This window comes from Corylus avellana, chromosome 1 (genome assembly GCF_965113065.1).
Source record: "Corylus avellana chromosome 1, dhCorAvel1.hap1.2, whole genome shotgun sequence".
NCBI lineage: Eukaryota > Viridiplantae > Streptophyta > Magnoliopsida > Fagales > Betulaceae > Corylus > Corylus avellana.
Window position 1 is genome coordinate 10,094,015 of NC_142490.1, and position 144,179 is coordinate 10,238,193.

A 144,179-nucleotide genomic window follows, 5' to 3' on the forward strand; every position below is an offset into this window, starting at 1 on the left:
AAAAAGTGGTGTGAGGGTGGTTTTGTATTGGACGAAATACCCTTATCATAGGGTAGTTTAGCCCATGCCACCCAACCCTTTTTTTGTTTTTTTTTTTTTGTTTTCCATGATGCAATCAATTGCTTTTTGTAATCGTTTATCAGTCACTAATTTTTAGATTTTGGATATAAATATGATGGCAATGCAAGCTTTGTGGGACAAGCTTAAGATGAACTGTCAATTAGAGAATTCAGCCCCACTTCCATCAACATGGAGTTGGAAGTCCTGAGAGCACGCCCGGCCCTTCTACTAATTTTTCCATTAAGTTTTTGAATAAGCTAATTGTTATTACTATTTTTTGTTTTTCTATTCCAAATAATTGGAGTTGGTGGAATCCACATGATTAATAAAAGATGAGTTGATTTGCTTAGGGGCAAAAAAAGGAAAAAGGGAAAAAAGAGATGAGTTAGCTCAAAAGTGGGTTCAAATCCCATGCATGGGATGGGTCATAAACCTTTTGGTTAGCTTCTTGTTGAATCGCAACTAGAATTGGAGCAGGTTTCCCTTGATAGTTTGATAGTACAAAATGGCATATATAGGAGGAGCTTCACACAGAAGGCTTAGTAATGGCCAATAATGAAATCACATTGTCTGGTCAAATAGACATCTGGCAAAGGACCCAATTGAGGAGACAACAATGAGGATGAGGACGACAAGGATTGGACAGGATTAAATGAAGGGGGTTTTTTTTTTTTGGGGGGCATATGAGGTGACCAAGTTATCAGACTTTTTCTTTAAAAAAAAAGATAAGAGATGTACCACTTAAATGTAGGAAAACTCCAGAGCAGAGGCATGTGCATGTGCCTGTGCCAGTGCACTCTTCCACATCTCCCATTCATACATCATGCATGAGAGCTTTGTGCCCTTTTGAGATGACAGGGACCCCAGTTTTGCCTCGTTTCAGAAACTCTTGGTTATAGCTTCTTTTGCTTTTAAAGATCTCTCTAGCTACTTGATACTTGGGATGTTATGGAATGAATATAGGAGGCAGAAAACACTATTTCTTTGTTAGAGAGAGAGAGAGAGAGAGACAGAGAGAGATTGGCTGGGGTGGTCATGTGAAATAAGGAAGGAAAGGGAAGGATTCCAGGAAATGGGGATGGATATGGATATATGGGCAACATGGCCTACGTACAATAGAAAGCAAAAACAGGGGAGAGAGACTGAGGTCCACAACTATATGGTTATGGTGAGTTAGCTCTCATCTCTTCACAACCCCACCCTCCCTTCATTCCATTATTGTCCACTGCATGATTAAATACTGCCAAATGAAATCACAAGCATGCATATGAGCCCAGAATTCTTCATATTTGAGAAACAAATTAAATTAAATCATACGGATTCTTCAATGAATTTCGATGTGGTTCAATTAACACTTGTTTTGTTTCGCTTTTATTCTTTTCGTGCAGAAAGATCGAAGTGTTAACATCAAGTGGTTGAGAGTTTTTGACTTGATAGACTAATTAATGAGAGCACAAAAGAAAAGAAAAGAAAGTTGATCAATATATGGACCTTACCAGACTAAATAGGCACCAACTTGCCATTGTGGATCATTAAATATATAATAAAGAGAAAGGGTAATCATGCAGCAATCAGTTTACTAAATAATAATATCGTAATAGGAAAATCATGACCCATACATTTCTGATGGCTAAACATTGGATTGACAATTGTCAGCCCATTGTGAGTAACCATAACCTCTTCATTCTAAAACCCTATCTTTTTCGGTTCATAATTATATTTGTGGGGTTTTTTTTTTTTTTTTTAAGAAATTAACAAAAAAAACCCTTTAAATGTAATTAATTGAATATTTTTCTGGTACACAATTCAAGATCCAAATTCCTTAATTCTATGAATTAGAATTTTAAAAATATTCAATTAGTTATAGTAAAAAAATATTTTTATCTCTTTAAAAAGTAAAAAAATAAAATTACTCATCTACTATAACTAGTTAAATATTATTAAATTCATTTGAAGCAGAAAATATCTACTCCTAATTCCATCCCCTGCCAAGAAGTCATTAAAAAAACAAAAACAAGAAGTCACTTCAGTGGGTAAGTCTGAGACTGGAGTTACGGGTGTATTGAATTCCCTTTAATGGGCGTAGTTTCTAGCCTTGTGAATAAAATTATAAAACAGATGGGGATCCGGCAATATGTACGTTGGCCCCCCGAGAAATAATGCCTAGTCACACCATTGTCCCCCTTCCCTCTACGTTTATGAAGAGGGCCCAGCTCGCCTGCTCTATGTATTATGATAGCAAACGCCTTATAATTTTCTACAGAAATATTAATAGAGACCATTAAAATAAAATAAAGGGTTAAATTTACTTTATTATTATGTAAAGTTTTAGTTAATTTCAATTTTAATATTTAAAAATTAGCAATATACTCTTTTAATGCTTTAAAATATTTTAATTCAGACCCTTTATTATTAATTTCTGTCTAATTTGACGGAAATTTAAAAAAAAAAAATGTATTGAAAGTAATTATGTAATTTTATAGATTTTCGTTCAATTTGACAAAAATTAGTAACTGAAGGTCTGAATTAAAATTTTTTGAAATATTAGGAAAGTATATCATCAATTTTTAAACATTAGGATTCGAATTAAAAAAACCCTAAAATTTAAAGGGTAAAGTAAATTTAATCCTAAAATAAAAACGTGATGAAAATTATGAGAAACAAAAATGTTTCCACCAAAGTGGTTCAGTCTGGGAATGAATGCAGAGTATTACGCGTGCCAGGTGCATAACCGAAAAAGAAAGCTTTATGAATCATTTTAATATGTAGACAAGAAATTTAATGGGGGCAGTATCAGTTGATCCATGTGAGAAGAAACTTATTTTGTGTAACTCACTAACCACTTTGTTTATCATCTCATCAAAGAAAATTGAGATTTAGCAGAAAGCGCCGCCTGGAGGGGGAGATTCTCCCCCTCCTCCCCTCTTCCTCCTTGGATTTTTTTTCTCCTTCCCTCCCCAGCTATTCACTCTCCCTCTTTTTCATTTTTTGCTTGTCTTTGTTTTTTTGCTTGTTTGTTTGTTTTTGGCACACTTTGTGGATGCCGTTCGTGGGGGATTCACTCAACTACCCCAGTTCTTTGAGTGCGCTGCTGATTTCTTCTGCGCCACTTTGTCGTCCACTGTCTACTACCGGATCTGTTATTGCGCCCCCCACCGCACTTCACTTGCCCTATTCACTTCCAATGCTAGCTTTAGTTTACGGCAAGCACGCGATCAGCCTTTCTTCTGGCCGCCGTCATTAGCTTAGTGTGCTCTTGTTTTTTAGCTTTCTGGTTTTTTTTTTGCTTTTATTTTTTCTGTATTTTTCGGTTTCTGTTGTTTTTCTTCCTATTATTTGCTCCTTATTTTATATTTATGTTGTTTTGTTGCTTATAATAAGGCTTTGTTCTCTTGTTGATCCGTGAAGTATTTGTTTATGGTCCAGACCCTTGGGTTGTGAATGAGATCTATATTCTAACTTTCGAGTAGAAGATGAAGAGTTTCGGCATGAGAGTTTTCTATTCTCAGGTCGAGGAATAAGAACTACCTATGCATTAGAATGAGTCTTTCTGGAGCAGATCTGTTGTTATATCTGAAGATTAGTCATGGTTAGCAGATCTTATTTGAGATTGAGATAATAGTATTTTTGACGTCATTTTCAACGTTTGTAATCTCGTAACTTCGGCTATAATTACCTTGTAATTTCGACTATAATTGCTTTAAAACTTTTTGCTCTATATTTTAAAAATTTTATGCTCGTATTATCTTTAATGAATGTGACTGAAATGTTTTCTTCTTAAAATATATATATATATATATATATATATGAGAGAGGAAGACCGATGTGTAATGCTCGCTAATTATGGACCATGCTTGAAATGATCATCCATCGCATCATCTTCAACTGCCGCACTGTCAATCAATGAAGGAGGACCCTTTCCGTTTCCTTTGAAATGGATCAAAAAAGGAGTCCGGCTCCAGCTCTTATTTCGTAAGGATAGAATTAAAAAAAAAAAAAAAAAAAAGTGAAATAACAATTTTACCCTTAAAGAAGAAAATAAAGGAATGGACTTTTCTTCGTTTCAAACAATCAATAGCACCCCAAACTCCCATATTATTTTCCCATAGGAGAGCAAAGACATAACACATGCATAAGAAAACAGCCTTCTTTCCCACTTAAACCTCTACAATTATTTGGTCGCAAACCATGTCTAAACATCTGTGTTGTGTTCATACCATTATCAGGCATAAATAAATACTATATATATTCTTGAAGAGTCGAGATATAAATCTCAATTGTGGTTCCCAAGATAAAATATAGCAATAATCCCACCTTTTTTACATATTGAAAAAGTAACGGTTAGATTTTGCCTGAACCTCAGGAGGCTAGGAGGAGTACATAGATTTAACATTTTCCCCAAATTTTTTTTTTTTTTTTTTTTTTGTTGGAAAAAAAGGGTCAAACTAAAACTGATAGTAAAAGCTTAAAAACAAATAAGAAACGAGAGAGAGAGAGACAGAGAGCAAGAAGCCAAAGAAATCAAACAAACTATATAAGCCTGCCTCCTTTTTGTTCCCTCACCCCTTCAGAACACCAACTTCCTACGAGGCGCCGAGACTTTACTACAATTCCCTGAATAGGCAGCGAGATCTCGGATGGTCTCGCCAATCAAATCCTTGAATATTAGCCGTTCGATATCCAAAACGGCTTCGGACATCTCGATCGGCCAATCCAACCATCCACTCACGCCATCCCCTGTAAGGTCCTTTCGCAGCACCCCGCGGATCACCTCGAACAAGTCCTCCGATGCATCCGTCTCCCGAATCTTCTGAAATTCGGACCAAATTTGTTGCAATGATGTGGAATTGGTCCATGAATTGGGCTTCCACGGTGGTAATTCTCTGTTTCGATTGAGAATTTCATTGATGGTGTCGAAAATAAGCCTTCTTTGGAGTCTTGGGACCTCGGAGGTGTCCTTTCCTTTGAGATACTGTTGCTTCTCTAGTAGTAGGAATATATCGGAGTCTTCGGGTAAATAATTCGAAGCTCTGAGGATCTCCGATATGTACACATACTCGCAATCACCGGATTTCCCTTCAGATTTTGATTCCATGGAAAACAATGCCAAGCTCCATATGTCATCTTCCAATTCAACCGGTTGATCTGGTAAATTTCACCCACCAAAAACAAAAAAAAAAAAAAACAGTTGATATCAGCAGGGAGTGTGACAGTAACAAGACAAGGGCGGTCTTTAATTTGACACTCTTATTGAGCTAGCATAGCAATGAATAGGGTTGCTTCCAATCCTTATGTTAAAAGTTAATAATGTCAGTTGGGAGTGTAGGCAAAGGAAACCAACTAAACTGGTGTAATTTTTGCTACCATCTGTCAATGGTCTCAAGGGACACCAGTCAAGTCATTTTCACTGAGGTATATACCTTCCCACGACCACCGCCACCAGCAGCAGCTACGGTGTACTTGGGGGGGGGTTAGACTTTTAGAGTTAAGGAGATTTTCTTTCTCCCATGAGGTAATTTTTCAGAGAAAGAAAGGTCTCGGTCCCCCCTTCCAATTTAATCTAAGTGGGGGTGGGGGTGGGGGCAGCAGTATACAGTGCCTGTGTGGCTTGCATTTATTGGATTCATGTGAGTGGACTGGAAATAAGTCGCTCTAACTAGCAACTAGTGCTGCCCCTGCCCTGCCTAAGTAGGCCTGGAGGCCTGAAAAAGGCCACATTTAGCAAAACAGAGCCGTAGTCAAAATGCAATATCTATCTCTGAGTAGAAACTAGTTAGTTTAAAGTTACCAGTGTCCTTTTTTTTTTACCTTTGAATTCAATGCTCCGTTTCATCACTGGGGAAGGCGACGACGAATCGTCCTTGTAAAACGACGAGTCAAGCACCGAGACTGGACTCGGCTGCAACTCGGTCGCCGTCATCTCAGCTATACTGTGAAGCAGCTTATCGCACCTCTCTAATAAGCTCCTACCATCCTTATAATCCTCCACCTTGGACCTCTACAACCAACAACAGTGCGGTGCCACAGAATTTACATTAATCAACAAATAACAAATATTTTATTTATTTATTAATTTATTATTATTATTATTATTAGCGTACCTCTGTATCCGCATGTGAACAAGTGCTAATACTGCTTTCCGAAACGGTGGTGGATGACTCGTCCTCCGCTGGAGTACTAAACACTTTCTCATCCTTGCGATAATTCTCGGCCGTCGGTTGTTTCATCCTCGGTGAACGAGTGGTGACTTGTTGATCTGATCCAACTCTCCTCCCACTAACCTTAGGAGACTGAACCGGAGAGACCCTTCTGTTTTCCACCGAATCAATCACATTCACTGTCCTCTGCGTTTCAATGCTCGGTGGTCTTCTTCTACTCGGGCTATTCGCGCCGCTCCCGTTTCTCTCTCTCGTCTGGTACCGTCCGTTCCGATCAATCTCCGTCCGGTCACGCCTAGGGCTCACCGCCGGCAACGTCTCGTTCACCTGCCGCCGGGTTCCGGCTCTCGATCTAAAGCTTGAAGGCGGAGATTCGTTCCCCGTCCGACCCTGCCGGTTCACCGGCGATCTCGTGCCTGCCGGCTTCATGACAACAATCGGAGACTCAAGGTTCCGATGATCGTAAACGAAATTCCTGTTGCTCATTTGGTTTGAAGGTTTCTTGGAATGCAAGAGACCTTTGAGCTGCAGAGCTTCGAGGATGTGCTTCAAGGTGTCCAAGTCTTTGGACGGCTCTTCGATCCCTCTCATCTTCAACCTCTTCTCAATCTCTCCGTAGATCGAAACGCTCTGTTTCGGCTCCGGAAAGAAGTCGGCAGAGTCAAAGAAGCTCTTCCTCTGCCCCATTCCTCTGCACTGCGCCGCTTTCGCTGCCCCACTTCTCACATTCCGTAAGCCGAATCCCTTGGAATCCACACGTCTGTCACCGAAACTGTGCGTTTCATTAGCTGCATTGTTTTCAACCACCGTCCTCGGAATGTTACTCTGATAATTCGGTTCCTGAGTTTGCCTCATCGGAAAGTTTAAGTTGAAGTTGTTGTTTTTTCCGTCGACGAAACGGTGCTGGAACAGATCTCTGGAAACCCTGGATTCCGAAGCGGATCGCCGGAGCTCCGCTTTCTTGTCCGGTTCAGGTTCCGCATCCGGCAACGGTTCGAGCCCCATGAGCCGCGCAATAACACTCGGAGATTTGCGCTGCTTATCGCTGTCCTCCGCCGCTTCATCGCATCGACTAGATGACAAAAATGCAGCGTTTGTACGGATCTCTCTGGGCTTTAAGCTTCCCTTAGCATCAACCACGGCTCGGCTGTCCAAAGAAAGTCTGGGAGCATCTTTGCAGAACTTCCATGAGGTCCTTGTGGCTTCTCTCATTTCAAAAATCGGGAAGGGAAGCGGTGACTTGGTCGGAGTATCCGCCGGAGTTACAGTTCCCGGCGCCGGAGTTCGGACCTCCGGTAGCTGAGACTGTTTCAGTCTCTCCGGCGATGGTGCCGATCTCGCTTGTTGTTGTTTCTCCAATTCTCCCGATACGTCCGGAGAATCCATGCTCTTCTCCGACTCCACCGTCGAATCCACCGCCTGAAAATTTTGCAGAAGTCAATTTACTTCATTTTTCTGGGCAACCAAACAGAGGACAGAAAATGTTTTAAATAGGAAAAATGAGAAACTTACCGAAGAAGGAGGGAGGCGTTTGGTGGAGTAGAAGCGTTTCCCGGCGAGAAGCTGGTGGCGGTCGAAGATCTGAAGGAACCCAGCCATGCAACCCATTTGCTTTTCCAGACTCTGGTCTTGTACAATCCCTGTCGTCATTTCACCGGAAAATATATCGCTTTCCCTTTTTTTTATTTTCTCACTCTCTCTCTCTCTCTTTCTCTCTCTCTCCAAACACTCTCTAAAACTTCTCACTCCGAAGCCTCCCTCCTACATTCCTCTCTCTCTCTCTCTCTCTCTCTCTCGCTCTCAATGGCTTTAACCGAGACTCCCGCTTTTCTGGTCTTTTAAAGGGAAAATTATTGGGAAAGTATATTGCCCGTATCTTTTTGAAAAAATGACAAGGGGATTGGGGGCAGTTTGGGGAATAGGCAATTGGGTACGCTTGAAATTGGGATTCCAAAATTTGTGAGGACTTTGTTGCAGAAATGCGTCTGTGAGTGTGCAGGGGGGTGAGCCTCCGTGGGTAATGCTCTCAACGTGTCAGCCCACCCACTTCCTAGGGTCTGGTGTTTGAACGAAGACCGTGATTGACCCCGCTATTTCCCATACTACCCCCCACCCATCCTCGCATAGTCGCATTGACTGGAAGACGTCAGCCGTTTTGTTTGTAAAGAGACCCATATCCGTCAAGTTGCTGATCACTTGAACCCATTTGAAGATGCCCCACTTGACTCGAATGTCATGTTGTTCTTTGATTTGGATTACATTCCTTGTAATTGTAGGTTTTTAGTTTATTCATGAGTTTAACGTATTCAATTTATGTGCATATATAATTGGAATAAAATTGAATAATGAACGGACCAACATTTTTTCATATTTTATTTTTATAGATGAAAATGATAATTTTGAAAGAATGAATGAATGAATTAATAATATCACTTATAAGAAGTCTAATGGGGATATGATAAATGTGATTTTATAATTGTTTTCCAATTTCCATTGGGAGGACAAAAGAAAGCAGGCAGCACCGGCTGGCCAAAACGGGGGCAAAGGCCAATGCGTCCAAAACTCCAACAGTCACCGCTTGAGGGCACGTGGCAGAGACATGAGGTAACAGACGCGTCACATAGAGTCGAAGTATGTATGGACGAGGGTTTCGCAAAAGGTAAGGACATGGGTAACCGCTTGCAAAACATACACGGCATTCATAAAAGCATACTTGTCTAACGTTCTTGGTTTGAGCTGAGCTAATACTTGACAAAATAGAAACATACCGATTAGAGCTACCAACGGTGGGATGCAAACTCCATTTCAATTTTGGAACAATCTGCAGTACCAAGTTCATTACGTTTTCAGCAGCTACCTAGCATGGTTGTTTTGTTGTTGCGAGCTTCCTAATTATCTGAGCACCCTCTCTTTCTTTTTTCAATATAAGCTCACTCCCATTAGTAAGAATTCATTTGTGATGAATTTAATAAGAGTTTGTGTTATTCATGATAAACATGGTCCTTTGTATATAGGACATATATATTGTTAAATATATTGAAGAGATGAGAGAGAAAAGAAGAGATAGAAGAAAGAGCGAAAGTATATAATGAATTACATTGTATATTATCTTTTATATTATGATATGTTTACATAGTTCTCTATTTATAACGAGAGAGAACAAGTAGTAGGCAAGAAACCATAGACTAAACCCTATTATAAGAAAACATAATAAAGTAGAATAATATCAAATGTTCTAACATTCCCCTTAAATGCAGGGTATAAAAAGAAAAGAAGAAAAAAAAAAAAACGATATTTTTTTTTTTTTTTTTTTTTTTAGTCGCTAGAACAGTCGCTGGAGATTGGAAAAAAAAAAAAAAGAAAGAAAGAAAGAAAGAAAGAAAGATGAACGACTGATAACCACTGCCACATGAGCCTAGTGGTATACGAGTGGGATATAAGATGAGTAATAAGTTATTCATTAAAATATACACACAAATACATGCATGTGACAATGTGTCTATGTTTGGTAAAAATTTTGTTGTCTTTTATTCTATGTTCTCAAAACAAAAACGTTAACAAAAAAAATCTAAAGTATAGTACACTTCCAAAAACACAAAAATAATTTTTACTTTTATGTGACATCAATATACTTTGTCAAATAAAAAACAAAAGGACACCTCTCAAATCACATGAATAAATATTGTATGCTATAAGAAAATATGTGAGTTTAATGTATTGGGTCGAAGGAATTTCCTTTCACCTAATTTGTTTGCAATATTTTCCTTTTGGTTAATGATTTTTGTGGTTTTTGAATACGCATATGTTCCATATGGAAATATCTGAATTTAAGAAGATCTAATTAATGCATTCAATTTTGTTGTTGGTCTTAATAAATTAGCAACTTGGTGATCTGGGTTCACTTGTTTCAAGTTAAGCACACATGAACTAACCTAATCCCACCCCAACTCTATGCTTAATTTAATCACCCATTAATAGACTCGATCTGCTGAATTTTTCAATTTTGATGCCAAATGGCAGGATGCAAGTAGTTGATGCCCTCTTGGGTATCATTTGGTTTTGCATAATTATGCATGCATGCATGTAGATGTTAGTGATAAGGATCTATAGCAATTATATATATCTCGATTCTTAATAATTTGAGTAAATAATATGAGATTCTCGTATGAAAGTTATTTGTCCAAATAAATATTAGACTGTTCAATCATCTATTCGAGCAGATAAATTTTATATGAAGTCTCTCACGTTATCCCTCAAAAATTGCTAACCATTCGAGATTCCAATCCAAATTTAAGAATTGAATTGGGAATAAATGAGTCAAGGCTTAACATATTCGAAGCTTGGATATGATGGCCAAGTTGAGGTTTGTTCATGAACCTCACCAATTTTTACATGGAAAATGAATGTTGTGCAATTGCCAAAGAGTGACAACCATAAAATAGTGGTAAATATGAATGAAAGCTTATAATAGCTGGGCTCCGATGGTCAAATAATGGGGTCAGGCTGGAGCCCCCATGTGGTTTGTCTTTTGGACAAATCAGCTGATGACCTTTTCTGGTTGCTCCATGTGAGCCTATTACTCGTGCTACTATATATACCCTCAAAGCTCAACCCTATAGGCTATCTATATATATAATATATATATAAATGTATATATCTTTCTTCTTTTGTCAGACCAATTAGAACCCTTTTTTTTTTAATTTTTTTTTTTTATATAACTTAGAAACCCTAACATCTGTTTCATTTGTCTTGTCTTTGGCCTATAAAAGTACTAATAGATTTAGATAGATAACAAGCCCTTTTTTACTTACGTATCATCACTCCTATCTCTTTTCATTTAACCCACATGCATTTCAGATCTGCAAAGCCCCACTTCAATCCTTTCCATAAATACAATCTCACCAGCTCATCTTTCATACCTGTAAAGAAACTTTTTAAAATGATTAATTAAGTAGAATTTTTTTTTTCCTTTTCTTTTTTCTTTTTAACTTGCAATTAGTGGGGCCCTGCCTTCCTGATCAAGTTCCCATGTCCTGCCTGGTTTACATGAATCACGAATCATGACTGATGAATGTGGTGGGAAAATTGCACAGTTTCCAAAACCTGAAGCTCCCTCCCATGTTCTCTCACCGACCCTCTTCTTCTTCTTCTTCTAAGCACACATTCCTTAATATCCTAATGGGTTTACCTGGAATTCCCACATATAAAAATGGGAAAAATGGACAAGTAATTTGGTCCATATCGAGCGAGCATATATATATATATATATATGCATGGCTCATTGGCTATAGAGTATACATAGAGTATAGCCTCATCAAAATTATTCCTTTGTCCTATTGAGAATTATAGGAATTATTCCTTGCTCCTATGGATGGAATTATAGGCTAACCTAATCCTATCTTATTCTTGTTTATGAGGGTTATACTAATAATAATTAATATTGGAGGGCCTCCAAATAAAAAACAATTCAATTATATTATTCATTTGTTTTTTTTTTAAAAAATAAAAAATAAAAAATTGGGTCTTTGTAATATTAATATAGAACATGGGGTGGCGATTGGCAGCACGCGGCGTGCGTGGGACGCCCACGCATGCCCGTGCAAATTTTTTTTTTCTTTTAAAAAAAAAATTTTTTGCACGCGGCGTGCTGTTTTCATTTAACCTTAGAACATGTCAACACCTTTATTTTTATTTAAATTTCATATTTGTAATAGAGATTACTAGTTGGAACTTTTTTTTTTCTTTTCCTTTAGGGTAAATTATATTAATTATATAATTATGTATACAAACGTTTGTTAAAAAAATAAATAAATATCATTTAGGTATTATTGGAAGTGGTTAATTAGATGAAATGAATATTCATACATTGTCAAGGGAAGCGTGCCTCTCAATAGGTTAAAATTGCACCCCATATGCTCGAAGAAGTAAATATAATAGTAATAATAATATAAAAAGAAGATGATTGGGCCAAATAGGATTTGGGAATGCGGAATTAATCATGAAGGAGATGGGATTCTGATTCCTCTCCGTCTCTGGGTTTGAGCGGTTGGACCACTTCGAAGTTTGAACACTCATAACTCCTGCAGCCCCTTACTCACATTAACATTTCCACTTATTTATACAAGAGAAATGTCAAATTATAAAATTTATATAGTTTTCGGGCATCGAAACGCTTAAAAAATACTATATACTAAAAATGTGGTATGTTAGAATTGAGAATTTTGGGTAAATTTTTATCAAGCTTTTGTTTTCTATGTTATAAAAAGGCTTTGAACTAAAAATTACATTTTGGTTTTTTTAAGAAGCGTCTCTGCAAAAGTGAAAAATAAAACTTTTAGGAAGAAATTTTTTTTTTGACTACTTTCATAATATGCTACATTTTTAATAAGTGACATTTTTCAAGCGTTTCGATGTCTTACAACGGCTTAAATTTTGTTAAAATTATAGAAGATCCTAAATCACATTACGAAAAATATTAAATATTCTTTCCGTGTCTCTTTGGAAACCTATGCCATACAAAGCCATTTTAGTGGCTGTGATGTTGGTTTAGCTAGCGAAGTAATTTGGGCAATTATATTGGGTACCAAATGAAAAGTTTGAACAACAATTTTTCTTTCAAATATTGAGAAAACTACATGTTAAAATGTGTGTGATGAGTTGGCATATTTGTCATTGTCATGTTGTAGGGAAGGCTTATCCCCTCCTCATGTACTGTGGATTATAATCTATTATCGCTCAGGAACTAGGTCCAGAATTTCACAATAACCAAACAGCACGTACAGTGGCATTTATTCAACATGCACATGACATTTATCCATTCTAAAATAAAAAAGAAGAGAGAAAATGAGAGAAAAAAGAAAAGTGGGGATGAGATGAGATGAGACCTTGCACATGATAATGACACAAGTACCAGGTCTCTTACACAAGCATGTTTCTGTGCTAGATCTTGCCCCTTTTCTCCTCTAATCCTGAATTACTATTTTAATTAAATATCCACAATTAGTCTTAAGTTAACACACTATACCGTATATAAAAATTAAGGAAGAAAAAAAAAAAAAAATTCAAATTTAGTCTCCAATTTTTTCATATTATATATTTTTAATTTTGACAATTAAATTTTTAGATTTTATTATGATTTTAAGTAGGTCATTTTATTAACGTATTATTAATTATCAGCATGTTATGTCAAATCAGTCAAGTTATTAGTTATCAGCATGTCATGTCAAATCAATCAAGTGGCTGTCATTAATTCATTATATATCAATACTACTCTCGCAATTACTTTAAATTACAAATATATTTAAAAAAAAAAAATTTGAGAGAGAAACAGCAGGCAAGCTGTTTTTAATTTAGTTTTTAACAATGATTGATCAAATAGTTAATTAGGATTACCACATCACCATTATGGGATAAAAATATGATTTTTGATATTCCTCTAATATTTTCATCATTTGTTATTGGATGAAAATAACATCATTTTCTTAATTTAAATTCAATTAAAATAAACGAGAGAAGATATAATTTTTTTGAGAGCCCCTTCTATCCTCATGTAGTATAAAACTCATTTTTACAGCCTTTAATAGAAATTTGACACGTTAAGTAAAAACACCAAATATAATGGATATGAAAATACCGTTTCCATTGATTCTAACTCATTGCTCACCATTTACCACTGAACTCTCATCCACCTTCGAACCATCAACACCAGAGTCTTTAAAACAAAACTATACCGTAAATTCGATAGTTTTATCAACGAGTATTTTGTCTATCAGATATTTTATCAACAGAAGATAAATTATTTGATATAAAGGAAAATGACAAGAAAGCTACTGGAAATGTTCTAAGATGTAAGCTTCCTATTAAAGATTCTATTTTTTTAGTAAGATAGAGATTAAGATATTAAAAAATAAAAAAATAAAAAAATAAAATAAAATAGTGGGGGTATCCTAAAATGAATGATGATGAAAGATGAATATGCTTTAAACGAAAGCAAAGAAGTACCGAGAGGCACGAGCCAGCGGCATATAAAGTGTGTATGCTACGCACTCTGGGGACATGCACATTGTTTGGTTCATTCTCCCAAGACAGTGCATTTTATTTAGGACTCTTTATTTAATTAATTAATTAATGAGCCCAAGGAAGGAGGAAAGTGAAATTTATGGATGGTTAAAAGAGATGCTTAAGTTAACGGTCTTCCTTTCGGTCTTTGGCAATACCGTCCTCATGACAACCACTTCACAGTGGTTGTTGCCATTATCTCATGGGGTTTTTCACCGTGCTCCCTTACCATTTGCTATCGCCTTGTGCGGCCCTTGAAGAGGCTCGGATTATTTCTAGCTCCTTTGGGACTATTAATGGATTTATTTCCTATCATTTGTGTTTGTATTTTTTTGAGTATTATTTTTATTATTCAGGCTTTGTTGTTGGGGTGCCTACCCCCTCTTTTATAGTACGGTCCTTGTAACCCTTTTTATCATATTGAATAAAAAAAAAAAAAAAAAAGAGTTAACAGTCTTTTTAGTATAAAAAGAAAGAAACGGAACGTGGTTGCCTGGTTGGGGTTGGTTTCCGTTATCCACTTTGCTTGGGAAGCGTAGCCAATCTGCCAAAGCTAGTACTGGATGCCCTGATCCCTCCCGTCACATGCATGCACCCTCATCTTACTATTATAAGTTTCTGCCACTAACCTTAATCTAATCTTAATTAACCATTATTTAATTTCTCCATATAAATTATACTATTTTAGTTCACATATCAATACATTTTTTTTTTCTTTTGTTTATTTATTAACCATGACGCAATGGCTTGGTTTTCAGAATTTATAATGTAGCAAATCATGTCCTATTCGGTTGGGATCATGCCTCATGAAGCAAAGGTAATTAGTTCGAATCTCCCTCTCCTCTCTTGTGCGGACATGTTGAAGAAAAAAAATCATATCTTATTAATTGTTAATTATAAATCTATTTTATATTCGGTTTAAAGTTATTTTAGCATGAGATGGAGCTTCATACAAGTAGAATGAATTAAGTACGGAAGATAAACATATAAGTTATCCTTATCTTAGGTTTTTATTTGTTGCTTTTTTAATATAATATCTTATTCTTTCTCCCTCGTGGTATGTGTATTTGTAAATTATAAAATCTTATTCAACATATAACATATTGTTATTATTATTAGGGAAAACTCCACTTAACCCTCATAAATTGTCACTATTTTTTGCAATATCCTTCTGAAGTTTAAAACCTCTCAATTTAGTGTATTGAACTTTTAATTTTTTTTCAATGTCCCCGTCAATTAGGATTTTTCGTTAAATTCTAACAAAATTCTCAAAATACTCCCATTTTTTTTAATAAAAAATATTTATTTTATTTTTATTTTTTGCAAATACCATTAAGTTCGGACCAACACCTTAATCTTTGCAATTATTATTATTTTTTTCTAAAACAAATGAGGGTATTTTGGGAAAAGTCAACGGAAGGGCGATATTACAAACAATTGAAAGATAGATACACTAAATTGATAAAATTGAACTTTAGATGAGACATTGCAAAAAGGATGACAATTAGAGGTTAAGTGAAGTTTCCTCTTATTATTATTATTATTATTATTATTATTAGTTGGACTAGAGGGATAGATATTTTTCCACCTAACAAGAACCGCATGCCCAACTTGAGTCTATATTTTTCTATTTATAGAGCATGTAACGGGCTTGTTTGCTAATAATTTTTTACCATTGCAAAAAAGCTAAAATATTAACAAACACACAACACTCAAAATTACTTTTACCTTTATATCACATCATAATCAAAATGCAAAAAATACATTATAAAAAGCATTAGCAAACGAGTCCGCAGTTGTGATCCAAGATTTTAACTTGAAAGCATATTCAACCTTTGACAACAACTCTTGTCAAGGGAAACAATAGGTGGAAAATGCTATTATGAAGCTACTCTTAAAGTAATTTTAGAAATCATTTTTGTGTCACTCAAATAATGATGCGGATTTTAAAATCACCATTTGATCAAAATTTAATAATGATCAATTCACAAAATCAACGATGATTTTAGAAGTCACATCATTTTTAGAGTAATACAAAAAGGATACAAAAATGACTTCTAGCATTATTCCTATTCTTATGATGAAATCTCATGGTATGCGTATGTTAATTGTATACATGGGACAATGTTTTATCATAAAATAGAGAATACAGAGTGAATTGAAAGTGTATGTAGGTAGCATTACTCTAAGTAATACTATAGATCTAGGATGTAGTTAAAAGTAAGGTTTGAATTGTGTATAGGTTGGCTCAAAGTAATTTGGGATTTAAAGTGAAAAGTTGAAATAAGGTATTTTAGAATATTATAATAAAATTTATGTTAAATAAAAAATTATTAAACAATTTTGAACATCAAAATTACTAATCAAATTTTTGTATACAATTTCTGTTATATAATTTTTAATAAATTATATGAATTTGGATTTCAGTAGCTTTTTTTTTTTTTTTTTTGTAATTATTATTAGGGGAAACTTCACTAAGGCCCCATGAACTTCTGGCCGATTTTGCAGACCTCCCCTGAACTTCAAAAACTCTCATTTTGGACCCTTAAACTTTCATTTTCTCTCACTTTGGACCCCTCCGTCAGTTTTCAACGTTAGATTTAACGGTTTTACTTTTTTATACCCATTATACCCCTCGTTAAAACTACACCGTTTTAGATCCCTAAAAATTACAACTCACCTAGCCCAAAACGACATTGTTTTGGGCATTAATTTTTTTTTTTTATTTTTTTTTAAAAAAGCAAAATATTTACTAAAAAAAAAATTAAAAAAAAAGGAGTAATATCAGGGTGGCTCCAACCACCCCTTGGCCAAAATGAGGTGGCCGGACCACCCCATTTTTGGCCAAGGGGGTGGCTCCAGATCTCGGGGTGGTCGAACCACCCCCATGGCCAAGGGGGTGGTCCAGCCACCCCCTTGGCAAAAAAAAAAAAAGGGGGGGGGGGGATCGGTGCATTTGGGGTGGCCGGACCACCCCCAAGGGGCTGGGGGTGGTTTCGGCCACCACATACCGGCCGTATGGGGTGGCCGAAACCACCCCAGCCCCTTGGGCCACCCCAAATCCACCGATCCCCCCTTCTCTTTTTTTTTTTTTTTTTTTTTTTTTTTTTTTTTTTTTGGCCAAGGGGGTGGCCGAACCACCCTCTTGGCCATGGGGTGGTTCGACCACCCCCAGATCGGCCAGGGGGTGGCTGGAGCCACCTCATTTTGGCCAAGCCCGATCTTTCTCCCCCTTTTTTCCCTTTTTTTTTTTTTTAAAAAAAAAAAATTTAACGCCCAAAACAGTGTCATTTTGGGCTAGGGTGGGTGCTGTAGTTTTGGGCATTTTCGGAATTTTAAGTGGGCTGGGTAGGGGTATAATGGGCATTTAATATTGAAAACTAACAGATGGGCCTAAAGTGAGAGAAAATGGAAGTTTAATGGTCCAAAATGAGAGTTTTTGAAGTTCAGGGGGGGTCTGCAAAATCGGCCGGAAGTTCAGGGGGTTTTAGTGAAGTTTTCCCTTATTATTATTTCAATGTTTTCTTTTAACTCTGTTAACGTATATATACTAGCTGTTCATGATTAGTTCATATCAGTTATTAATTCTTCGGTTGAACATAGATGTTATATTTTGTCTATTACTATATATGAACAAAAAACAATTTATGAGAATGGGAGTTGTGAAATAAAATAAAAAAAGAAATAGAATTATACATAAAGTTTGTCTTAACCTTCTTTCCCACGATATCTTTAACCTTATGTTGATTTTTACCTTTTTTTATTTTATAAATATGTCTTCTATACAATAAGAATACATAGTTTTCTTGATATTCTCTTATGCCTCTTTTGGTACGTGGACCGATTATTTCATTAGGAAAAATAATAGTTATAATTGAGAATGAGAAAATGTGAAATAAAATAGGTATTCATATTCTTTAGTTTGGTGACAATACATTTGTTATCATTGAAATTATACCAAAATTACTATAACACTCAAAATATATATAATAAAAAATAATATAATAATATTTTAAAAAATAACCAAAAAATTCTTTGGTGACAAACCACTCCAAGGAGTGGCCAACCACTATTGCCTTGAGTAGTCATACCACCCCTAGATCCCCTTCGATAGTGGCAGAGAGTAAATTGTGAGAGAAAATACGTGCGAGAATGAGAAGCTTATACTTGAAAAATAGTTTACAGAAATAAAGAAGAAACCCATTTTATTCATCTTAAAAGAGGTTTTTCTGGTCAACCAAAATTGTTTTAGACTTGGCCAAAATTTTTAATCGTATCAAATACAGAAAAGTAAAATAAAAAATATTTTACTTTGAAACAAAACGGAACCAAGTTGTTGAGGTAAACCACAATTAGGATTTGATATTTGTGGGTTGACGGAGGGGTTAATATGGATATATTTGTTAAATCACTATTTGTCATAAAAGTTTAAGTTGATAAAAAAAAAAAAAAATTATTAATTTAATCAATATTTTGACCGGAAAGGATAGCAATAAAAATTCATGAAGGATTTGAGATAGAGGTTGGACAAATATGGATGCATTAATGAGGCAGTTCCGAAGCTGGAAAATAATGCATGTTAAGAGATCAGGTAATTCAGTTGCACATGAACATGCAAGGGAGGCGGTTAGGAAATCAATGGATAGAGTTTGGATGGAAGAAATTCCTAACTGTATTTATAACATTGTAATTTTAGAGCTTTCAACTGTTGTTGTTTAGAGTTTCATGCTCTAGATTTGTTGCTTTATCAATGAAATGAACAATTATTCTGAAAAATATATATATATGGATGCATTAATAGTAAGTGTTTTCCAGCATCACTATATATATAGCTAGCCAAGCTGGTGGAGCCTAGAGGTTGGAACTGGAAAGGCTACTTGAGAGGGGTTGACAAAAAGGGTGTCACAAAAATGAGGAGAAGATGCTGCCTTGTAGGTGAGTTGCTGAATGTGTATAAGCTATCCATAATAAAGCAACAGTAACAAAAGGTTTGCACGACAAGAAAAATAATAAAACATAAAAACAAAGGGTTTGAGGTGAGCTCATTGTGGTATGCAAAAACAACCAAATATGTCATTGCATCCAATTTCTATCATTTTTTTTTTTTTTATAAAAAAAAAAAAAATTTATGGGGACCATCAAATGCTACGTCAACACTAATCAAATTATGACACTTGTCACACATAATAAAAATAAAAATTATAAATGAAAAAAAAAAAAAATGGAAGAGGGGGTGGCTTAGGCTCACAAAAACTTTGGCCAAATGGGGAATCACTCCATGGCCATTTCACGTTTGGGCGTAGTTCGACTACTTCCAAATGGTAAAAAGAAAAAAAACTCAAGAGGGTGGGTGAACAACCACTCACAAATATATATAAAATAGTAATAAAATTAAGGTGGTGGCTGAAAAACCCCATGGCTAGATATATATGCTCAAAGAGGGTGGTCGAACCATCCCCTGGCCACCTAGAGGGGGTGGTCAAACCACCCTCAAGCTGGCTAAATGGGTGGCTCGACCACCCTCTTTTCTAGTTTTATTTTTTAATATATATTTTATATATTCTTTATTTGTAATATATTTTTATTATGAGTGACATGCATCATAATTTGCTTAGTGCTAAAGTGGCATTTGACGGTTGGGTGCATGTACCTATTGTTATTTTTGCACACTATAGTGAGCTCTTGACAAATTTATATATTGCAGGAAACTTATCGCAAATTAGTTTAATTACAAGAATTGATTTTGCCTTTTTATTTTTATTTTTTTTGGTTTTCAAATTATAAAAGAGTAATGCTAGAAAACTATATTTTTATCTCACAATTATCCTATAATGTTGACATGGCAATCCCAATAAACCTTTTTAAAAAAATAAAAAAATCCAAATGTTGATTTGAATTGTCACGTCAACATAATAATAAGATAGTTGTGAAAAAAAAAAGAAGTAGTTTTTAGCATTTTACTTTATAAAAAAAAAAATCTAAAAAAGGAATAGAATGCAACAAAGTTTTTTTTTTTTTTTTTGAAAAAGAAAAAAGAAAAATATTAAGTAGGTGGTTTAGCCACTATTACCGGTTTTAATACCAAAATTTAATTTATGCACATATTACAACAAAATTATAATTTTGAGGGATTAATCACAAATAATAATTTAGAGGTATTTTTACAAAATAGGTGTGAATATTTGTAATTCTAGTATTTTTTTTTTTTTAAAAAAAAAAATTTAATAACATTTTTTTTTTTTCCCGAAGGATTCTACAATTAAATATTTAAGTAAAACTAAAAGAAGGTTTGTTTTGCGACACATATATTCTCCCAAAATCTGGGAGGTGATGAAATTGGGACAAGTCGCAAAGAATAGTCATGTTCAATTTTTCTTGTCCTAAACTTGTATTCAAGATGTGCAGAGAGAAATTGGTTTTTAGAAACAAGGCCGAAAGTGATTGAAAAGTTGGGCCGCTTTTGAACTTGTTGGGCCATTTTTGGGCCTTAAAAAGAATTATGAGAATTGTAATTTTGTTTGGTTTGTATTCGTTTTTCCAAAGCTCATAGGACTCATCCTCAAGGCCCAAAAAATGTCATCACCCTCTTTGCCTTTGAACTGAGTGTGTCCCCTTTTAAGTATAACAGTGATGTTATTTAGTAGACTATCAAACCGTCGTCATATAACTATGATGATGTAGCCATAAAAATCAACTTTTGAATTAACAAGGGCTTGTCAAAATAAAAGAGAATGGCGAATATTCACTGTCACATCATTATAATTGTATGTCAATCATATGAGAGAGTCTACTAAGAGAGCGTTTGGGATTGCGATTTCGTAAGAATAATTTATGTTTTTAAAATATATTGCAAAATATAAGGCGTTTGACATATATTGCGATTTAAAAAGCACTTAATTTAAAATAGGAAAAAAATCTGTGATTTCTATAAGCATGCTAGAGGGTGCTTATTTAAAAAGTGCAAATTTAAACCAAAATTACGATTTCGCATAACAAATATTTTATAAAAAAAATACATTTTAACATGTTTTACCAAACGCCTTTACGATTTTAAAAAGTAGCGCACTTTTAAAATCACACTTATTAAAACCGCAATTCCAAACGAATCCTAAATATCTTTTCTCTAATTATAATAATAAGTTTTGGATAAAATTTCCACGTATCTACTTAATATTATTATTATCTTTCTAATTAGTATGTCAATTAGAAGTAAGTTTTGAGTACAAAGTGAGACAAAGTACGTGGGAATTAACTTCCGTGCCCTAATAATTATGTATTTCTATTTCAGGCTTGCACGGTTCCGCCAATCATTGTGTGCCCCCTAGCTACGCTCTAGCGTACACGATGAGAGGCAGTTGTAGATTTGCATTCATGAAATGTCTAAGATCAACACTATTGATCATGAGATGAGCCACTCAATCAATTTGTCTTCTTTTTTTATTTTATAAGGATGTTTCGGACATTAATCTTTATAATTTATCTTACTAATTACATATTCATTACGTGGAACGAAATTATACATCCTTAATTAATTAGGATTATTCAAATGTTTGAAACAAAAAACACCCAACTAAAAACTTCCTTATTCCCAGGATTATTTTTCTAAAATGTTTTGCTTTTGGGTGCTAAAATAGCTCTTGAATACACCCTTAGAAAAGTTTCCTATAGCTCTTGAATACACCCTTAGAAAAGTTTCCTAATTAAAACTATATATATATATATATATATATATATATATATATAGATGAAAAATTGTAAATTATTATGGATAAATCTCCTTAATTATGAAAGGATTTAATTAGGTGAAATACAAAAAGGACTAGAATTAGAGCATGTTTGGATTGCGTTTGAAAAATAGAGTTTTTAAGTCAAAAAAAACTTTTGTCAAAAGTGTTTTTTTGGCCATTTTTAAGCTGTTTGGACCCTTAAAAATGCTTTTAATTTTTTTTACTAAACAAATATATATGTTTTTTTTCAAACGGACTTTTTAAGTGTTAACAACACTTTTAGACTCCTCAAACGCAATCTTAAACATGCCCTTAATCAATTACTGGGTCAGCTCCTACTTGAGTTGGGTCCGTTTGCAATCCCACATTATTTACCCTAAAGTTGTAGGGTTACGTTGAGTGTCCAAAGCGCAATGAGAACAGAAAAATTGATGATAGATACGTATTAAATTATTAATGTGGAAGATACCCTATTGATGCTTGGGACACAATTACGTGATAAGACCAAACTGCTAACAATTTAAACGTGCTCCAAATATGATCACACATTTAAAAAACAAGAAAAAGGAAAAGAATAATCAAAGAGAACCACTCTAGAAATTAAATAATAAAGATGTGGTCATGAGCACAACAAGCTGCGCCCCATTGGTCCTCTCCGGCCCAGATCAATCCCATTCAATTTTATCATCTATATATATATATATATATATCTTGATAGCTATATTTCTAGTTCAAAGATTTATACGGGGCCATGTGATTTTGTTTAATATCTGATCAGTTGAGTAGTTTTTGGGCGTGCTCTTACAAATAAAGAAAAGAAAAAGAGGAATAATATCCCCATAATGACATAGATTGCATGTATATATATATATTTTTTCATTATATTTGATCAGGATAACAATGAGAAGATTGAATTATTTACTTATTTATTTATTTATTTTTGGATTCTTCAGATATATTCAAGTTTGATTATAAAAGAAAAATGAGGTTCAAGGAGGGGAATTCAGTGGAGGTATTTAGAAAAGAAAATGATCCATGCGGCTGCTGGTTTCCCGGAATAGTAACTTCAGTACAAGGCAATAGCTACAGTATTATTGTGAGGCACAAAGGAGATCAGGCAGCTGTGGAGAGGGTGCATGAGGAGGATGTACGGCCACAGCCTCCGCCGCAAGATGATCAGAAGGGGCTGGAAAGATGGACGGCTGGTGATATTGCTGAGGTGTTTGATATTCAGTGTTGGAGGGTTGCAGCGATTGTGAAGGCGATCAAGAACGTCCATTTTGTTGTTAGGTTTGTTGGGTCCATCCACCTCAAAGAATTTCATAAATCTAGTCTAAGGGTTCGCCAAGCTTGGCATAACAATAAGTGGTCACAGCTGGTTGGGATTGGGAAGGTAATAATAATTAACCTCTTTAACTACCGGTGTTTCTTGAAGAAATTCATAATAAGTATGATAATCAAATCAATTTCTGACATTCAATCTGCTTGCAGGTTCAAGAAAATAGGCAGGCTGTCGACAATATTGGCACACTAGCTGTTTGGCAAGGGAGTTGCTTAACAAGAGGGGGAGATGGAAAGAAAAATGTCAAAGAAATGTGGCTTCCTGAAGGAAATCATGGCCATTGTTCTGAACCACCGTCGGAGGAGCTGCTGATGGTAAGAAATTAAATGTGCCTTCCAAATGCCTGGTGGCTGGTGATATATATATTTATATATATTAGGAGCCCCTTTTAAGAAACCATTGTTGGTTGATGCATGCAGGTGGATGATATTTCATCTATTGCTAGCTGTAGTTTGAATGAAGATGGTGAGGCAGCTGAACATCCCAGTGTTAATTGTTCATCAAGAGACCATTCTTCTTCTGCTGAGTCCTCATCATTTCCGCCTTGGTCCAGCAAACAGAAACTAGTTATCAAAGTTGAGGTCCATAAACAAGAGGTTAAAGCTTATAAGTCAACTGTGCAGGCAATGTATGCTTCAGGTCCCTTTATAACTTGGGAGCAAGAGTCCCTCTTAACAAATCTTCGTCTCTCTCTTCACATTTCAAATGAGGAACATTTACTCCACCTCAGGCACCTTTTATCCACTCAACCTTGTTAATTTTTTTTTTAAAATTTTTTTAATTTTCTTTCCCTCTTCCCTCTCATTCAAGAGGAATTTGACTAGCTTTTGGTTTTAGAAAGACATTTTACTCTTAGATCAGCTAATAGGCTTCCAATTTACATTCATCTAGCTTTGCTTGATTACCTATTTATCATTTGCCTGAGTTTGACATTTTAATGCAAGATTATTTGCTTTTTTCTAATATTTTTTACACTTTGTTCTGTTTATCCTCCTTGTTCTTCGGTATTTGCCTATCACACACTGGTATTACGTACTTAGAGGGGTAACAATAATTACAGTGCAAGAGATACACACAAATAATATGCAATGGGTCAAAAATGACACGAGCCTCTCTGAAAGGGCTGTTAAAAGCGGTTAAAGAAGCAAAACCAAGAGACGGCGGAAGGCAGACGAACCTCAAAAGGCACGTCAACCCTTCCTAAGCACCCACAAGCAAGCATCGAACAAGACATCCAAAAGGATGCCCCCGAAAGGAAGGCACTGATGCATGGTTTTCTAGATGGATTTGTCAGAGAAGCGAACCGGTCTCTGATAACAAAAATCCTCACAAACAAGCCCAAAGAAAACAACACAAAGCAGAAATAGAAAGCAAATAGTAGAAATATAAATCCAAATCCAAAAATCAGCAAAATTAGCAAAGGTGTTGGCAAAGTTGCACGGACACGTGATCAGATCCACAAGTCAGTGTGTGGGTACTAGGTTGAGGCACGGAAGGAGGTGACGGGGAGTAGAGAGGTTGATGAAGATGGTGGTGAGGCGCGTTGGTGGCCACATTTGACAGAGGAAGATAGATCTAGTTTCAAAGGAGCCAAAACCAAAACCACAAAACAGATCCGGAAGGAAGAAGTGATTTGGCGGTGTATACGTGGCACGGTCAATAAAGGGGTAGACGTCGCGATTTTGGGAGGATAATGGATAAATCGTACAAAGGCGATAGATATGGCGTCATGAGAGGCAAAAGGGATTAGAGAAAACTCTAAACCAAGAAAACCCGAAGGTAAAAACTCCACAAGGAATGAAAAAGGAGGAGAGGGGAGGAGGGAAGAGAGAGATTCTTCCATCCTCACAAACCATACAACAGCTAGCAAAGAGGCTAGGGTTTTTTTGGGGGCTGGGAGAGAGAGAAGTTCGTTAAATTATGTTTAATTAAAACATACACATATCGACTAACAATGATCATATATTAGATCCTACTCTTTTTGTTTTTTGTTTTTTTTTTCTTTAAAGTTAATTATTAAATTTGATACATGTAATTTAATTGAATTTAAAGTGACACACTAATGGAATCCATCAAGTTTTTGGGCGGATTTTAATAGCAAGGACTTATTTGTTCTTTACGCAAACGAGATGGATCTCTCAAAACATTTTGATACTTCATGGATTGATTTTGTATTTTTTAATTTTTAATTTTTAATTTTTAAATTTCTTTTATTTATTTATTTTTTTTGTTGCTGAGAACAAAGGATATGCTTTATTTTTGTGTGTAGTGACTTTTAAGTTGTCAATAAGTTTGTCCAAGACAAATGGAGGAAAGTTATAGAATGTAAAAGTGCCGTACGTATCATTAGCTTATTGAGGTCTTTGAAGGAGGATATGCCAGCATCTCTGTTTGGAACCTCAGAAATTCAGGACCAGGGTATTTTTCATGTACAAACTTTATCTGAATAGATTGTAAATTGTGCATTCAGAATGATCAACCTACAAATTTCAGTCTCACACGTGGTGCAAAATTTAGTCAAAACATTTGCTAAAACAAAAACTCCGGTGTAACTTATGAACATCAATTAACTAACACATCTTGAAGCCTCTCGCAACAAATCCTTGCATTGCTTTTAATCAAAGAATCCAGCAGCTGCAACCTTGTGAATCTTGGGGACCTTCAAACCATTGATCCCATAATGGGTTCACAGGGCCGTTTGTGCTGTAAACAAAATAAACTGATGATTAGGGCTTACCCATTTTTATTAGGAAGGTGGAATATTATATAGGTTGTGTAACTTACAGTGGGAGTAGTGGATCAGGTATTATTTCTATGTTGCGCAACAATCTGAGAGCCAACAAGAAAAACAGATTACCATGCACTCTACAAATCTTTTGCCATCAACTTATATGAGATTTTGCTATAGCTCTTTAATCATCAGAATGAGCTGACAAACAAGTGAAGATGTGTATTTCCAAGTACTAGAAATTGAATGGGTAAACCAATACAAGCGATCGCACTACTATCTCTATACCACATTGGATTGAAAATAAATATGAAATCTCCTCTTCCACCAGCCTATTTCTTTTTCTTTAAAAAAAAAAAAAAAAAAAAACCCAATTGTTGTACTTACTCCTCACATGATGTTGACACGTTTTCTGTTTTTTGAAGCTCTTCTAACTCTTCCTGGACAAATTCATGCAAAACCAAGTAACAGGAATAAGCTGTAAATTGCAATTCAGTGCATAACAACACAACAGTGACTTTCTGCAGAAGTTAGTTTCAGAATCCAGAGATAAGAAAGACAAACTTCAAAACTGTAGTTTCATCTGCAAGAGCAACTAGCAAGCTATTACGCAAGAAAAGGGCAAATCAGTATCATGGCTTATGATTCTGTCACTTTTCTAAGACGATAAAAACTTTCAAGCAAGTGGCTATACACGGATAAGGGTGAGTGGCAAGCCTTAATCAGTGACCTATAGCACCACAACTTAGGGTAGCAAGTATTCTAATTCAGTTGAACTATGGAATCAACCAAGTTAAACCACAAACATTAGAAATACTTTAAGATAAGGTTGAGAGAACATTGCAGCCCTGACGATGAAAGTCATAGCTTTTCTAGACACAGAACATCGGTGGACTACTTCATCTCAGGCATTTGTTATCACCATCAAAGAGGATGTAGTCAAGTCCCACAAGACAATTCATTTCTCTATTTAAATTGTGCAGCGTCTACGAATTGAAACCAATAGAACATGAGAACAGTTCAGGCTAGATATTACCAGAGAATTGCTGTATAGCAGAAAATATTCAGGAGATAGAATTTTGAATATCTTCTAGAGACATAAAAGCAACATAGCCTTTTTTTTCAATGATGGGGAATCTTGACAAGGGAGGGTTCTTTAGACTCACCCCTACAGAGTAAACCTCGGACCCGTGCACCGCACCCTCAAAAGTTTCTTTACACGGATCAAGGTAAATCACTTGCTTTTACACTAGGGGGTGTGGTCCCAAGGGGGAGTTTGCACCTAGCAAGTCTTGAACTTGGGCTATAAGGAGTGATACTCCCTAAGATCACAAGCTTCAACCACTAGGCCAACCCATTGAGGTTAAAAGCAACATAGCCTTCCTACATCTATTATATAAAAATCCAGATAGAGAGTATTAAAAGGCCTATAAAATCCTAAAGCATAACGATTTAGGACATGAAGCTAAACAAAAGCATTTCTATAACTTTCTCTTTTTTTTTTTTTTGTAGGTAAGCATTTCTATAACTTGAAACTTACAGAAGAGAGAAGTGGATAAGCATTGTACGGAGTTGAGCAGCAAAACAGTACTTTTTTATGGGGTAACTTAATTAGGCACAGGAGGAGTTTACGCTGTAACATTCCACCACAGAGAAAAATAATTGCATTCCCACAGTCGAACTTTTTTTTTCTAGTGTCTTTCTTTCCCTTAGCCAAACTTATTTCAAAGTTAAACATTGCCAACAAGTCAGAACCCAACTTTAAGTCTTCTCTTCCAAGATACATAATTTAGGTCAGTTTGAAGCATTCCCCATTGTCTCATACAGAGGCAAAGAAAGTTGCAAGATCAATCATCTGACTGCCTTCAAATATCTTTATACATATTCAATCAGCTGAACTAGAACAATTGTCACATACATAAAAAAAAAAAGGGTCCAGCGCATCTCACATTTAGGAGGCACAACATCACTCTTTCGATGCTCCACTATGTCATGGATATTAAATAAGAACCATTACTATAGCTTTAGGAAACAAATATTCTTTGATGAAAAACTCATCCATTCCATTGGCTTGTAGCATCTTGTGGGCAGAATGATTTAGGTAAGAAATTAAGACATCTAATGTCATTTAGTCACTTCACTGCATACAAGAAAAAATCAAAAACATTTATTGTTGGTTCTTCCTCTGTCACCTAGGGAAGCGCTACCAACATCAACACTATCATCCAAAAATGACTAGTTAAGTTATAATTGAAGTTCCTTAAAAATCATTTATATAGTCTAACCTCACTTAATAAGAAATCAATGTAGGATTTGACACTCATGCATCAACTTCACAATCTACCCACCCAATGTGGAACTTAACTTTCTAGGCTCTCCCATTCAAATACTTGATGTTTTCACCAAGACTCACATCATGCAATGTCCCAAAGGCACATGGTGTCATTAGGTTGGATTTGATACCATTTGTCACTGATGATACACTAAATAATCATGCTAGGGTCAGGTTTTTTTTTTTTTTTTTCCCTTCTTTTGGCAAAATATGAAATCATTTTCTATTTCTTATTTCCCTGTATATAGCTGCTAACAAAATATAAGTACACAAGCATATATAAAATAAACAAAAGAACAACTTGCCCCAGAAGCAAAAATTGCCCATTATCCCCGAGATTCCAAGCTAAAAAGGAAATGCATCTAAACCCAGTTCATACCAAACTAACAAGCACAAATATTTATCAAGAAGAAGAAGAAAGAGACCTCTAAGAATTTGGATTCTTGCTCGACGCGCTTGAGTTGGGCGAGAATCCGATGCTTGCCTCTCGTATCAGGTCCTTCTGCTGCTACTGAAGCAACGGCAAGCTCATCTACAGACGACGCCGTTTCAGACGCCATTACTGCAAAACTCAAAATCCAAAAGAATGGCTCCAAAGATGAGGCTCATCCCACAACAGAGCCGCTCATTTTTTCTTTTTCGAATTTGAGTTTCACTCCTCATTTACACAAATAAATATGCAGGCTTGTGAACTCCCTCTCACCTTTACAGATCTGAAGACTTTTGTCCGTACAAAAGCTTTTTACATTTTTCACTTGCTTTCTCCTCCCAAAATATATGAGGACTGGTACCTGTACATTCTAAGTATTCACTTTCTGTCGCAATTAATAATAATTTTTACTGCCAAGTATTTTTTTTACTGTCACGTGGAGTAAACACTTGGGTAGGTGTAAAATTCTCAAAATATAGGAAAAATTATAGTTTACCTTCCTAAAGTTTGACACCTTTTTTTTTTTTATTTTTATTTTTTTTTATTTTTATTTTTTATTTTTATTCTACCTCCCATGTTTAAAAATTAACAATATAACCCACCCTGAAGGTTTTTTTTTTTTTTTTTTTGTTGCAATGTTGCCATTCCGTTAGAAGATTATGTCATGTTGGACGGTTTGGCCAACACGTGCGCCTCACGTGCACGTTTTTTTGAATTTGTTTCGCTAATGCCCCTAACCCGGCACACGGACCAATGGATCTTATCCTTTATTTTTTACTTCACTTTTTGTTTTGTTTCTTTTCATTTCCTTTTCTTTCTTTTTGCTTCTTCTTTGTTGTTATCTTGGAGGCGATATACTTGCCGCTTATGGTTAAGGTGAAAGATGACTTCCTCAAGCCAATTTTTAAGTTCTAGGTCGATATAGAGCTGGGCATGAAACACACCTGGACCTCACGGGGTATGCTATTGTGAGCGTTCTACTCTCGTAAGAATGACCCAGACTAAACCAAATTCCAGTAGGAGGTTTGTGAGTTGTGAAAATTAGAAGGTAAGTAAATTAGTCGATGTTATCTTTTGTTTTTTGCTTTTCTGTGTTCGATTTGTATCAACAAAGTAGGCGTTTGAGTAGCGAAATTTTTAGGTCTAATCAACGCATCAGGTTAGATCTTGGTTAGTGGTTTAGTATGAGTTGTCTTAGTTAATGCCTCCAATGGATTGAGAGTGCATCAGTTGATTATTGGCCTCCAATCTGCTGAGAATAGCTAACACCTTCTCTTCAAAGTCAAAATTCTTTGGAGGAGGTTGCTTAGCCTGATACTGCTGTTGTGGAGCTGATTGATATTGAGGGTAATATGATTGATCATTGAATTGCAAATATGATTGATGTTGCAGTTTATGAAATTGTGGAGCATAATTTTCAAGAGCTTGAGCTTGCCACAAGAGATTAGATTGGTAGCTCCATGCCGGGTTATAGGAATCAAAATAGAGGTCATTCCCCGGTCTAGAGAGCGGTGTGTTCATATGCTCATAAGAATAGTTAGAAAATTGTCTCATTGTAGGACAATCTCTAACATGGTGATAAGGATTATAGCAATATGAACATGCTCCATGGGGTGTTAGAATGTCTCCCCACATGACTAAAATAACAAAAGGAAAATAAAAACAAAAATAAAAATAAAAACTTACAAATGGCCTGAAGATGCAGCCTTGGAGTGCTGGAATGCAGCTACTGGAATCTAGCAGGCATCGTATGAAATGATGGCTAAATTCTAAGATCGACGACCCTGCATACAAGAAAACATTGATTCTGCAGTTATAGCAGCTTCAGTGCTGTTGTTCGGATGTGCGCTCGATCGTTGTGGATTTGCGATCGATCGCAGCTCGATCCATCTAGATTGGGCACTTGATCGCATTACCGCAAAACAAGGTGGAATTTAGCTTTAGTGCTGCTATCTGGACGTGTGCTCGATCGCACTGCTATAGAATAGAAATTGAACTATAGAAAATAGAATAAGAGAGAAATAATGAAATTTAAAGAGAATTACTAAACTTAAGGAAAAACTTCTAAACAAAATTCAATGCAATTCCAAGCAATGGCACAAAAAATTTGTTGTGCAAATATCCACCTAACTAATAGATGAATAAATGTACGTTTTACTCACAAGTGCACAAGATCAAAACGATTGTATAGAAAGCAAGTACGAGATCATTCCCACAAGGATTGCTGTAAATTATGTTGTAAAGAATTGCCTAAATAAATAAATGAATTAAACAAAATAAAATATTGAGTTGAAATAATAAGAATGATAGGGTAGGGTTTTGATATCCATGGCTAACCATACTCGAATAAGATAAACAATATGCTAATGCTATAACCATATCAAGATACCCAATGTTTGCCAATCTAAGGATATGATATCTACTCCTTAAGCTATTAATCTACCTAAGCAACGAATTAGGCATGTCATCTACTCTAATTCTTTTCTCTCTCAAAGGATTTAGCATGATATCTACAAAGTTGTTCTTCAAGAAAGCATAAATCTATGAAAATCGACAAACACATGAAGCCTAGAGCATGGTATCTACTTTCGGTTCTCCATGTTGATTAATCCAAGAACCTATGATGGGGTTCTTTTGTCACTCTATTAAGCCCAGGACTCAGTCATCTAAATTGACTTAAATAACAAATCCATACCACATACATATGATGATCAAGCGCATTCATGTGAGGAATTCAATAAAATAGGAAATAATCAAGTTAAGTATCCAAAATATGAATTTTAGCCAAAGGCGCCAATATTAAAATCCTAAAGAGACATAATTAGGGCTTCAATCGAGCCATGACTAAAGTATTAGTTACACATAATTCGAATGAAAATCATCGTCATAAGAAAATAAAAAAGGAAAAGAAGAAAACCGAAAAACCCTTCTAGCCTCCAATTCTTCTCCCAAAGCTTGTGTCTGTTTCTCTCTCTTCTTCTCTCTCTTCGGATGAATTGAAGGTCTATTTATAGAGTTTGGAACAACACTAGACATTTTTGTGCAACCTAACAACTCAAAAATCGAGTTGGAGTTGGATTATAGACTTCTAAACCGTGCAAAACTGTGTCTACCGACTTCCTTGTTGCTCTAGCGCACAACTGCACTCGATCGCAGGATGGGCACTCGATCGCATGACTGCGATCGATCCCATTGGCTTGGGCGCTCGAGCACATTTCTTTTAGCTTTTTCCTAAAATATCTTTTAAGTTTGAAACTTGTCGGAAATGCCTCATTTTCTGCAAAATCCTAAAAATGCAAGAAAACACAAAAACAACACAAAACATCAACTTATAACAAAACTAAGAGATCAACATATGTGAATTAAGGGGCTTAAATGTCTAACATTCAGCATTCATCAATTGTTCTTACAGAGTGTAAAGATTCACAAGGGTTTGTGAGTATTTTTTACTGTCTGTAATCTAAATCTTCATGTAGTGATAAATCTTCATGTAGTGATTTCTCGGGTTTGGCTATCCGCCTGCCCCATAGTGGTTTTTCCCTTTGATTGGTTCAATGAGTTTTCCACTTCATCAACAATATTTTGATGTTGCGGTTGTGGTGATTATTCTGTGTTTTCTGAGGACCTCCAGAGATTGGAAATTTTGTTTAAGATTAGGAATGTGTTCTGGAACATGTTAGGATCTAAACTGGAAAATTTCAAATCATTTGGAGTTCGTTTGCTATTTTAATTAAATTTTGCAAGCAGAACATAGTTGCAGTTTTTCCTGCAAAGGCCTGTAAGGATTACGATTTTTTGTTATGCTCATGAGCAAGTCTCAAAAATCGTTTGAGACTAGATCTGGCATGGGAAAACCGTGGTTGACACGGTGGTTCGAACAGATTTTTGTTTCGAGTAATATCGAAAATGATATGACCCATTGAATGTTCGTCGATGGATTTGGAAACAGAAATCCTGAAAGTAGTTTTGAGTTGTAAAAAATCTGTTTTGTGAGATAATCAAAATTTTATGAAAATTTGATTATTGAATATGATGTATAATTGATACAACGTATTGAAAACACAAAAGAATTTTCAGCAAGATTGATTTCATAAAGTTTAGATATTTTTTAAATTAGATTTCAAGTGCATGTTTAAAAAGGCATGAAATTGTGCAAAAGTTTTCTTAAGAAATCTTGGCAGGCAATAAATAGATTTTATTTTAATTAAAATTATTTGATTGCTTATGGGTTATTGTGATGATTGAAAAATCATACAAAGATGGTACCATGGTTGAAAAACCAAAATACCACATAAAAGGTTAATTATGTGTTTGACACGTAATTAGGGCAATTCGACATATCAATCATGAATTGAATTCAAGGATTGAAAGTTGCCTTTGTAACTATGATCCAAAATTGAGTTTTCTTGATGAGGTTGGTATGAAACATTACCAAGGATTAATGGACAATAATCAGTAACTTTTGAAGTTTGATTTTTGATCTATTAAACATCAGGAAAAGATGGATATAGTTATGATTCCTAAATAGTTAGGAAAAATTGATTCATATGAAACAAAGTGGCAAGGTCTTGGAGTTGTAAAGGAATTGCAACTCTTAATAAAAAACCCATTAATTTTTTAAAATATCAAGTGGGAGATTCTTTATTGAATTAAGCAGTCTCCATCATAAATCTATTGTAAGAGATAAATTAAAGCTACCTCGCCTTGGCCATGGCCTTGCTCCCTACAGAGGGTTTTCTTTATTTTATAGGTTACGTATAGATTTCCTTAAAGGATAAGATGAGACTGGTTATGTATCAATGGCGACTGCGCTACCGTGGAGTCAATTGACAATTGGATCAAATCTAATTGACGGTGCACACTTGACTAATTTGAGATATTAATCTCCCTACGGAGCTATGTTATCTTAAGATTAGAGACTGCAGAATATGGCTGTTTATTAATGGGGTAATAACATTAATAATGAGATAGGAGTCTCGCCTAAGTCAAGGTAATTAAAGACACCTCGCCTTGGCCATGGGCCCTACACCCTACGAAGGGTGTATTTAACTATAAGATTAGGTTGCCGTTGCTTTTGAAACATCATATGTTTGTTTTGGGTTTTCATATTTTGTTTATTGCTAAATATATATGTCTAATATATGCTCAAAATAAAAATAATTTTTTCAGAATAAGAATGTCTTCATTCAACCCTTTCTCTACTATTTTTAAATCAAAATAAGCTAACAGGTCCTGATTACGTTGACTGGAAACGTAATTTGGACATTGTGCTCATGGCTGAGGCGAAGCCTGCCCTGTTGAACCAGCAGATGGTGCATCTGAGGATGAAAAACAGCGATTTATTCGCTGTAAAAAATCCGATGAGATGACCAACTGTTACGTATTGACTTCTGTGTCACACATAATCCAACATCAGCTCCAAGATGTGAATCATGCTCTAAGTATGATGATAATCTTGAAAGAGATGTTTGGAGAGCAAAGTCGTGTTGCTAAGTCAGATACGATGAGAACTTTGTTAAATACAAATATGGCTGAAGGAACTCCAGTGAGGGAACATTGTCTGGCTATGATAGCGATGCTTAATACACTAGAGGTGTTGGGTGCAGAGATTGATGGAGGATCTCAGGTAGAAGTGATTCTACATTCCCTGCCGAATTCATTCAATCAGTTAAGGCTAAATGTGTTGATGAGCAAAAGGATTTACACATTAGCGGAACTGATGAACGAGTTAATCGGAGCGGAAAACATCCTAAAGTCCCAAGCCATAGCGAATTATGCTCATGCTTTAGTTTCTAAACCGAGAGGTTTAAAGAATAAGAATGAACTTATACAAGTTGGCAAGCCATTTGTCAAAAGGTTTAAGAAGGCTGGTAAGAAGACAAAAGGCAAGAGAAGTAGAAATTGCTTCCACTGTGATAAGTCTAGGCACTGGAAGAAAACATGCCCCAAGTATCTGGCTTCCAAGAGTCAAAGTAATGAATCATCTTATTTAGTTGAAACATGTTTAGTTGTGAATCCACTAGGTTCCTAGTGTGTGGATTCAGGACCAACTAATTATGTCTGCAATTCATTACAGGGGTTCCATGTAACCAGACAACTGAATGAAGGAGAGATGTATGTGACACTAGGAGATGGAACAAGAGTTTTGGTTCATTCCATGGGAATTATTAAGCTATGTTTTAATTCAAGAGTTTTAGTATTATCAAACTATCTTTATGTACCCAACATTCGCAAAAATCTAGTTTCTGTTACATTTCTGGGTAAGTGTGGATATACCGCTATTTTGAGGGATACCGTGATAATAAACAAGGATAATTACTTTATATGTTCTGGCATTATTAGTGATGGTTTGTATATTATATCTCCTGATGAACATTCTGTTAACAATTCAATTCTAGAACCAGATCATATTGTTTTACCATTAAAGAGAAAGTTTCCTTCTACTATTGATGCACATCTTTGGCATCTACGTCTTGGGCACATTAACTCAAAAATGATTCAAAGACTAGTTAATGATGGGCTCTTGAGCCCATTGGTATTAAACGATTACCCATTATGTGAATCATGTATTAAGGGTAAAATGACCAAGAGGCCTTTTTTTTGTAAAAGGATATAGGGCAAAAGATTTGTTAGAGTTAGTACACACTAATGTATGTGGTCCAATGAGTGTCCCAACACGAGGAGGTTTTGAGTATTTCATAGCATTTACAGATGGTTACTCAAGGTATGGATATGTTTATCTAATGCGTAGGAAGTCTGAAGCTTTTGAAAAGTTCAAAGAGTTTTGGGTAGAAGCTAAGAAATAACTAGGTAAACATATCAAAGCACTTCGATCAGATTGAGGTGGTGAATACTTCCTTGGGGAATTCATAGAACATTTGTCAGAAGCAGGGATCGTATCCTAGTTGACAGCACCGGGGACTCCCTAGTAGAATGGTGTGTTAGAAAGAAGGAATAGGACTCTTTTAGAAATGGTAAGAGCAATGATGAGTTATGCTACATTGCTTGTGTCCTTTTGGGGTTATGCCCTAGATACAGCAGTATACTTGCTTAATATGGTTCCATCCAAGTTCGTTTCCAAGGTACCTATGGAATTATGGATAGGGTGCAAGCCTAGCTTGAGCCACATCTAAATTTGGGGTTGCCCAACAAATGTGTTGAAGGGAAAGACAAACAAGTTGGAAGCCAAAATAGAAGTATGTCTGTTCGTAGGATATCCAAAAGGAATAAGAGGACAGTTGGTTTATAGTCCTAAGGATAATAAGGTCTTTGTTACTACAAATACCAAGTTCCTAGAAGAGGATTATGTAAACAATCATAAACTAAAGAGCAAGGTGGTTCTAGAGGAAATGCAAGAAGCAAGAAAGGAAACTTCTTCAAAAGAAATTGAAGAAGAGGTGGTTGTACCTAATACACCAGCAATTACTAGAAGTGAAACACCTAGTACTGGTGAAGCACCTAGTACCATTTTTACTGCATCACAGTGGGAGGGAAGTCAGAGCCCCTGATAGATACTTAGGAAAAGCCTTTATGGCTGAATCTAATACAACTATATCAGACCCAAGGACCTTCAAAGAAGTGGCAAATGATGTGGATGTAGACCATTGGGTCAAAGATATGGAAAGTGAGTTGGAATCCATGTCTTCCAACAAATTCTAGACTTTTGTAACGGCACCTAACGGCATTAAACCAATTGGGTGCAAGTGGGTTTTCAAGAGAAAGAGAGGAGTAGATGGAAATGTTGAAACCTTCAAAGTAAGACTAATGGCAAAAGGTTTTACTCAAAAAGAAGGGATAGATTATAGGAAATTTTTTTGCCTGTAACCACGCTAAAGTCAATCAAAATACTCCTAGCTATTGTAGCTCATCATGACTATGAGATATGACAAATGCACATCAAGACAGCCTTTTTGAATGGGCAGCTTGACGAGGACATCGATATGATGCAGCCTGACAGTTTTATAGCTGAAAACCAAGGAGATATGGTGTGTAAATTGCAAAGATCCATTTATGGACTTAAGCAAGCATCCCAGTCATGGAACATCAGGTTTGATGAAACAATCAACAGTATGGTTTTGAACAAAACCTTGATGAACCATGTGTGTACAAGAAGTGTGGTGAACCTGTAGTAACATTCTTGGTGCTTTATGTAGATGACATACTACTTATTGGCAATGATGTAGGGACGTTATTAGCAGTAAGAATCTAGTTGTCAAAGCAGTTTGATATGAAGGACTTGGGAGAAGCAAGCTATATCCTAGGGATCAAGCTTTTGAAAGATCGCCAAAATAGGATGATAGGCTTATCCTCAAATGTATACATAGACAAGGTTATAGAAAGGTTTAGCATGACAAACTCCAAGAAAGGGCTTTTACCCTTTAGACATGGAGTACCTCTTACAAAAGGGTAAAAGCACCTTAAGAAGAGGAAGAAATGAGAAAGTTTCCTTATGCTTCGGCTGTAGGAAGTCTCATGTACGCTATGCTTCGCACTAGACCTGACATATGTTTTACAGTAGGCATGGTTAGCAGATATCAATCAAATCTAGGACCTATGCATTGGGTAGCAGTGAAGCATATACTCAAGTATCTTTGGAGAATGAGGGATTATATGCTTGTCTACCATTGCAAGGATTTGATAGCGACTGATTACACAAATTCTGACTTCCAATCAAATCGTGATTCCCAAAAGTCTACCTCAGGATATGTCTTTACCATTGGTGAATGAGCCATTAGTTGGAGAAGTGTTAAGCAATCCTTTATTGTTGACTCCACTATGGAAGCTGAATATGTCACAGCTTGTGAGGCTGCAAAAGAAGTAGTTTGACTCAAAAAGTTCCTATCAGATCTTGGTGTCATAGAGATAGAGCATTCTCCTATAACGTTGTTTTGCGACAAAAGTGGAGCAGTTGCACTATCTAAAGAGCCAAGGAATCTTAGGAGGGCGAAACACATCGAGCGCAAGTATCATCTCATAAGAGAGATAGTATCTCGGGGAGATACAACTGTAGCTAAGATTCCATCGGCTGAGAATTTGGCAGACCCGTTCACTAAGACCTTACCACAGAAGATTTTCGAATCTCACCTGGAAGGAATGGGAGTCAAAGGTATGCATAACTGGAATTTAGGGCAAGTGGGAGATTGCTGGGATTATGCCCAGAATCCCAGTGATTTTATATTCATTTTGACTTTTAGATGTTTGTAATGAATAAAGGTTTTATTCACTGATAAAATTGTTTTTGGGCATATGACATAAAATATCTTTACATGCTTATTACCAAAAATGTTCATCATATTATACTGTGCATGTGAAATGTCCCTAGATAACATTGAATATGGATATGGATGTGAGTAACTTTGTTATCACACAAGGTCATAGTCCATAATCCTTGTATCTTTAAACTAGAATGTTCACAGTCGATAAATGGAACTGGGGCAATTCCATTTTGAGTAAGACTGTTACACATCGAATCTTACTGATCTACCTTGATCAAACGGAGCGGCTTCTCCAGGATTGATGTGTTAGGTGCTGAGACCCTAAGGCACTGAATGGGCCAAGGAGTTGTCTTTCAGTAAAATACTGTCAACAAGGAAAGACAATAACTCTTTAAAAACTACTTACAACTTTGATTCTAAATCTTGAGGGAATTGTAGACTCAGAATGTTGTATGTAGGTTGCTTTGATGTGTCAATGAGTGAGACCTATCATCGGTCAACAATGTGTCAATACATTGGGCAACTGCATGTAATATTGTGGGAAAGCCTTTTTCCAAGAAGGAATCTAAATCCTTTGTCGGCAAACAAAGAGATAACAAATGTCCCCTTGTTTTAGGTTTTATGGATTTATTCTTAGAGACTCTGGCCAAAGCTTTTTGGTCGGCGTGCAAAATATATATGTCTTAAGCATATATGAGAATGTCATGAAAACCGGTTACTCAAGGAATAAGCGGTAGAGAATTAAGTGGCAGTATGCTTATCCTTAATTCTGCTACGGAGTTTTTCATGGAGGAATTATAAGTTAATATTAAGTGAGTCAAAGAGATTAATTATTCAGTAAAAATATTTATTGGAGTACAATCACAATCTTTTAGTGGAATTAATTGTGATTAAATACTTTTGCGTAACGAATGTCTCGGAGATATATTACGAACATATTTAAGCCAATAATTATTTTTCCCTTTAGGTCCCCCACCAAGCTGATGTTAGTTAACCATGGTTAGGCCTTCTAAATCTATAGAGCTGAATATTTTTATTTAATTAAAATATGGGCTAGAAAAAAAAAAAAAAGTAATGCAAGTTGGGCTTGGATAAAACTAAGAAGCCCAAGAGGCATGAATTAATTAATAATGCAATTTTGGCTTGGTTAAAACCAAAAGGCCCAAGAGGCATGTATTAATTAAATAAAGTTAGGCTTGGATAAAAGCAAGAAGCCCAAAAAGATAAGCATTGGACATAAAGGAGAAGGGACTGGGATTTAATCCCAGGCTCAGTCCCCAGGCAGGGGAACACATGGCTTAGGGAGAATCTCTCCCAGGCCCATGCATTAACTTAAGTGGAGGGGAGCTAGGGTTTTATCTCCCTAGTCGTCCTTCTCTCCTAGTATGACTAGGATTCTGCCTATCTGCTCCTTGTCCTACATTGCTAAGATTTGAAACTCTACCCCCTGCTAAGCCTATAAAAGGAGAAGAGCCTAGAGCTTTCAAATCATTTCATCTTATTCTATCATAGCAAATTTTGCTTGATATATAATTTTCAGTACTTTGAAAATTATAAGTTCTTGTGTTTAACTCACGAAGAACCAAAGTTTAAGATTTGAAGAGCTAAGCGAGAGCCCACACTCTCTTGGTTACTGTCAGTCATTGGCAAGAAGATCTAGAGGTCTCAATATTGATTGAGAGGATCTTGTTCTTGGAGGAGAGAAGCAAAAAATTTGTTTTTTGCCTATAGCCAAAGAGTGGTCGTTGATCTTCAAGTAAGTAATATGTTCTTGCTATTTATTGAAATAACATATGTTCTTGATATGTTGTTTATAATGTTTTCCTGGCTTAGGAATATGTTTATTTTTTTGCTGCGCAAATTTTTGATTTGCATACATATTCCCAACAGGCCCCTATAGTACCGTACATACGCTACTTTTCAGAATAGACTGCAGGGCTCTCAGCTTTTTTCCATTTATGAATACTCCCTTCCCCTCGCGCCTTATGCCCAATTTTCGCTCTTGTTCCCTCTGGTGACTCTGTGCGAGTGTTTTGTGAGGATTTTGTGGGTTTTGTGAGTTTTTGAAAGAGAAGATGTGGTTTCTTGAAGGCCTTGCTTCTAGGAGGTAACTTTCTATATTTGAGTTTTCTCTTTAGTTGTTATATTGCTTTTCTAGACTAGCTTAGTAGCTGGATTGAGTTTCTAGCTAGGTTGGGCCTTTAATCTTTGTTTAAGCTTGGTTTAGCATTTTATGATCAACGTGTTTTCTTGTGCATGGAGGCCTTATTTTGAGATAGGAAGTCTTAAAAATACTTTGATAACTTTTGAACTCGTTTGGGAGGATATGAGGACGTTTGGGACAAATGAGGTTCTACTTGAACCTTCTGGGCAGACGTACAGCCTCGAGCCCAGACGTACGGCCAGAAGCGTTTCAGTGAACACCATTTTGACCAGTCATCTGATAGCCTCTATTTTCACGTTCTAGGTTCGTTTAGTTGGACTTAGGACTAATAGGAAGTTTTCCATAGATTTGGAGAACCCGAACTATTTGGAGGATTAATTGAAGAATCTATACGACCTAGGTGAGTTTTAACTTACATAATGCTCGCCATTTATTTTCCCGCATTGCACAACTATCTTTGTGTACCAAAACATGCATATTTACAACTTTCACAGTATACTCCTTGCTGCACATGAACTCTAGTTTTTTGTGAAAAATGTGCTACTTAACAAGGATAATGACACTAAGACTTGTAAAGCACACATGTAAAATACAGACAAGATTAATTGCATCGTATGACATGGTACAACGGTACGTGCTGGATAACCGCCATGGGCTTACTATATATGTTAACTTTATGGTCAAATGTGTGTGTGATATATGGGCCTTGGATCCAATGGTTGTTTCCTGACCGACACAACCTTAACGATTGGTTACTACAGGACATACATCATTAGTAGCATAGGCCACCCGAAGTCAGACTCGGTCGGGCTGCTATTGTTATGGATGGTAGCGTACAATGGTCGGGGCACCGGCATTGTATTACAGGTCCTTTGGGATAGTGCTAACCTTGCTGAGAAGGGGTAATATCTCAGGTAGGTTGATGTGGTATTTTTGTGACAAAAAATATCAATTATAAAATTACCACTCGCAATAGGACGAATCCCATAGGATAGGGGCTATATTGAGGGTGTCGAACCTCAAGGACTGCAGGGGTTCTATTATCAAAATTCGAAAGATTAAAATTAATTTAATTCAAAAGAGATTTGATCTGTTTGTGTCAATTCAAAGTGCATGAAATAAACGAAAAGAAAGAGAGTAAATATATGAGAGAGAGAGAGAGAGAGTAAGGTATTGATTTGACCACTATCCGCACATCAATGGTTAACCATATCTAATTCTAGCAATTCATTCTATGCATGTTATGATTTAAACAAGAAAACACATTATTGAAGAATAAAACTAATTCATCTTCGGTTGGCACGGATCGTCCACCTAACCACTAAGATGCGGTACGACTCGTCTTCCCTAAGTATGAATTATTTAATTCTTTAATAAGTTTTATACAATCAATGGAATAACATAACCCATCTTTGGTTGGCACAGATCGTCTACTTAAATTACACAAAACTAGGGTGTAGTACGATCCGTCTTTCCTAGGTATGGTCTATCTAACCCTATTGATTGCATGTCAATTAAAAACCATTGTATAACCATCATTCTTATAATCACAGAAAATAAGAAGGATTTGAGTTCAATAATAGTAAAATACTTTTTAAGGCAAGATAAGAATTTTACTAATATTGATTTAGAAATTAAGAACAATTACATTTAATATGAAGAACATAAATCAATTGTAGCAATTCTCAGAGTTATACAATCAACATGCATAAATTGAAAAACTAGAAATTAAATACAATCAAACCATTGTGTTTGGAAAAGGTTACATCAATACCCCACAATTGGTTTAGCCGCTCATGATCTTCTAAGCTCCAAAGACAATTTTCTTATTTTTAGCTCTAGGAAGCAATGTGTCTGTTTACAATGTTTAGAGGCCTATTTATAAGGATTAGGAGAACCCTCAAAACCCTAGAAACCCTAGGAAAACTGGAGGTTAGTCTCCCAGTCCAATTGGGAGACTAAAAACCCATTTCAAGCTGTAAAAGGATTCTTGTCGTGCACTGTACACCCGTGTGCGCTCGATTCGAAGGATGTGCGCTCGAGCTTAGCTAATGTGCATGCGAGCGTAGGCGTGCGTTCGATCTTGTGCCGCAGGTGCTCGAGCACAGGTGCGCTCGATCTCAGGAGGAACTCCACTTCGTAAACAAATTTTTGTGTTGTAGTTGTGATGATTTAATTTCCGTTATGCACGTTTTTAATTGTTAGTGAATTATTGCTCAGATTAGTTGTTGTTGGGGGTAGAACACGGTTCTCGTATTTTATCAGATATGTTATAGTCTAAATGAAGTTCTTAATTCCATTTACAATGCATCTTAGGAATCTCACATGCATATAATTGGATAAACACAATTACACATATATGTCATGTAAGAATATAAGTGTATATGTCCATTGTTTTATAATGATAATCATAGATTAATAAATAATATTTATCACCATCCAATCAATTGGAGTTTTGGACACCATATCCAACAAAAACTCCTAGATGGTCACCCTAGCCATCAAAAATGATTGGTAGATAGCATTAGTTATTTTTTAAATTTACTAAAGGCTTCAACTCTCCCCTAGTTGGAGCCTTTAGTAAACACAATTACACATATATGTCATGTAAGAATATAAGTGTATATGTCCATTGTTTTATAATGATAATCATAGATTAATAAATAATATTTATCACCATCCAATCAATTGGAGTTTTGGACACCATATCCAACAAAAATTCCTAGATGGTCACCCTAGCCATAAAAAATTTAATCCTAAAAAATGATTGGTAGATAGCATTAGTTATTATTGAAATTTACTAAAGGCTTCAACTCTTCCCTAGTTGGACAGCCTCTAAGATCACAGATGTGCCAATTCAAGAACACACCATATAGCCAAATGGGTTGCTTCCCATAATGGTTTTGGAATCATTCCCACAAAGACCCCTTTGCTTTCTTCCATTCGAATCAAAAGTGAGAAAGACTCCATTATTTTGTATATTACTTAGAAAAAAAAAAACAAAGAAAGCTAAGAACATAGCTCGCGAAACAAAAAATATATATATATAAAAAAGAAAAGAGAATAAAAGGAAAAGACTAAGCATATAAGTATCTTCAAATTAGAGGCATAATCTCAAGAAACCAACATGATGGCTTAATTTTTATTACAACGAATGATCATTACATCATAGTTATTTTTATGTCTAAGCCATATCACTAATCCCCCATAAACTGAAACTTAATAGGAAAAAAAAAGGTAGAAGAAACATTAGGGAAAGTAGACACACATCATCAAAGCCCTATTACATTGTTCATTTCCCACATTTTTCTTATAAATAAGCATAACCAAAATCAAGCCATTTGAACTTCACCTTTTAGCACCGTTGATTGGAAGTTGTCACCATAGACAATGTTATGCTTATTATTCATAAACCTCTCCTTCTCCCCATCACCCCACAATGCATAGGCCTCCTCTCCATGAATTGCATCATCTCCAATTTGTAACTCTTTCTCAGACAGCATAAGCGGAATTCCACAGAACCTATTCAACAAACAAATTATGCTTGTGGTAAAGATGTTGAGGGATACAACAAACAAGATTCCTAGAATTTGAATTCCCATTTGTTTAAACCCCGCTTTGGATTTTCCATTTTTTAGCCCATATGCAAGGCCTATATAGTGTTCCCAGTTGGGTACCAAATAGAAGAGGCGACAGAGCTTGGGCTCAGCAAAGAAGACGGTGAGAATGCCGCCTAGGCTTCCAGCCACAGCATGGGTGTGAAAGACTGCCAAAGTGTCATCTACTTGCTTTAGGAACCGAATTTCCTTGTGGAGGACCATCATGGTATACCATGGAATGCTTCCAGACATGATTCCCATTAGAATTGCTGCCCAACCTTGCACAACTCCTGCTCAAAATAGAGTTAGGTGCTTGTGTGTTCCATGTAACGTCATTAAACTAGTTACTAAATATGTTGTATATTTTCAGCAATGTACATACTAACATAATGCTAAAGAATTAGAGGCATTTGAACCCAACATCGCTAATAGAAAAAAGAAAAAGAACAAAAAATTGCATATGGTATTGAACCAAAGCCAAGAATATGAAAATATAAAGCATTTGTATATAAATAGGATTCTAAAATCAGCACATTTGTATGTATATGTATGACAGGGTTTGGTACGTGCACTATTTGCAAATCTTTGTTCTTTTGTTGGTAGTAAAACAATTGTACTGAAGATCTAGTTAATTAGTAAAATACCCCTACTATATCATCTAGAACACAAACATGTCTATATAGATATGTATTTTTGTTGAGAAAATTTTTCTTCACCTATGAAACTAAAATAATTCAAAAAAAATACATGTTTTTACATTGAAAACTTCAATGCACAAAATACTTTGATGTTATATTTACAAAACATAATCCAAAGTGACTAAAGACCTTGACGCCATGAAAATAGAGGAACTTGTAGGATCTCTTCAGAATTCTGATTTGTCATTGCCTCAACCTAAGAGAAAGAACTTGGCTTAAAGATTGTGAGGGAAATGGCAAGTGACTCATCTGATGAGGTATCCATTGATAATAAGGAATTGGCATTGATTGCCAAGAGATTTAAAAAGTTCCTCAAAACTAAGAAAGGAAAGGGTAGGAGCAATTTTTCCAAGTTCATTGAAAATCCAAGGGTGACTCCGATGGAGCTATCCAAGGAAAGAAGGACAAGAGCAAGAAAGATAAGAACTCTCAACTCATTCAACGTCATGAGTGTTCCGATTTTTGGCATATCCAAGCTGAGTATCCGAATTATAAGAAATCCCAGAGAAAGACCATAAATATGACCTTAAGTGATGTATCTGACAATAATGGAGATTTCACGGCTAGTGGTACGCCTCATCAGATTCGGGAAAGTCATCTCGGGATGTTTTTTATGATGATGATAATTTGCAAGCAGTTTATAATAAGCTTTTTTGAGGAATATACTAAATTTAAGAAACTTAACAATAAAATCTTTAAAAAGCTCAAAGAAGTGGAAACTAAAAAAGATGAAGCTTGATTGCTGATAAAATTTTATTTCTGCATTAACTTAGGTCATTGCATATTATCCCTAGGATTGCATTTAGTGTTACATTCATCATCTCAAGGCATGTTCATGTTGCATTATGCATGTCATGTTGCATCTTGCGTGTCATTATGCGTTATCATATATATTTGTTCATGCATTCTACCTTTTGTGGGGTTTTTTTTCTTCTGTTTTTTTAATAATTATAAAAAATGTGTGGAGGCCTATATTGAGTGTATGATTTCCTCTAGTGTGCTTCATGGTGTGTAAGCTCTTATGGATGCATTATGTAGGTGTTATGCAAGATGAGTAATTTTATATGTAAAGTGGTATTTAAAATAGTGCATAAGTAGTAATTAAAACTTTAATAATACTTGCAGAATTTGATTGTCATAAGTTAGAGTTTGACTGTATGTGCACGTATTTGGTAGGCAATCTTTAGCGGGGATAGCACAACTCTATGGACCAAATTAACCACAAACGAGCTGAACCTATGACTAGCATTTCATGTCATATCTCTCCCTAGTCACTGAAGCACACTTTGACTATAGAAAAAAACTGTTATTCCTACATATAGTAAGAGGTGAGCATTGCATGTTTCAAATTTGCCATCTATATGTCCTTACAGACAAAGCCAATGTTCACTTTTTGCGACAAAGCGAACATTGTAAATGGATTAATTTTGATGACATTTTAGTACTTGGTGTTATGTAGAGTGCATATAAGAGTGTATCTAGGTCCTAGTAGTTTGGTTTGACTTTGGTCTTTGGAGTTTTCTTTTCCTATACTTGCTTGCGGTTTCTTGTACGTGTATGGCTAACCTTCTTGCAAAATTTAAGGTTTTAAGCTCACTTATTGACAATCACTTTCACAGCATCATGCAAGTGTTGTTAAAAGTTTGTAACTCATGTTTTCACCATGGTGAAAATTGACTTAAATTTTTTTTGCCTCCTCAACCATTCATCTCACACTTGACATTTATGAGTGCTTTTAAATCATTCAGTATCTCTTGTTGGAATTATGTATTCAATTTGTTCTTGGTGAGTGTAAGTTGAAATATGAGTGAGGGGAAGACATGATGTGTACATTGAAATTGCATATTTGAGTTAGAAATTTTATGTGGTTGCATATTTGTATACTAGTTGACATTTTTACATATTTTTAGCCTTAGGCATATGTTTTGTTATATCTTGTACATATTTTTTAAAATGTTTGGTTGCCTTTCCTTGTCATTTTGTGACTAAAAGGGAAATAAATTAAATAGAAGTAAGTAATGCTGTAATGGTAGTCAAGGGGAGTACATTTTTGGTTGATATTCTGGCTCACATAAATGGTATTGTTTGTGATTATGGGCTGATATTATATTATTTTTTTATTTCCATCTATGTACTTTTTATTATAGTTGATTCCAATGATCATATTTTATGTTCTCTTATTATTTACATATAATGATCAAAATGTATTTATCATATTGATAATTCTTGTTCCACATATGTGAGATGAGTTTGTGTGTGTTTCGAGAAACAAGATCTTCATCAATGAGTTCAAAAGAATCCTAATTTAGTGGTTTGGTGGGATTATCCTTGTAATTCGTTGTAATGAGTTATAATGTAGTAAGTTTTGTCACACAATTCTTAAAGGATAAAAATTTTCTCTAAACCAGTCTAGACTAAATTTAATGTGACTTTTAAATATTTATAAATACTTTGCACTATTTTAAATAGGTTGGAGATATTTTTCTCAGACTGGTTTGGAGAAAATTTCTGCCCATTTTTAAATGGAGAGTTTATTAGGTTTTCAAATGGGGATCGGAGTTCATAAGTCTTTTAGAATAGTCCCGTGGGTATGGTGATTGGACACTGTCTGAATGGGAGAAAGATTGCAACTGGGCAGAAGTGTCTACTTGGACTGCAGTTGGAAAACATATGAATGCCGCTAACTAGGAAACATATGCGTGTGTCTAGTTGTTGATTTGGCGGAGAATCCCTCGACTAAAGGTTAAAGCACTGGAATTTCCGCCCAAACATCATTAATTTTCGGCCAAGCATTGATACTTCCTAGGGCACGTGTGCTTTGGGAGCCAATTAATTATTAACTACGTACAGTTGCTGTTGTGGCCCTCATCATCATCGTTTTTTATTGGCAGTCATCTCTATATATGCATGGGTTTGCCTCATCTCATCCAAGTAGCCATTTGAAGCTAAGAGATAAGGAATCTGCATAATAAAGTATCACAATTAAGTTTCTGGATGCGAAAAACTTTCAATGTCTCAGACTAACATAGTGATGGAAGGGACAGAGTATATATATGGATACCAACGATACAAGAGCATTTAATTTGGTTTAAGGTTTTAAAGATGTATGAATAATTTGTCATAAAAAAGCGGAAATGGAGAAGAAAAAAAAAATAGAATTAAGGATATATTACTAGTTTACACACAACTTTTTGAGACTACATAATTAATGCTATATAGGTTAAGGAGGCATGTTACATAACCATTTTCAAACCATAGTTTTTTACAAATTTAATAGATAAATCATTAGATTTGTAAATTCAATAAATTAACCATTAGATTTGTGGACTATTGAATTCGTGTGGAGCTCACGTGAATTCACAAATCTAATGGTTAATCTATTGAATTTATAAGATGAAATTGAAAAAAGATGAAAAAAATATTGATGTGAATTATTCCTCCACAAATATTCAAGGGTAGATTCATCCATTTATTATGGAGATTGCTAAGAAATTGTTGAAAAATGAATGAATTCTATCGTTTCTCGTGAGTTAAATGTATTTTTTTAAAAGAATTATCAAAATCAACTAACTTCGAATATAATTAAGTGATATAGTATATTAAATATATACTTATTCAACTTTTCTGCTTTGCTGGTTTTTGCTTGATTGATTAGTACCATTTCAAAAAATAATAATAATAATAACAAAGTAATCATTTTATTTTTTTTTATACTCAAATACATATATAATTATGTTTTAGTTTTTTTAAAATATATATATATATATATATATATATATATATATATATATATATATATATATATATATAATTTGGCATTAAGATCCATGGCAAAAATTTTGCTTTTAGCGTTGGATTATTAGCAATGACTTTTATAAGTCGCTGCTAATAATCGACTATTAGCGTCAACTAAAAAGTCGACATTAATGATAAAAAAATAAAAAAATAAAAAAAAATTAATATCATCATCGACACTAATTTGTCACCGCTAATAACCTATTAGTGACGATGTTTCTGCTATTAGCGGCGACAAAAGTCAACACTAATAATAAACTATCAGTGTCGACTCAAATGTTGCCGTTGATGCTATATTTAATTGAAAATTAAAAAATCATTAGTGTCGACCTAAAAGTCGTCAGTAATGAACTAATATCAACATCGACATTTAAAATTGGACGCTATTGTCCCTAAATATAATTTTTTTTTAAAAAAAGTTAAATATCATCTAGCTAGGTCAATGCTCGTGACCTATTATCAGTGTAATACCCCAAGAATCAAACAGTTTTACGATTCAATATATCACCTTTAAATGTTTTTGATGATATATGTGAGCATTAGACCATGTAGACACATGGAATACTTGATTTACGTTTATCTTATGACTAACTTATGTGTCTTGCTTCAGGTTAGGTATAATGCATGTATATAGGCGATTAGGTTAATTAGTAGTTTCTGCCAGTGTAAAACCTGAAAATTTAAACTCTTTTAAAAGTTATTTATAGAATTCAATGATAGTACGTGTTGAGAAAACACTTTTATTTGGTTTCTATAATTATCTATAAATTAAGAGAGTTTCTATTTTAAGCTTTAAGGTATGTTAGATTATGTTAACTTTTTAACCCTAAAGCTTTGACCGGATGAAAACTGGGTCATACAAACTTAAAATGTGTTGCCTCAAAATACCAACCCTTAAGAAAATAATTTATTAAAAATAACCACTTGTTTTAAATCGATCAACACCCGAGTAAATTTAAAGAGTTATAAAAGTGCTCTACTTTTTGTGAAAAATCTTTTATTTTTTTATTTTGACATAAAAATCTTTTATTTGAAAATAGCCCAAAAGACCAAAAATCAGTTTCTCACCGAACATTCCCTGACTAAATTTTAAACCATTGGGTATTGACCGATTGTTCAATCTGCAACCCTAGAACCACTGTGTAATAGTACACCAAACGTTCGCACCTAAGTACTGAACGTTTGGTGACAATCTGAAAAGCAATTTTAATCCATTCTCCACCTTCTCAAACCCATGTACGCCCTCCCCCACTATAAATACCCCTTCTTCTCGCCTCAAAATCCATCCCTATACCAAAAACCCCAACCCTAGAGTGAGAAGAGATTTTTGAGAGAGAAGGAGAAGGCTTGGAAGTGGTTTGTCATCTTCATAGTAAGCTCTTCTCAGTCTACTTGGTTTTCATGTTATATATACTTATGATTTTCATGTTCTTTACAAGTTTTAAAATACCATGATAAATTGTGCTATCATTCTCTTTAATAAGAGAAAAGGGTTTTCAAACTTTTTAAAAACACACCCAGTGTTTGCCTAGATTTGCATGCTATTATGGTTTATTATGTTTACATGCACTCATGAAGAGCCTAAGATGAGAATTGTTACCTTGGAGATAGGAGCTTTGCATGCATTATGGCCACTAACTAAATGTTCTCTACATTGTGACCGAACATTCGGCCATAAGCCAGAACATGTGAACAGTGTCTAGAATGGGTGAAAATAGGGGTTTTGTGACCTTAGGCTAGTTTGCTACTCGATAAGACCTTGTGTGTTTAGAATAGACACCCTAGTATTGCGCATGACGATAATCTATGTTTCGTTATAGCAGAAGTCTAAAATGTCGAGGGAATTAAGCGAGTGTACGAGGTAAGTAAATACTTTTGACTGCTTTCCTTTAAAACGTGCGATACATCAGCTGACTGAGCATGTGTGTGTTATGAGCATAATTACTTTTACGCAACTTGGTAATTGCCTTAATAGCTGATTAATAGAGATGCATTGTATGGCATGGTACACCAGTACGTGAAGTATAATAGTCATGGGCTTACTATATATACTTGATTCTATGGTCAAATGTATGTGAGTGTGTTATATGGGCATTGAATCTAATGGTTTTTTCACGACCAGTTGAACCAGGTTTGATTGGCAGGTCACTACCGTACACTATTAGTATCGTGGGCCACCCGAGGTCAAGTCCCTCGGATAGCATCAACCTTGTTGAGAAAGGATAATATCTTGGGTAGACCATACATGATAACTATAACCTACATTAGCTTTCTGCATTAAAACCTATAGGCGTTGTCGCTGGTGTTGGAAATAGGATTGCAAATCAGAAATTCGTGCAGCGAAAGAAATCGAATTACCATACCAAGATCATTTACAAAAGAAACATGTGAAGAACAGTTATTATTTAAAATTAAATTGCAAAAACGAAGAACACTTACTTGGATATCAAGGCCACTCCTATCTTTTTGCAAAATTATTTTTGCTTCTCCAAGAATATGTTCTTTCTTGTTCAAGAACAAGAAGAACAATTTCTTTTTTTCTTCAAGAATACGAAAAACAAGTTTTTCTTTCTTCAAGAACACAATAGATCTCAAAGATATAGAGATCTCTAAATCTTCTCACCAATGACTGATAATAACCAAAAGAGTGTGAGTACTTACTTGGCTCTTCAAATCTTAAACTTTTGTTCTTCATGAGTTAAAACAAAGAACTATTAATTCTTAGAGAGTTTCTGAGAATTAACTATCAAGAGAACTTTATAGATTAATTGAGTGATTTGAGAGCCTAGGCTCTTCTCTACTTACTTGACTCTTCAAATCCTAAGGATACTGTCACTTAATTATCTACATCTTTATCCTTGAGTCACCGATTTTACGTTTATTCTCATACATATGAAAAGTACATATATATATTTTTGGTATGCCAACCAAAATTCTTCAGGCGAAGACTCTAAAAATAATATCCATAAAATCTAAAACAAGATAAAATTTATTATCTCTTTGTTCTCTGACAACTAATTTGGATTCCCTCTTGAAGTCGGTGTTCCCACAATGTTATATTTGATTACCCAACGTACCAAGTACTATTGACCGATGATAGGTCTCTCTCTTAGATACATCTAAGTAATTGTCACTTTACATTTGAGTTTACGAACTTCTTAGGATTTAGAATCAAAGTCCAAGTAGTCTTAAAGAATTATTGTCTTTCCTTAATATACAGTATTTTTATGAAAAGACAATTTCTTGGTCCATTCAGTACCTTAGGATCTCAACACACTACACATCAATCTCAAAGTCACTACTTCGCTTGATTAAAGTAGATCACCAAGATTCAATGTGTAACAATCTTACTCAAAATGAAAGTTAGATAAAACCTAATAACCTAAGTTTTGAAATTGAAAACTATTGTAATTTCCCGGTCTATATGATACACCATTAATTAATAAAATGGTAGATTAGTGGAAACACTTATTTGAAAAGTTAGGTAAAACATAATAACTTAATTTCTGAAATTGAAAACTATTGTAATGAACTGAAATTGTGAGAAAATTTAGGAATTTATTTATTATTATTTTTAAGAAAAAAAGTAAATCTATTCTTTCGACGTGGACATGCCAGTGATGCCACCACAAGATTGCCTCGTTGCACACAAACCACATAAATTTTGTTTGCATTCCACCACTCCACCACCTGTGCGGTGAGCGTTCTCTTCCTCTCTAGTCTCTCCCACAAAGTGACGAATCTGGTAAGCCCCTTTTCTCGCTGCTGTCAGGTTTCTTCCACTGGGTACTTTTCTTTTATTATATTTTTTTCAGTGCATTTCCCCACGTGTTCATAAAGCGCATGATTCTCACCGAGTAACAAACTAAAATTGAAGAGTGCTACCGCTTAGGAATCTGCATGTGGGTTTTCTTTATACTTATCAAATCACTCAACTCAAGTCGAATTCACTAGTTTTCCTTTGTGGGTTTTCAGTGTTTTGAGATATTGATGGCTTCTGCAATGCTCAGTGGAGCAGAAAACCTCACACTCATCAGAGGAATAACCCCAAATGGGTTAGGTTCTATGGGGTCAGGTTTTCGTGGGAGGCACTTTCCCAAGCTGGGTTTGGTGTCTTGTACTAGGATTTCCAAGGGTAGAACCATGGTGCCCATGTGTAGTGTATCGGCTCCGAGACCGGCTTCACAGCCTAGGTTCATACAGCACAAGCAAGAGGCATTTTGGTTCTATAGGTTCCTTTCAATTGTGTATGACCATATCATAAACCCTGGGCATTGGACTGAGGACATGAGGGAGGACGCACTTGAGCCTGCTGACCTCAGTGACCGAAATATGTTAGTCGTAGATGTCGGTGGTGGAACCGGGTTTACAACTTTGGGGATAGTTAAGCACGTGGATGCCAAAAATGTTACAATTTTAGATCAGTCGCCTCATCAGCTTGCTAAGGCTAAGCAGAAGGAGCCCTTGAAGGAGTGCAAAATAATTGAGGGCGACGCAGAAGATCTCCCTTTTCCTACTGATTATGCAGATAGATATGTATCTGCGGGAAGGTATATTGTGTAATCTTCTTATTTGGTCTTACTCTACCTTTTCTTTACACTTTATCGTGTTGGGTGTACTTTGATAGTTTTCTGTCCCCTGTTTCAATTCTCTTAATCATTTCATGATTTTTTGTGTTTGGAATCGTGGTCTTGATTGTATATCATATTTTACTTGGTCAGTTGGTCATGTTTGTTAACTTTATGGGTCCCTTTGAGGTAAATATCCCTCTCCACATGCTTGGCATTTTAATCACCTTCCCCGCCCATTGTAGCCAAACTCACTCATCCAGGGGAAAAAATAGAAGATAAGTGCTTGCTTAGCCAGACGAATATAATTGATCAAAATTGTGCTTGAGCTTGATTTTGAAGGGAAAAATGTAAAATGGATTCTCTTGATTGAATATGTATCAGTTTGTTTTAAAAATATGTTCTCTTCATTTAATAACGAGTTAGTCAAAATCCTATTAGAAGTTTAGTATTTAACCAATTGATACATGTAGTTAAATGTGTTCTTATTTGTATAGGGTATGTGTAATGCACATGAATGGTAAAAGCATTGTGCATATAAAATGATAAAGAATATGAAATACTAATTCTCTTCTCCTGGGCCTATTTTCTGCCAACCCCTTGGGTCAATTGGATTCTATACAGGTTTTGGTATTTCAATGTATAATAGAGGAAAAATATATGCTGATCTTAAGTGAGAGACTAAGTTTTTTGGTATTGCCTCTTATATTGGGATTATATGATTTCATTCTCAGTATTGAGTACTGGCCAGACCCACAGCGTGGGATCAAGGAAGCATACAGAGTGTTAAAACTTGGAGGAAAAGCATGCTTAATTGGTCCTGTTTATCCTACGTTTTGGCTGTCTCGCTTCTTTGCAGATGTGTGGATGCTCTTCCCTAAGGAGGAAGAGTACATTGAGTGGTTCCAAAATGCTGGATTTAAGGATATCCAACTGAAAAGGATTGGCCCAAAATGGTATCGTGGGGTTCGTCGCCATGGGTTGATCATGGGATGTTCCGTTACAGGTGTAAAACCTGCATCTGGGGATTCTCCTTTGCAGGTAACTGTTCTTTTTTACTCGAATCTTTATTATGTTGCTCTTTGGCCAATCCATCAGGATTACATTTCGTTGTGGGTTTAAATAGCATTTGAAGTGGTGATGCAGTTGGTGATATTGTTAGAAAGTTTAACATAGAAGTTCTGTTGTTTACACCCTTTCCACATGTCACTTGTAATGGGTCTATTTTAGTGCATGCGAAGGCGTAATTCCATTAACAAGTTTCTTTAAATGTATAGATGTTTATGTCTGTTAAAAACATGCTTTTTGGTTCCATCTTGATGCTTGGGTCAATTGTAATGTTTTTTTTTTTTTTTGATAAGTTTGGGTCAATTGTAATGTTAACATATCCTGGTTAAATATGCAACTATATTTCATTTTATTGTGATGATCCTTTTCCTTCTCGACTTTGATTTGTTTGTGCAATTGATGTCTAAGAGCTAGACCATATACCAATTGTCTCAACTGTATTGGCTCCATCTTTGATTTGTATTCTGTGAGAGATGTATAGTTGTTCGTGTTTTTGACAGAGAGACAAGAAATGTCGTGTATCAACATCTAAAGCAACATAAATCCCTAAGTTACCATAAACAAAAACAATATAAATAAGAATGATAGTGATAACAACTCTAACTATGTGTAGCATTTAGAAAGAGTGATACAATAGGAATAATGAAATGAAGTAAATCACTGAAATCTTTAGTTTATTATGAGTTTTTAATCATGCATATTATTCTATATTTCTACATGGTTGGGCATTAAGATCCACAAGTTTGGCTCAGAGAATTGGACAGATGGAGGCTTGCTATTGTGGAATCATTTGAAAATAAAAAATAAGAAATAATTAAGAAGAATGGTTGAATCAAAGAACTGATGTCATACCGTTGTAATGAACACTTGTTCTTACCTCATAAATATTTCTACGTGGTTGGGTGAAGATTTTTGTGTCTGTTGCATATGATGGACTGAAGCTTTGTCTTAATTGAGTTAGTTTGGTCTCATAAGAGAATATGTTTGTTTGTAGACAGAAATAGAAACTTGAACTTCTATTAGTTTGAGCTTTCATAATACATGAATTTTGGGAATGAGTCCTGGAACCCTTTTGTTTTATTATTGTATTGGGCACTTTAATTTCAATATTCGATTTTGAAAGGATCTGAATACCCCAGTTTAAGGGAAAATATTCCAATATTTGGAATTCTGGAAAGCAGATAGGTTCCAGGCATATAAGGGAGAGTTCAATTAACTAAAAAGATATTTTTGGCTGTCGGGTTTCTGTTTCATTGCCAGTTATGTCTTCATTCTGCCATTCCCACCACTAAAAGCACTAATATCCTTTTGCAACACACAGAAATTTCAGGCTGTCCTGACACAAATAATAGCAAAAAAACAAAATCATCCCATATTCAAATGACATAATTCAAGAAACTTTTATTGAAGACCTGCTACCATTTGGTTTTCGCTGGATGGCGGAAAAAAGGTTTGTGCAGCTGACAGAAAATTGTTTGGATCTGAATCCTACCAATTTTGGTTTTCCTTGGTTAACAATATTGTAGAATGGTGACCACAAAATTCCATGCTACTATTGGACAATATTGTAGAATGCTAAAATATATATCTTTCTTTTCTTTTTTTCGTGTCCCTATTTTTGATATATATGAGGGTTTTCCATTTTAATGCAGCTTGGTCCAAAGGTAGAGGATATAAAAAAGCCTGTAAATCCTTTAGTGTTCCTCTACCGCCTCATTTTGGGTGCCATGGCAGGAGCATACTATGTCCTTGTTCCTATTTACATGTGGATCAAAGATCAGATCGTACCCAAAGGTCAACCAATCTGAGAGGAGGAAATTTCTGTTATGGCAGTTGAAGCTGATTTGGGATAGTCTTCTATATCAATGCATCTTCTTCTATACTATGTCCTTGTTCCTATTTACATGTGTCCTGTTATGTTTCTCATTTCATTTTCATGTTCTTCTAAGTCCTGTCAAGAAGATGCGCCAGACTTTCATTTATATGTATCTACTGTTCAAAGTTTTGTAAGAAGGAATGCTAATATATAGAATTCCTCTCTTGATATGCATCTGAATAAGACACAGAAATGCAGATACATTCTGTGTAACATGTAATCATTGTCTTTTTTGTTAAGGCAAGTATTTATTTATGTTGCTACTCTTTGTTTTTAAAAGCATCATCCTATTATAAAAATAGGCTGTACGGCTCTTGAGTAATAGAGAAAGAGTTGTGCTTAGGCCAATAAACATAGAGGGCTGTATTTTTAGTTAAAATACAATATAACAGTTATCATTTCAAGGTTCTCGAGTTACAAAGTTTGATCCTCACATGCATACGAGGTAAAAGAGGAAAGGAAAAGCTACACTCGGATAAAGCCTTGTTGTTAACCTGGGCTGTTTGGCTGTTTCCTGTTTTTCCTTGGTCGCTCAGATGAGTGTGTTCTAATAATATGCGATTTCCCGGCTTCAATTGAACCTCCAATGAAATGTGGGGAGGCATTAGATTTCCAATGGAATCCTCCTTTTTGTTTTTTTTTGGGGGAAATTGGGATCGGAATGGTATCTGAAAACTGTTCTCAAGAACATTAAGAAAGTGACACCAGCGTTCGAGTGTCCCAAAAACAATCATACAAAGCACATTTTTTGGGCTAAACGCAGAAAAATATGTTCATAGAAATCTTTTTTTTTTTTTTTAATATTTGTCGCTGAAAATATGTTTCCCAAGAACAACCAGTTTCCTGAGTAAACAGTTTACAGAAAATTGAGAATGTAATGCTCAGACAAACTTCTTCTGCCCAGTGTCTTTCTTTTATTTCCTTTTCTTTTTTTGGTTTTTGGATTTATAAACAGAATACTGTTTTTCTTTTGTTATTCAGAAAATTAATCCAATCAGCCGCTAGTAGATATCCAAATGTCAAAACACTGTAGAAAGACCTGATGACCAGTGCAATATTTCAAAATTCATCAAGCATGCTAGAAAAATGGTTCCATTGCAGTTGTCACCCTAGTTTTCTAATAGAGCATGTTATTGAAATTGATAACGCTCAAAAAGAAAATACGAAAAATGCGAGCACAAGCAAATTCAAATTACAATGCAAAAAAAAAAAAAAAAAAAAAAAAAAAAAAAAAAACATCCCTCTCTCAATCGGTTTCATTCAGAGGTGGCAGGTTTACTGTGATTAGATCCTTACCACTCCACCATGACTAAGATGGCACAAGAAGTTATCTTGACCCTGAATCAGGACTGGCATCTCCATAGGAAACCAACCCCCTTTGGCCAGATGGGGAGCTTGATCTTGAGCTAGACCTGATGGGAGATGCAGAAGTCATTCTGCCATTATGCTTTGGTGGTGCAGCATCATGAGATCTGGACTGAGGGGACCCACGACTCCTGGACCTGGATCTCAACCTTCCTCTTGATGGAGAGGGCTGATCATCAATTCGGGGACCAAGACGAGATTTTAATCTATCACTCACTGGAGGTCGATTATCTATTGGACTCCGGCTACGGTTATGGTTCCTGTAATCACCTCGATAACCACCTGGACTGCGAGAACTGCTCCTACTTCGACTTCTCCTGCTACCGTATCTATATGGTAAAGAAAATATATATTAATCTACTTCCTCAGTCAGCCAGACAGAAAATAGCACAATCTAAAAGATGAAAAGACAATACGTATCAAAATCAAGAGCTTTTTACTTTGGGAAATGATTTCACTTGATTAAAAATATGCTTTCAATTGAGAGCATGTTCGAAAGTGAAAGCAAAAGCAAATGTAGGGGTTGGCTCAAGTGGTAAGAGCTTTGGTCTTTGTGATAGTCCATGCGGTCTAAGGTTCAAATCCCCTTAAGTACAAACAATTCCTTAGAACCAGCCCGCCGGTGAAGCCGGAATATTACCCGATCCGTGTGAAGGGAGCGTTTTACACGGGTCCAAGATTTACTTAATAGGAGTGGATACACAAAGTGGCCTTGTCTTGGAGAGGTTCCTCATTATATATATATATTAAAAAAAAAAAACGTTTGTTTCTATGATTGCACCGGAAACACTGATGTGAGCTGACATTCATATATAGATGCTTCGTAGGTCAGGCCAGTTGAGCTGCTGGACACTGGACAGCCATGAAACTAAGAGAGACAGTAAATATCAAGAAATATAAACAATTATTTTTCTATATTAAAAAATAATAATAATAATAATTGATGTCAATAATTTGCCCATATTTTTCTCATATTATCTTACAAATTCAATAGATCAACCATTAGATTCGTAGGGTTTACCATTGACTTATATAGAGTTCGCATAAATTCACAAATCTAATGGTTGATTTATAAGAAGAGATAGGAAAAATATTGTCACCAATCATTTCTCTTAAAAAAATATGGCACAAGTTCAAAATATGCTAACTTGAAGTGATATTTGTTTTAGGTTTGGTTCAGACTCGGACTGAACCAATTTTGAAACTTGCAAAACACTCCAAATGCTTCATTTAGTTGAGTAATAATATTAATTAGAGTTCCAAAAAGGAGGCACTACCAAGCACACAAGTAAGCATACAAGAGGGTACTCCAAGAAAAGACACTTGGCTTACCTGTCCTCTTTGCAAGGGTAAGGTTGCTACATCACAATAAAATTAGGGAAAAATGTGAAATCAGTCCATGTGGTTACACTGATTTGTAATAAGTTCTCTATAGTATAAAAATGTTATGACAGCTCCCTGTGGTATGCAAAAATAACAAATAGGTTCTTGCACCCAAACTTCCGTCTAATTTTTTAACAAAAACCATCAAATAACAAACACATCTTATGAGTAATACGAGTTATAATCTGATTGGTGTTGATGTGGCATTTAATGGTTTCCGTCAAAATTGGGTGCATGACTTATTTGTTATTTTTGCATACCACAAGAAGCTCTTAGAACATTTTTATACCACATAAAGCTTATTGCAAATCAGTGTGACTATAGGGACTAATTTTGCATTTTTCCATAAAATTATGCAGAAACACTTAAAAATCATAGGGTAGATTTTGACTATAACAAAGTACACTACCTAACATCCATGTGTTTGTGTGTGTGCGTGTGTGTGTGTGTGAGAGAGAGAGAGAGAGAAAGAGGGAGAGAACCTGGGAGGGCTTCTGCCTCCCCGTGGGCTTCGATCACGTCCACGTGTCGAATGCTCATAATACCTTCTATAGCTTGAATACCTTCACACATAAAAATGAAAAAACTCTTGAAGATATAATGGAAGCCCTCATCTTAATTTACTTACATGACATTGAGATTACCTATCACGGTTCCTCTCATGAAAATTTCTTCCACCATAATTGTAGGCACTTCGAGGTGAACGGTCTGGAGATGGAGTACGGTACCGACGTGCAAACGAGTACTGCTCAGTGAAGCCACGCCCTTTTCTGATGCGCTTTGGAGTGCCATCCAGAGAAGGGCTTCTTGACACAACCCGGCCATGGTTTGAGGAAGACGGTTCGGGGGCTCTGCGTGCAGGATTTCCCAGCACACTCCTAGAAGCCCTTCCCTGATTTTGCTCAACAGACTTCCTATCAGGACTTCTTTTTGGACTTGTGCTTGGACTGTGTCTTGACCTTCTTTTGGGAGTCGGACTTCTGCTAATTAAATATTCATAGAAAATTTGACAGAACAATCACAGAATGGTAAAGAACCCAGTATCTAAGAGACAGTCAAATGCAAATAAAACATGAAGAGTCGAAACAAACATATATTAGCCTGTCATGAGAAAAAACCTGGATTTACTGGAGTCATCTGAATAGGAATGCTGATTAGCATGTTTATCAGATCTAGCTTCTTTGCCATGGCCATTGTTTAAAAGTTCATTTTTTGGAGACAGTTCGCCTTCTTCATGTGACAAGTTGTCCTCAGTGGTCTTTATGAGATCCTTCTGTTGTGCTACAATAGTTTCTTTTACTGAGAGAGGGGTTGAGGATTCCTTTCGCATATCTGTGACATAACAAGAAGCAAGGAGGTTAAGTTGTGCAATATCAACGAAGATGAAAGAGTGCTGATGAAATTAACTCGAAATCCCACTATATAACATTAATATATGGCATGAATAAAAAACATGCTTAAACTATAAGCCAGTAATGAGATGCGAAAAAGGAACAGATTGCATACCAAGATTCCTTGATAGTTTATTTTTACTTGTTCTCTGAGCAGAAACACGACGATCAGTTTTTTCATCATCAGAACTACTTCTGCTAGTACTAGTACTATCACTATCTGTACTCGAACTCTCCAAACTCCTGACAATAAGGCTGTTATCAATATATGGGAAAATCAATGAGGACATTGTAATGGAGAGAAGAAGAAAAGCCGTGCTTAAGTAACCATAGACCACACCTTTTAGACCTTTGCCTTGATCGTTTGTCACGGCGGCCTCTCTTCCTCTCTCTTTGCCCATCCTTCATTTTCCTCCCACGCTGGTGCTTATCTCTTTTTATGGACCTCCTCTTCCTATGCCTTCCATCACTTGAGTTACTTGAATCAGATAGAGATGAATCTGAATCAGTATCTGAAGAAAAAGAATCAGATTCCGTGTCAGAGCTGTTTGAATCAGATGAATATCTCCTTTTTCTTTTCTTTCTTCTGTCCTTCAGAGATTTCTTGCGTCTTCCTTTCACTTGCTCATCAGAAGATTCAGAACTATCAGCAGAAGATGGAGCCTTCACCAATTTTTTCTTTTTCCCTGAAGAAAAACTATGTCATACAGCAGACACTACGACCAAAAACCCAGTATGCTGCTTAAGGATGCGAAAATTGGATCATTAAATCCTTGAAATGGTACCCATGACAACCATAGCATTACCTTTCTCTTTCCCAAGTGCATCCGGAATCTTACTTTCAGAAGTTTTACCACAATCTACAATTTTCACAGGTCGAGCAGGTTTCCCTTCAGCTGTTCCCGCCTGCTCAATTTTCTTCAAAATCTCTATTCCTTTCACAACTTTCCCAAAAACAACATGTTTCCTGCCAAACGTGTATTATTATTGGAGAATAAAAATCTCAATATTACAATATATGAAGCATCTTCACAATACAGTATGAAGTTTTCCAGGACTGAAGAACAGGAACGTCAAGTAAATAAGGTTAGGCCATAACGGGCAAGACGTAACAGGAAACAAAAATATGAGCACAACAAGCATATATCAAATACCCATCAAGATGGGGTTGGCGCTTGAAGGTTATAAAGAACTGAGATCCATTTGTGTTCAAACCACAATTTGCCATAGAGAGAAGACCAACTCCATCATGCTTCAGCCTAAAATTCTCATCTGCAAATAAGATGCTAATTTGTATGATTCATCATGAAATTAAGACATCAGACATGCTTAAAAATGGCCTAACACAGAAAAATTACCAGCAAATTTTCCTCCATATATACTTTCTCCACCACTGCCTGCAAACCAATTAAAAGTCACTCCTTACAAATCTGGGCATACATATAGAAGTCACACAAAGAATCTGTATTAATCAAAAGATATTAATCCTGGGAACAAAAAGCATACCGTCTCCCCTTGAAAAATCACCACCCTGTAAGGACAACAGAAGAAATTGAACAATTTATTTAATCAGATGTTTGAGAGGAAATTTGTGTACAATCAGATATTATCTTTAAGTGTTTGTTTGGTTTAACAGTTTCAAAACGTGCAGTTTGAAAAAACTAACGATTTCAAAACGCAGTTAGTGAAAACACGATTTTAAAAACACAGTTAAGCATTTGGGAAAATCACGGTTTGGCTATTAAATCGTGAGTTATTAAAAACGCACCCCATGCATGTAATTTGAAAACGTGGATTTTCCACTTTTCAAACCACCATTTTTGTTTCAAACACACTCCCAAACAAGAAACTTTCCACAATTTTGTTTAAAAACGTGCGTTTGGCCTGCAAATCGCAGGGCCAAACATACTCCATGAAAAACAACAATGAATAACCTGTCCTGTGGTGCAGAGATAGGAAGAACGGATGAATTCATCTTTCTCTATTTTATGAAACTCTAGTAAGATCATTTTGCTATACAATTTCAATTTAAATAATTCAATGTAATTTAATTGTCATCTCGCAGTTAAATATATTCACGCAAGAGATTAATGCAGTTCTAGTACAGGACACTAACTATGTGGTACTGCTATTCAAAACAAACATGGTGCACTAGTTGGAACAGGTGTAGGACGCAAAGAACTGCAAAATCAGGAAACAAGGAAACAGCAATGCATGTGTATCATAGGAAACATGATCTTTAAAACATATTAAACCTATATATGGATCCATACCCTGTTCTTGTCGAATAACCACAGTGTCATCTTTGAAAGTCATAATATTATCCCAAACAAAGGTAAGACAACATTAGGCCTGAAGCATCAATGCATCATAAATTCAAATAAGAAATTGCTTTGTGCGAGTGTCGGGTAGCTTAGCAGGTAAAGTATTTTTTTCATTATGTGAGAGATTAGGGATCAACTCCCAACTAAACCTAGGAATGACATTTTTATTTTTTATGACGGTGAACTTCGACAAGCCAGTGATTTACCCTAATCCATATAGGGAAAGTTTTTACACCAGAGGGTATGAACACAAGGGGGAGTTTGCACCTAGTAAGTCTCGAACTTAGGATCAAAGGGGTGATACTCCCTAAGACCTCAAGCCTCAACCACTAGGCCAACCCCTTGGGGTTTAGGAATGACATTTAAAGTATGGAAAATTGCTACCTCTCATTCCTAGCCTTTACACCCAATAAGCCTTCAATGGATCCAAAATAAAATTTACTTCTTCTTTGGTTTGTAACATTAAAATCCATGACACACTGTCATTTGAAAATTTCCAAGTAAATTAAGGCGACTCATTCTAGTGTCCAGGCTAGTGTTGGACATGTGTGGAGACAGGCTATGGTTAACAAGTAACAAGGGCACCTTTTCACATGGCAAAGACTCCAGCATATCAAAGAGTATCTGACCATTCAAACAACTGCAGTAAAGGGATAATTAGGATTATCCATTCCTAACCAGGTCTCTTGACAATCATCCCTTTATGAGACTGATATATATGATTTCTGTCCTTCTAAGATACACTTGCTGCCAAATGCCAAGATAATATATGCTTGTCCTTATGTGCAAAGATGAGTAATGAGAAGACAGCATGGGGACCATGAAGAATCAAGGCACATGAAAAACTCTTAACATTAACCATCAGTTGTATAGTTTTCTATAAGATTGCAACTACTAAGGAGCATATTGAATGAATTTACCACTAAATGTTAATGGAAAAGCATCATTGCCCCATGCTGTCTTCTCATTACTCATCTTTGCACATAAGGACAAGCATATATTATCTTGGCACATGAAAAACTCTTAACATTAACCATCAGTTGTATAGTTTTCTATAAGATTGCAACTACTAAGGAGCATATTGAATGAATTTACCACTAAATGTTAATGGAAAAGCATCATTGCAAGATGACAGAAATGGTTTTATAAAAAAGAGATATGACGTACTTGGGCCATGAATCCTTTAATTATTCGATGAAGATATGATCCCTTGTAGTGCAAAGGTTTCCCAGTGGACTTTCCAATGCCCTTCTCTCCTACAGTAAAACAGCACAATACCAAGACTCAAAAGATTATTCAGGTATTTCTTTTCCATAATTCATTGAGAGGTATCCTTGAGAACATAATCCAAGCCAATTATTTGTATAAGATAAATAAATACTAACAATGACAATAACAACAACAATGATAATATAATTAAGTATATGAATAAAAACACAAACATGATAGGTTCGTGGACATTGTTCCAAACAATATAACAGCAAGCCCCGCAATTGGAAGTAACTTAATAAAGAAATTACTTATAAAATAAAATAAAATAAAAAAAGAATGAATTGACAGATTGTTTGCCTCTATAGATGACTATGCAATGAGTGCCAAGATCATAATCAATACTGAAAAATTGAATCATACCTGTACAGAGTGCCCGAAAATTCTCTGCCGTCTTAGGGACAACATCAGCAAAAAGCTGCACAATTCACAACAAAATTTTATTACCTTATCTCATCTGAAATTGCAAAAGCTTCAAGTTCCAGTAAAGAAATAAACATTGAAGCGAAAAAGAGAAGTCTATGACATTTTGTTACCTCGATCACAATTCTTTCCACAGGATCCCCATCAATTGACAGATCTAAGAATACAAAGGGATTTTTTTTCTCACTCATGTCTCCTCACCTTAAGAATGCTGGGTACAAGGGGGGAAAAAAAAAAAAGTCAATAAGTATTTGATGCAACACTACGCAAACAAAATAATGCATTTTTTATGTTTGGCCATTTTTACATAAAAATCACTGTCCAAATGCCATGATGTTTAGAATGAATTTACATAAAAATCACTGTCAAATATATATCTATTGGTAAACTATGGGCAGCACTCGGAGTGTTATTGTGTGGAAGATGGCACCTTTATGCTTGTTGTGGTGTCTAGAAGGAAAGGAATAACAGAAGTTTTGAGGATAGTGAGAAGACTAGTTGTCCAGGCAGAGTAGCAAGCTAAAAGGAAGTGCAATATGATTCAGAGCTTGTTTGGGATTGCATTAGAAAGCTTAAAAAGTATTTTTAATACCTAAAAAGTCGTGCTAAACAAAAGCTGGCATGTTTGGTAAAAAAATCCAAAAGTTTTTTTTTTTTTTTACTCTAGAAATGGCAAAAACGCATTTTTGGCAAAAACTTAAAAATAAAGCTTTTGCCAAAAAAACACTTTTTAACTTCAAAACTCTATTTCTCAAATGCAATCCCAAACAGACTCTCAGAGTTGTAGTGTCTGTTACGTTTATTATTATGGTGTGTGTTGTTAGTGTTCTTGGGTAGGTATCTTGTTGTTGGCTGGGTCTTTTATGACAATATTCTATGGGTAGAAATAAAGGCTTATCTTACTATAAGATGAGGATAAGCTTATGTTAGTATTAGTAGAGTTGGAGTCCCTGTGTAGAGGTCCACTTCAAGTGGAATACTCTTTTCTTCATTGTAATGTTTCTTTAAATACTTCACTATTCACCAATAAAAGTATCAAACAATTATTCATCAAACTTGCGTTTACTAAGAGGTTAGAGCTCCTCTAATTGCTCTAATATAATAGGGCTTTTTCCAATTTAGAAACCTATTACACGTTCAGTCTCCAAAGAACGTAACAAAGACATTGGAGGAGCTTGAGTCTTTTTTCTTCAATACTATGTATCTTTGGACAACTACTTCTTCTTCTTCTTCTAGTTAGGTGTTTTCTCTTGTAACTTTCTGTATACCTCAGTGAGGGTGCCTAACACTTTTAATGATATTTCAATTAATTATTAAAAAAAAAAAATTAAAAAAAAAAAAAAAAAGTTCAAGTCGATAGTCTATAAGTTAAATATAATGTTCCCACTCACATTGACTTGAGTAATGTTAATCTGAAATAGTTTCACTAGATAGGCTTTTAGACATTTAAAGGATGAATTTCGACCAAAATCTGAGTTCATTCCCAATGGCATTTGGAAGTCACCACTCAAGTAACACTTCAAAGATAACTTTCACTTCCACAGAAACCAACATATTGTCTCAAAGACAAGAAAATGCGAAAGAAAATAAAATATCCACGTACAAGTATGCAAACAAAGATTCTACTTTTCCTCAAAAAAATAAAACAAAATAAAATCAGGTCACAGATAACTATCTAACACATTCTCAATCAATCCAACAGCAAATTATTCAAATTCAGATATACTGCTAAAGATTGGAGACTATGTAATTATTAATTGCATTGGAACAAAATCCACAAAAAGCTTTATTCAAGCTAAAGAGACTTCATGATCATAAAATTCATTCAAGCCTAAGGTTCTCATGATTGATTACCGCATTGGAAGAGAACCCACAAAACCCTAAACCCTAGTTCTTCATTGAAACAGTATATCGACAAGAAACTTCATTTGCATAAAATAATTCAGTTACATTCCAAAAATTCTCAAAACAACGGTAAAAACTTCAAATATAGGTTATTAATATGTGCATCAGCAGAACCCCACAAAACCCTAAACCCTAATTCCCCAACCAAGCAGTGCCTCAACTAAAAGAAACTAAATTTGGACAAAATTTCACTAAAATGGATCGAACTCAAGCCAGTAAAATCAAATACTTTTCCAGGAAAAACAACATACAGAGATTTATAATCCCTAGAACTTTACACAAGAAGAAGCAGAAGAATATACAGAAACAAATCGCAGAGACTACCTTGGCTTTGATTGATTGCTTGTGATTCAAAGCCAGTGAAATCAGTTAGATCTCGGAATCGAAATCTGCGGCCAAAACGATCAGCTTCGTAGAGAGTGAAAGCCTGAAAGGTACACCGGCTTAGCTAGTTAGCTCCGTTATTGAGAGATTTTTGGCTATTAAATTTGCGTTCTTTTTTTAAAAAAAAAAATTAATTAATTAATTAATTCTATGTTTGCCACGTGTAACACTAGTATCTTTGGGAGTGTGTTTTTAAAAAAATAATTTGAGTTTTTACCGATTTCTATAAGCTAACGAGCCCGTATGGAAGTGCAATTTCAAAAATAGCGTTTTAAAATTGGATGGGCGTTTGGTAAAATATGTTAAAAAGTATTTTTTTTATTAATTGAGTATTTGGATAATATTAGCATATAATTGCGGTTTTATGGCCAAATTACCAATAAAGACATTTCTTTATATCAGTAAAATAACTAACATTGTTTATAAGCCTCCATTTTTAACACCTCTACAAACAAAAGTATGACTTATAATTTGACATTAACTTTGATTTTTTTACTTAGGCAATTATATATTGATTTATTACTTGTTTCTATATGCTTTTTTTGTTGTTGTGTTTTTTTTTTCTTCTTGAAACTTATTCCAAACAGACATGTAATAAAAAATAGAAGAATAATCCATCAAATTAAACTAATAATGTTTATCAAATTTAACTGTTATATAATTCACTAATAATTTAAATTAGTACTTGATAAATCACCCAAAAAAAACTTAAAGAACAATGATGGATCACTTGTTAGTTTTTGTATTGGCTTAATTCAGTTCCAAAATGCAGAGATTATTGTCCACGGGCTCAAACATTGATATATAATGCTCAGAATCAAATCTTCACCGTTCATAATGTAGATTCATATGTCATGAACGGCCTTGCAAAATTTCAGCTCAATCAGACAACAAACGCCCATCGATCAGAGTTATTGATCAAGACTGAACAACATTTCCATAATGTTATTTTCTCCCTACTGCAGGCCATGTTCGGACACGGTGCTAGGCTGTCTGGACAGGCTTTCCAGCAAGCATATTTTTGCTCCATAAGGCTCTGTTCTGACAGCCAATTAACCTGTTTGGACACCCCGTACCTATTATGCCTAAAAAAGTATTTTTAGTGGGCCCAAGTCTAGGGTTTGATGTACTGATATATATATACATCATTATAGAAGAGAGATGCACGAATTTTCACCATCAGAGAGTTCATCGGAGGCTATGCTAAGAGAGATCATATGTGGTGAGCGTTAAATTAAATCTCTTATAGTTCTAGTTATTTCTTTGATAAATCTATGGTTAAGAAGTCTATCAGAATGATCCGATAAATGAGAATCACGTTGAAGAAGATTGTGAGTAAGGAGACGAATTGTAGGCTTGTCGACCTTACAGAGCCAAGGTCTTGCAAAAGGTTGTAAGTATTCCTAGTGTCTGTAATCTCTAGATAATTTTTTTATAGTGATTTCTTGGGTTTGGCTGCCCTGGAGAAGTTGTACTTTTAGATCAGTTTCTAAAAGGTTTCATCTTCGTAACCAAAATATCTGTGTCTGCCTCTTTATTGCTTTATATATTTTGGGTGATTGAATTGTTTATTGCTTCATAGTATTAATTCCACATAAATTGTGATAAACAAGTTTTTTTGAGTCATTAAGCGTTTTTCAATTGGTATCAAAGCGGGTTCACTTTGTTTGGATTAAATTTCTGAGTGTGATCCGTTGACTCCTGTTTGCTATGAATACTTCTCAAGGGGAATATGGTCTTATAAACTCCTTCAACAATTTGTTGGAAAAATTCACTCTTTTGAGACATCAATACACAAATTGTTTGAAGGATTTTCAAGATCTTGAACATATGAAAGAATCTATTGTTACTAAATTGTCTGAATCACATGCTTTAATTGATTTTTTAAAATCTAAAAATCTTGTTTTAGGTTCTAAAGTTGATTTGTTAGAGAATAAATTAAAAGAGTCAGAAACTCAATTGGAAAAATTCTCTAGCAATTCCCTTGAGAATATGTTGCATACTCAGAATTTTGATTGTGATAAATCTGAGTTAAGTTTTGATTGTCATGTTGCTTTGGCTTCTAACAATGATTCTACTTCTGAGATAATTTTTGTTAAAACAGAAAAATTAGAAGACTATTTGGTTAAATGAAAAACAGCAGCTACTTCGACCTCACAAGGTAAAAAAGTTAAGAAAATTCATATTGAATCTTGTGTATTTTATCCTAAGTATAGAGTCGTCCATCCTCCTAGGAATCTACCTCCTAAAAGGTCTATCCCTACTTATTATCATTGTGAAAAAGTTGGTCACATTCGACCCAACAGTTTTAAATTGAAACCTCATGTGCATAAAATAAAAATTCTGTTTCTAGGAAAGAACCTTTGGGGTTATGCACAATGATGATGGGATGTTTGTCTAGATTAGATAAGATTGAAAATGTTCACGTCTCTACACCTTATTTCAAGAAGGTTTGAGTTATGAAGGATTATACCATTTACCCATTGAGAGGGAGTGGTAGTGATCTCACCTAAATTTAGGTAAGTAAATAACATGTCTAGGAATGATTGTTTTGCTTATTTTTTAAAATCCTAGAGCATGTTGTTTTTCTTTGCTTTGCATTTTTTTTGTTTTTGCTTTCTAATTTATGCATTGCAATTTTTTTTTTCACACTTTTTGTGTGAAAAGTGTATGCATGTTTGTTTTGAGATTCTTGTTATGAGGCATATTCATAAATGACTTTTCAAGAAATTCATATGTTATGATCTTTGAAAAGCTTATAGATGAGATGTTGTGTACGGACCATTAAGATTTTTGTCTACTTGCTAATCAAGTGTATATGAATGTGTAATGTCTTGTGAAGACCTAGAAGTAGTTATTAAACTAAATTCATGTATTGCCTGTTGTAATCTCAATTCAAACATGTTGTTTTTCTTTGCTGCCCTTCTTTGTGGTTTATTTGTGTTAATAAATTTTTTAGAAATGAATTGGTGTTGCAAAGATGTTTGAAATGTTAAGATGGATATATGCTTTAAATGCTCTTTAATTGCTTAATTGGAAATCATTTTAATTTATGTACCTATAAAATACACTTATCATGCTTGAGTTGATTATCTTTATAATGAACTGTCATTGATCCATTCAAGTATGTATTATTATGGTACATCTCATTTATGCTATCTCTATGTACTTAAGCTTCAAGAAGAAATGTCAATCCATGACAAATTTGTTTTGTTGAACAAACCATATGCATAGGATGAATTTTTTTGTGGGTTAAAATTAACCAAATGCTAGTTGAACCTAGAACCTATAAATTCTAGTTCAAACCCTTATGTCTTGTACTTTAATTTTTATGAAATACAAGTTCTCAAAAAGAAAATCTAAAGTGAAATGTGCAAAATACCAAAATATTCTAAAAGAGAAATTTTCACTGTGTCAATTTTTTGTGCTTGGCTCATCCATAATTAAAATTCCAGATGTAGTTTTGAGCCTTGTGATAAAACTAAGGAGGAGAATATTGGATGAGGGTGACTAGGCCCTAGTAAGGTTTGACTTCTAGCCTAACAAGATATGAATTTATTTCATATGGTTTGAAAGTTTTAATGTGCCTTCTTTGTCAATATATGTTTATCCATTGCTTGACTTTTGACTGTGGCTTATCACACCCAACACATATAGTATAAATAGTGATGGTACATAATGACATGACATGAGTTGCAACAATGATTTTATTTATTCATCTTTTGATACTCTTGCATGCCTTGAGTTTTTTTTTTTGGCACATTCAACAAGAGTTTCTCCTATGCCTTGATGTTTTTTCATGATCTTGCATTACTTCATGCATATTCTGTTATCTGTGATCGTGAGTTTTATTTCTATATTCTTGTTCCACATATGCCTTGATATATTTTGTGAAGTGTTTCAGGAAACATAAAGACCTTTTGTCATTCTGTGACAAAAAGGGGGAGTAAATATGGGGAGATGATGACATTGACTCTGCATTTTAGTTTTGTCACCGAATTGCCAAATGGGGAGTTTGTTAGTTCTTGTGTTGGCTTAATTTAGTTTCAAAATACAGAGGTTACTGTCCACCGGCTCAAACACTGATATAGAATGTTTAGAATCAAATATCCATCATTCATAATGTAGATTCATGTGTCATGAACGTTCTTGCAAAATTTCAGCTCAATTGGACTACAAACGCCCATAGATCGGAACTATTGATCAAGGTTGGACATCATTTTCAAAATGCTGTTTTCTTCCCATTGCAGGCCATGTCTAGATGATGCTAGGCTGTTCGAACAGGCTTTCCAGCAAGCATATTTTTACTCCGCAAGGCCCTATTCGACAGTCAATTAACCTGTCTGGACACCCTGTACTTATTATGCCCAAAAACGTGTTTTTAGTGGGCCCAGATCTAGGGTTTGATGTACTGATATATATACATCATTATAGAAGAGAAATGCACGAATTTTCACCCCCAGAGAGTTTGTCGGAAGCTGTACTAAGAGAGATCATATGTGGTGAGCATTAAATTGAATCTCTTAGAGCATTCCCAATGGAAAAAGCTAAATGTTACTTTTATCTAAAATAGCTATTCAAATGTTTAAAAAACCCCTACATTGGATTAGTCAAAAAAAAAAAGTAAAATAGAAATTTGATGGGAAGAGCTAAAAAAAAAAAGTTAAATGTAGCAGCACTTTTCAAGGGAGCTATTTTATTTTTCATTGTTTATCTTACTTATTTTCTCTTTTTCCCAAATATTTTCCTACTTTTTCTCAGCATGTTCTCTTTTTCCTAAATTTTTTTCCATTTTTCCTTTCACATGTTCTTTTATTCCCAAAACTTTTCTTACTTTTAATAATATTTTAATAGAATAGATATAAATATAGCTAATCGGATGTAGAGACATTTAAAAATGGCTTAGCTAAACTAGATAAAAGTGAATTTTGAAAAGCTATTTTACATAAAAATATGGCTCATCCATTGAGAATGCTCTTAGAGTTTTAGTTATTCATTTGATAAATCTACGGTTAAGAAGTATATCGGAAGGGTCCGATAAAGGAGAATCACGTTGAAGAAGGTTGTGAGCAAGGAGACGAGTTGTAGACTTGTCGAACTTACAGAGCCAAGGTTTTGCAAATGGTTGTAAGTGTTCCCAGTGTCTATAAACTCTGGATAATTTTTTTATGGTAATTTCCTGAATTTGACTGCCCCAGAGAGGTTTTACTTTTAAATCGGTTTTTAAAAGGCTTCCTCTTCGTAACCAAAATATCTATGTCTACCTCTTTATTGCTTTATATATTTTGGGTGATTGAATTGTTTATTGCTTTATAGTATTAATTCAACATAAATTGTGATAAACAAGTTTTTGGAGTTGGCATAGCATTTTTCAACTGTGCACTGATCCGTCACTGTGCACTGTGTAGTGCGCAGTGCACAATAATCAAAATAATATTTGAAAAAAAAAAACAATTTTTATTCATAAAAACCGCATCTACACTACATAAACGCAGATACAAAAGGTACACAAATCACAAAACAACATAAAACAACGTCAAACTACATAAATACCAGACGATGGAGAGCTTTACAAAAGCCAAAGAGTTCTATAGGATGAGATTCTTACCTTATAGAGGGGCAGAGAGAGGATGAAACAACTATACGAGAAACAGCAAAGGGGCGGAGAGAGGATGAAGAAAAAGAAGAGAAACGAAGGGTTTTAATATATTTTAGGCGGGTATTTTTGGATTTTTTTTTCATTTTCAATCAAAAATAGGTAAATATTGTGTCTTTGTTTTTCTTTCTTTCTTTTTTTTTTTTTTAAGAGAAATCATGATTTTAGTTTAAATTCGCACTTTTTCAAATAAACATTCTTTAGTCAGCTTATAAAAATCGCGGATTTTTCCACGATTTTATAATTTGTGTTTTTAAAATCGCAATCTCAAATACTCTAAAATTCCGATTTGGTTGAAAACGCTGATTATTTTTTTTTAAAATGCACCCTAGAGGGTGCTTATTTGAAAAAAGTGCAAATTTAAACTAAAATCACGATTTCGCTTAAAAAAATATTTGGGACAATATTTACCTATTTGGCCATGAAACCGCAATTATATGCTAATGTTATCTAAAAATTACTTCTTAACATGTTTTACCAAATGCCTGTTCGATTTTAAAAAATAACGATTTCAAAAACTCAATTTTTAAAAACATAATTTTAAAAATCGCACTTCCAAACGGCCATAAATATTGTTACAAAAACCATAGTCTTCTATTTGTGAGAGATTTTTCATCCTAGGTTACAGTGTGAGAATGCAGCCAAAAGGAAAAGCCCTCTGTCTCTCAAAACTATAGATATTTATTAGGGGTGAAAAATCTAGAACAGGTAATCGCTAAAAGCCCAATAAAAGGCAAAAAAAAAAAAAAAAAAAAAAGAAAAGTTATTCAGATGCGGTTAACTAGTAACAGGGCGGTTAACCGCCTAGCGGTTAGTGAAGGAGGTTAGTAAAATTTTATCAATTGCCTAAGCGGTTACGGTTAGCGATTTTAGCCACTAACCACTAACCACAATGGCCTTTTCACCCCTAATATTTATAGGCATCGTGCTCCACCGTCCAGGAATGAAAATGCTGAAAAATCAAGAGCCAAACGCGTAGGACAACTCACAAAACATTTTATTTTCAACAAATTCATATATTCAAATAACCAAATTTCACCGTTTCGTCACTAGATTCTTCTTTCAAACGTGGGCTTATTATTATATTGTTTGTGTAAACTCTTTATCATACGCATCATGCCCACATAAACAAGGAGAAAAAAAAAAAAAAAAAAAAAAAAAAGAAAAAAAAAAGAAAAGAAAAACAGAGTGTATTCAACTCCACGCATATTGACCAACACGAAACCTTTCCCATGATTCAAAGAAATAAAAGAAAATCAAAGTCAAGGTCCATTTGACCATATGAATCATGGCCAAAAATTTAATGGAAATTTTCCATCATTCATCCGTCGCCCATGGCTCACTTGTAGACAATTTCAAGCTTTGAATGGGAATTTTTCTCCAATGCGTGTTTTGACTTGTTTGAATGACAACCTGTTACTTATATGATGCTCGCCCAAAACCCAGCTCCAATTACCATTCTTTCTCCCCTCCCTCTACAAAACATAAATTTTTTTTTTCATCAATCCCAGAATGTCGGACGCATTGACAGAAGCTCAGGTTGCCGAGTTCCGGGAGGCCTTCTCCCTCATTGACAAGGACTCCGACGGTGTGTTTTTCGATCTCTCTGTAACGACTTCGTTTCATGATATGGGAAAACAACAGATGATTGAACATGTTTTGTTTGAATTAAATTTACAGGGTACATCACCATGGAAGAACTGGCAACGGTGATCCAGTCATTAAATGAGAATCCCACGAAAGAAGAAGTTCAAGACATGATTGGTGAAGTTAACGGTGATGGAAACGGGAGCATAGACTTTGAAGACTTCTTGAATATTATGGCAAGAAAAATGAAGGTAATTTATAACATCATCATCATCATCATCGTACGTATGTGTTTCAATTAGTGTTGTTTGTTTTAAATGTTTGGTAGATGTTGAGGAGGATGTGATTCGAATAAATATTTTAGGAAAGTGTTGCAGAGGAGCTAAAAGAAGCCTTCAAAGTATTTGACAGGGATCAAGATGGATACATTTCAGCTAATGAGGTATGTATATATACAACAATATTTCATCATAATCATTAGCAATACCCATAATCAAAGCACTCAACAATAAACGAAAAAATATTGTTGATGTGATTATGATTTCAAAGTGCCATTTTCATTTTCTTGCCAAAAATATTGACCTCCAATAAGTAGTCTTCTCACTTCCACTCCATTGGTTATTTTGTTTCTTTCAAAAAAATAATAATTGGAAAAAATTACAGTTTACTCTCCAAAGTTAACAACGTTTTTAAATTCGAACACTAAAATTTTAATTTTTGCAATCCACCCCCACAAAGTTTCAATTTTTTCAATTCGACCAATATTATTCCAAAATTTTCATATTGCCCCTAATTTTTATTTTTATTTTTTATTTTTTTTTTATGAAGAAAAAAATTTTTTTTGGAGGTGCAAAAATGGCCAGATAGCCAAAGGGGTAGCCGAATTTTTTTTAAATTTTTTTTATAAAAATTTAAAAAATAAAAATTAGGGGCAATATAGGAAGCTTTGGATACAATTGGTCAAATTGCAAAAATTTGAAACTTTGGGGGGGTAGATTACAAAAATTGAAACTTTAGTGTTCAAATTGAAAAATACTGTCAACTTTAGATGGGTAAACTGTAATTTCCCTAATAATTGATATTGAAGTTCTTTTAGTTTATCTTCAAAATAAATGATGTGAATATATTGTGGTTATATATGCAGCTGAGAAATGTAATGATAAATTTGGGGGAGAGATTGACAGACGAAGAGGCTGAACAGATGATCAAAGAGGCTGATTTAGATGGTGATGGTCAAGTGAGCTATGAAGAATTCGCAAGGATGATGATGCTGAATTGAAGAGCATTATTATGTTGTGCAATGGTTTTTATTATTATCAAAATGTATTAAATACTTAACAAGGTAGCCTGCACAAATTGTATGTTAGAAAACATAATAAAATGTGTTATGAAATGGCTATTCTTATTCGTTTTGTGACACTAAAATTTGGTACAGTGTAATACATTTGTGAATTAGATCATATTATAATTAATTTTCTCAAAAAACACTTATAATATACAATTCTACTTTACATTTTTATGGACTCCAATTTAGAAAGAAAAACATAGAGAAATACAGGGACAATGAGATGTATGAAGAAACTTCATTTCTTTTTCTCTCTCTCTTTCGGGTTTTTTTTTTTTTTTTTTTTTTTTTTTTTTTTTGTTGTGGAGAGGGGGCATTGATGAGTTCGGTAATGGTGCCTACACTATACCAAGTGTGGTCATCCCTACACCTGATTATTTCTACAAGAAGATAATAACTTTCAGATGAAAGTTACCTGATAAGAGGACACAACTCATAATCAAGAGTTGTGATTTTATAGAGTCCCATGAGAACATATTTCATCCAAACTGACAGGCTAACTAACTTAGTGGCCACTTTGACACATGTAAGTAGTTTATTAAGTTATTTTAGTACTTTTTGAATATTGTAGGGCCAGGCTCGCAAAACCGCTGTTAGTATGAGAGGCCATTTTATATTTTTCCATATTATATAGTACGACAAAATCAACCGTCAATTAGAAAACAATTGTTTTGAGATTTGAAAAGCCCATAACCTCAAGAATCGCCACCGTTAGCATCAAAAACATTTGCACCTCAAGGAAGGGTACGCGAATAATTTTATAATTGTCGCGTTTTCCTCTTGTTGCACTTGTTTGCTCTTTCCTCGCAAGTCGTAACCGAAGTACCGAACAATCAAAAGCCATAAACCCTGAAACGCCAATTAATCCATAAAATTAACAACAAATGGGAACCGCATCACCGCAAAATCTGGAGGAGTACTCGGCCACCTCCACAGTGACAACATTCGATCGCCCGGTGCCCTTGCTCCGCGGACCCATCCGGGCCGGCCCACTGGACGACCCATCGACCGGACCGTACGTGCTCGCGTTTCGGGACCCCCAAGCCTGGGCCTCCGCATTCAAATCCTGCGAGTCCAAGCTCGTGGACCAGTGCGAGCATGGCGCGAGAGTCGGGTGCGCCATTGCCGCGTCCAACAAGTGCAAACTCCCTTGGTGGCGCGCCATGGTTGGCCAGAGGGCGACGGATCTGAGCGAGCGCGAGAGGTGCGAGGAGCGAGAAATGGAGGGTTGTGTCTTGGCAGCGAAGGAGAAGTGTATTGGGTTCGCGAGGGACAAGTGTGCGACGCCTTTTCGGGATGCGCGGGTTGCGGTGAGGGAAGGGCGGGTGAGGATGAAGGATCTTGGAAAGTTGATCGCTTGGGCACCGGTTGCCTATAGGAGTACGTGGGTGAATCTGATTGGATTGGATCAATTGGGTGGGCGGGTTTTGGCGGTGACGAATTATAGGGCTAGTGAATTGCTCGGTCCTGATACCAATTTTGAAAGGGTTTGAAAAAGCGGAAATTGAGAAGTGGTAAGTTTGGTTAAAATTTTGCTTTCTCGTAATTTAGCATGAAAAAGATTAGGAAAAGGTATAGGATTTTATTTGTGTTTACGATGACATAATTAGGATTGTTTTAACATATTGACTTCTAAAACTTGAATCGTACACAAATTTGATGTGATCCACTTGATGATGATGGTGCATTGTGTTATTTTCTATCATCTGCAGTAGAAATAACTTTAGTCTTTACATTGTACTGCACTGTACTAGAAAGAATTTCCTCTTGTTACAGATTTCTTGAAGCACACAAATTTCTACTCTAATAAGTGATATGTGTCGTTCAACATTTTTGAGTTTCTAAAAAATTAATGTTTGGGTTCCTAAATTAGTGGAATGATAATAAACGACTCTTAAAATATTGAAGAAAACATGTGAGAGGTGACACTTGACACTTATTAGAGTAGATTGAAGGAAATTTCCTCCAAACCAGTCATTTCTCGAATAATTGAGATCTTCCTTCCTAGTCTAGAATTTATAGATTTTTTCGTTTATCCTTATTGGGAAGCCCAGTTTCTTAGTGCTTCCGAGGTTGCTTAGACTTTGCTTAGACCACTTCCCTATCCTTCTTGATTGTGGAGACTTTCACGGAAGTAAAATGTATTTTAAATTTGAGAATATGAGGTTAAAAGCTGAGAATTTTGTGAATAGAGTGAAACAGTGGTGGACTTTCGCAAGATAAAGGCTCTCTAAATTTCATTTTGGCTCGCAAGATAAAGGCTTTGAAATTAATTAAAAGTCTGGAATGAGGAGGTGTTTGGAAACGTAGAGAGGTAGATAAAACTTCTTTTGAAAGAATTATGAGGTCATGATGTTATTGAAGAAGAGTTGGCCTTGTGTGATGAGGAGAAATTGAGGAAGGCTAGAGCTATAAGTGACTTGGAGCCACTCTCATGGACAGGGACAGAGCACTTAAAATTTTAGTGGAGGTGAGTTGGAGGTAGAAATCTAAGGTTTGTGGCTTAGAGAGGGTTAAAAGTGCACACAGTTTTTTCACCGAATGCCAACTCTAATAGAAGAAATAAGTACATTGAATTTTTGATAGTTGATGGTACAGTTTCTGTCGACCATTTTGAAATCAGGGAACACATTGGGCAATTTTATAATAATTTGTATACCAAGCAGTTTATTTGGCGGCCTAAGTTGGATGTCTTTTCTTTTGACTCTATTGGCAGGTTGTGGCCAACTGGTTGGAGAGAGTGTTTGAGGAAGAGGATTTTTTTGAGGTGGTGAAAGCTATGAATAGTGATAAGGCCCTGACCTTGACGGTTACTCTATGGCATTCTTCCAAGCTTATTGGGATGTTTTAAAAGAAGATATCATGAAGTTTTCCATGACTTTTATGCTAGAGACAAGTTTGAAAGAAATCTAAATGCTACTTTCATTGTTCTCATTTCAAAGATGTTAGGAGCTGGTGATCTTAAGGATTTTCAATCTATTGGTCTCGTGAGTGGAATTTATATAATTATTTCGAAAGTTCTAGCTGATAGGTTGAACATAGTTATGGAGAAGATTACTTCCAAGTTTCAAAACTCATTCATCAGGGGAAGGTAGATTATAGATTCTGTTATTATTGCTAATGAATGCCTTGATACCATAATCATATAGGAGGAGCTAGGTGTACTTTGCAAATTGGATATAGCAAAGGCTTACTATCACACTAATTGAGGGTTTTTGTTGGGGAGAAATGATGTCCTTGATATTTCATTGTATCTCAGCAGTGTGTTTTTTTGTTTTGGTGAATAATACTCTCACCAGTTCTTTTAGTAGTTCTCATGGCCTAAAATAGAAAGACTCTTTGTCTCCTTTGTTGTTTGTTACTGTTATGGTGATCTATGTTGCAGGGAGTGATTTTTTTATTTTTTATTTTTTTAATTAGGATTCTATATGGAGCCTAGGATTGTTGGTGGGATTAATATCTCTCATCTTCTGTTTCTGGATGACACTTTGATTTTCTGTGGGGTTGACCTAGATCACCTTTGTCATTTGCGATGCTTGTTCTTATGTTTTGAAGCTATCTCGGATTTGAAGATTAACTTGGATAATTTAGAATTGGTCCATATTTGCAATGTTGATAATGTAGAAGGTCTAGCTCATATTTTGGGATGCATGGTTTCCTCTTTGCCTGTGAAGTATCTAAGTCTTCCGTTGGGAGCTTATTTTTCAGCCAAATTTTTTTGAGATGGCATTATTAAGAAGATTGAGTGTTGTTTAGCTGGCCTATTAACTTCATGTCTCTTTTCCCTCTCCTCGGTAGCGTTGTCAATCGCATTGAGAAGTTATAGTATGATTTTTTTGGAGAATTATGGGTGAAGAGTTCAAATTTCATCTGGTGAGTTGGTTCTAGGAGTGTTATCTGATTTATGGGGGATTAAGGGTTCGAAATTTGCGTATGTTCAATTGTGAGTTCTTATAAGGAAGTGGTTATGATGCTACGCTTATGTGAGGCTTTGCAGAGATTTGTAGTGGAATTTAAATATGGTAGTCAATAGGGTGGGTGGTGTTTTAATGAAGTTAATGGGTTGTACAAGGTTTTTCTCTGGAAATTCATTAGGAGGGGTTGGGAGGAGTTTTCGAGATATATTAGATTTGAGGTGGGTGATGGCTCAAAGATTAGTCTTTTCCATGACATACGATGTGGGGATCAGTCCCTTAAGGTAGCATTTTTTAAGTTGTTTAGCATTGTCTGCTTTAAGAATGCTTCCATGGAAAATCATCATTAGCTATTGAATGACTCTTTTTAGTGGAACGTTAATTTGTAATAGTGGCGCATGATTGGGAGATGGAATTCTTTGTTTCGTTTTTCAATTAGTTGAATTCCATTGGAATGAGATGGGGTGGTGAAGACAAGCTTTGTTGGGCCTTTTCCAAGGGGGGGTCGTTTGATGTAAGATTGTTCTATAACACTCCTTTCCCTTGAAGGAGTATTTGGCGATACAAGGCCCCCTTGACAGTGGCCTTCTTTGCTTGGATGGGCGCTTTAGGTAAAATCCTCACCTTAGATAATTTAAGGAAGTGGCATATCATTGTGGTAGATTGGTGCTGCATGTGCAATAAGAGTGGAAAAACTATTAACTATCTTTTACTCTATTGCGAGATAGACAATAACTTATGGAACTCTTATCTTCGTTTTTTTTGGGATTAGTGTGAGTCATGCCTCATCAAGTGATAGATCTATTCGCTTGTTGGAGAGGATAGTTTGGTAGTCCTCAAACGAAAGCAGTACGGAATATGATTCTCTCATGCTTAAGAGCAGTGGAATTAAAGGCCTTAATCTTCAATACCCTACAATATTGGATGGTTGCCTACGATTGTTTTTACACTTTTAGTTTTCATGACTTCTTTTAGCTCCTTTTTTTTTTTTTTAGGTGTGCGCCCATATTCATTTTAATAAATTTCGATTACTTGAAAAATGAGATAAAAAACAGAAAAAGAAAAAAGCTCACTTGGCAAACCCTGGACCACTGTTGTTGAGCTATTAGCGAGCACAGGAAGTTGCTAGAAATAAAAGATTGGATAAGTTCAAATGATCTCCTTCAAATTTTCCTCTCTTTTTGGACTCGCATTTGCTTTGTTTAGGATGTTGACTGCATTATATGAAATAAAAGAGTGGATAAGTTATTAGCGCCAAACTTATGACCTCCATAGTTCTTTGATACCTCCCAAAGTCCTACTCTTCTTACACCATGAGGAACCGTCAGGTATCAGTAAACAAATATCAATATGCCCAATTGTGGTGTACGGATTTGTTTCATATTATTCCTTTATTCGGTCTTGAAGGTTTACTTTAAATATACATGTGTATTGTCTTGCACCTACTTGCATTTGTTTTTTTAAATATTGATGTACATAAAGTATATTTTATTTTGACAATTATATGACATATTTACAATGCAGTTAAGAAAAGCATTTTAGCTAGGAAATGGTGGCTGCTCACATGAAGCCATAGGAACTTGTTTTGCATGATCACATTGAATAATCATTTTAGATCCTTTTCCACTCATGACTTTGCAACTAAGACTATGTTGTTAGAATTTTAATTTAAATGATTAAGTTTATTATTTCCTATTAGCTTAAGCTCTTAAGATAAATAGTGATCTAACATGGTATCAAATGTTTTTTTGAGCTCAAACTTCATCTCCATCATTCAACCCCCCCTTCCAATTTTAATTAAATAATATTCCATGGTTTGGGTTTCACTTGTTGAGAGGAATTTGAGCCTATACATAAGGGGGAGGGGGTATTAGAATATTAATTTAAATAATTAAGTTTATCATTTCTTATAATGTTAAGCTTTTGAGATAAATAATGATTTAATATATATTGAATCACATCTCAGAAATATGAAACCTAAATATACTATTATTTTTTCTGCGTCAAATGTTGTTTTTCCTACTGTGACTTTCATCCTAAAATGCAATGACCGATTATGCAATCCAATTAAAAGCTTTGGTTCTGAAATTGCCATCCTAATACCACTAGCAATCCAACTCACGCCTCCATTTTTCATAATTACCGTTGTTCCCACAGTTGTTGCCCCTACTACAAACACATGCATGGTTTTACCACCACCAAGAATCATTGTCAGGCGTGAATGTTTATGCTCTTTACCATGATTGCTAGCAACACTAATGCTTGGCCACTGTTTACCAGTATCAATTTGTTGTCATTGGCATGATCTTCATTACTGCCAGCTTATAAATCACTTCAATGGCTTACAACTATGTGCTACCTTCACAACTACATCACTACTACTAATGCTTCCAAACTTTCCATCAGCACAACCATAAATCTAGCATGAACCAGATTATGTTCATCTTTGCTACCCCCCTGCACCCTCCCTTTATCTCTCTTCCACCTTTCTCGCTTTATGCTTTTGTTTGTTTCTTAGAAATTATGATGGAAGGGAAAGGAAAGCACCTGAAAATGGCTTTCCTTAGTTGCTCCTTTTTCAAGCCTTCTGTTTTTCTGTAACCAAGATATCATGCTTGTGTGTGTTGAAAATGGCTTCTTTAATTGCTCCTTTTTTAAGTATTCCATTTCTGTAACCAAGATATACATGTTCATGTGTGTGCGTCTGTATGGGGGATGAGAGAGAATGCATATAGACATCTATGGCTTTATTAATTGACATCATTGATCATGTTCGTTGTTGTTTAGAGCTTCATTTCTGACAATTAGTCTGCTTTTCTGTTTCTTTCTCCTCGTACACTTTTTTGGGAGTGGGAATGTGGGTGGGGTGGGATAGGGTGGCATTCATGGACTGATATAACTCCATTTCTGTTGATGAAGATTGACTTTGTACTTTTCGCAAAACATACATGACTTTGTTTTCTGATGGCTTTTAGAGATTCAAATGCTTGGGGAATGACGTGAAAGCTCTTGGGCCAAATATGTATTTATTTTTTGTCCGGGTTAGTCGCTGCTCCTGTTATTATAAGACCAGGAAGCTCATAGTAGTGGCCTAATGGTGCTGGTTTGGATTAGGTTCAGGCCAGTATAAGTTCTTTGAATTTTTTTTTTTTGTTATAGCTGGTTTTGTTGGAAGGTGGAAATCGATTTGATTTGATTTGTTTGTTTGTTTTTTTTTTTTGGTTGGGGGGGGGGGAGGGGGGGGTTGTTGGGGTGTCGTCAACTGGCATTATTATGTTGGGCTTGTTTGTTTACTTGCCTTGTTTAATAAAATGTAGCCCTTGAGAAAGTTATAACCGGATTGAGTTTTCCTTCAACCAATCTTAAAGCTGCAATGTGTCCCAAAACATCTTTTAAACAAAAACCTAGCAAATAAACTACCGTAAACTCAAAAAATAAATTTCTGTCGAAAACATCAACAGGATGCATTTGGGACACATGGCAGCTTTAGGGATTAGGTTGGAGGAAATTAGTTTGGAAGAAAACTCTATTCATTATAACTTGCCTAGTAGGGTTTAGGGCTTGAAGTCTTGAACTAATCTGAATTAGGTTGTGCTCTGCCTCCTGTTGTAAGGTTGGACATGGGCCTGGATGGGCTGGAGCGAGTTGAGCTATGTAGACACACAATATAATCCAATATTTGAGGCCCTAATGAAAAATTCATTTGTATCTGCAAATAGGATAGTGACCGAGGCAGGCTTTGGAAGTCGTTCCCTCCTGAAGTTTCTTGGCAATTTCTTTTGTCCATTCAAAATGTCTGCGTGCATCTGAAAGAGTCGTCTATGTGATATCATTTCTAAAGAAATTTGTTTTTGGTGACTGATATGCATCAAGTGGGGGATGTAGCGTGCATAATATTAGATGTAGAAATAGCCATTTTGGACTTTGGTTCCAGGATTCTAAAAGTCCCTTTGTATTTTGATTTACGGCACCAATTGATCTTATCCAAAATAGTAATGTTACGTACCAAACAAATATCTTATAAAGTTGATGTGATGAAGTTTAGTAACAATGACCAATTCAAAGGTTAATGTCAGCTTTTTAAAATATTTGTATAGTGTGTAATATTATTCTATTAAAATTGTTGGATTCTCAGCTTGGTAGGGGCAGCGAGTCCCTTTTGCATTTGTAGCACTTGGGTGAAGAGGACTGCCCTGTTTGAACAGGTAAAAGAGGACTGAAGCGCTCTCAGATCTGTCATTTTAAACAGTGGTCTCTCTGACAAGTGGAGCACATGTAGCGAACAAAAATTTCCATGCCTTTGGAAGAGGAAATTTCGCAGAGGTTTCAAGAGCATTTATTTAGTTAGACAAGGTGGTCGGCTAGTGGAATGAGTTTTCCACATTCGTGTTGTCATCCATAAGCAGTTTTATTAATCTGAAGCAACATCGTGGAAGTTGCGCCGGCAGGCGCCTTGGACGGGGTCAGAGTCCACGTGAAAACACGAGGTATGTTCCTTCTTGGCTTTGTTGGGCGCATTAAAAGGTTCTTTATGCGGAGTCAACAATAGCAACCACCTTGTTTTTGGCTTGATTGTTGTTGTTGTTGCCAACCCCGTGATCTATTCCTGAAAAACGGAAAGGTTACAGACCCACCAATCTGACAGATGTAAAAAACTGGGGAAAAGGCAAGTGGGTCGGATTTCCACCTGCGAAAATTAATCCATCAAGGTCAAAAGGTGAAAATTTTAGTCTCACCGTCTTTTTATAAAAAAAGGATGAAAAGAAGAATGAGGGAGGCAAGCAGTGGCTTTTATTATTTATTTGATTGGACTTTGGGCAAACTATTCAAAAGGCGCCGACGACTGTCTGACTTAACAACTTGTCCGTACTAATGATGTCGGTGTCAGGTGTCAATTAGATGAATAGAAATTTTTCGGTTGCCTCAATAGACAATTTACTCTTTTTTTTTTTTTTTTTTTTTTTTTTTTTTTAAATAAAAGAAAAGAGATATTAAAGGAAAATTTAAAATTAAAATATTAGTACTAAATTTAAGGTATTAACACTAAATTTGAGGCATTAACACCAAATTTAGGATGATTAAATTCTTTTTGGGTGATACTGTCCCTAAAGGAAGGATTAACCTTCCATCCCTAAATTTTAGTTTTGAATTCAAAAACAAGTTTTGAGGCATTAAAAACTAAATATTAACTTATAGAAATTTAACTAAAAAAAAAAAAAAAAATGTTTTTTATTTTTATTTTAATATACGTTTGATGCACGGCTGCCAAAATTTGGCAGCAGCATAGCAGGACTCCAATTAGATTATGTTGATTGCGCGATCTCTTTTTATTTTTTAATTATTTTTGGTCGGTCAAATTACTCATTTTCATATTGGAATCTATATTATTTAAAAAGGAATGGTAGAGATACAATTTTAGCTTAACTTTTTATTTTTTATTTATGTGGTTTTTTTCAATTTTTTTTTCAATTTTTTTTTTTTTTTTTAAAAACAACCAAATTAAAAAAAAAAAAGACCATATAAGATGTTATTACTTTATAAATTATTTTTATTTATAAAGACACAACTTTTGTTCAACTTTTCTCTCGGTAATAACATCATCACTCGGTATATAGTACAGGGAAAATTTAATTTAAAAATAAGGCATTGTTGCTTAATTAAAAAGCCAAACTAAATTCATTAAAAAAGAATTCTGTTATTCATCATTCTCATATATTTATCTCTTTCTGCATTCTTTTCCTATATGTTGCACTTCAAAAATAGGTTTGACTTCTATTTTACTAATATATAATCAAAGTTCATTATTGATTAAATTCTTTTAATTCATATAAATAATATTATTTTTTACACCTATTTTATACAGATGGTGTGCCGTGTTTGTAAACAAAGAGAAAGTCATTTAAAATACTTTACGTCAGCCAGTGTAAAATAAGTTTGATAAATGAGTGTGAAGAAAGCGTTACTTAATTCAAATATCTAATTTAGAGCATAGTTTATCAAGTTCCTTCAATAAGAATATTCTATTTTTCACACTTATTTATCACACTCATGTCACACCGACTAACATGATATGTTTTATATGATTTCTCATGTTAGCCGCTATCGCATGATTGTGATACATAGATGTGAAGAGTAGCATTACTCTTCCTTCAAATATATTGTTTGCTTAATGCTTTTTAAGACTGACAACATATAAAATACTCAAAACTACCTTTACATTTATGCCATATCACAACCAAAAAAAAAAAAAAAAAATTATCTTTTTACTTGCTTATTTACAAGGCTTGAAAAGCTAGTGATTCTTATTTTCACACCATGTTAGAAATTTACTTAACTAACATAATTGTCAAATTATTAGAGAATCAACCGTAATATAAAATTGTAGAAATAATCGAGGAAGTTGGCCATTATAAAATAATCGGTTATATTCTACATGGTTATACTTTTCAAAATATCTCAACTCTCCTAACGCGCTTTGACGAAAACTGGCATCGTGTCATGAACATATCAAACAACTAAAAGTAAGCCAAAAATAGACTCGCTACCCACAATCTAGCCTTTGTAGTTTTTGTAAAAAGAACACACATCCCATCATTACCTTGGCGCTTTTGATAATAATCGTCTTCGTCGACCAACCATTTGATTGCACATGTTTCTGTTCCAAAAAGAAAGAAAAGCCGGCACATTCATGTTATTAGAATTAGGTCAGACTTCAAGACCAAACTTGAAACTACTACCCTCTTGCCATGGCCAAAATAATCTTGGCATTACTACCATTCTTCACATTGCTAAAATGGAAGAACTTGATTAAATTTGTTTTTTCCTTTTTTTTTTTTTAAAAGAAAAAAACAAAAAAGAGAAGACTTGAGGGGCATGTCAAGTGTCAAGCAAGCAACCCACCCAGTGTCAATCAGATATTATTATATAAACCAAGGTATGCTCTGCAGCAGAATGAACTTCTTTCCTTGCTGCATCTTCTAAATTCAGCCTCTTTTTCCAACTTCTTACTTGCTATAATATTATTCTGCTTCTTCATAGAGAGCCAGAACCATGACAGGAAGCCATAATTTGGACAAAGCTTGTAACACATTGGTCCATAATTTGAGTGCCGTCATCAGAGCCCAGAAACGATGGCGCATGGCAATCTGTTCCATCCGGTTCATGGTCTCTCTTGCCAGACTTATCATTTCCAAAAGAAACAGCTGCCAAAATTCTGGGATCTTTAAGCCCCACTTTCTCACCACCCTCGATATTGAACCAAGCAGCAGCTTCCACCATGGTGAAAATCAAACTGTGGTGCCTTGCTCCTTTGTTCCCTGTAAGGATCAAACAGCTCTCACAGAAATGGTGAAGGAGAAAGATTTACTTGCTCTCCGCAACTTTGGAGGCGTACAAGGCATTGCCACTACTCTCAAGACAGACCCTGAGAATGGAATCCATAGCCATGATCAGGAAGTCAGCAGGCGGCGTGAAATGTTTGGTGCAAACACTTACCGCAAGCTCCCTCCAAAAGGGTTGTTATTTTTTGTGGTCGATGCTTTCAAGGATACCACCATTCTCATCCTACTGGTCTGTGCTGCCCTTTCTCTTGGTTTTGGCATCAAAGAACATGGGGCCAAGGAAGGCTGGTACGAGGGGGGAAGCATCTTCGTAGCAGTCTTTCTGGTTGTGGTTGTCTCTGCCCTCAGCAACTTCAGACAGGGGAGGCAGTTCGACAAGTTATCAAAACTGAGCAAGGATATCAAAGTTGATGTTCTTAGAGACGGTCGCCGCCTCAAAATCTCCATCTTCGACGTTGTAGTTGGAGATGTCGTCTTTCTAAACATGGGTGATCAGGTTCCTGCTGATGGATTGTTTTTAAACGGGCATTCATTGCAGATAGACGAGTCAAGCATGACAGGAGAGAGTGATCATGTGGAAGTAGATTCCACTGAGAATCCCTTCTTGTTCTCCGGATCAAAGGTGTCAGACGGGTATGCTCAAATGCTCGTTACATCGGTGGGAATGAACACTGCATGGGGCGAAATGATGAGCTCAATAACCGGTGATTCCAGTGAAATAACACCACTGCAAGCACGGCTTAACAAATTAACCTCTTCTATTGGAAAGATAGGCCTTGCAGTTGCTTTCCTAGTTCTTCTAGTCCTGTTAATTCGTTATTTTACAGGGAACACAGAAGATAGCAATGGGATGAGAGAGTATTATGCTGGCCAAACAAGTTTAGATGATGTGTTCAATGCAGTCCTACGCATTGTTTCTGCTGCAGTCACCATCGTGGTGGTGGCTATCCCTGAAGGCCTGCCATTGGCGGTGACGCTCACACTTGCTTATTCCATGAAGAGAATGATGGCTGATCAGGCAATGGTCAGAAAACTTTCCGCTTGTGAGACAATGGGCTCAGCAACAATAATCTGCACGGATAAAACTGGCACCTTGACATTGAATGAGATGAAAAAGACCAAATTTTGGCTTGGCCAAGAATCCATTGAAGACGATTCTTCGAATGTAATTCCACCAAACGTTCTCACCTTATTCCACCAAGGAGTTGGTTTGAACACGACTGAAACTATCTATAAACCTGCATCAGGATCCGAACCTGAAATTTCTGGTAGTCCAACTGAGAAAGCAATTCTCTCTTGGGCTGTTTCGCAATTGGGTATGGACATGGAAAAGCTAAAGCAAGGTTCCACGCTTCTCCACGTTGACACCTTCAACTCTGAGAAGAAGCGGAGTGGGGTTGCAATAAGGAAAAAGGCTGACAACACAATCCATGTGCACTGGAAAGGTGCTGCTGAGCTAATCCTAGCAATGTGTTCAAGCTATTATGAAACTAGTGGGAGTACCAAGTCCCTCGATAAAGATAGGGACAAGATTGAGAAAATAATCCAAGGCATGGCAGCGAGTAGCCTCCGGTGCATTGCTTTTGCTCATAAGCAAATATCAGAAGAAGAAATGGAATGCCACAATGCTGAAAGGACTCTCCAACTAAAAGAAAACGACTTAACCTGGCTAGGGGTAGTTGGTCTCAAGGATCCATGCCGGCCGGGCGCCAAGAAAGCTGTGGAAACTTGCAGAAACGCTGGAGTGGAAGTCATAATGATCACTGGAGACAACGTTTTTACAGCAAAAGCTATAGCTACAGAATGCAGTATTCTAGATCCCAATCAACAAGTAAGTGGTGAACAAGTGGTAAATGGTGTTGAGTTTCGAAACTACACGCACGAAGAGAGAATGGAGAAAGTCGAGAAGATCCGGGTGATGGCAAGGTCATCTCCATTTGACAAGCTTCTGATGGTACAATGCTTGAAACAGAAAGGCCATGTGGTTGCTGTTACTGGAGATGGAACGAACGATGCACCTGCATTAAAAGAAGCTGATATAGGACTTTCCATGGGCATTCAAGGCACTGAAGTGGCCAAAGAGAGCTCCGATATCATCATCTTGGATGATAACTTCGCTTCTGTTGCCACCGTTTTAAGGTGGGGACGATGTGTTTATAACAATATCCAGAAATTCATCCAGTTTCAATTAACAGTGAATGTTGCAGCTCTTGTAATCAACTTTGTTGCAGCGGTTTCTGCTGGAGAGGTTCCGCTCACAGCTGTCCAGTTGTTATGGGTAAATCTCATCATGGACACGCTGGGAGCTCTAGCCCTCGCTACAGAGAGGCCTACTGATGAGCTTATGCAGAGGTCTCCTGTGGGTCGAACAGAGCCTCTAATAACAAGTATTATGTGGAGGAACCTCTTAGCTCAGGCCTTGTTCCAGATATCTGTCCTCTTGACTTTACAGTTCAAGGGTGAGTCTCTCTTCAATGTTAGTGGGGAGATAAATGATACACTAATTTTCAATACGTTTGTTCTCTGCCAAGTGTTTAATGAGTTCAATTCAAGAAGCATGGAGAAGAAGAATGTTTTCAAAGGACTTCATAAGAACCGATTATTTATCGGAATTGTAGGAATTACAATTATGCTTCAGGCCATAATGGTGGAATTTTTAAACAAGTTTGCAGATACAGAGAGATTGAATGGGTTGCAGTGGGGAGTTTGCATTGCAATTGCATCTGTATCATGGCCACTCGGTTGGATAGTGAAGTTTATCCCTGTTTCAGATAAACTATTCCTCAATTGCCCTAAGAGCGCAAAAGTGATGTTCTTGAGGATTATGAGGCTGTTTAACCGAATAAAACCCTCTTCCTCTAGGCTTGGAATTGGATGTGGGAATGCAAGGCCTTAGAACATTCCGAGCAGCTTCCCTATAACTTTTTCCATTCCCTACATATGGGAAACATGTCAACCACAAAAAACCCACAAAAACCCACCCATAGTAGATACATATCGGTTCCGCAATGGGAATACTACAGTTCTATCAAATGTGTAAGGAACCAAAAAACCTTTTCAATAGATTTCCTATGCATTATTTTAATATAAATTATGTTTCTCTTATTTGTTTACCTTTTATTGGAGATTGTGTTAAAATTTTGTAAAAATATTAAGGGTAAGTAAGAACTTACATTTTGTAATGAATGCATATTTAATTGATATAAGGAAAACTATTGCGGAGTGTATTTGTATAGGGAAACAAAAAATAGTTTTGTTTCCTAAATTTAGGAAAAATCAAAGGGAAGCTACTGAGAATGCTTTTAAGCATGACAAGGATAGTTCAATTTATAATGACTTTTAGGAAATTGATCTCAGATGAAAACATTTTTTGGAATTAGGCTCATGGAAAATCAGAGATGGCAACAACGACATCGGCGATGACAAGCTACCTCTGGCAGCGGCAAAAAATGAACTATGGGAGTGCGTGCGAAAAGAAGAAGCTCAAACTTGAAAAATGGCTTATGAAAATGATAAAGTAAAACCATTTTACGCAGCTTAAAGAAGGTTTCATTATCCTTGAGATTAGTTCTGTTCTTGGAGAAGGAAGGATTAAAATTTTTGCCCAAAGCCAAAAGTGGCTGTTTTTGTCCAAGTGAGTGTGCTTTGTTTTGCAATTTTATTTAAATAGCAATGTTCTTCATAAAGTTCGATCTTGGTTTGGCAATTATATTTTTCCGCTGCGCAATCTTGTTTTTGCAGTTTTATTCCCAACAGTTATCATCATCAAGCTAACCAAAGCCTACTTCCTCCTTTGGAAAGCTTGAATGGTACCTCACCGCAAAGGTCAACACCTTTTCGAGTAAGGGTGAAATAGAGGTTACAATTAGCGGTTATTGTCTCTAACCGTAACTATAGCCATAACCGTCTTAGGTAGCTATTATATTTTTATGACCGCAACCGCTCTGCCTTAATCAGTTAGCGGTTATAAAATAACTGCAGGTTATCAGTTATTTAAAGCTATAACCACACCGTGTAACCGCTTTTAAATTTGGGCAATTTAGATCAATAAAACAATGATTTGCTTGAATTTAAATTATGAGGGCTGAGAGGCTACAGGTGGCAGACACACAAGTTTAGAGAATGAAAGTTTTAGTGTTGAGTGTGTGCGGCGTGAGATGGTGAGAATAAATGAGAAGAGAAAAAAAAAAAAAGAAAGAGGGCCGGAGGCATGTAAACCCTAAACCCAAAACGTTGCCTTTATATATAGAAAGGGTAGGCATCAGCGGTTATTAACCGCCTCCACTTAACCTTAAAACTGCTAACTGCACCGCCTTAGGTGGTTAGCGATTTTTTTCAACCGCCTACAAAAACAGTTATGCAATTAGCGGTTAGTTGGCGATTAATAACCTCCCGCTTTTAGAGCCCTATATTCAAATTTATTGATGGCAACACACTCCTCAAACCATCACCACCACTTCCTCAAACTATGCTTCTCAAAGGGCAGAGTAAGGCCGATCTTCATTTTGGTGCTTCTTCCACTTCACCGCATTCTCTTGAACTAGTATTTTCTGATGCATGGGACCATGCTCCAATTTCTTCTAATAATGATTACAAATGCTATGTATCTTTCTTAGAAAATTTTAGTAAATTCCTTGCGTGTTTCCTAGTTTATTGTTCATCATATCTCGTATCTCTTGTCCTCCTACACACCAGCAAAATGGAGCTGTCCAAAGAAAACAGAGCTAAAATTTGGGCTTTCTCTCTTGGCCCATGCATCCATGGCACAAAGGTTTTGGGCTAAGGCTTTTGAGACAGCATACTTCCTTATAAACCGCATGCCCACTCCATTAGTGCACAAAAAATCTCCTTTTGGAGGTCTTGTTCAATGTTCCTTCTAATGGGCCTGTACATAAACCAATGGACTTCTAATTCAATGGTCTACTTCCATGACACTACATGCCTATTTTAATGCGGATTGGGCTAGTTGTCCTGATGCTAGAAAATCTACAAGTGGTTTTTGTATTTTTCTAGGACCAAATCTAATATTTTGGAGTGCCCGCAAGCAATCTATTGTTTCTCGATCAAGCATTGACGCTGAATATAGGGCATTTTCAATACTACTGCATAACTTATTTGGCTTCAATCATTATTTCAAGAACCTGGGATTTTTCTTCCACACCGCCTGATTTACTTTGGTGACAATATTGGTGCAATGCATCTTTCAGCAAATCCCTGTTTTTCATGCTCGCACGAAACATATTGGAATCGATTTTCATTTTGTGCGGGACAAAGTAGCATTTGGTTCTTTCAAGGTTTGGTTTCTATCAATTAAGGATCAATTAACAGATATCTTCACAAACCTCTGTTGGCCACACATTTAGGATTGGTTCGATCCAACCTCAATGTACATGCTTTACGGTTGATTTTGAGGGGGAGTGATAAGGATAGTTCAACTGCATTTGAATGAAAATGATAAGGCCTTCTTAGCAAATCATAAAGATAAAAGATCATTCAAACAACTCAAGGACTCCTACAAGAAAACTCCACAACGAACTAAAGATAATTCTTGAAGAAATAACAACTTCTTTCTGATGTAATCTATACATTTGAACTGTAACATCATGATTAAAAATGAAATCATAACCCTCAACAGATTGACAAGAGCGAAACATATTCACTCAGAATTATATTCTCACAAAGCACAACATGGACAGAGTTGCTTCTTTAAGTAGCTCATATTGAATGTCATCATCTCCTGATTTTTTAAATATTTTTTGGTAAAATTACAACATAGAAATCTTACCAAAATATGTAATATCCTCTCTCTAAATCCGCTTAAAGGGTGCAACTTTTTCTTTGCCCATATGTCTTCTTTGTGTCCTAATCTTTTACACAGCCAGTTCGAAGCGGTAGGTTGGCAACCAAACTAAAAAATTACAAAGCCGGTCCCAAGCCCTTAATTGACAACCAACAATAAGCTTGGTGACAGAATAAAAAATATGTATCAAGAAATCTGAACCTCAGGCCTACCCATAACCACTACTTACCACCTGGGCGAAGGCTCTGGGATTATATCCAATGAAATAAGGCTTTCTTTAGTTTAGTGGCATACTATTCAGTTGGTTCCTTAATACTCACCTGGTCTCATTATCCAGCATGTTTGTGCTCTTTATATTGTTCTGGTGTTGGGTACGTGGTTTTCTTCTAGAAGAAGGGAGGGGAAAGAGAGAAGTGGGATTCTCTGTAAACAAATCCAGGGCTTGATTATCAAAAGTTTACTATGTACGAGTAGTTACAAGTTCTTCTCCTAAGATTGTTCTTATTAACCATATAAAGGCTGTATCTATGTAACAATTATAGAAGCTTTAAGTGGATTCTCTGTATCTTGTTACTTATAATTTCACCCATTGAATTTGTTGTTGTTTTGCTTGGAATAGCATCAATCCGTCCTCTTGCTTCAATAGCATCAATGACCTGTTTTGCATCACCCTCAACTAGTATATTTGGGATACCCCTTTCATGACAGTAGCTCACCCCATAGAAAACTGCCATTGTCAAAGCAGCAGCTGGTTCGACCAAGCCTACTTTGGGAACGCTTTTTGCTGCTCTCACCTTACCCTCTTAGTCACGAACTATGATACCAAAACCCATCCTGCCTGCCTTTGCATTGAGAGCAGCGTCAACATTCACCTTGCACCAGCCCACTGGAGGTCTCATCCATGTAGCAATTCTTTCTTCCTGCACTGGTTGAGCCCATCCGTCAGGTACTGAAACACGATGGAGTTCCTCGATTGCTCGGGTTGCGTCTTCTACAAGAGAAACAGGATGGAGAAAATCACCATCATGTACCCATGCATTGTGCCTAAACCATATCCTCCTCGCTATTTCCATAAACGAACAGAAGTCCTCCTTGCTACATTTTTGGGAAAAAACCTCTACTACTTCACGGAAATCAGGGCCATAGACTACACTCTTTTGGAACACCCAAGCACTTGCCAACCCCTCCCCCCCCCCCCCCCCCCACACGCACACACACATCCTGAGCCGAAGGACACCCCCATAAAATAGGGTAAGTAGTTTTGACCTCCAAAACTGCAAATAGGATACATCGGGTCATTTACTACTCTCCTCTTCATGAGGTTCTCCTTTGTAGGCAAGAGATTTTGGCATGCTCTCCAAATGAAAATTTTCCCCGCATTTGTAATGGGCAAAGTCCAAATCTCCTTCCATAGAGTGCTATCCCCCGATCTAAGGGAACATTCAGGTTGCTTTAATTCCTCCATTTCTTTCACAAAATGGTATGCACTACTCATCGAGAAAATTCCATTCTGGGTCCCCCTCCACACTTGTACATCTGGTTGGTTGGTAAGGCTTATGGGGATAGCCTTGATAGCCCTGCAATCCGTCTGATTGAATATGGCCTCAATCAAAGGGATATTCCAACAATGTAAGTTCTGATCAATGATTTCCCTGACCTTAGCATTAGCCCCCAGGAATTTCGGTGGTGATTGGACTAAGTAAGTACTTAGTGTAGGGAGCCATTTATCTTCCCAAATCCTCACCTTTGCGCCATCGCCAATTCTCCAACTCAGCCCCTCACGTACAATATCCTTCGGACCATGTATGCTTTTTCAAGCAAAGGATGGCTTGGACCCCATATTGGCTTCCAGGATTGTGCTTGTAGGATAATACTTTGCATGCATAATCCTTGTCATCAAGCTGTCTTGTGACCTCCAAAGCCGCCAAGCTTGTTTAGCCAATAATGCTCTATTAAAGAAATGAAGATCCCATAAACCCATTCCTCCCCGAGCCTTCGCCACACCCAATCTTGCCCAACTCATCCAATGAATGTGTTTACCATTAGTTTGGTTGCCCTACCAAAAAGTTTGCATCATGGGATTAAGTTCACTACATAATACTTTGGGTAGTAAAAACACACTCATGCTATAAGTGGGTATCGCCTGAATCACTGCTTTAAGTAGAATTTCTTTTCCCGCTTGGGAAAGGAATTTCGACTTCCAATCCTGCAACCGCTTCCACACCCTCATTTTGATATCCTGAAACGCAGTCATTCTTGATTTTCCAACTAAGGCAGGTAGACCCAAATAAGTATCAAACTGTTGTGAGGAAGGAATTCCTGAAACCTCAAGCAAATTTTGTTTGGTTTGTGCTTTAGTATTCCTGCTAAAGAAAATGGCAGTCTTTTCCTTATTCAATCTCTGCCTCGATGCCTTCTCATATGTACTCAATAATTTAGAGAGCCTGTTCCAATGCTGTAAATCCGCTCTACAGAATAAGAGACCATCATCAGCGAAGAAAAGGTGGTTTAGACGCAGTCCCTTCTTTGACGTGGGCACTCCCTGAATATACCCTATTTGTTTTGCCCTTATCAATAGGGAGCTGAGGGCTTCCGCACATAATTAAAATAAGTAGGGTGATATGGGATCTCCCTGTCGCAGACCACGAGAAGGATATATATGCCTTACTGGATTTCCATTCACCAGGATTGCATAGTTCGCTATACGAACACACATCATAATGAGATTAATCCATTTTTCAGTTAAGCACATCCGCCTCATTACTGCTTCCAAGAATTGCCACTCCACCCTATCATATACTTTACTCATATCGAGCTTAATGGCCATGTACCCATCCTTACCCCACATACGGGTGTGCATCGTATGTAACGTCTCATAAGCTGCAAGAATATTATCTGAAATCAAGCGCCCCAGAATGAAGGCACTTTGATTCGGAGAAATTAATTCTGGGAGGACTTTCTGAATTAGAAGATGCCACATCATTTCTTCCACCGTATATCCCCTTGTCTCTTACGCGTCGACGGTTTGGGGAAGGGACTCTAAGCCATGGTCCAAACTGAGTAGTTTCCCCCTGGGTCCTCGAAACATTTCGCTTCAGACATCCTAGTCTTCCATGTCAGATACACCCACAGTGAAAACATATCTTAGGGAGTCATTCTTAATGGAAATCAATCCACACTGACTTCCCATTCAACCTCAGCTTTCTCCCACAAGCAATGGGTTTATTAAGATCGATTTTTATCCTCACTCGTAAATACTCCCCCCATCGTACTCCCTCTTCATCTGTATCAACTACCTCCACCTCCCCCACCGATGCACCAATCTGGGACCCTACTTCCGTCCCCATGCAGGCTAGAGGTAGGTTACACATACGGACCTAAAAGGCTACTTTCTCGAACTCGATCTCTGTCGGCAGTGTTAGCCCGTCAAAATCCTCCACTGAAAAAAGACTCCCTTCAAAAACCCATAGTCTTCCCTCCAACACCCGCAATTTATCCCATGACTTCTCAAACTCCATCAAGAACAGGTTTTCCCCCAAGAATTGAAAGACAAAGTGCCTGAGGGTCTCCATCCTCGGATTTGGGTTGATCTTATGATGTCCTTGCTCACCATTCGCTCCACTAGCAGTCTGCCGACCAAGCATGACCTTCCTCTATTCACAATTTCCGCCACAATCTGGTCCTTTATCTCCACCTCTACACTTTCTTCCTCCGTCAAAGAAAGGTTCCCCCACATCCTAGTAAGATCATCCACCATAGTACTCATCGAAATCCACAGCCGTCAGTAATCTGGTATCCTTTCCTTCACAGCCTATTGAGAGACTTGAAGCACGTTTTCTTTCTCCTCAAGGTTTTCAAGCCGAGAGAGAAAAACTTGCGATATGTAGATTTCAACTTAAGACCTATTTGATAGCTAACCTACTCCCTTACTACTAAAGCCAATGCACATGGCTGTTAATTTATCATTTTCATATAGATGGAAAAGGTGTACCATATCCTAGGAATTTTACTTTTTAATTTTTATATAAAGAAAATAGCTTCTTTATTACATATGTAGACTCTCAGATGGGATATTTCCATTTTTTTTTTATTGATTAACAAGATTGGTTAGATTTGACAAGCTGCTAACGAATGCCACATGGCTATGATTTAAGATTAAACAGAGCAGCTAGGGATCTAAAATGTCAAGCTTATGGCTCAACATATCATGGATATCAAAAGTTCCATCAAACGAAAATATAGGACCATTTGAATCCATCAAATTTTTATTACATTAAGGCAAGAAATAATCCAATTCGTGTACAAACTATTAATTGTTTTTAACAAGGGAACAAAGTAAGATCATCCACCACAAGCCTAGTATATGTGAAAACTTCTGGAACACAAAATTCATCTTTTTATCCAATCATTTCAAGAATTAGAATGTATGAACTGGGAGATAAATAGGAACTAGGAAAGTGGATGGACTCACATTGGCTAAATACTGCTAAGTAAGAGAAACAAGCATCCTCCCATTAATGGCCTTATTCCTGTTTACCTGCAACCAAATTTTCCATGCAAAGGGCATATTCAAATAAATGCAAGCAAATGCCGTTAAGAACAATTACAATGCTGCATTTGGTGGCATCGAAAGGGTGAATGTAGTGCCAGATTCATACTTTGGTCGCTTTCTAGTCTGATGGATTTGGATTTGAATCAGAATTCTCACAAACAAAAACAGTTCCAGATACAAGCAGAAGTTTTGGAATTTATAGTACCGGAGTTCAAACCAACTCAAATTTTGCACGACCAAACACGGGCTATTGTTTATCTCCTAATTAAGATATAGAGAAAAAAAAAAAAAAATTGGCAGATTAGGAAAAAACAAATTCTTCTATAGCATCAAAAGAAAACCCAGCACAGCTCAAGGTTAATCCTAGATAGAACTAAAACCAACATACAAACAGCTATATAATTTAATCCAGCTTGACATAACAAAATTCCCAATTTCGCTTATTCCTTTTTTTTTTTTTTTTTTTTTTTTTTTGATAACGTAGGAGAACTTTACTCAGATTAATTGCACGTCGCAAACGCATACTGTACAACAATCCTCACCGTTAATCAAACTCCTACGAGTAACTGACCCCACCCGCCAGAACCAGTTACCAGGTAATCCAGGAGCTTTCACCCCTGACGGGCTAAGCAGTTTATCCTTTTTTTTTCACAACATTTATCGATTTTTCACAGCCAACATTTCTCCAGATAATTATCAATAGGAGCCAAATCAAGAATAGGAAAACTGTAACAATGAACGCAACAATCTGAAGATAGATTAGATAGTAGGCATATCAAACAATCAAATCAACCCCATTTTTCCATTGGGCTTATTTTTCTTTTACGGATAAAGAAACCCGTATAATCAAACTAGAAGAAGAAGAAGAAGAAAATAAATGAAAAGAAAAAGCTTTACAAAGAAATAGCTACCGGAGATTAGAGACTCACAACGCAAAGAAAGAGCTATATCACCGTCGTTTCAAGCTATTGGACGTTCTTCCCCAAGCGAACTGGACTTAGAGACAAGCACCGAGCTATGTCAATCACAACGGTAAAATACGTTTAAACGGAGCTATGTCAAGCACCGAGCTATGTCAAAAACAGAGATGATACATTCATCCAATGTTCGTCCAAAAATTGACAAAAATTCATGTCAATGCCTTTCAAAATTCGACACTTGCCTCTATACCTCATTAAAAATTAAAAGATTGTTAAAAAAAAAATTAAAAAAAATGGGTGGCTAAAGCCACCTTGACCGATTTGGGGGTGGTACGGTCACTTCCATTTTTGGAACCACTTCCAACAGCCTTGGGAGTGGTTCAACCACCCGTTTGGCATGGGGTAGTTTTGGCCATCCTAAAACAGCTAATCTGAGGGTGGTTTGGCCACCCCAATAATAACCCTAATTTTTTTTTTTTTCTTTGGCCTTTTAGAGGTGGCCACCACCCCTATAGGACTGATATTGGTGGCCAAACCACCCCATGGCCTGTGGATGTAGTTTAGCCACCCGTAAAAGGCCAAAAAAAAAGAATTAAAAAAATTTAAGGGTTACAATTGGGGGTGGCCAAAACCACCCAGGCCAAACGGGGTGGCTCAAAGTTGTTGGGAATAGTTTTGGCTACCCCCAATTTGCAAGTCGGGGGTGATGGAACCGCTAAAAAAAAAAAAATTAATTAATTAATTTTTTTTTTAAATTTTTAATAATATTAGCTTTTTAATTTTTAATTTTTTAAATTTATGAGGTATAGAGACACATGTTAGATTTTGAATTTTTTTAATTATACATATATGCATATTGAAAAATATAAATGTACAATACTTAATCATGTAATTCATTGACAATTCATGTTAACATGAACTTCGTTGCTGACTCAACACATGCAAGCAATGCAGCACATGACAGCAAAGCCAAAGCAGCAATGCAGCACATGACAGCAAAGCTAGCAACACTGCCGCAACCCTATATTCCAGACTTAGAAATAACTATCATGCAGCTGTACATTGCATTGTCGGTGGAAGAAAATCAAGGCAAATCAAGGTACAAAGATCCTTACTATATCAATTAAGGAAGGAGAATATATGTCCTGCAGAATTTCCAGCTACATATGTGATACCTATTGTGCTCAACAAGAAAAGACTATGAAGGAAAGAAGAACACTACAAGAAAGATCTTTGGAGCTAACAAGGAAAGATGTTCCTAATTCACAATTAAACAGAATATTCTCTATTAATGTAATAACGTGACACTCAAGAATTGTAGTTGTAGTTCTCATTGTATATAAGGCTGTACGTGTAGTTCTCATTGTAAACTCAAGCAATTATAATACAAGTTTTACAGAAATTTTCATGGTATCAGAATCAAAAGTCTTAAGATCGAACCTTGACTCTGTCAATTCACCCTCAATTTCAATTAAATATTCTACGTGTTGGGCCTCACCTATTAAAAGGAAGTTTGAGCCTACACGTGAGAGGGAGTGTTAAAGTAATGGTTAATTGATTAAATTTACCTCTTCCTATTAGCTTAAACTTTTAGGACAAGCGGTGATTTAACATGATATCAAAACAACATTATCCGAAACAAATGGGTGTATAAGATAAAACATAAAGCTGATGGTTCTATTGAAAGGTTCAAAGCAAGGCTGGTGGCAAGGGATTTGATCAGCTCAGTGGGATAGACTACACTGAGACTTTTAACCCTGTCATTAAACCATTCACAATTTGAGTTATTTTGGTCTTAGCTGTTCACTTTGATTGGGAGATTAGACAAATAGATGTATCTAATGCATTCTTGCAGGGTTCCTTAGCTGAAGAAGTGTACATGGAGTAACCACAAGGTTTCATTGACAAGCAAAATTCTGGACTAGTTTGCCGCCTCCACAAAGCAATTTATGGCTTAAAACAAGCTCCTCGAGCTTGGTTTACCAGATTGTCATCCTTTTTGCTTGATCTTGGTTTCATTGCATCATTTGTGGATACTTCGTTGTTCATTTATAATCATGGACAAGCTCAGCTTTACATGTTCGTTTATGTAGATGACATTATCCTCACAGGGACTCATCCATCCCTAATTGCTGCTGTCATTGCCAAACTCCAACATGAATTCCCTTCGAAGGATTTGGGACCTTTGCATTATTTTCTTAGCATTCAGGTTACACGCCACAGCATAGCATTCATCTCTGCCAATAGAAATATATTTCAGAATTGCTTGTTAAAGCTCATATGGATGGAGCCAAACCTGCGAAGTCACCTTGCCCATCAGGATCTAAATTGTCTTGGCATGATGGTGAGCTTTTATCTGACCCTACTCCATATAGACAACTTGTTAGAGCCTTACAGTATTGTACACTCACAAGGCCAGAGATAGCTTATTCTGTCAACCAATTATGTCAACATTTGCACAATCCTTCTTCTACACATTGGACTGTAGCAAAAAGAGTCTTAAGGTATCTAAATGGTTCCTCTGATCATGGTCTTCAGTATACCAAGAGTCAGCTTCAACTCAATGCCTTTTGTGACTCTGACTGGGCAGGCTACTCTAATGACCGTCACTCCACTACTGGTTTTGTTATATTTTTAGGTGATTGTCTTATCTCATGGTCTGCTAAGAAACAATCGGTGGTCTCCCGGTCCAGTACTGAAGCTGAATACATGTCTCTTGCAATTACTACAGTTGAGGTATTCTGGTTGCGTATGCTTTTCAAGGAACTCAAAGTCTTTCTTCCTATGACTCCCATCCTTTGGTGTGATAATCTTAGTGCCCTTGCTCTAGCTTCTAATCCTGTGTTTCATGCTAGAACTAAACATATTGAAGTGGACTATCATTTTATTCGAGAAAAGGTTCTTAATCGTGATATCTTACTCCAATTCATCTCTACTGATGATCAAGTGGTAGATATTTTTACCAAGGACTTATCTTCAGCTCGTTTCTTGTTTTTGAAATCCAAGCTGATGGTGCTTTCACCTCCTATCAGCTTGCGGGGGATGTTAACATGAACTTAGTTGCTAACTCAACACATGAAAGCAATGCAGGACATGACAGCAAAGCCAAAGCTAGCAATGCAGCACATGACAGCAAAGCTAGCAACACTGCCGCAACCCTACATTCCAGACTTGGAAATAACTCTCATGCAGCTGTACATTGCATTGTCGGTGGAAGAAAATCAAAAGCAAATCAAGGTACAAAGATCCTTACTATATCAAGGAAGGAGAATATATGTGCTGCAGAATTTCCAGCTACATATGATACCCTATTGTGCTCAACAAGAAAAGCCTATGAAGGAAAGAAGAACACTACAAGAAAGATCTTTGGAGCTAACAAGGAAAGATGTTCCTGATTCACAATTAAAGATAATATTCTCTATTAATGTAATAACGTGACACTCAAGAATTGTAGTTGTAGTTCTCATTGTATATAAGGCCGTGTAGTTGTCATTGTAAATTCAAGCAATTATAATACAAGTTTTACATAAATTTTCAATTCAAATACTTAATCAAGTTAATCATATTATTCATGTACAATGATAATGTATTTGTATAATATCAAATTAAGTAATTGGTATTGGATTAAACAATGTGTAACTTTTTTTTTTTGAGAAGAATAGAGCGACTTTTATAAATAGCTAAACAAACTTAAGCATAATACTCCACAGTAGGGCTGAAATAGCGGTTGCAGTTAGTGGCTAAAACCGCTAACCGCAACCGCCTAGGCGGTTAGTAAAAATTACTAACCGCCTCCGCTAACCGGATAGCGGTTAACCGCCCGGTTAGTGGTTAACCGCTTTGTGATAACCGTTTTTTCCTAACCCCTTTTTTTGGGCTTTTTTTTTTGGACTGGTTTTGGGCCAATTTTGGACCTGTTTTGTGCCAATTTTGGCCCGATTTTGAGCTCACTTTAATCATTTTTTTTGCTCATTTTGAACCTTTTTTTTTTGTTTTTGTTTTTGTTTTTTTCCCTTTTCATGGCCATTTTAGCATTAAAAATTGCTATATACCAAAATCTTGTTGGCCACCTTCTACAAATCTACACATCATACAATATAATGATAAAATTATAACAAAATCATTACTTCACTTGTAGTCTTATACACAACATAGAATTAAAATAAAACACAAACAAGTTCATAAACTTACAAGCAACAAAAAAAACCAAGATGATTGAACTTAAGCTTGAGGTTCATTTCGATCAACCAAAAAAAATTCATCAAAATTCAATTAACCAAGACAGCCCATTTCAACCAACATTTTCAAAGAAATTCATGCCAATCCCCACCTGTGCAGAAATTGGAAAACATTAGCAAGTAGCATCTAGCATAAATAAATTAATAAGTAATGAAATAATAACCTTAATTACCATGACAATTCAATTAAATATTTATTCAATCAAAGGATGATTCGGTCATTGAACTTGAAGCTTGAGGCCCATCTACAATAGAATAAGTTAAATGAATTAATAAGTAATTAAAAGTAAATAAATTTGCAAATCACTAATTTAAAAAACATTTACCTATATCATCACAACTTTCCAAAAAATCCTCAAACTCATCATGGCTTATGCAGTCCAATAACCAGTTCTGTGTGCAAATCAAGGCCTCAACAGTAATTGGAGACAATGAACTCCTAAAGGAATCCAATACACGTCCACCGGTGCTAAATGCAGACTCAGATACAACAGAGGAAATAGGAATGGCCAATACATCACGAGCTATCTCAGCAAGGATAGGGTAGTTGGATGCATGAATCTTCCACCAAGCCAAAACATCAAACTCTTTTGTTTATACTACAGGCCCATCATGTAAATACCGATCCAACTCAGACCTACACTGCAAATCATTCACTTTCTCAACATGTTGGGAGAACATCTTTCTAAATTGCGCCTCACTATCTTCCAAGTTATCACAAGCAACATTATCATAAACATCATTTGAACTTGTGATATTCACATCAACAAGCGACGACCCCATCTGAAATTTATTGTATTGGTCCATCAAACGTTTTAGAAGATCTTTCACAATCCCCTTTACCTTTCCTGCCCACTCAGACCCATTGCATCTTTCCAACCAAAACTCCAATGCCATCATCTTAGAACGGGGGTCAAGAATAAAAGCAACATAGATCATGAAGTTGATGTTATCCATATTCTCTCAATACTTTTCGTACTTAAGTTTCATATTTATACTCACACCACTCAAGATAGGATCAAGACTAAGACACCCAACATTCAATGTATGCTGAATGATACAAAGTTGCATGAAATATGAGTTGGAGGTGACATGAGTTGAACCTAAAAAGTAATAAATAACTGAAATGAATTAATAAATAATGTAATGTAATTTGAATTTGCAAATAACTAATTTATCAACATTTACCTGAAAACTTCAACATGGCATCATAAAAAACCTTAAAAAATTTCACAAGTGCCCTAGCATTTTCCCAATAAGTAGAAGAAACAATAAACAGATGGCCATCATCTTCACCTAGTAAGTCAAAAGCTTTTTGGTACTTCTCAGCGGTGCTCAACATTAAATATGTAGAATTCCATCTAGTTGCAACATCAAGGCACACCATCGTCCCACATTTAATATTTTCCCGCACTATACAACTTTTAAACTTGGCGAGCTTTGACGGTGAAGACCTCACATATTTCATCGCATTCCTTATAATACCAACACAATCTTTCAAGTCATCTACGCCTTTCCTTACAACAATATTTAAAATATGGGCAGCACATCGCATGTGAATGAATTCGGCCTCCTAAAACAGCTTTAGGCTTTTTTTGCAGCCTACCCTTTATATGATCAATCCCCCACTTATTGGCCGAGGCATTATCAACTGTAATAGTGAAAAACACTCTCAATCCCTCACTCTAACAATGTAACCTTCAACATTCTTCCAATAGATTCACCCTTATGATCGAAAATTTGACAAAACTTGATTATCTTTTTATGCATTTTCCAATCACTATCTATCAAGTGAGCGTTAACACACATGTAGCTCAAATTTTGAATAGATGTCCATGTGTCGGTAGTTAAGCAAACCCTTGTACCACTCAAAAAACCCTTCAACACAAGCTTTTCTTTTTGATACATTTTCAAGCAATCTTTTTGTAGAGTAATACGGCATGGTAATTTGAACCTAGGTTCAATTCCATTCATCAACTTTCTAAATGAAGGACTTTCAACATGCCTAAAAGGCCTCTCACTTTCAATGAAATACTCAGTCAACAAAGTCCTACATCTTTTTTTATCTAACTTCATAAATCCAACTTGGTTGCTAATAGTACCTTCTGCTGATTTCATAAGTGACATTTACAATAGAGATTGGCCTTTGGTCACTTTAGATTTTTTAAGTGGAGAGTTTTGACAACCGGAGGTAAGATGGGTCATCATGGATGACATTCCATTTCTCCTATAATGACACCTTATTAACCTTTGGCAGTAATTGCAAATAGCTTTAGGGTTCTCCTTGTCAATAGGTTCCACTTTCTTAAAATGTTTCCACACAATAGAATGATTTATAGGTGGTCTTTTGGTTTGTTGTTGTTCAAGGTTGAGGGAAGAAGATGATTGGGTTTCAACATTTTCAGTAGAATCTATCTGAAGATGAGGGGTACTTGTGTCCGTGGCCTTACTTGCATCACTCAAAGTATCATCCATCTGTTATTATATAGATAATAATGAGCAACAATAACATTTGCTTAATACATGGTAATTGTGTAAATGGTGTAAGCATACCAAAATCAAAATCATACAAAGTAGAAAATGGGAAAATGAAATGGCTTTGAAATTGAAAATTATTGGAAGAACAAGCCAAACAGAGGGTTTAGCCGTTGGAGAATGATAATAAAATCCAATGATTATGAGCTTAGTTAGAGCTAATTAATTGTATCAAATTGCGGAAATTGTTGCAAACATAGTTCATAATAAGGTTGTATATTAAATCATATTAAATACCGTATAAAAGGGGTCTATATATACAAGCCAATAATACAGACATATATATAATCCATGCGTAACAAATACTGCATATAATCTAACAAATACAAAATAAGAGTATTCCTTGCAGCTTCATCAAAGAATTTGGAACTTTATATTATTTATCATTCCAATTTCTACAAAACATACTGAAATTTATTATTGGTAAGAAGTAATTGTACAAATTACATCCTCCAAAGAACACTAATCCTTAATTTGGTTGAAGTCTTCTTTGTCAACGTCGACATTTTGGTTTGGTGAAAGTGGGTGATAATATAATAAAATAAAATAAAATATAAAAATTGAGAAAGATCCCAAACAGCCCCTACTTCCTCAAACGCTAATGCATTGCTCCCCATTCCTTCTTCAATTCCCTTGTTTTTGTTTCAGCTCCCATTCCTTTCTCTTTCTTTTTTTCTCTCTCTCTCTCGGACAAAGAAGCAAACAGCCTTTAGGAATTGAATCTATCTCTCTGATTTATGACATTATATCATTAGACCCAACATTTTCTCTCTTAATAATTATTAATGAATTATGAATGGTTTTAAAAACTACACTCATAAAACTCTCACAACCCAAACCAAATCTTTTAGTATATAAGTATATTCAACCTAAACTCTCGATCGGTCTCAGCTCACACACTTGAAACTCTCATAATCCAGAAATTCTGATACATCTAATGTTGCTTGCACATTGTAATAAACAAACTTTTGATTAACAGAAAAAAATAAAAAATAAAAAAATACAATGTTTGGCCGAAACCCTAGCTACTTGGGCCTAAGCTTCTAATAATCTTGTGTAAATGGTGTAAAAATCAAAATCAAGTTAATAACTTACCTTGCTTGGCGACGAGAGACGGCGAGTTGAGAGAGGGAGCGACGGAGACGGCGAGTTGAGAGACGGAGCGACGGAGACGGCGAGTTGAGAGACGGAGCGACGGAGACGGCGAGTTGAGAGAGGGAGCGACGGAGAGTCAGAGACAGCGAGTTGAGAGAGTGAGAGAGAGCGACGAGAGACGGAGACAGAGTTGTGAGAGTGAGGCAGGCTTGAGATGAGAGGCACTGAGGCAGAGCCGATCGCAGATGCAGGGAGGGAGAAGGAGCTTCGGATTTTAGGGTTAGAAAAGAGGGAATATATAGAAGTGCAAAACGACGTCGTTTTGCACTTCTATATAATAAAAAATTAATAGAAGACAGCGAGTTGAGAGAGAGAGAGAGAGAGAGAGAGAGAGCGACGAGAGACGGAGACGGAGTTGTGAGAGTGAGGCAGGCTTGAGATGAGAGGCACTGAGGCAGAGCCGATCGCAGATACAGGGAGGGAGAAGGAGCTTCGGATTTTAGGGTTAGAAAAGAAGGAATATATAGAAGTGCAAAACGACGTCGTTTTGCACTTGATGTTAGGGGGAATCGAACCCTGGTACTTTTGTTGACAAACTCGCACATGTACCACTACGCTGCAACGCCTCATTGCAATTTATTATATGAAATATATATATAATATAAATATATATTATATTTAAAAAAAGCGGTTAGCGGTTAGTGGGTTTCCAAAACCCACTAATCGCTAACCGCAACCACCTAGGCGGTTAGCGGTTAGCAGTTGCGGTTAGGCGGTTTTAAATTTCAGGCCTACTCCACAGAGATAATATCCGAAATATAATATGAGATTTCCTCAATAGAATCTTGCTCCACGGTACGGGAAAGCGCTTCTTTTGTAAGGCGATGGGTTGCTTCATTAAATTGTCGTTTAACATAATTAACCCCCCAACTTTGAAGGCCATTTAAGACCCCTCGAGCTTCCTCAATAAGATGACCATACCAACTCCAACTCCTTCCATCTTTCTTGAGAGCCTGCACCACTTGGAGAGCATTGCCTTCCATAACCACCCTATGGAATCCTAGCTCACGACAAAAATGGGCAGCCCTCAAAGCCACAATTGCCTCCGCTATATCTAGCTTGATGATGTAAAACCTTGGTGATGACAGAGTCGCCAATACCTCTCCCATCCCATCTCTTATGATCACCCCGACCCCCATCTTCTTTCTATTCATGTCTACTGCGGCATCCCAATTAACTTTAACAAAGTTATTTTTAGGGGCTTCCCAACGGAGATCTTGTATATTTCTCCTTTTGGCTATTTCATTCTTCCGAGAATTTGCTTCTTGATTAGCCTCAAGAGACTCTGCAGCACTCCAGACCACATTGATAGACGGGCTTATCTTGTTCCCATGTATTAAGGCATTCCGACGTAACCATATTTGTCATGCAACCACCGCCATTAATTCCATGTCCTCTATGTTCAAGCGTCAAAGAAGCTCCTCCCATATGAACATAAATTCCTCCTAATTGACACTACTTTTTCTAAAGTTGGCTATTGCACCTACTCCATATGTAGAAGTGGCATAACGGGTTGGCGGATCGACCCGTTTACGACCCGTAATGACACATGACCCGTTTAGGGTAAACCCAAACATGACCTGTTTAGCTAACGGGTCGACCCCACCAAACCCGGATATGACACAACAATTTCACGGGTCACCCGACACGACTCGCTTAACCCGTTTAGCTTAGAATTTTTTATTTTTTATTTGAAAAATGAAAGTGATGAGTCGGGTCATAAATGGGTCACTTGACCTGTTTATCAAAATAAACGGGTCATAAATAGGTAAACCCAAAAAAATAAAAAATAAATAAACATGTATGGCGGGTCACCCACAGGTGACTCGTGGGTTGACATGCCAAGAGCAAAAATAAACGGGTCAACTGGTTTATGACCCAAACCTGTTAGGGATAAATCCAAACCCAGTAATTTCGTGTCGTGTTCGTGTCAAGTTCGCGGTTCGTGTTAAATTGCCAGCCCTATCCATATGTCCTTAGCTGCCGGACAGCTCCATAGTACATGCCTCGTAGTTTCTGCCTTAATACCACAAACATGACATAAACAATGTGTTACTTTATAACCATAATTGAAGTATTAATGTATTATCATTATAATTTACATGATTATATCACATGATCAATTAATGGTTATATAATAACAAATTATACATATATAATATGACATAAGTCATAAGTATACAAATTCATATTAATATAATAATTAAGTATATTTAGAGACTTAGTTCCAATGTATGTTATAAGTTCATATATGTTATAAATTATAATTATACACGTATCCATATTCCATACTATAAATGTATAAGATCAATACTTAATCATATTATTCATGTACAATGATAATGTGATTCTTATAATATCAAATTAAGTAATTGATATTAGATTAAACAATTTGTTACTTATAACCATTGTAGATTATCATTTTTTAAATTGTCATGATAATTAAGGTTATCTTATTTATGCTAGTTGGTAATGTTTTCACATTTCTGCACACACGTGGGTAGGGGTGTTCAAGCATAACTGATCCACCAACCAATAACCAATTATAACCGCAAACCCATAACTGATAACTGCTAACCGACTAGGACAGTTGTGGTTATATATATAAAGGTGGTTATCGGTTATAACCACCTTTTCTTACCCCTAAAACTGCTAACCACAACTGTCCTAGTCGGTTAGCAGTTATCAGTTATGGGTTTGCGGTTATAATTGGTTATTGGTTGATATGGGTTTGCGGTTATAATTAGTTATTGGTTGATATATATATATATATATATATATAAATATTTATTATATTTATATTTGCTTTGCTTCCATTTGGTTTGTATTTTGTAATATGTATCCAGATTTGGGATTTGTCTTTTTAATTTTTTTCATTTGAATTTGGATTAATGGATTTGGGCTATGTTTTTTTAGCCATATTTTTGGGCTAGAATTTATTTGGCCATTTTTCTTCATCTTTTTTGGAACATTTTGGCCTTAAACCCTTAAAATAAGACAAAAAAATAGCAAATTAAAGGCTCAAAACACTTAAAAAGCCCAAAAGCCGCCCCCCCCCCCTTTTTTTTTTTTTTTTTTTTAATAACCACGTGGTTATTGGATTGAATAACCCCTAACTGTTGGTTATAAAATAACCAATAACCGCCTAGGCGGTTGCGGTTATTAAAAAACCAATAATCGCCCAAGTCAGTTGTAGTTGCAGTTATAGCCACTAACCGTTTGAACACCCCTACAGGTAGGGACTGGCATGAATTTTCTTGGCTGAAATCCACTTAGAGTGGAAATGAGACCAAATGGTGATGAAAGTAGAAGTGAATATGTTTATGTTTGTGTTTGTGTTGGGTTTCTTTGGTTGATTGAATTTTCATTTATATGCTGAATGTGAGTTTATGGATTTATATACTGAATGTGTGTTTATGGATTATGGTTATTATCTTCAATTGTGAACTTTTTTATTTGCTTTATTTGAATGTTGTGTACAAGTGAAATGATGATTTACAAGAGTTGTTGTAATTTTACTTGTATTATATGTTGTATAGAATGTGACCTAAAAGGATTTTGAAAATTTTATTTGTATATTGTGTTTAATTCCTTGTTTAAAATATTGGTAAATGTTGATTCTTAACAAGTTATGAAATGCATTTAAGGACTTTTTTTTAGTACAAGTAAATGTAAATTAATGTAAATTTGTGGTCAAATATTTTAGATTTTTCAATATGGGCTCTTTTTATACTAATTCAACCCAATTTGAGGTATATAGCAAATTTTGATGCTAAAACGGCCACGACAAGGCAAAAAAAAATAATAATAATAAGGTGGGGGGAAACGATTAAAGTGAGCCCAAAAAAAGCCCTAACTCTCAAAATTGGCCCAACTTGTAAAAGCGGTTAATGGAGGCGGTTATTTATTTAATAACCGCTAACCCGCCTAGCGGTTAGCGGTTGTGGTTAGTAAATTTTACTAACCGCTTAGGCGGTTACAGTTAGCGGTTTTAACTACAATTTGCTAACCGTAACCGCCTTTTCACCCCAAATTGCTAGCCATAATGTGGCTCCGCCACTAATTTGGAATGATCCCTATTAAATTTTAATCAAATAGTAATTTTAAGATGTACATCACCTTTGAGGAGATAAAAGAGGGACAAAAGTCATACTTCTATAGTACCATATTATTTATATTTAAACCTCACTTATAACACAAAATATATGCCAAGTCAATAATAAAAATAAAACTCTTTCAACACCTCATGGGTGCAAACAATTCTTTGGTGCCACATCCTTTGGTGAAAAGCCAGCGATTTAACTAGTTTCGTGTAGGAAAACTTCCAAGAGTGCGGTGCACGGGACTGGAGTTCCCTCTGCAGGGGTGAGTCCAAAGGACCCTGCCTTGAAGAGATTCCCCGACATAAAAAAAATAAAATAAAATAAAACTCTTTGGATTTCGTGGACATAGGTTTTTAGAACCAAATCACCTTAAACTTTTATCGTTTATATTTCTTTTATCTTCATCTTTATTTTATTTTATTTTGTTGTTGCCGTATTTCAAATTTTAACAAAACTATACGTCTATTATCAAAATAGTAGACAAATAAATTAAAAGAAATTATTTGTATTTATTTATTTGTACATCATGAGATAATTAGCTTCATGACCATCGGCCAAACTGGAAGTCAGAAAAATATACATGATCGTCAGTAAACATGTAAAAGATTTCTTGACATCAAATTGAATGGCTTCATTGTTTTCTCCATTTGAGATGAACCTGCTAAAACCTGCAAATAAATTCTTTTTTATTTTTTTTTTCTGAGCAGTGTAAATTATGAATTCATATATATATATATATATATATATACCGCTATCACTTTCACCACAATTTTTGTTAAAATATTTTATATTATTGTCTTTTTTATTAGGATTTATTCCTTACATAAAGTTTCTTGCTTATCACTCATAACCTCTCTATATATAGAGGCTTATGTAATCACACATCAATCAGACTCAATACATTGTAGTCTCTTGTTTCCTTTCGCTCTCTCTCTTCTCTCTCTCATTCTTCCGCTCTACAATATAGTCAACAATATATTTAACATGGTATCAGAGCCACTTTTTGTGGCCTCCAATAAATGTCTTTGACGTTTCCCGGCACTCTCTCTGGCGACCTCCCTTTTCCAGTTGTCCGCACGCTGCCAAGCGGTCATTTGTTGAAAATCTCTTCCACGCCTTCATTGCAACCTCATCTGGGAAAATTTATCCCAAATTCATGCTTGCGAGGCATAGATCTACATATCTGTGGAAGATTCTTCGTCATCGGCCCTCCAACGCACTGCCACGCGCCTCCACCAGTTTCTGTCTGTGCCTCCACGCGCCGCCACTGCCATTTCTAGAACTACACGCGCCACTCCAGACGACAAATTAGACGCCTCCAAGTCCAGATCCGAAGAGATCTCAGCCGTCCAAGCTTCCACGCGCCTCCAGAAGGATTTGTTCGTCAATCACGCACCTCCATGGTGTTCCACACACCTCCACGGGCCAAAAGGGTCTTTCCACGCACCTCTACGCGCCGACAGCATCTCCCATGAGCGTCCACGCGCTGGACACCTTCTGGCGCATGTGGTCCATGCGCCTCACATGCAACAAACCCTATCTAGGGTTTGGCGCGTGCAGTGCACACGCCTCATTCTGCCGTAGCACCTAGCGCGTGCACCACACGCACCAGGCTCTTCTTTTCTTCTCATGCTACCACGTGTCCCTCAGAGAGCCTACCACGTCAGCCCTAGCCTCTGCCACGTGTTAGATCCAAGAAATAATAATAATAATAATGATAATAATTCATCGAGATCCAAGCTTTTTAAATCCGATTCAACGGGTTAAAACCAGATCATCTCATTCGGGCCAGACCGACCCAATCAACGGTCTGCAGGTTTTGGCCATTTTGGCCCAATTAAAACGCCCCAATTGTTAATTTTGGTTATGTTTCACAGCCTGGAGTGGCACATGATCCAAAGCAGGCAATCCGATCCGTTAACTCGACCAAGCGGGTCTTATTTCGGTTCGGTTTCACAACCCGGAGCGGCCCAATATTTGTTTCTAACCGGTCCAATTACTTTTGGCCCAACTGCCCAAGCCGGCCCACTCTCAAACCGGTCCAGTAAGTCAACCTGACCTACAAGTTAGACCCAATTCATTCAAATCCAAAACAAATCGGATCCTACCCGTTTCAACCGAATAGGCCAACCAGGCAAATTCCTACAACCCGGTCTAAATAGTCAACCCGATTCATCGGGTTAGACCTGAGTCAAATCGTTTTCAAGCTTGACCATATTCACTGGTCCATGGGTTTTGGCCTATTTTGACCTAATCAAACCGGCTCAATCAAGCCTATCCTATAAGGCTCCATTCCAAGTCTCAAGTCCATCCAATTGGCCCAAGTCCTCCAGCAGTCACTACCGGTAGCCAGCAATTGCCGTCCTCCTCCTTCGGCCTCCACATTCCGGCCACCACTCCAGCGACCATATATATATATTCCTTTATTTTTCCCAACCTCAATTTTATACATTGAGTTTGAGGGAGGATGTTAGAATATTTTATATTATTGTCTTTCCTATTAGGGTTTATTCCTTACCTAGGGTTCCTTGCTTATCACTTATAACCTCTCTATATATAGAGGCATTTGTAATCACACATCAATCAAACTCAATACAATGTAGTCCATTGTTTCCTTTTGCTCTCTCTCCTCTCTCTCATTCTTCTGCTTTACAATATATTCAACAATTTCATTTGATCATAAAACATATGTCATATATATAATATTTTTCAAGTTATGATCTCATAAATAACTTAGTGTGACACTTAAATTTGAACTTCAAACCTTGAAAAATTGGCACTAAAGATTTCTGAGTTCATAATCTATATGCAGCCCAGAAAACGAACTTAATTGACATGCGTGTGGATGTATATATATTTAAGGAAAATTTTACTTACCACTTCTCATATTTTTTCACTTTCGTAATCATATCCTTAAACTTTCAAAAATATCATGTTAGTGTATCAATCTTTTAATTTTTTTTTTTGAATTTCATGAATTTGTTAGGAGTTTTTGTTAAATCCTATAAAAATTTCCAAAATACCTCACTTTTTTTTTTCAATAAAAAAAAAATTATTTTTTTTTTCAAAAATTCAAGCCTAGGTATTTTTGCGAATTTTGTTAAATTTTAACCAATGCCTAAATTCTTGCAATTCTTGCGAATTTGCCTAACGAGATGTTGAAATTAAAAATAAAAATAAAAATGAATACACTAAATTTACATTTTTTTAAATTTAAGGACATGATTACAAAAGCGGTGAAAGATTAGGAATGGCAAGTAAAGTTTTTCATATATATATATATATATATATATATATATATATATTGATTTATACATACAAAAAAACTCGGACACTAATAAGCCAAAAGCTTTTGAAGCCAGATTATGCCAAAAGCCATCGTTGTCACTAGTGAGCCTTATAGCTGAGACTACATGCACCTAATTAATTGAAAGCTAAACCAGTAATGACGCAGCAAGCTAGGGCCGGCGGCCAACTATTTGAGACGCTGAATACTACATCAAATAATTGCTAAAGCAGATAGATCGATTTCTAGTACTACTTCTTTTCCCAACCACTCCAAGAATTAATTAGCAATAGTTGTTATAATTAAGTTTGGTAGACAGAGGTCATTTCAATCACAAAAATCTTGATAATCTTAAGCTTTAATTTCCACATCTATAAAGGAAAAATGGGAAAGAAACACTTTAATTTTCCACTAAGTTGTGGAAATATTGTTACATGGGGAAAATATACTTTACCCCATGAACTATTTACTCATTTTCATTTTGACGTCCAATGTTTAAAAAGTGACACTTGACTCCCACAAAGTTTCAGACGTTAACAAAAAAACTATCTGTTTATTTTGGCCGTCACTTTAGACAGAAACCAAGTCATATGTGTGACACGTGACACTTTTCAACCAAAAAGTTTGAAAATGCCCTCGGGGGTATAGTGTAAACATAAATTATTTCAGGGGGTAAGGTGTAAACATAAATTACTTCATAGGGTAAGATGTGAACATAAATTACTTTGGGGGTAAAGTGTAAACATAAAAAAATAAATAAAAAATAAAAACTTTATTTAATTTTTTTAAAAAAGTTTATCTAAAAAAAAAAAAAAAATTAAACTAAAACAAAAAACTCTGGTTAATTACCTTTTTAGTACCAAGGTTCTCACTTTTTTTATTTTTTCTCACCTAGGCTACAAATTGTATCACAGATGGTGCATGAGATATGGGAAAAGACCAACTTGGTACTTCTGTTACATTATGTTAGACCAAACTAACGGATTGCCATGTGTCTCCCCCAAAAAAATGCCACTTGTCCTTAAAAAAACTGATTTAATAACTGGCTGAGCCACCCCTAGGACGGTTTGGGGGTGGCTGGCCACCCCATAATTTCTTCAATTTTTTAAGGGCTTTTCTTTTTGATTGTTTTTTTAATTATTTTTATTTTTTAGGACATGTGGCGCCAAATATTTTTAGGACATGTGGCATTTTTTGGGGGTAACACGTGACAGTCCGTTAGTTTAGGCTAACAGAATGTAACAAAAGTACTAGCTAGGTTGGTCTTTTCACATAAGTCATGTACGATTTGTAATTTAAGTAAGAAAAAGAAAAAGAGAGAACCTTAGTACTAAAAAGGTAATTAACCCAAGTTTTTTTTGTTTTTTTTTGTTTTTTTTTGTTTTTTCAGAAAAAGCTTTTTTTAATTTTTAATTTTTATGTTTACACTTTATCCTCGAAGTAATTTATGTTTACAAAGATTTTTTTAATTTTTAATTTTTATGTACACTTTACCCTCGAAGTAATTTATGTTTACAAAGCCTTTTTTTAATTTTTTAATTTTTTAATTTTTTTAATTTTTTTTTTTTACCCCCCGAAGTAATTTATGTTTACACTTTACCTCCAGATGGCATTTTCGAACTTTTTGGTTAAAAAGTGTCACGTGCCACACATGTGACTTGGTTTCCGTTCAAGGTGACGGCCAAAATAAATGGATGAGATTTTTTTGTTAACGGTTGAAACTTTATGGGAGTCAAGTATCACTTTTTAAACATTAGACGTCAAAACGAAAATTGATAGATACTTCATGGGGGGTAAATTGTATTTTTTCCTTCTTATTTTCATGTAATATTCTTAAAAAAATTTTATATCTTAAGCTTTGTTTCCACATCTATAAATAGGGGCGGACCCAAGTGTAAGGGTGGGAACATTCATCCCCCCAATTTTTTTACAATTCTTTATAAATTATACATATTTTATGAACTCATTCCCAAAAAATGATATACTTGTCCTTCAAAATTAACATAATATGCGATATTTCGTTTACATTCTTTTTCTTTTAGTCATCTTCCCCACATCTCGTTTTTCCTTACATTTATTTTTGTTTTTTTGTCAAACATGTGGAATATGATGAAAATATTTGTTTTTATTTATTTTTTGAGTGATTATTCTGCAATCTTATTTACAATATTTATTTTTTGTACCATTTTTCTTGAACTCTATAGATTGTGTTTAGTTTATTGTGCTAATTATTTATATTATTGTGTATTTGTGATGCTATGAGAATAAATTTGAAAATTCTATGTTTTTCTTTTATATAAATAAACACAAACACATATAGGCAAATTATATTTATTTATGTGCTTTTGTATTTATATAAGTCAAAATGTTCCTAACTTAACAAAAAATAAAATAAAAAAAATCCATCCTCCCACATAAAGGGTAAAAAAGGAAGGAAAGAAACACTTCAATTTTTCACCAAGTTGCGGAAATATTCTCATGTTCATGTAATATTCTTACAGCTTCTCAGGTTCGACTCACTCCTATGATCATCAATTTTGATATATATATATGAGCACTTTCATGATTCCAATGATTAAACAAAAATATCATTAGACTTGCAATCCAAAACAAACATTATTGTACTTAGAAGCTTTATAATACTGCAGGCCACAAAAGTAATCAATAGCTTTTCCCCTTTCTTTCTGCTTTTTATTAATTTTATATTTCCATGGTAGATGCCGAGACTTCACCAAAACCAATAACCAATACACATTAATCGATTTAAAATTGTGGATGCTCAGCCTTAATGACAGTTGTCACAGATTACCCATCAAGAGCAATGAAAAAAAGGCTTTTACATGGGAGATAATTAAGATGGGATCTCAAAAGCACCAACCATGTTTAGACATGAGAAATTCTGTCGCTCAAAACCCTAACACTCATATCTCCTTACTGGCAAGATTCCCCTGCATGATTCGACAAATCAAAGTAAACGCGAATATACCCTCCCATTGTTTTCCTATGCCTCAAGATTCTCATAAATGTAGCACACAATAACAAGGCAAAGGGCAGAAATATATAAGAAAATGTTGTAACAATTTGAGATGTACATACACAGACATATATGTGTTATGAAATCAAAAATTTTAATTGGATACCAAAAAAGATAGAAATTTGAACAGTACCAAACCTTATTCTATGTTTTGCACTAGAATAACCAGATGGGCAGATTATGTGTTGAAAGGATGGGAAACAAGTGAAGAAAACAATCAGGGTTTTCCGTGATTCCAACACCAGGTGAAGCTGCCACATGATCTGATCTTTCCTTGACAGATCGAGAGGGAAGTTTAGATCATGCTGGCAGCTTCAACTGCTAGTGGTGCACGACAAGCGGGTAAGGCAGCCAGGGAGAGAGAGAGAGAGAGAGAGAGAGAGAGATGAAGGGTGTTTCTTGGATTAAGGATGCTGTGGAAGAGCAATGGAGGGTGGAGGATATAAATAGAGGCCAAGAATGTGTCATCTCATGGATCCCTCTTTTGGTGTTTAGTCTTATAGTGGTTGTTAAGAGAGGCATTATAAGGATAATAAATTGAATTAATTATGAAATAGAAACAGATGGCAGTGGTCCAAAGTAAGACAAATTGAATATTATCATACCCACGCCACCACCATGCAGACAAGGCATTGAGCAGTTCTAAAATTGACATAGAGCCTTTATTCACTTTAATGTGGGTCTCTCTATCTCTTTCTCTCTCTCTCTCTGCATCATATCAACAAAAAAAGAGTGAAAAACACAACTAGTTTATGGGGGACCATTTGCATGGCTTCTTGGCAAATGCAAGAGAAAGGAAAGTTGTAAGCATCTCAGCCTAACAAATTCATGTGAGTCTCTCTCTCTCTCTCTCTCTCTCATTCATGCACCATTTTCATTCCTTTTAAGTATCTTTCCTTTGTTCTATTGAACAAGGCTTTTTTTATCTTTATAAACATGGAGTGCCACTTGTCAGAGGCTGGCTTCTCTTGCATCTAATTGGTGTCACCTACACATTAAAAGTAATCTTTAAAAGACATTGCAATGGTTCAAGCAACGTTTTGGGGAGTCTAATCTGTAAAGTTAGTGATCTGATGATACAGGCAATTAAGAAACTGACAAAACATATTCCAATAAAGTGATGTATGATTTTGACATTCTGTTTCTTTCATGTTGTTTGATCCCTTTGTTAGGTTTAAGAGATGGAACCAATAGACGCATGCAGAGTCATCCCCATATATATCAAAGCATCAAAAAGTTGAAAAACATAATATTCCAAAGAAAAAGTTCCCCACATATTGGCTTGAATTGAGTTTTAATAAACCCTCACTTATAACTACTTCATATTATAATAAGATTCTCAAACGACTTTTCCTATAAGCTTACAAATTTTAAATAATTTTGCGCTACACTTGTAGAACACATTGAATTTGATTGGTTCAGTTGTTAGATCGCCATAGGACCCTGTGTTTTAGTTGGATATATACCATTGCATAGTTAATTAAGGATCTTCCCAGCTGGGTTCTATGATTCTATCTATTCTTAAATTTGTGGAGTTATTGTTATCAGGGTTATGTTTTTTGCACCCTTAATGGGGTACACCACAAAAAAACACAAGGTTTAGCGACATGGTTATTTGGGACATTTTTGGCCAAAAAAACGTCCCTATTGATTTCACAACGCTTGATTCAGGGCACTTGGGACACGTCGGTTTTTATGGCGACTAGAATTTAAGATTGAGACGCTTTTTTACTAAAAAGCGCATCGAAAAGGGGACATTTGGAACAAAGCGCCCCATTTTTTAAAAGGGGGCGCTTAGTTGTAAAAAACGCCATTTTTTTTAAATAAGGAAGCTTCCTAGGCAAGCGCCTCCTTTTTTAAATGAGGGCGCTTCCTAGGCAAGCGCCCCCGTTTTGAAATGGGGGCACTTCCTAGGCAAGCGCCTCCATTTAAAAAAGGGGGTGCTTCCTAATCAAGCGCCCATTTTTTAGAATGAGGGCGCTTCCTAGGCAAGCGCTCCCTTTTTAGAATAAGGACACTTCCTAGGCAAGCGCCCCTTTTTTTAAAAGGGATCGCTTGCCTAGGATGTGCCCCCTTGTTTAAATGGGGGCGCTTGCCTAGGAAGCGCCCCATTTTTTAAAAGGGGGGGCTTAGGTGGGCAAGCGCCCCCTTTCATAAAAGGGGGCGCTTGCGTGTAAAGGACCCCTATTTCTATATGGGTGCACTTCACGCCGCGAAGCGCCTCCAATAATTAATATATAGAGAAAATATTTTTCTCATGCAATCCATATATATTTTTTATTTTCTCCTGATATACAATACGCAATACAATATTGTATTGCGTATTTTCTCCATTCATTAATCTCATACAATCTTATACATATATATCTCACAATACATATTTAATCCATATATACAATCTCATATCTCATAAGACATCTAAATCCAGAATGATAATATCATAAACACAAAGTGTACCACATCTTAAAGAGTTACAAAAATTGTACCATACATATGAAATAAAATATCCAAAATGATATCATAAACACAAAGTGTACTACCTCTTAAAAGAGTTCACAAAAATTGTATATCGCATATGAAATAAAATATATCAACGAGTTCGCTTAGCATTTGGCGTCAAATACGTATCCAACCTAACAGGTTAAGTATACGTACGTCACTTAACGATTACCTGCAAATGATAAAACCAAAAAAAAAAAAAAAATTAAATTACAAACATATATCTAACTATTTTGAAAGTGCAAACCTATATATAATTAGATTATATTACAAGTGACTAAGATATGAAGATCTACACATACTTTGTGATGATCCACAATGGTGGCCTTCTGCATCAGCTGCATGCTCATCTTCATTTGTTAATTCATTCTCACCTATATATAAATAGATGCAAATGTATATTATGCAATCATATATATGTTCTTAAGTAACATTTTTAATCATGAAAATGTAAATATAACTAATATAATGTAAAGTATTTTCTCCTAATGAAAATATTATTTGATCTCAAATTTCTAGCTAGTATGTGTGAAAAGATTTTTATTAGTTGAAAGTGGCACCTTAATTATCATGAGAAAATACTTTAAAACTTTTTTTTTTTTTCGAAAATCAGATGATTGACTAATAATTTCCTGATGATAAGATAAATTTTCTAGCAAAGATAAGATCTATCTGGTGGATCATCAAGGTTACAAACATCATATAAAACCTGCCAAATACTAGAATTAAGAAATGCCCGACGACTTCTCCACATAATCTGTTGCCTACTCCAAATGCCTTTCTTTCTGTTTTGCCAATTAATTTTTTTAATTTTCTGCTATTAATTAATTATCATGTTAATCAACTTACAATTAATGTTTCTTATACTCTTTCTTACTCTTACTGAGTATTATTTGAGACACCTATTCCTTAGATTGCAAGATTGATGATTAGCTAAGAGTTAAGATTTGCCTTATTTGGTTTTGACTCTAAAATAAATTTTCTTTACCATTTTACCTAGTGCCCATAAACAAATTTCAAAATGATACAATAGTCAAAATTTAGCAGTAGAAAGGGACTTCAATGGAGTAGATCACTATTGATGATGCTATATATTTTTCTACCATTTCAACACATCCATGCAAAGTATTTTCTCCTAATGAAAATATTATTTGATCTCAAATTTCTAGCTAGTATATGTGAAAAGATTTTTATTAGTTGAAAGTGGCACCTTAATTATCATGAGAAAAATACTTTAAAACTTTTTTTTTTTTTTCGAAAATCAGATGATTGACTAATAATTTCCTGATGATAAGATAAATTTTCTGGCAAAGATAAGATCTATCTAGTGGTATACAACTTTTCCAGGTATATTCCGGACTCCAGAAGATCATTATGTTTCTTCCACAATGGTATACAACTTTTCTAAAGAACTTACACATGACAATTAAAATTAAAAAAAAAAAGCACCAATCTCGTCGAGTAATTTTGGATAGTATAGCAAACTATTCTGGCACTACCAATGAAGAGGAAAAACAAAGGAACATGCTAATAAAGGATAAGGAAAAACAATTAAATTTAAAAAAAAAAAAAAAAAAAAAAAAAAAAAAAAAAAAAACTGAATTATGAACGAAATGTTAATATGAACGAACTGCACAGTGAAATCAAAACTGAATTAAATCTGAAAGAACACTCCAGGACAACCACGAAGATTCTTCAAAATTGTGATTGCTGCATTCAACAAGCCAACTACACCCTAAAAGCAGAGAAAACTTTGCTGAATTTAAAATCCCTAATTCTCGTAAAAATCATAATACATAAAAAAAATCTGACTATTAGAATCCCAAATCGACAACTTAAAGAGACAGCAGAGACAAAGAAAACAGAGAGAGAGAGAGAGAGAGACTCACTAGTACAGGAACGTAGAGAGAGGCAGGTTGGTTTCGATTGGAGAAGATGGCCGGTGGGTTGGCCAACCGTGCGGGTCACAGGGCGCCGGAGAGAGAGATAGGAAAATCGAGATTGAGAGAGGGGTGACTGGCGCCGTAGAGAGATATGGATCGATATATATTGAGGGAGAGGGGAGAGGCTAGGGATCGAAAATATATATCAGGATATATATATATATATATCCTGATACAGAGAGGGGGGGCTGGCAGGCCGCGCGGGGAGAGGTTAGGAAAAATATATATTGAGGGAGAAATTAAGTCTTAGAGCGGGAGCTGAGGAATCAAAAGGAAAATTAAGTTCCCGCTCGCAAAAACAAAAAATATAAATATATTAAAATTAAAAAACACTTATAAATTTATTTATAAAAATAAAAAGTAAATACTAAAAATTAAAAAACATTTAAAAGAGACTTAAAATAAAAAATATATAAAAATGCAAAAGCAGTTAATGTGGTTGTCTAGATTAAAAATTCATCTATGTGATATAAAAACAAATTAAGGGCGCCTAGCTCGCAGGCACCCCAAATTAAGGGCGCTTGGATAGCAGGCGTCTCGAATTAAGAGCGCTTACAAGCCAGGCTGCCTTAATTAGGGGCGCTTGCCAGCCAAGCGCTCTTAATTCGGGACGCCTGCTATCTAGGCGCCCTTAATTAGGGGTGCTTGCCAGCTAGGCGCCCTTAATTAAGTGCGCCTAGCTGGCAGGCGCCCCTAATTAAGGGTGTGTAGATAGTAGGCGTCCCGAATTAAGGGCGCTTGCCAGCCAAGCATCCTTAATTAGGGGCGCTTGCCAACCAAGCACCCTTAATTAGGGACGCTTGCTAACCAAGCGCACTTAATTAAGGGCGCCTGGATAGCAGAAGTCCCAAATTAAGGGTGCTTCCCAGCCAGGCACCCTTAATTAGGGGCGCTTGCCAGCCAGGCGCACTTAATTAGGGGCGCCTAGCTAGCAGTCGCCCCTAATTAAGGGCGTCTGGATAGCAGGCGTCCCGAATTAAGGGCGCTTGCCAGCCAGACACCCTTAATTAGGGGCGCTTGCCAGTCAGGCACACTTAATTAGGGGCGCCTAGCTGGCAGGCGCCTAGATAACAGGCGTCTCGAATTAAGGACGCTTGCCAGCCAAACACACTTAATTAACTAAATTTGGGCATGTCCTATTGGAATGTCTCGAATTAAGGGGACGTTTTTCTGCACAAACGCTGCTAATTTTATTTTGTGTCGTTTACACAATAAAACGTCCCTATAAGGGGATGTTTTATTAAAGCGCCTCTATTCCAAGCGTTACTAAACCTTGTTTTTTTTGTTGTGGTAGAGGGGTGGGCCGGGTTGAATTTGAGTGAATCTTATGTGTTAGCCACTATAAGAAAAATGGTCTTTAGCCACGACTCTAAAGGCCTTACTTTCGTCACTAATAATAATTAGTGACGACCGCAAAATTTCGTTGTTGATAAGTATTATTAATGACGACTTTTTGGGTAGTCGCTAAAAAATTGGTTGCCAAAGACCATTTTCCTGTAGTGTTATAAGTTTGGAAGTGTCTAGCTAGTTAAGACAAAAATTATCAATAATAAATTTACGATTTGCCATAGAACGAATCATTGTAGCATAGAGTTATATTGGGGTGTCGAACCTCAAGACTGCACTGGCATTGTTATTAAGGTTTTCAAGATTGAGAATAACTCAATTCAAAAAGATTGTTTGTTTTTGTTTTTAAACTAAATGCATAAAAGTAAAAGTAAGATAAATTGCAATGGGGGAAAAAATAGGAGGTTGACTTCACCACTAACCACATAACAATGGTTAATCGTAAATTAACAAGGAAAATTCATTATATGCATGATAAGGCTCGTGTCACTCGAGTAGTCAAGAAAATACCATTATTAAGAAATAAATATATAAAATCCATTTTTGGTTGGCACGAACCGTCTGCTTAATCTCTAGATGCGGTACGGTCTGCCATCCCTACGTTTGGGCCCTTAAATCTCTTAATTAGTTACACGCAATCAAGGAAAAAGTATAACTCATCTTTAGTTAGTACAAATCGTATACCTAAATTACATTAAACTAGGGTGTAAAACGATTCGTCTTCCCTAGGCATAGCCTATCAAACCCTCTTGAACATGTGTTAGTTAAAGCCATTGTATAACCATGTGAAGTGCTAAAATATTCATATTTTTATCCCTTAACTTGCATGTTTTAATCCTTTGGTTTTAGTTAATTAGGTCATTTTAATTCCTTTTTGTGTTTTCCATACTTTTGTAGGCTTTGGAAGAAAATGAAGTAAATCTAGAAGATTTGCGCTCAAAGAGAGAAGATGGGAAAAATGGGAGCCCCCGATACTGCGATCGATCACAAGTTACCTACAATCGAGCGCGGTACCAGAGAAGACACAGCACGAAGCAGACAATCAGTGTTCGAGCGCAGAACAGAAGAGGCTCGATCGCACCTGCGCGCAAGTGCCATATCAGCTGCGGCCAAGACCCCCATGCCTTCCATATTAGGGTTTTCCAACTCCCACTTGTAACAGGAGTAAAACCCTATGAATTTCCTAGGTTTACTAGTTTGTCAAGGACTTCTAAAGCCTATAAATAGACCTCTTAACCTCTAGGAATAGGTGGAGAGAAAAGAGGCACAAGCTCTAGAAATGAACTGAAGGCTGAATCAAGAGGAGTTTGTGTTTTTCTTGTCTTCCACCTTTTATCTTTATTATGTAGTTTATATTTTATTTAGGGCTAGATTGAAACCCTAGTTATGTTTAATGAATATTTCAATATTGGTGCCTTTGTGATGATCTTGTTATGCTATTTAACTTGATTAATACCTGCTTTCATGAATTCCTCATATGTGTCTGTCTGGCCAACATATGCATGTGGTATGGACTAGTTAGTTAAATCAATTTGGATGACCGAGTCCTGGGTTTAACATAAGTAACAAAAGAAATCCACACTACAATTCTTGGGTTAATCAACATGGGGAACCGGGAGTAGACACCCATGTGTTTGTCGATTTTCACAGTTTTATGCTTTATTAAAGAACAACTTAGTAGACATCCATGTTAAATCCTTTAAGAAATAAAAGAATTAGAGTAGACACCCATGCCTAATTCGTTGCTTAGAAAAATCAATAGCTTAAGGAGTAGACACCCATGCCCTTAGGTTGATAAACATTAGATATGCATAACATGATCAAAGCATTGGCATATTGTTATATTAGCTGAATATAATTAGTGGTGGATATCAAATCCCTAATTCTTTTTATTTGTGTTTATCTTTTATTTTATTTCTTTTTATTAAATTCAATCGTGACAATTGAATTATGTTTAATTAAATAGGAAATTACTTCTAAACATAATTTACCAATCCTCGTGGGAATGATCTTGTATTTACTTGCTATACTATCGTTTGATCTTGTGCACTTGCGAGTAAAACCTACCAAGTATTTGCCTATTAATTTAGGTGGGTATTTGGCACAACAAACCATCATTCTTATAATCACAGAAAATAAGAGTGATTGCGTTCAATCAAGATAAAAAAATTTCTAAGATAAGATAAGAATTCTATCAAGATTGAATATAAACATTAAAATCAATTTTCTTAGTTATACAATCATCATGGACATAGAAAAACCCTAAATTAAAATACAATCAAATCATGTTACTTGGAAAAGGCTACATCAACACCCTATTACGGATTTAGTTGTTCATGGTAGTGTTGGAATGGCCTTCTGCCATGATCATCTTCTCTCCAACTCTTCAAGCCTCAAAGAAGATATTTATTTGAAATTTCTCTATGCTCAGTGCCCCTTTCTATTAAGAGGTTTATGACATATTTATAGGGTCTAAAATAAACTCAAGGAGCCCTTGGAGTTCCAGAAATGCCATAATTCCATCTCCTAGTTGAATTAGGAGACCTAAACTTGTTTCTATATCAATTCTACATTTCTGTCTAGCAAGTCGGTGCGAGTGCACTCGAGCTCACTTGCATTCGAGCTCATGTGCCCTTGAGCGCACTTCTAATGCACTCGAGTCTAAGGATACTGCGCTCATGTGCAATTTTTTGTGCTCAAGCCCATTTTTTCAGCATCTCGAAAAGTCATGTTTTAAGCCCAAAATTAATGTAATTTGGTTGCATCTTCATTTAGAATATGAAAACACTAAAAACATACAAAATCAAACAGATAACAACGCTAAAGAGTTAACATATGCAAGTTAAGAGGCTTAAATGTGTAACATTCGGCGCTTATCAGTAGCGATTTTATTTTTGAATTTCGCAAGATTTTTGAATAATCTTTATTTTTATTTCCAATTTTATTTTATGAATAATTAGATTTCTATCTTTTATGGCAAAGAGTTGGTTTGCTTTAGCTATTTAAGCCCACAAGTGAGCTTAGTTCTTTATTCCGATTTTGAATAATATTTTAGCAATATCAGTTTTATTCTCTCGCTTCTATGGGCGGCTAGGGTCTTTTCTCAATCCTAATTGTTATTTTCCCCTTTCCCGAATCACCTTCACAGCTTCAAATCCTTAGTTTTTGTTTACTATCCTATGTTGTCAGAACAATCCAAGTTTTGTTTGGATTAAATTAGTATTCAAGCCCAGTGTTTTATTGGGATCATTTTTCTTCAATTTTTGTGGTTGGTGGTTGTGGTTGACGTGGACCGATTCCAAATGAGAAAGTCTCGTACCATGAATGCAATGTGCAAGACATGATGATAGAGGACTTACAGAGACAAGTTGCAGAGTAAACATAGCGCCTAGTGTTGCAAAACATAGACGACTATAAAATGAGTGATCGCCATTCATAATCTAGTTTTGAAAACCCATATCACAGTCCTGTTTTGGGTCGGGAACAACCTGGTCAGGATGAGTGGCATGGAGACTTAGGCTTCAAAGTTTAGCTTCAATAATTTCCTGGCACATTGTAGGCCGAAGGATTCATTGATTAGTTGTACGAAGCAGAGTAGCTCTTCGACTACAAGGAGATTCTAGATCGCATGAAGGTGAAGCTTGTCGGCATCAAGTTGAAGGATTAGGCATCCACTTGGTGTGAGCAGTTGAAGCGATCGCAAGACAAATAAGGCAAGCCCATGATTTGCGATTGGGAAAAGATGAAGAGTCACCTATTACCTTTTGGATATACTCAAACGTTGTTCCAGTGGCTTCACACGATAAGGCAAGATGCGAGTTCTGTCGATTATTATATACAAGAATTCTACCAATTAGTTGCCTAAAACAATCTGTTTGAGGCAGAGGAGCAGTTTGTGGCGTCTTACTTGTGTCATTTGCGGCAATCTCTGTAACACGTCCTCTAGATGGTTTTAGTAGCTTTTCAACATGCTTTAGAAAAGGACTGTTAGAATATATGAAAAATATATAATATTTTTCGTATATTCCATAATTAGGTTGATATTGAAATATTCTCTATTTATAGGTTGATTGTATTCAAATATTGGGATTGTAATCAAATCAAAGGGATTTGATTACTATACTTGTATTTAGACACTATCATAAAAATAGTGACATTTGTATTGTAGACAAATAAATTTAAGGGGAAACTTCACTAAGGCCCCCTGAACTTCCGGCCGTTTTTGCAGACCCCCCCTGAACTTCAAAAACTCTCATTTTGGACCCTTAAACTTCTATTTTCTCTCACTTTGGACCCTTTTAACATTAAACTACGTCGTTTTGGATGTTTTATACCCATTTTACCCTTCCCCAAAACTACGTCGTTTTGTGTCCTAAAATTACAACACCTACCCAACCTAAAACGACATCGTTTTATGCATTAATTTTTTTTATTTTTTATTTTTTTAAAAAGAAAAGCAAAATAAATAAATTAAAAAAAAAAGAAAAAAAAAGAAAAAAAGAAAAAGAAATCGGGGGTGGCTGGAGCCACCCCCTGGCCGATCTGGGGGTGGTTCGACCACCTCCATGGCCAAGGGGGTGGTTCGGCCACCCCCGTGGCCCAAAAAAAAAAAAAAAAAAAGGGGATCGGGATGCTTTGGGGGTGGCCGGACCACCCCCAAGGGGCTGGGGTGGTTTCGGCCACCCCATACCGGCCGTATGAGGTGGCCGAAACCACCCCCAGCCCCTTGGGGGTGGTCCGGCCACCCCCACGATACCCCCCCCACCCCCCCCCCCCCCCGCATTTTTTTTTTTGGGCCTTTTGGGGGTGGCCGGACCACCCCCATGGCCAAGGGGGTGGTCCGGCCACCCCCAGACCAGCCAGGGGTGGCTGAGCGACCCCCTTGGCCAAAAATGGGGTGGTCCGGCCACCCCATTTTGGCCAAGGGGGTGGCTTCAGCCACCCCCGATTTCTTTTTCTTTTTTTTTTTATTTATTTTTTTTAAATTTATTTTATTTATTTTTTTTTTTTTAATATTAATGACCAAAATGACGTCGTTTTGGGTTGGGTGGTGATGTAGTTCTAAAGCTCAAAACGGTGTAGTTTTGGAGTAAAAACGACGTAGTTTTGTTTAAGTCCAAAACGGCGTAGTTTTAGTCGAGGGTAAAATGGGTATAAAAAGTTAAAAGGGTCCAAAGTGAGAGAAAATAGAAGTTTAAGGGTCCAAAATGAGAGTTTTTGAAGTTCAGGGGGGGTCTGCAAAAACGGCCGGAAGTTCAGGGGGCCTTAGTGAAGTTTCCTCTAAATTTAATGAGCACAATATAGCCCTTAGGGTTATTCCTAGTGGTGGACATAGATGTCTAACACCAAACCACCTGTAAGTTCTTTGTGTTCATTCTCTCTTTTGCTTCCGCTCAATATTCCGCATAATCATTATTTCAACATGGTATCAAGTCCAAGTTTACCAACAAGTCTCAGCCCGACAGTCCACGAGAGAAACGGGTTGTCGCTGCTCCGACCTAGGGCCCGATGTGTGAGGGGGAGATTGTTGGGGTTATCCCACATTGGTTGTAGAAGGGGTTGGTGGTCAGTTTATAAGTGTGAGGGAAAGTCTCACCTCTTCAGTTAACTTTTGGGGTTGAGATAGGCCCAAAACCAACCAACACTAGTATCAGAGCGCTGGCTCGTCGGCATCTTTTTGGATTTTGGCCCGTCGTCGACCTCTTTTATTTTTGGCTCATTGTCAGCCCTGGCCCATTGTCGGCTCCTTTTGAAGTTTGGCTCATTGTCAGCCTTGGCCCGTTGTTAGCCCATTTTGAAGTTTGGCTCATTGTCAGCCCTAACTCGTTGTCGGCCCCTCTTTGGAGTTTGGCCCGTTGTCGACCTATGCCACCGCCATCATCATTGTTTCGGATTTCAATCTCAAGGTTCCAGAATATTCCACCATGAGTTTGAGGGGGGATGTTAGAATATATGAAAAATATATAATATTTTTCGTATATTCCATAATTAGGTTGATATTAAAATATTCTCTATTTATGGGTTGATTGTAATCAAGTATTGAGATTGTAATCAAATCAAGGGGATTTGATTACTATACTTGTATTTAGACACTACCTTATAAATATGTACCTTTGTATTATAGACAAATAAAGTTAATGCACAATGTAGCTCTTAAGGGTATTCCTAGTGGTGGACATAGGTGTCTAACACCGAACCACCCGTAAGTTCTTTGTGTTCATTCTCTCTCTTGCTTCTGCTCAATATTCCGCACCATCATTATTTCAACATGGTATTAGAGCTATTTCAACAAGGACAAATAGAAAGCTAAGAGCAATACAAGATCTGCACCACGGGGAGGCTAAAATACAAGAGGGGACCATCCTTAGAAGCCTCATCCTACCCCTCACCCCACACAAGGCTAATGTTCCAATTCCAACATCTTCTATTTTAGATAAGGGGAGCACGGTCTTCGATCGACAGATTTTCAGAAGCCTACTAGTCGAATAAGAAAGAATATTTTGATTAAGGATGAAGTTGTAAAGGAGGGAATTGACATTGGAGTGTCTATCTATGATGAAAGCAATGATGGGGAAATTTTATAAAAACATGGAAACGAGACATTTGTAGTCAGAAAATCTTACTAGCCCTAATGATCATGATTCTAGAGAAAATTGGTTGAGAACCAATATCTTCCATACCATGTAAACAATCGCGGAGCAGGTTTGCAAAGGTATCATTGACAATAGTAGCTATGAGAATGTGGTGTCCGAGGAGGCAATAAAGAGGCTTCAGTTAAAGACTGATCGTCATCCAAAGCCATAATGTAATATTTCACATTAAATTACGATTAAGAACAATTAGTGTAAGACCCCAAAAATAAAATCCTTTTACAAATACACTCTTTTAAAAGTATAGTGACTTTTAAAACAAAGTCTATTTTTTGTAATAATCTTGTGTTGGGATTATGCCTATAATCCCAATGATTTTATAATCCTTGAAGACATTCCATGTTTGTAATGAATATGATGTTTATTCATTAAAGGAGAAACTTCATTTACCCCCCATGAACTTTCGCGCCTTTTGCAAACACCCCCCCAACGTTCAAAATCTCCCATTTTGGTGTAGCAAACTTTGATATCCTTCCACTTTCCCCATCTGTAGGATTTTCTGTTAATCCTAACGGAGGGGTGTGAAATTCCTAAAAAACCCTTAGTTTTTATTAAAAAATAATTATTTTAAAAAACTCTTGACTGTGGGTTCACCGATGGATCTAACCCACCCGTATTGTGACCCACGGGTCATAATTAAAAAAAAAAAAAAAAAGAAGAAGACGGTGGGTGGGTCACTCTTGACCCACGATGGGTCACGAAGTGACCCAATAGGCAGTCACTTATGACCCGCCGGTGGGTCACTTGTGAGCTTTTTTTTTTTTAATATAATAATTATAATAATAATTTTTTATTTATAAATATGGGTACATTTGGAACTTTTAAAAATTTTAGGGATATAAAGGTCTTTTATTTATTTCATTGCTTGATTTAACTGCAATATCTAACGGTAAGGGGGTATTTGGAATGAAACGAAAGTTCGATACACCAAAGTTAGAGATTTTGAATGTTGGGGGTGTTTGCAAAAGGTGCGAAAGTTCATTGGGGGGGGGGGGGTAATTGAAGTTTCCCCTTCATTAAATTATTTTTGAGCTATGACATATATTATCTTTTACATGCCTATTACCTAATCTTCATCATGCATGTGAAAGGTCCTAGGATTACATTGAATATGGATAAGGGTGTGAGTAACATTATTATTACACAAGATTTTAGTCCATAAATCCTTGTATCCCTAAAGGTTTAAAATTCGGAGTCAGTAAATGGAACTGGACATTCCATTTTGATAAGACTGTTATACATCAAATCTTGGTGATCTACCTCGATCGATCAAAACGGTGTCTTCAGGATTGATGCGTAGTATGCTAAGTCCCTAAAGCACTGAACATACCAAGGAGTTGTATTTTCATGAAACATACTGTATATTGAGAAAAGACAATAAATTCCTCTAAAGGCTTCTTTGGATTTTGGTTCTAAATTCTGAGAAGTTTGTGGACCCCAATGTGAAAATGTTGATTACTTGGATGTGTTTAAGAGTGAGACCTATTGTCAGTTAATAGAACTCAGTACATTGCGTAATCACATTTGAACATTTTGGGAACACAGACTTAAAGATGAAAACCAAATCTTTTGTGAGGCAGACAAAGAGATAAAAATTTCCCCTTAGATAGATTTTATGGATATTGTTCTCAAGTCTCTGGCCAAATCATTTTGGTTGGTATATGTTAAGTGCTAAAATATTCATATTTTCAGCCCTTAACTTACATGTTTTAATCCTTTGGTTTTAGTTAATTAGGTTATTTTAATTCATTTTTGTGTTTTCCATACTTTTGTAGGCTTTTGGAAGAAAATGAAGTAAATCTGGAAGATTTGGGCTCAAAGAGAGAAGATGGAAAAAATGGGAGCCCTTGTCACTATGATCGATCACAGGTTCCCTGTGATTGAGCGCAGTACTAGAGAGAAGACACAGCATGAAGCAGGCCATGAGCAATCAAGCGCATAACAGGTGAGGCTCGATCATAGACCTGCAATTGAGTACACACGGGTTGCGATCGATCGCACCCGTGCGCAGGTGACATATCAAGTGGCGGCAAGATTGCCATTCTTTCCATATTAGGGTTTTCCAACTCCCAATTGTAATAGGTTTTGAAACCCTACAAAATTTCTAGGTTTACTAGTTTGTAAAGGACTTCTAAAGCCTATAAATAGACCCTTATGCCTTTAGAGTAAATATACTTTGTAAGGAGAAGAATTGGAGCTCTTCAAGTTCAAGTTTCGGGTTTGTTCTTTTCTTTTCTTTTCTTTTATGAAGATGTTTAACATCAACTCTATGTGTAACTAATTTATTTAGTAGGGCTAGATTGAAGCCCTAGTTATATTTGTTAATATTCAATATTGGTGGCTTTGTGATGATCTTGTTATGATGTCTAACTTGATTAATACCTAGTTTCATGAATTCCTCATATGTGTGTGCCTGATCAATATGTGCATGTGGTATGGACTAGTTAGTTAACATAAGTAACAAGAGATATCCACACCGGATTCTTGGGTTAATCAACATGGGGAACCGGGAGTAGACACCCATGCCCTAGGCCTCATGTGTTTGTCAATTTCCACAGTTTTATGCTTTCTTAAAGAATAACTTAGTAGACACCCATGCTAAATCTTTTAAGAATGAAAATAATTAGAGTAGACACCCATGCCTAATTCGTTGCTTAGGGAAATCAATAGCTTAAGGAGTAGACACCAATGCCCTTAGGTTGACAAATATTTGATATTCATAACATGATCAAAACATTGGCATATTGATATATTAGATAAATATAATTAGTAGTGGATATCAAAGCCCTACCTTTTTATTATTATCAATTTAAATCCAATCGCTTGTTTTATTTCACTTTGGGAATTAATTTTAGACAAGATTTAGCAATCCTCGTGGGAATGACCCCGTATTTGCTCACTATACTATTATGTTGACCTCATGCACTTGCGGGTAAAACATCCAGTTATTTACCTATTAATTTAGGTGGGTAATTGTGGAACAACAGTATACCAAAATATACATATATGTGTGATTTTCACATTATGAGAATATCGTAAAATCGGTGACTTAAGGAAAAGAGGTAGAGAATGAAGTGGCAGTAGCCTTAATTCTGCTACGAAAGATTTCATGGAGGACTCACAAGTCATTATTGAGTCAAAGGAATTAATTGTTTTAAGCAAAAATATTTATTGGGGTGCAATCACAATTATTGAGTGAAATTAATTGTGATTAAAATATTATCTCGTAAAAAATGTTAGGAGACACGATTATGGAAATATTTAAGCCAATAATTTTTTTTTTTTCCTTTAGGTCCCTCACCAAGCTGATATATAGGTTAATCATATAAAAGGGTCTCTTTTTATGTTTGGGCTAAGTGTTTTATTTAATTAAAACATGGCTAGAGAACATATTTAAACTTGGGCTTGGTATAAAACCCGTGGACTTTAAATAAAGCATGAAAGCATAAGGCCAGGAATTTATTCCTAGCCCTATCCGTTGGGTTGCAAGAGAAAAGGGCAAGGGATTAAATCTCAGGCCCAAGCTCCTTTGCTCAGGGAGATTTTCTCCCTGGACATGCGGCAATGTGGTGGAAGGCTAGGGGAAACCCTAGGCGTCCACTACTATCTCCTTGTCCCATTTGGAATCTTCTTTTGCTCTTTGTCCCACATTGCTAAGATTTGAAAATTCCCTCCCCAGCTATGCCTATAAATAAAGAGGAGTATAGGGCTCCCAAATCATTCAATCAAGTTATCTTGATAAATAGTTTTTAGAAACTCTCTGAAAATTATATTAGTTCTTTGTGTTAACCCACGATCAAGAACAAAAGTTTAAGATTTGAGGAGCCAAGCATGAGCCCAAACTCTCTTGGTTATATCAGTCATTGGTGAGAAGATCTAGAGGTTACAATCTTTCGTTTTCGTGAAGAACAAAAGAAATGTTCTTTTGTCAAAAGCCAAGAAGTGCTCATTGATCTTCAAAGTAAGTTGTTCTTGCTCTTGTTATTTTTAAATAGCAATACGTATGTTCTTCATAAAGGTTTTCTTGGGCATGGGAATACGATTCCTTTCCACTGCGCAATTTTTTTATTTGCATACGTGTTCCCAACAATTGGTATCATAGCCATCTTTATTGAAAACATGATGAAGAACAAACGTTTTTTCTTCTTTTATTTTTGGAATTCAGAATTTATCCGAGACCTTCCAAAAATTGAAAAATTCCTTTATGAACTAGAGCATGTTAGGATTTAAACTGGAAAATTTCAAGTCGTTTGGAGTTCACTTGCTATTTTTAATTGAATTTAGCAAACAGAACAGAATTGCAATTTTTGCTGCAATGCCTGTAGGGATTACAATGTTTCTCTGGTGTTCATGGGCAAGTCATACAAATTATTTAAGACTTGTTCCTACATGAAAAATTTGTCGTTGACGCGATGGTTCAAACGGATCTTGGTTTCGTGGTTGGGCCGGCCTCTCCAAGTGAACAGAAGAAGGTTGGGGAAAGGAAGTAATGGTAGTACCCAACTGACTCCAAAGGAAATCCCTCATATCCTTAAGAACTCTAGTCTTCTTCAAGGGCTCCTCCATTAAGTCCTTACCCTTATCAGCCTTGTGTTTTGCATCCACAACCTCGGGAGCATCAACCAAGGCCGGAGCGTGCGAAAAATCACTGGAGGGAGTCCCAAAAGCCATTTGAGCATTGTGTCTTGGAAAAGCAAAAACTTCAGGCATTGGGCGGACCTCCACAGAAGACTTAGCTGTGATATGTAGCTCCGGGTGAGAACCTGAATTTTGCAGAAATCTCGGTATCAAGAGTCCTAGGTGAAAGGGTCCCAGAGACAGGATCCTCAAGGGCCTTGTTTGCAGCAAACGTGGAAGCGATAGTCGCGGGAACCCCTGGTTTAGAAGCCCCAGTTGTAGAAATTCCGGAGCGAGTAGAAGCTTCGATAGCAAGATCATCAGAAGCGGAAGTTATGGCAGCCTTCTTTACCTGTGTTTTCCTATCTTTTGTTCTTTTCGCATACGATTCCTCTGAGGAACCAAGAGCCGCGACACTAACAGTAGGAGGGGGTCCTTTCTTAGAGGGTTTCTTCGGTGTCCCACTCAGCCACTCTTACTCAAAGAGCACCTTATCATCGAGAATAGGATAATTGCAGTATGATGTGGTCTTTTTGTGTGCAAAAATATCAATAATAAAAATACTACTCGTAATAGTACTAATCCTTGTAAGATAGAGCTATATTGAGGGTGTCAAACCTTAAGGACTGCGTGAGTGTTATTATCAAGGACTTCAAAATTAAATATAACTTAATTTAAAAGATGATTGATTTGTTTTGTTTTTAAACTAAATGCATAAAAGTAAGTAAAAATAAATAGTATGAGAGATAGAATAGGGGTTGATTTCACCACTAACCGCATAACAATGATCAATCATAAATTAATCAAGAAAATTCATAATATGCATGATATAGGGCTCATCTCACTCGAGTAGTCAAGAAATTACTATCATTAAGAAATAAGTATAATACATCTTCGTTGGCACGGACCGTCCACCTAACCACTAAGATGCAGTACGATCCGTCTTCCCTAGGTATGGATTATCTAATTCTTTAATAGGCTACACACAATCAATGAATAAGCATAATCAATCTTCGGTTGGCACGAACTGTCTACCTAAATTACACTAAACTAGAGTCTATAATCCGTCTTCCCTAGGCATGGCCTATCAAATCCTATTGATCATGTGACAGTTAAAACCGTTGTATAACAATCATTTATATAATCACAAAAAATATGAAGGATTGAGTTCAATAAATATAAAAGACTTTTTAAGACAAGAGAAAAATTTCATAATGATTGAATATAAACATTAAGATCAATTCTCATAGTTATACAACCATTATGCATATAGAAAAACCCAAAATTAAAATACAATTAAACCATTGTTACTTGCAAGGGCTACATCAACGCACTATTACATAATTAGTTGCTCATCTTGGTGCTGGGATGGCCTCCTGCCATGATCCTCTTCTCTTCAACTCTCAAAGCCTCCAAAAAGATATTTTATGTCTAAAACTAAGCACACCTATCTTCAAGGCTTCGAGACCTATTTATAAGGTGTAAAACAAACCCTAGAAGCCTTAAGAATCCTAGAAAAACCATAATTCAATCTCCAATTGGATTGGGAGACCTAAAAAAGCATTCCTTATCAATTTCAGCATTCCTTATGCACGTGGCTAATTTGCGCTTTTATCTTGCAGGATGATTTTGGCATAGAAAATGTCCAAATTAGGAAATTTGTATCACAATGATTTGTATTATTTGGAGCTATCTTTCCACTGCCACTAATTTCACCTCAATCTGATACCCGAGTAGAAAGTTAAGATCAAAATACCGAGACATGCGCTAGGTCTTTTCAAGGTGTGCTTTAAGCCCAAAATCAATGGTATTCCTTGTATCTTTATTAAACACCTGAAAACACTAAATCAACACAAAATCAAATAAATAAAAATGCTAAGAAATTAACATATACGACTTAAGAGGTTGAATGTGCAACATTCGCCACTTATCAAAATAGATGCGGAGGGCCTCATCGATAATGAGGGCTGAGAAGTCAATCCGCGGGGCATTCTCCTTAACTTCGGAAAATTCCAAGATCCTGTCTACCCATCTCTACTGGACAGGATGCAGAATGTGACTACTCTCCCTTGTTTTTCCAAGAAAAGACGCAATTAATAGTGTACACAAGAACGATAACAATTCTTCCAAAACAGAGGAAAAGGATTCTTTTTTCATGGGTTCCCACACCCAGGGAACCCTCTGGTCTTCGCGAAGAATCTTTGAGGGAGATGCCTCCCAACCACTCGAGATAAAAAGGAATTGCTCGTTCCACTGTTTTTTGTTAGAAAAAGTAGATGTCAAAGTGATGAATTGATTCCTCCCCCTAGCCTTGAGTCTAGAGGTTAGTTGCCCAACTCTTTGAATTCAGAGGTTAGTTGCCTTTCACTCAACCTCAACCTATTGTTTATTTGGATTTAGTTCATGAATTTTACTCCAATATTCGCGGCTATTGTGCACTCACCTCTTCCTTCACAACTCGTGTTCGAGGGAAAGGCATTTCGTAAACCCCTGAGTCTTTAACTCAAATTTTGAATATTCCTTATGTGCCTGATAGTCAATATCCCTATCCCCCTGACATTGCTCCCACTAGAGAAGAGTTAGGTGAATTGTTTGGTAAAACTCCTTGGCCGTTTGCTTTATCCTCTTTCCTGTGAAATCCATTAGATTGCCTAAATGTATGCTTGCTCTTCTGATTATGAGCAATTTATTGCTTGTGCTTAGAAAAACTGATTTTACTCATGATAGGGCTCAATTTTTATATGCATTGCTAAAAAATCATCGCATTAATTTAGCTGCATGCATCATTGACCTTATAGCCTCTATCAAGACTTCAAAATCCAAAAAATTGGCCCTTCCCTATGGTGGTATCATCAGTAAAGTCTTGACCCATTTTTCAGTTGTTCCTTGTTCATTTGAACACATAACTCCATAGTCTGGTCCTTGTGATCAAACTACAGTTCTTAAATCAGATTTTGCATAAAGGAAAAGGTCAAGTGACCCTGTTTCTGCTCCTTCCTCTTCCACGTCTGTTCCTTCTCTCCCTCCCTTCTTTCCTTCTTAGGCGTTTGATAGTCTTGAGACAAAGGATATGGTCCAAAAACATCAGGAAGTTGCTGCCCTCAAAGGGTCATTCACTCAAGTAGAGATAGCATTGTCAACTCTACTTAAGTGAACAAATGGGCAGAGCCTGCCAGGAGATAAGCCTGAGGCATAGGTGGGTGATGTGGTCGTAAAGGAAGAAGGTGATGGTGCAGAGGCTGAGGATACAGAACCAGCTACAAGGCCCAGATCTTTTGGGAGTTTTGACATAGACTTCTTGGATCCAGAGAATGATCAATTCTGCACTGACCTTTTCATAGATAATCAGAACCTTCTTCAAGCCACTACTGATGCCGCAACTTCAGCTCCTCCAAATACACTGATTGATCCCATGCAACATGATGATGATGACTCTGAGGATTCTAAGTAATCCTATCTTTTTATGTTCTTGTTTTTTCTTCCTTTTTGTCCATTATGACAAAAAAGGGGGAGAATGGTTTAGGTTTATCAAACAGTATTTCATTTCCTTGTGAATTGTTTATATTTCATCTTGTGACAATCGTTTAAATTTATGCAAATTCTGAATGTCTAGGTCTTCATTGAAGTATTGAATATGGTGCAGTAATGCCTTTTGTGTGTGAAACGCCATAAGTTCTACAAGTAGAGCAATTGGGAGTAATTATAACAAATTCTTATTAAAAGTGTTAATCTTCTACCACATGTTCACCACAATAACATAAAATCACTAGAGCGCTATAAACTTCTTTGATTATGAAATCACAATCTCCTAATGTGCTAGTATTCAATAACCTCATAAGCAATAAAGATACTAAACAAACTTCAGAATCATACGACCTTAAAACTTAAAACAGTACATACTATAATTCTTTCTTTACAACTCAAGAACTACAAGATCTTAATCCTTATGTTATAGTAAATACCATATCACCCATGCTGAAAATATAAGCCACAAACCAAATAGGTGAAAGCTTTACACCTAAGAGTCCAACCACTCGAAATTATACAACTTGCTAAAATATAAAATACAATGAACAATAACTCCAAATCTCAAACCTTGAAAACCTTCATTCTTACTTCCTTGTTGCATCATGTCAATCTCTTGGCTTTGTCATGGTATTTTCTAATCACTGCACTCTCTGTAAATGCGATTTGTAAATTAATGCATATTGCATTTATAGGTAGAAGTGGGTAAGTCTACGACTTAGTAAGTAAAGTAAGGTTAACATTGTGTGCATGTAAGCCTTTATTAAGTTCTCGAACATAACATCTTAAGGAATTCTTTTGAAGTTTTATTAATAATGGAAGTAGAATTGGAAAAAACATCTTCTTTACTACCTATAACTTTAGTTGTAAATGGATATATACACTTCATGTCCCATACCATCAAGTGTATGCATACAAGTACATCTGAAACAATGATGATTTTGAAAAAAAAAAAGTAAATAACTTAAGACTTCCTCCCCATTTATTTTTCTTTTAACACCTGTGTTTTATCCTTTGACATAACTCCACAAATTTAAACCTTGAGCGGTGCATGTTGGCCACCCGGCAGATAGCATACACCTTCCCGTAATCGTCCTTCGGTGTGTTTGCCATGCTATCCATGCAATCCGGTGCTGGTCGTGACTATGTTAGTGCCTCGGGGTTAAACATTTATAAACATGAATGCACATATAATATTTTATATAACATTTAGAGCCCATTCCATTCATAATCATAACATGTATCAATCATAGTATAAATCTTTCCATACTTTCCATAATCATAGCATGAGAATTTATCATGAATAAGACACAAAATATGGAAGGATGTATAACTTAAAGGAAAACACGAGTCATAAAATTTCCGACCTTTTTAAAAGTTTAATAGATAATTTGTGTTGGGGTTTTTGGGTATTTCACTTGTTCTTATTTCATGAAAGATATAATTTCTTTATTTCATAAAACATAAGGCATCACCGCACACAAATAAAATAAATGTCTCCTTCAAGAAAATATCATTATACTTTAGTTTATAAAGAGAGATTAGATTTTTTTTTTTTTAAAAAAAAAATCTTTTCTTTTCCTTTCATCGAGACTATTTAACTTAACCCACTTCCTTGGCGTCACATGCTCTTATTTGGAATCCGTATCTAACATATAATTCCCTACAATAGAGATAAAAAGTCCTTGGTCATCATTTCACTTACAAGTTTCAATCATGCATCACTTAGTTGCTTAGGATCTTAGCTCAAATCTTTATCCCACCATCGTCTATCCTTTGCCAAAAACATTACAGTGACATCAAACCCCACCATGCTTGATTTATATGCCTCCTATAAAATTCTAATAATCAATAAAATCCTACATGCAAGACTATATAATACCTCCCCAATTCCATATTGGTCCTCACACTCAAACCATCAAAGAGCTTAATTGGCAAAGTTAATAGCAAAATCAACAACAATATTATTACTTTGCCACAAACTGTTTTACTATCCTCATTCTAGAGTAACAAAAACAGCATCCAAAGGACCCATCTATGATTGTAATCTGGTTGACTATATAAAATTAGAATACCAAATCAATTCATCTACCAATTCTCTCATGGAATAACGAAGCCCATGACAATTACTCAATTAGTTAACAAACCAAAATAGTATTACCAAAAATTTGAAATCAAAATATGTTACCTATAATTCAACAAAATCAACTAAGCTCATCCGAAATTTCTTCAAAATCAATCACAAGGCTTGAGATTAAGAAATTACCTTGCAAACCCTTATGTGTTTCTCTATCCTTCCTCTTTCTCTTCTTCCTCTTCTTTCTTTTCTTTCTTTTCTTCCTTTCTCTCCTTTCTTTCTCTTCTTTTCTCCAGTAGACTCTCTTGGATCTCTCCCTCATCTCACGCTCACTTGAGCTATGAGCAATTAAGGGGAATTACTCCCCATGAGAGTTTCCCGCATGTGAGACAAATGTCCCACATGCACTCAACTCCTGCTGTACAACAATACAAGTGTCAAGTATGTCGTATAAAAATGACACCTTAGACCCAAGTGTCCACCGAGAAAACAAGAGAAGCATGTTGAGTAACATCTGTAACTTTAGGTGTCAATCAAATGTGTTTATTAGGCATGTCGTGCTTACATCTTAGCACTTGGGTGTCTTGGCATGAACCTATCAAGATGTAGTCATAAAACTTTATAATTAATCCTCAATAAACATAAATATTTTGACTACCACGTACCTAAAAATCATGGTCTACTAGGGTCATTAACCCATCCAATTAATTCCTCAAATTACAGGTATTGTAACTATTTGACAGCTTGACTTATTAAACTTGGAAAAATTATAACTCTTCCAATTAAACTCCTAATGACACGAAATTTGGCTTAAAATTTTTCTCATTCAAAAACTCATAACAAATCCAAAATTCATAGCAACCCATAAATTTTTGATACCTCAAACGTCCCTCGAAATTCTGTGTCTCTATTTGACTAAAATTTCTGTTTTGACACTTGCAACTACTAAAAATCATAACTCCTTCTACAAGTGTTCAAAAATTATGAAACAACTCTTAAAATCTTCCTTTCTCATTATTCTATAAGGTCTTAAAACAGTTTTATTTATGGTTGCTTATCCAATCTTTAGCACCCAAAACAATGTGACTTTTCTTTCTTTAACTCACTATACTTTTAACTAGCTATTTCCATCATTTACCACATTAAGTCCATTTACCCAACTCCATGACTTTCAATAAAATTGAAGATCCTCCTTATCTTTGATATTGAGATCACCTTTATTTTAAGAGATAAATTTCAAGGTATTACAATGTGAAATGTTTCCGAATCAGGACAGTGTGTGGTCTTGATACTTTTTACCTTGATTTTGGATTAGTGCAACGATGGTGTGTTCCATGAACTAGCACTTTGGTACGGCACATGGTTTGCTCTTCGTGTTTAGTTGGATATTTGTTTGCGTAAAGTTTTAAACCTTGTTTAGGGTTTTGTCATTGAATGGCCAAAAGGAGCTATTGTTAGGTTGTTAGTTTGGCATAGTTCAATGATATTTCTTGTAATTCTGTTGTGTTTAAAACTTTGGGAAATAACACTTAGGTTTTCAGGGGTTTTGGAAGAGCTTTATGTTTTCCTCGTCAAGAGTTCCGTAATGACCGGACATGTAATGGGAAGTTACTATTTCCTCGCCAGGAGTTGCGTCAGGACAGGGATGTAACGAGATTGAAGCTAAAGCTACTGTTTCCTCGTCAGCAGTTGCGTCAGGACGGGGATGTAATGGGATTGAAGATGAAGCTATTGTTTCCTCCTCAGGAACCTCATCAGGACGGGACATATAACAGGACCAATGTTGGACTCCCTATTTTCTCTTCAGATGGAGCATTAGGACGGGACATGTGATGAGAAGGTGTCATTTGTTCTTCCTATTATGATAGAATTGCTTAAGACCTGGATTTTTTAGATCTATTACTTTGTTCATCCCGTATTAGGGAGAAATGAATCCCGTTAGGACGTGAGTAGTAAAATGTCTTTCCAATAAAAGGATTTTACTGTCACTATTCACTGCAAACTTTTTGAGAGGATTTTTCTCTGTGCATTCTCAATAGTCCTCTTCGAGCACTGTGTCTCAAGAGTATTTATTCAAGAGAGGACGTGATAAAGCTTCGGGCTGTCCTTTGCTCTTGTTTGGCGGTTTGCCTGTTCATTTTTCTACACAAAGATCACTGAGTTGTTTACTTGAAGAAAGAAATCTACCAAAGGGTTGGTGAGGAAATGCACTTCGTTAAGATGGTCAGGATGGAGACAAGCTGGGAAGCTTGTTGTTCTTACTGAGTCTAGAGGTCCTCCAAGTAGTGAATATCGTCTAGTCTGTAACTCTGAATCTTCATTTAGTGATTTTTCAGGTTTGGCTGTCCTAGAGTGGTTTTTACCTTTGATTAATTCAAAGGGTTTTCCACTTCGTAAAAGAAACTTTGTATTGTGGTTGTGTTGTTGTTTTAATTCAGCTATGCATGATTTACTTTATTAAATGGCTTAATTTTATGTTTTGATTATTTGGTGATTAGAGGTAAAACAAGATCCTAGTACATTTTCAACTTTGTATGAGTGGCAAAATGACTAAATGGAACATGAATCCCATTAAATCCATCAAATTCAAATTGAAACTAAGAAATGTCCAGATTGTTGGGATCGTTTACGTAAATTTCCAAAAAATTTCTTTTTATGCAGCAAAATAAAACACGATCCCCAAGACCTTTTACCATTGAGGCAAACATGTTTAGATCTAAGGCAAACACATAAGTTAGATTACTTACATTTAGTTTCGACCTCTCCTAGGCATTGGGGCGTAGGAGTGTGCATCCGTTCTTCCCATGGTGTTGGACTGAGTAGTTAAAGTTCCAACAAACTTGAAAACTTCAAACATGAGTCCATACTCATCTCATCTTCATCGTGTTCATTGCATTCTTCGTGTTCTTCATGAACTTCAAGAACATCTTTATGTTCTTCATTGTATTCATAAAGAACCTCTTGAAAACTTGGGAGTTTATCAAGGTCTTCAAGATCTTCAAACAATTAGGGAGAAGATTGCTCCATTAGATATTCTCTTTGATGACTGAATATAGCTGCGTAATTTATATAATCATATGATCTCATTAAATTGAGTAATTCTAGAAGTCACTCTTGTGTCATTGTAAGAATGGGGTGGCTTTTAAATTCACTATTTAATTAAAAATCAATAATAATCAAGCACAAGATCAATTGTGATTTTAGAAGCCACATCATTCTTGAAGTGACACAAGAGGGACACAAAAGTGACTTGTAGCATTACTCCATTAATTTAGATAATATGATTAATGATTTAAATTATTATCATATTAACTTTTTCTTTTTTTTGAATTGAACTTATTATCTAGGGTAATGTTCTCTTAACCCCCTCAAACTACCAACCCAATGACAATATGCCCCCCAAACTATCAATTGTGACAATTTACCCCCTAAACTACCAAAACAATGACAATGTACTCCTCAATGTTAGTAAAATGACTAAATTGCCCATATTAAATTTTCAATAAGACAAAAATACCCCTAAAGTTTTGAAAAAAAATATATATATATATTTAAAAATTAAAAAGGTTTGGGGGTGGCTTGACCACCCCCACTTGGGCCAAGCATGACTTCATCAGCAACTAAAAATGCCTACTTGGTAGGGGAAGAAGTCTGGCAAGAGCAAAGAACAAAACCCACTTTGTGCGCCCACCTCTATCCTTCCGAATCCTCAGTCAAGAATGACAGGGTTAAGGCCAAGGACAAGGAAAAGGCTAGCAGCTTTGACGAGGCATTCTCCCGGAATTTGCCATGTACCAGCAAGGATTTTAGCGACTCCTCTGGCTTTTCAAGTTTCGATTCCGATGGTGGCGACAATGCCAACAAGGTAGGCCATCCACTACCTCGGTCGTTGATTTTCTCCGGGAACGATCATATCCACGAGGTCGTGGCCGGCCACCCCTGGTGGGTGGCCAGACCATCCCCAGTTACCTAGGTGTGGTCCGGCACCCCTGTTTTAAATAAATTAAATTTTTATTATTATTTTTTTTATAAGTTTTAGTATTTTTGTTTTTATTTTAGTAAGGGTTTGTCATTTTATTAACAAATGGGTTACATTGTCATTGTTTTGGTAGTTTGCGGGGTAAATTGTCACAATTGATAGTTTGGAGGAGAGATTGTCATTAGAGTGGCAATTTGAGGGGTTAAGAGGACTTTACCCTATTATCTAATAGTATTTTTTTCTAATATTTTGGACAGCAATAAATTTATTGCCAATTGGATTGCATAAGCATGGGTTCTTCAACATTCAACCCTAATTATGTTACACATGTTCAAATGTAAAAAAAATCTAGAATTTATTCCAGCTTTCAAAATATAGGAATTATGTTACACTAAAGATTGTGTTCAACGTTTAAAATAATGCTAGAATTAAAAAATAAATGCTAGAAGATGGAAAGTTTTAAAAATATTTTATTCAATTACAAACTCATGTCTTTATAAATTTCCATTTTTCTCTCTATATCCCTATTCAAGCCTTATTCAAATTTGAATTCTTCTCCATAATTTCGTAACTTCGTTATATGCCAGCAACTCAGTCAGTAAGTTATTAAAATCCTTCCATAGATTAGTAATTTAGTATCATTAGATGATAACTGATAAGCGATAGAAAAGGTTAGTTACCAAAAACTAAACCAATCACTTTCATTATTAGTTTTTATTTGACTTTTTGTCAATATTTTATATCGACCCGGCGCTCCGTGATTTATATAATCATATGATCTCATTAAATTAGATCGTATGATTAATGATTTAAATTATTATCATATTAACATATTATCTTCTTCTTCTTCTTTTTTTTGAATTGAACTTATTATCTAATAGTACTAGTTTTTATTTGATTTTTGAAAATATTTTATATCGAGCCGGCCGTATATAATCATATGATCTCATTAAATTATATTATATGATTAATGATTTAAATTTATTATCATATTAAATTATTATCTTTTTTTTGAATTGAACTTATTATCTGATGGTAATGCTCAAACTCCTAAGTCCTAAATTCTTAATGGTATAATGGTCATGCACTCATACTTCAATTATATGATCATATTAGCTCACAATTTATATTAACATTATCTTAGATCTAAGATCATGTGATATACGTTTTCTTAGTATAAAGTATCTAATAATGCTTTGATTAAATGGCACAATAACATATATAGTTATACCATATGATTATATCATATAATATAATGATTGGTGATTATATCAAATATTTCTTATTATTTACTATATATATATTTTATATTTCTTATATGTATTTATATATATATACACACACACAAATGACACATATATAAATAACAAAATAAAAATAAGTTATATAGTATATTAGTATATTTGTTATTATTGAGTAATATATTGACTATATATTGTTATTTGTTACTTAATAAAAATATACAAGTCGAGCCTTATACCAGCATGCACACAAGCATACTCACGAGCCTAATCGACTCAAGCCGAGCTTATTTCATTTAATATTCGAGTCAGTATTTGTGTTCACGAAACCACTCATTTAATAATCAAGTCGAGCTTATACGAGCTTACCCGAGTTCACTCGCTTACACCCCTACCTGCTACATAAACTAAAATTTTTCGAATTTTACATAATCGATCCCAACACCCTAAACCTTCTCCTCAATTCTTAGGTTTTTCCACTTTATTTTTCTAATATATTTCTAACATTTATAAGAATATAGCAATGGTTTTTTGCTCAATAGGTTCAAGGACATGATATGCTATATTTGTTAAT

General features: G+C 35.9%; 8 protein-coding genes, 1 long non-coding RNA gene and 1 pseudogene across 15 annotated transcripts; 5 read left to right on the top strand and 5 right to left on the bottom strand.

Moving 5' to 3' along the window:
• Positions 1 to 4,327: 4,327 nt before the first annotated feature.
• On the bottom strand, positions 4,328 to 8,210 carry TRM5 (zinc finger CCCH domain protein). The gene is made up of 4 exons (XM_059582492.2): positions 7,731 to 8,210; positions 6,162 to 7,637; positions 5,869 to 6,058; positions 4,328 to 5,205 (listed from the first exon to the last, which is right to left on the bottom strand). The coding sequence occupies exons 1-4, from the start codon at positions 7,866 to 7,868 to the stop codon at positions 4,628 to 4,630; spliced, it is 2,382 nt and encodes a 793-aa protein (XP_059438475.2). The 5' UTR covers positions 7,869 to 8,210; the 3' UTR covers positions 4,328 to 4,627.
• Positions 8,211 to 22,985: 14,775 nt separating this feature from the next.
• LOC132169054 (DUF724 domain-containing protein 3-like) lies at positions 22,986 to 24,114 on the top strand. Its single transcript, XM_059580144.2, has 3 exons — positions 22,986 to 23,396; positions 23,495 to 23,659; positions 23,765 to 24,114. Exons 1-3 carry the CDS (start codon positions 22,986 to 22,988, stop codon positions 24,101 to 24,103), a joined length of 915 nt encoding a protein of 304 aa, XP_059436127.2. The 3' UTR covers positions 24,104 to 24,114.
• A 1,668-nt stretch (positions 24,115 to 25,782) lies between these two features.
• On the bottom strand, positions 25,783 to 29,178 carry GG1 (Ggamma-subunit 1). Its single transcript, XM_059581848.2, has 4 exons — positions 28,831 to 29,178; positions 26,461 to 26,513; positions 26,130 to 26,174; positions 25,783 to 26,048 (listed from the first exon to the last, which is right to left on the bottom strand). The coding sequence occupies exons 1-4, from the start codon at positions 28,963 to 28,965 to the stop codon at positions 25,964 to 25,966; spliced, it is 318 nt and encodes a 105-aa protein (XP_059437831.1). The 5' UTR covers positions 28,966 to 29,178; the 3' UTR covers positions 25,783 to 25,963.
• A 14,368-nt stretch (positions 29,179 to 43,546) lies between these two features.
• Positions 43,547 to 44,065, bottom strand: LOC132169055 (ammonium transporter 2 member 4 pseudogene; annotated as a pseudogene).
• Positions 44,066 to 51,962: 7,897 nt separating this feature from the next.
• On the top strand, positions 51,963 to 56,050 carry APG1 (S-adenosyl-L-methionine-dependent methyltransferases superfamily protein). Of its 2 annotated transcripts, none has more exons than XM_059582039.2 (4): positions 51,963 to 52,051; positions 52,282 to 52,856; positions 53,609 to 53,915; positions 55,595 to 56,050. In XM_059582039.2, the coding sequence occupies exons 2-4, from the start codon at positions 52,297 to 52,299 to the stop codon at positions 55,748 to 55,750; spliced, it is 1,023 nt and encodes a 340-aa protein (XP_059438022.1). In that variant the 5' UTR covers positions 51,963 to 52,051; positions 52,282 to 52,296; the 3' UTR covers positions 55,751 to 56,050. The 2 variants fall into 2 exon arrangements, with proteins under 2 accessions (XP_059438022.1, XP_059438023.1); XM_059582040.2 differs by having other exon boundaries at positions 52,008 to 52,092.
• Positions 56,051 to 56,851: 801 nt separating this feature from the next.
• On the bottom strand, positions 56,852 to 66,333 carry LOC132168867 (Cyclophilin-like peptidyl-prolyl cis-trans isomerase family protein). Of its 4 annotated transcripts, none has more exons than XM_059579943.2 (14): positions 66,203 to 66,333; positions 64,087 to 64,184; positions 63,914 to 63,968; positions 63,449 to 63,537; positions 61,464 to 61,488; positions 61,316 to 61,354; positions 61,112 to 61,229; positions 60,764 to 60,924; positions 60,298 to 60,643; positions 60,073 to 60,200; positions 59,685 to 59,898; positions 59,211 to 59,546; positions 59,049 to 59,129; positions 56,852 to 57,512 (listed from the first exon to the last, which is right to left on the bottom strand). In XM_059579943.2, the coding sequence occupies exons 2-14, from the start codon at positions 64,162 to 64,164 to the stop codon at positions 57,146 to 57,148; spliced, it is 2,037 nt and encodes a 678-aa protein (XP_059435926.2). In that variant the 5' UTR covers positions 64,165 to 64,184; positions 66,203 to 66,333; the 3' UTR covers positions 56,852 to 57,145. The 4 variants fall into 4 exon arrangements, with proteins under 4 accessions (XP_059435926.2, XP_059435925.2, XP_059435924.2 ...); XM_059579942.2 differs by having other exon boundaries at positions 59,211 to 59,549; XM_059579941.2 differs by having other exon boundaries at positions 60,073 to 60,212.
• Positions 66,334 to 73,396: 7,063 nt separating this feature from the next.
• LOC132171990 (uncharacterized) lies at positions 73,397 to 74,848 on the top strand. The gene is made up of 4 exons (XM_059583408.2): positions 73,397 to 73,506; positions 73,599 to 73,756; positions 73,870 to 73,947; positions 74,650 to 74,848. Exons 1-4 carry the CDS (start codon positions 73,431 to 73,433, stop codon positions 74,782 to 74,784), a joined length of 447 nt encoding a protein of 148 aa, XP_059439391.2. The 5' UTR covers positions 73,397 to 73,430; the 3' UTR covers positions 74,785 to 74,848.
• Positions 74,849 to 75,591: 743 nt separating this feature from the next.
• LOC132168924 (uncharacterized) lies at positions 75,592 to 83,718 on the top strand. Of its 3 annotated transcripts, none has more exons than XM_059580016.2 (2): positions 75,592 to 76,364; positions 82,970 to 83,718. In XM_059580016.2, exon 1 carries the CDS (start codon positions 75,735 to 75,737, stop codon positions 76,341 to 76,343), a length of 609 nt encoding a protein of 202 aa, XP_059435999.2. In that variant the 5' UTR covers positions 75,592 to 75,734; the 3' UTR covers positions 76,344 to 76,364; positions 82,970 to 83,718. The 3 variants fall into 3 exon arrangements, with proteins under 3 accessions (XP_059435999.2, XP_059435998.2, XP_059436000.2); XM_059580015.2 differs by having other exon boundaries at positions 75,593 to 76,364; positions 82,900 to 83,718; XM_059580017.2 differs by lacking the exon at positions 82,970 to 83,718 and adding an exon at positions 77,567 to 78,112 and having other exon boundaries at positions 75,593 to 76,364.
• Positions 83,181 to 89,085, top strand: LOC132168923 (ATPase E1-E2 type family protein / haloacid dehalogenase-like hydrolase family protein). Its single transcript, XM_059580014.2, has 3 exons — positions 83,181 to 83,251; positions 85,607 to 85,698; positions 85,803 to 89,085. Exon 3 carries the CDS (start codon positions 85,815 to 85,817, stop codon positions 88,998 to 89,000), a length of 3,186 nt encoding a protein of 1,061 aa, XP_059435997.2. The 5' UTR covers positions 83,181 to 83,251; positions 85,607 to 85,698; positions 85,803 to 85,814; the 3' UTR covers positions 89,001 to 89,085.
• Positions 89,086 to 90,455: 1,370 nt separating this feature from the next.
• On the bottom strand, positions 90,456 to 97,535 carry LOC132168926 (uncharacterized). Its single transcript, XR_009438942.2, has 3 exons — positions 97,386 to 97,535; positions 96,376 to 96,441; positions 90,456 to 91,539 (listed from the first exon to the last, which is right to left on the bottom strand). It is a non-coding gene; the product is annotated as an uncharacterized LOC132168926 (long non-coding RNA).
• Positions 97,536 to 144,179: the final 46,644 nt, after the last annotated feature.

Bases quoted from the DNA above. Each gene is read 5' to 3' on its own strand.
- GG1 (XM_059581848.2), bottom strand. From the start codon at position 28,965: ATGGCGTCTGAAACGGCGTCGTCTGTAGATGAGCTTGCCGTTGCTTCA. The intron at 26,514-28,830 runs GTCTCTTTCTTC...GAATTTGTCCAG, and splicing joins AAGAATCCAAATTCTTAGAG to GAAGAGTTAGAAGAGCTTCA. The intron at 26,049-26,129 runs GTAAGTTACACA...TTTTGTTTACAG, and splicing joins CCTGATCCACTACTCCCACT to CACAAACGGCCCTGTGAACC.
- LOC132168923 (XM_059580014.2), top strand. From the start codon at position 85,815: ATGACAGGAAGCCATAATTTGGACAAAGCTTGTAACACATTGGTCCAT.
- LOC132169054 (XM_059580144.2), top strand. From the start codon at position 22,986: ATGAGGTTCAAGGAGGGGAATTCAGTGGAGGTATTTAGAAAAGAAAAT. The intron at 23,397-23,494 runs GTAATAATAATT...ATCTGCTTGCAG, and splicing joins AGCTGGTTGGGATTGGGAAG to GTTCAAGAAAATAGGCAGGC. The intron at 23,660-23,764 runs GTAAGAAATTAA...TGATGCATGCAG, and splicing joins CGTCGGAGGAGCTGCTGATG to GTGGATGATATTTCATCTAT.
- LOC132168924 (XM_059580016.2), top strand. From the start codon at position 75,735: ATGGGAACCGCATCACCGCAAAATCTGGAGGAGTACTCGGCCACCTCC.
- APG1 (XM_059582039.2), top strand. From the start codon at position 52,297: ATGGCTTCTGCAATGCTCAGTGGAGCAGAAAACCTCACACTCATCAGA. The intron at 52,857-53,608 runs GTATATTGTGTA...TTTCATTCTCAG, and splicing joins AGATATGTATCTGCGGGAAG to TATTGAGTACTGGCCAGACC. The intron at 53,916-55,594 runs GTAACTGTTCTT...ATTTTAATGCAG, and splicing joins CTGGGGATTCTCCTTTGCAG to CTTGGTCCAAAGGTAGAGGA.
- TRM5 (XM_059582492.2), bottom strand. From the start codon at position 7,868: ATGACGACAGGGATTGTACAAGACCAGAGTCTGGAAAAGCAAATGGGT. The intron at 7,638-7,730 runs GTAAGTTTCTCA...CAAAATTTTCAG, and splicing joins AACGCCTCCCTCCTTCTTCG to GCGGTGGATTCGACGGTGGA. The intron at 6,059-6,161 runs GTACGCTAATAA...TGTTGGTTGTAG, and splicing joins GTTCACATGCGGATACAGAG to AGGTCCAAGGTGGAGGATTA.
- LOC132168867 (XM_059579940.2), bottom strand. From the start codon at position 64,164: ATGAGTGAGAAAAAAAATCCCTTTGTATTCTTAGATCTGTCAATTGAT. The intron at 59,550-59,684 runs GTTTTTTCTCAT...ATATTTAATTAG, and splicing joins GATGACTCCAGTAAATCCAG to CAGAAGTCCGACTCCCAAAA. The intron at 57,513-59,048 runs GTTCTCTCCCTC...TTTACCATATAG, and splicing joins GGAGGCAGAAGCCCTCCCAG to ATACGGTAGCAGGAGAAGTC.
- LOC132171990 (XM_059583408.2), top strand. From the start codon at position 73,431: ATGTCGGACGCATTGACAGAAGCTCAGGTTGCCGAGTTCCGGGAGGCC. The intron at 73,757-73,869 runs GTAATTTATAAC...TAAATATTTTAG, and splicing joins TTATGGCAAGAAAAATGAAG to GAAAGTGTTGCAGAGGAGCT. The intron at 73,948-74,649 runs GTATGTATATAT...TTATATATGCAG, and splicing joins GATACATTTCAGCTAATGAG to CTGAGAAATGTAATGATAAA.